At 31.7% G+C, this 121,896-nt stretch overlaps 4 protein-coding genes across 4 annotated transcripts; 1 reads left to right on the forward strand and 3 right to left on the reverse strand.

Moving 5' to 3' along the window:
* Positions 1-3,693: 3,693 nt before the first annotated feature.
* LOC129975348 (zinc finger protein 226-like) lies at positions 3,694-4,815 on the reverse strand. The gene has a single exon (XM_056088411.1). The coding sequence runs from the start codon at positions 4,813-4,815 to the stop codon at positions 3,694-3,696; it is 1,122 nt and encodes a 373-aa protein (XP_055944386.1).
* A 40,732-nt stretch (positions 4,816-45,547) lies between these two features.
* On the reverse strand, positions 45,548-83,151 carry LOC129976483 (uncharacterized). The gene is made up of 3 exons (XM_056090091.1): positions 83,005-83,151; positions 46,207-46,377; positions 45,548-45,888 (listed from the first exon to the last, which is right to left on the reverse strand). Exons 2-3 carry the CDS (start codon positions 46,364-46,366, stop codon positions 45,578-45,580), a joined length of 471 nt encoding a protein of 156 aa, XP_055946066.1. The 5' UTR covers positions 46,367-46,377; positions 83,005-83,151; the 3' UTR covers positions 45,548-45,577.
* A 448-nt stretch (positions 83,152-83,599) lies between these two features.
* Positions 83,600-121,547, reverse strand: LOC129975601 (uncharacterized). The gene is made up of 2 exons (XM_056088670.1): positions 121,464-121,547; positions 83,600-86,543 (listed from the first exon to the last, which is right to left on the reverse strand). The coding sequence occupies exon 2, from the start codon at positions 86,210-86,212 to the stop codon at positions 83,972-83,974; it is 2,241 nt and encodes a 746-aa protein (XP_055944645.1). The 5' UTR covers positions 86,213-86,543; positions 121,464-121,547; the 3' UTR covers positions 83,600-83,971.
* LOC129975602 (regucalcin-like) lies at positions 102,105-111,545 on the forward strand. Its single transcript, XM_056088671.1, has 5 exons — positions 102,105-102,313; positions 106,198-106,386; positions 108,988-109,185; positions 110,000-110,146; positions 111,227-111,545. Exons 1-5 carry the CDS (start codon positions 102,160-102,162, stop codon positions 111,418-111,420), a joined length of 882 nt encoding a protein of 293 aa, XP_055944646.1. The 5' UTR covers positions 102,105-102,159; the 3' UTR covers positions 111,421-111,545.
* Positions 121,548-121,896: the final 349 nt, after the last annotated feature.

Genomic DNA, 121,896 nt, shown 5'->3' on the forward strand with positions numbered 1-121,896 from the left:
ATCAAAATAATCGTCTTTGTTTTACCTTAATAACCATTTCGAAATGCACTTAACAGCATTTATACAATGTTTTATCCTCTCCCGCAATCTTGATTATCATTAAATTCAAGTATAATATGTTAAATCAATATGAGTAATCGTTTATTATTAATCCTAACCGGTCATTATTAATAATGACGGCTTCTTTTGGTCAAAGTGGGAAATATCGAAAATTGTTCACTTTAACCGGTTATTGTTAATAATTCCCAATGAAATTTAGTCAGTGTAATTAAATGGTTTACATAGGATTCGGACATAGGTATGTTTCTTTGTATATGTTTTTTAAACTTGCTATGAAGTTTTTCTATGATCTTTCTCTTTCATCATTCAGTTTCTGCCTCCATGACCGATTGCAATAAGAATGTCATGGATTATTTGAAAATTTTCCTCCCAACAAGTATAATAAACAATCGGATTTTTTTCATTTTTCACTGAAACAATGAGTTTTTTAACACTACCAATTCTAACAATATCATATCTCGTTACTCGTTGATAATCTTCTGATATTTTGGCAGAAGTTTCTGTTTGCTTTTCTTAACTTTTGAGAAAAACGAATTATATTCTTCTCTTGTAAATAAATAACTGATTGTTTTTTCAATTTTTTTTATTTGAGCATGTCTAAATGATTGTTGAAACGTGACTTCTAAATCGTCATCCATTGTGTCGTAGTAAATTTTTAAAAAAATAACCATCTTAATTTGCGAAAAACAAGAATATAAACGCCGAAAACTGCCAACGAAAGAATCGGGAACCTAATGTGTAAAATAAACAATCAATTGATATTGTCTAGCTGTTGCCACCACATCAAAAACGCAAAAAAACTGACATTGACTAACATGTATTGGTTATTATTAATAATAATCTGTTAATGTGATAAATTCTCATAAATTGTTCACTTTAACCGGCTTATTTGTATATTATTAATAATGACAGGTTAGTAATAATAATAACCGTTAATTCAAATTGACCGTAACATATATAATTCATGTATTATCATATCATGTATAATATTGTATGGAACTTTGAAGTTGAATACCTAACCTTCTATTATATCTCTCTTTGTTATTGTTACATCAGAAATAAAAAACAACAGAAAAATTACTATTTTCTTTCATCATCAAAATGTCTTCTAATAGGGAACGTTTTTACTCAAAGGAAATCTCCTCTTACAATTACTTGGAAGAAATTTGTCATGGTTCTAATGTAACGGTGAAATTTTAATAATGTTAAATTAAGAGTTAAAGTAATATTTTTATCCATGTAGAATTTCAATAAAACTGTTATCTCTTTTCATTGAAGCTGCACTTTGATTTTGCAGAAACACGTCATTCTTTAAATCTCGCTTCATCCTAGAAAACGCGGATATTCCAAGAAGCAAAGAGGAGTATTTTTATGGCCATATAAGCATACGAACACGTGTTGAAACTGAAAGACATGCTTGAATTTAAAAGTCTTCACTGAAACCAAATGAGAGTTGTATTTGCTTTCTCATAGATTTAAATTGGATGCTTACTTTAACCGTAACTGGATAATAAATTCATAATAAATAATAAATTTAATATAAATAATAAAATATTTAATGCTTACCTTTCACACCACTTGTTTAAACGAAATGATAATTTATATGCTTTTCTCTATTTAAATATGAAATCTTTTAAGAAGGCGGCGGTAAAAAAAAAATGCTTTATTCATCCAGTTTTTAAATTCCTTAAATCAGTAACAGAAGTATGTGTAAACTATACAAAGCTTTAATGGAAGGGGAAAAAAGTATTATAGAATTCTATTTTGAATTTTAAGAAAATGAGAATGGGCCTAAAACTCTCAGAATTAAATATGTCGCAATTAGGTATTGAGAAAATCTGAAATAAGGACAATAGAAATAACATTTTCCACCAGTTTCAAAAAAAGAATAATTTCACAAACATTATTCACAAGCTTTTGCTTGTCTATCAATACATATTCTACTAAGGTTCTGAAAAATTAATCTCACAATGATTAAGTTATAATATTAATTTTTTTCTTTGTTTTTGGTATTGGTAATGACGTTTGCATGTCATAGATTTTCGAATATTCATAGATTCATTATAAACCAGAATAAAAATGACAAATAAGATTAGAATAAAATTAGATAATATTTTCATAAAATAGAATATCACATTTTCATACATGTAAAGAAAAAAAAATTCTGGTTTTTTAACAAAATAATACTTTTTATTATTTCTTTGACCACGTGAGTATGATTGAAACTTTGCTATTGATTTGATATTAAATTCCTTATTTAACAATAAATATTCCAATATGCATAAAGTATTGCGCATGATACATAGGATTTCATTGCAATCTTCAGAAAACTTATTGCTAAATTTACAAGTTACAAAAAATTTATCTACTTGTTATTAAAATTTATCTAATAATTATTCTTGTATTTTAATAACTTTTTTAATTTATCTGATAATTATTTTTATATTTCGACTAAAACGGATTATTAACTATGAGTACATATTTTTCTATCTTTTTATAATGAAAAATCAACAAAATAAGAGACATCTTAGAAAAGAACTGTTTATATCTGAGATAAGCAATACAGTAATTACATGTTAAAATGAGTAAAATCTGCTATCGAGACAATGATTTCAAATAATTCTTTAAAATATTGAATGGTCTAGGAAAATTAAATTTTGTTTAAATTAAATTGTCCTAAATATGAAACACTTATTCCATATTTTGTAACTCCAAAGTATATATCTCCAAGATAAGAAACCAAACTCAAAAATTGCCTGAATCCTTTTGAAATAAAATAAAACATTATTGAGACAATTTCTTACAATATATTAGAAAATTTATTATAGGCAGACTATACATATTTATATATTTATATATATATATATATATATATATATATATATATATAATATAGACTTTATATATTATAATTCTTCAGTTTCCATATCCGAATGTCCTAAACTTTATTTCTATTTACATTTTCCATAAAGTCAAAGAATATAACTAGGTCTAATATTTCATTTGTAGAATATAGCATTTGGCCGTATTTGTAGATTTTTTACAAAGTATTAGAAAATGTATTATAGGCAGATTATTCAAGATAAAATATTCTGAATTTTGTGTAAAAAACATTTTTTTTTGGTAAAAATTGCTTGTTGTAGTTCTCCAGTTTCCCTATCTGAATGCCCTAAGCCTTAATTCTATTTACAGTTTCCATAAAGTCAAGTAATATAAATAGGCCTAAGATTTCACATGTAGAACATAGCAACACATGTAGAACATAGCAGTTGGACGTATTTGTTGATTTTGTAGATACAACTGTTAGTCAAAATTGTCATAGGTTTTGTTTTAGAAAGAAAGAAATTGTTTTCCATAAAGTCAAGTAATATAAATAGGCCTAAAATTTCACATGTAGAACGTAGCAACACATGTAGAACATAGCAGGACGTATTTGTTGATTTTGTAGATACAACTGTTAGTCAAAATCGTCATTGGCTTTGTTTTAGAAAGAAAGAAATTGTAAATTATGAAATTACGATATTTTTTCTGCTACATTTCTGAAAAACAGATGTAGCATTTCTGTAAAATTCTCTCTCTCTCTCTCATTGTTATCTGGAAATTAATTTCATTAGAACTCTCACATCCATTATGTCATTTATTGTCTTCCTCGTGCTTCTTCATGTGCCACTTTAAATGACAAATGTGATTGAATGTGACATAACAAACGCTGCATTCGAAATTACCGTCCTCGGTCATTACGAATTCGGGATGCTCGGTCATTTGTGTTTTTAAATCAGACTTAGAATGATATATGTTACAATGTTTGCATTTTTCATGTATTTTCTTATGAAGTCGTAGAGTTGATTTTGTTTTGAAAGCTGAGGAGCATATGTCGCATTTAAGAGGCCGATAGTTGGTATGCGCTGCCATGTGGCGGGCGAGATCACTTTTAGTTTGACAATTTTTATGACATTCTACACATTTAAAAGGATTATGCTCGTCATGTATGCGCATGTGAGCTGTCAGGTGACGTTTATGCTTGTAGGTCGAATTGCAAACCACACATGTGAAAGGGCTTTGGCCCAAATCACGCTTTTCGCGATTAAAATTATTCTGCTCTTCGCGAATCTTCCCGTCCCCTGTGACACCATACTTTTCATTATAAGCTAACAAGCAAATATCATACTTATGAGGTTTTGCTTTTTGCTGTAAACTGTCAGGAGATTCAGTTACTGAATGTTTCCCACATATTTCAGAGTCGCGCTTGTGAGCTTTAAGTTTGTATTTGTACCTGAAAGCCGAATTGCAAACCTCGCATTTGAAAGGTGTTCGATCCAAGTGTCTTGCCATATGGCCTTCAAGCCCACTTTCCCTTAAAAAGATTCTATTACACTTTTCGCATTTAAAAGTGTTCTGTTCTTCATCAATCTGCACATTCCTTGTGAGGCCATACTTTTCTTTAAAAGCTGACAGGCAAATGTCAAATTTATTAGGTTTTTCTTTGGAATTTTTCTCTTTAGAGGGCAAAACATTGAGAGAATTGGGATCTATACCTTCCATGTGCATTTCAAATTCATTTGGAGTGACTCTCGATTCTTCGTTTGAATATTTTTCCAAAGCTTTTTCTGAGCCATTAGATGTGTCGTATTCTTCACTTGCATCAGAAGGCTGTACCATCTCGAACCCCAGGCTGAAAGGGGTGGTACAGTAAACACACGCGAAACTGGACTCCAGTGAGGAAACTTGAGAGTAAATTTTGCCTTGATTCTCCATGGCAAAGTATTCTTTACACATGCAGCAAATATACGAAACTTCTTTTTCCATCTTCAAATTTTAATTGTCTTCCCTAATTTTGAGGTAAAATTGCCATCACTACAAAATAGATAAATCTGCAGCAAAGAGACTGTCCCGTTTTGAAACAGAGGAAATGGATGCAAGTATCTGCAAATAAATAAAAATTATTCTCATTACAATTTAAACGCATAATAAATATTTTTATGATGAAAATTAAAAGAAAAAAAGCATATATAAAATGAGTACGATATTTTATATTGAAATAATTAAATAGAAATGTTAAAAAAGTTGCTGAATGGCAATTTAAATATTATTTCGGCCACTATTGCAAGTTAATTTTTGAAAACATACATTCAAGTTGCTGTTAATTATTTTTGTCAGTTTATGCAGAATTTTATACTTGGGAATAAAATATGATATATATGTAGTTTAAATCTTTTTAACTCATTTGGAATTCAAAAATGACTTTATTTCTTATTTGCTCACTTAGGTACATTCAGTATAGTTGCCGGGGCTGCCGAGCTTTTTTAATTTTTATTTCTCATCAGAAAAATTAATAAGGCAAAGACTGCCCTTTTAGTAAGTAAATGTAAACGAAAATAATTGGTATGACACCATATTTAAATTTTTTTTGACAACATTTAATTGAAGTAGGACGAAACATAACATACAAGAACACTATAACAAAATTTAGTACGAGAACATCATAGAGCTCCGAACATCCATCTCTTTACTCTCGGCACCTTCTTTCCCGCGGTTCTACTCCTCCACACTCTTCCCGTCAGTTCGTTTTCTGATTCTAATCATCAGCAGCGCCCTCACACGCCGCCCCTAAGAGAAAAACTGGTCTTCAAGCGACAAAAGTTTTTCTCTGACTCCTTTGGACAAAGTTCTGAACATATAAGGAAAAATATAAGAACATCTCATCCACATATTGAAATAACAATGAAAGCTCCGAATATATATATATATATATATATATATATATATATATATATATATATATATATATATGAAAAACAATTAAACGAAATATGAACATAGCATACATATATTAAATAAAAATGAATACATATATTGAAAATAATTAAACACAATAAGATTATAGCGTACATATGTTGAAATAAAAACTGAACAAAACATACATTAACACAATGATATTGAGAACCAATTTTAACAAGAAAAAGAACTAATGTTTAGTTTGTAGACGAGATAAAGCATCAGCGTCTGTTTAAGATTCCAGGACGATGAGTAATTTTGTAACTCCATCGTTGCAAAGCCAATGCCCATCTAGTTAATTTAGGATTTTTTGGATTTTTTTCAATTAAGTATTTTAATGGATTATGATCAGTTACGATTTCTACCGTAGTTCCATGGAACCATTTATCAAATTTTTTAAATCCAAACAAAATGGCATAAGCTTCCTTTTCAATGGTTGACCAATTTTTTCGAGTTTTGTTAAATTTTTGGCTTACAAATGCGATGGGTTTATAATTTCCATTTTCATCTTTTTGGGTTAGACAACAACCAACTGCATAGTCAGAAGAGTCTGAGTGAATTTCGAAAGGTTTACCAAAATCAGGGGCATTTAACGCTGTCGCCTCACATAAAGCTTTCTTCAATCTAAAAAACGATTCTTCTTCGCGTTTTCCCCAATTTACATCTCCTGATTTTTTCCCTTTGGTTAGTTCAGTTAGAGGGGTTGAGATTTCCGCATAATTAGGAATATATGATCGATAAAATCCCATTAGTCCTAACACAGATCTTACTTCCTTTTTCGTTTTTGGCCTTTCTAGTCGTTTTATTGTCGCAATTTTTTCCTCGTCTGATGCATGCTTACCTCCTCCTATCTTATGGCCTAAAAATTGTAGTTCTCGGGCCGCGAAAGTGCATTTTTTAAATTTTACAGAAAACCCTGTCTTTTCTAATTCCTGCAATACCTTTCTCAGATGAATTAAATGTTCGCTCCATGTTTTGGAGTACACTATTGTATCGTCAATGTAAGCTTGAGAATAACTAGAATGGTTTCGAAGAACACTATTCATTATTTTTTGGAATGTACCCGATGCTCCCGATACACCCAAAGGCATAACCTACCACTGATATACTCCGTTATGAGTAGAAAAAGCTGTTAAAATTTTGTTCTCATCATTCATTTTAATTTGGTAATATCCCTTTAGCAAATCTAGACAAGATAACCATTGAGCCATCCCCGCAGTAAAAACTAATTCTTGTGTATCTTTCAAGGGGTAATTAGGAACTTTTGTTACAGCATTAAGGGCTCTATAGTCAATACACATTCGAATGGATGCGTCATTCTTTGCCACACATACTATAGGATATGTAATGTCTGCATTCGAAGGTTCAATCAAGTGTAAGTCCAACAGTTCTTTCACTTGTCTATCCACCTCTGCTCTATAAGACATTGGAACACTGTAGGAATGCGGTTTACGTCTAGTAATATTGGGCAAAAGTTCAATCGCGTGCTCCCCGATTGCAACTGGTTGCACTGGTCTTTTGAATAAGGGTTCAAATTCTTTTAATAATGTCTCCAATTCTGCTTGCTGCGTAGTTGATAAATCAGGTGAGGCTACGGATTTTACTTCCTGCCAAAAGGAGTCTTCTTTCACTGGAGTATTTTAAATGTCACCAAATTCTTCTTCCCCTTCAAATATGACGTTCACACTTCCGGAGCTAATAATAAATTCTCTCATTTTATTTTGATGCACATGCCTCAGACTACCATCAGGCATCTTCACTAAAAATGAATGCTCATTCTTTCGTGATTCGATGGTACATGGACCTTGCCATCTAGCTAAAAGCTTGTTTCTAGAATCAGGTAATAGAACAATTACATTGTCTCCTGGATTAAAGACTTTCTTCGTATATCTTAAATTGTAATAACGATCCATTCTTTCTTGCTGTACTGTTGAAATCAATTTTGCTTTCTCAGATGCGTCTTCTAACTGCTTTTTAAGCTTTTCCATGTTAAGAGGTACTGGAGTAGCATCCAACTGCAAACCTTCTTCATCTGCCACCCAAGTGTTCCTCAGAATAGATAAGGGTCCTTCTGGTTTTCGTCCATATAACAACTGAAAAGATGCTACGCCGGTCGTGCTGTTGGGGACTTCTCGATAGGCCCGCAAAATGAATGGTATTTTTGTATGCCATGTACGTGGCTCTTCCAAAATGACATGATGTAGCATGTGCTTTAACGTCTGATTAAATCTTTCTAACAGCATATTCGACTCTGGATGCAATGGTGTCGAAAATCTTGGGCTGGATCCCATTCTTTTTTCAAACTCTTGTGTCAAACTAGCATTGAAATTAGTCCCATTGTCTGATGCTATTATATTAGGCACACCTGTCCGCATGAAGATGGTTAACAGTGCTTCACATGTAGCTTTGGCAGTTAAACTGGTCAGTGGTACTGCCTCAGCCCATCTCGTGTGTTGATCAACTAGACATAATATATATCTGTGACCTTTTGCACTCGGCGGATCTATAGGTCCAATGATGTCGATGTTTACCACTTGGAACGGCAATTCTGGTCTTGCCACAGGAGTAATTGGTACTCTGTCCTTTTGATTTATTCGCCTTGTCAACTGACACTCTTTTCACTGTTGACAAAAAGCTCTGACATCTTTGGATATTCCATGCCAGTAAAAAGAATACCTTATTCTTTCAGCAGTTTTTTATGCGCCCATGTGACCTCCAAATACTGAACAGTGAGCTAAATTTAGAACTTCAAGTCTACGCTTCTTAGGCAAAACTAGCTAAGCAACGGACTCCCCTAAAACTTTTTCTTTGTGAAACAAAAATTTATTATGGAAATAATATCCTTCCGACTTTTCATTTGCACATTTTCTAGCATATTCCAAATATGGACAATCCACTTGATCTTTAAGAAATTCGACCGACCTTGATAGTTCTTTAGCATTCTTTTCTGAATTTTCCACAGATAATGAATGCCCTTATTTCTTCACTTCCCAAGACTGGGTTGTCATCACTTGTTTCATCGACGATTTCTCTATTTTTAATTAACTTCGGTTCTGTGTTCTTTTCGGAAATATCAACGAAATGATTTTCTTGAACACCCTGCAACTTGTCCCTTATTTCTGGGGGCAACAGTACATCGTCCACCAGAGTAGGAGCAACTGCACACAGCACTTCTTGGTGAATCATGTTCCCGTCTTTGCCAACGATGACACCCATTGGAATATTGACAAGAGAACATTTCTCTGCTGGACCAAAAATGCCTTTTATATAAATTGAAGGCTTATCTTCAACAGGAAAATCAGTCAATATATCTCTTCTGACTACAGTTATTTCAGTGCCAGAATCAATTAAAGCTGTTGCAGGCTTTCCATTCACACTAATACGTATCCTTTCTAGATTACAAAGACCTTTATCAAGAGAAGGTCGTCTGTGAGACATCATTTTAGCCACTACTGCCGTTTCCTTAGTTACCGGTTCCGGGTCCACGACAGTTCTCTGAACATTTGCCATTCTTCTACTATCTTGATCTGAGTTCGTCTTTAAAAATCTGGGATAGAACTTCTTTACGTGACCATCCGCTCCACAGAAATAGCAGGTAAACTTTGGACGGTTTTTCGGTTCGTATCTATTCCGTGTTAAACCTTTATCTTGCTTCATCTGTTTAGGACTATTATTATAGTCTCTGTTATCACGGCTAAAGGCGTTATTTCTAACATTTACTTGTTGATGTGCCTTGGGATTTGGATTTAATGGTCTCCGATAAGTTTTTCGAATACACTCGTACTCGTCTAGCTTGTCTGCTAAATCTTGGGGTTTAATTAATGTCCCCCATACGTCAACAAAATGGTCACGAACCTCTTGTGGAACTCTCTTCTTTAGCTGATCCGTAATGATCAAATCTTTCAGTCCCTCCAAATCTGTGACATTCAAAACACTTATCCAGCCTTGAAAGTAATTTGTAACTTCATAAATGAAATCTTTCCAACTCTTCTCTGGATTTCTTTGGTGCTGAACAAATTTCTGCCGAAAACCTTCAGCATTCAATTTAAACTTCTTCATCAAGATTTCCATCACATGTTCAAAATTAAAAAATTCTTCTTTTGGAATTCTCGCGATCAGTTCCACTATCTCTGCAGGCATGAGAGGTATTAAACATGACACTCAGTTTTCCTCATCAATTTTCAACTTCTTGACTTGTCTCTCAAACAATGACATATATAAGACAATGTCACATTCTTTTTCGCCGAATTTTGGCATGGACTTGGAAATTTCAATCTACGGATTGATATGAAATTGTCCACCACTAGCTGAACTAGCATTAGATGCAGCCATTCCTGCTTCTATTTTTTCCTTTTCCAATTCAAATTCCATCTCTCGCTTTCTTGCTTCTATCTCCATCTCCATCTGTAACTTCGACTTACTCTCTTGTTCCTTTCTTGTAGAGATTATTGTTTCTAGTAAAGTTTTGACAAATTCTTCTTCATATACCTGACTGCCAGTAATTAATGATTTTAGCCCATGTACTGTCATATCAGATTTCGGTTCCTCCCCCATTTCAGTTGCCAACACTATAAGATCACACTTGATACCCTTTGCCAAAAACGCCATTATCAAATAATAATTCTAACCCGAAAATAGAAATTTACCCTGTTTCTTTTAAACTATACAATTTTTTTTAAAACGCGCAACAAGAATTATGTTACTGCGGAGATACTCTTTACAATATTGGAAAAAAAAATTCAAACGAAAATAAAGTAAAATAATAATAATTGCTAACAAAATTATCTTGATAATTTTTAAATTCATAAAAAATTATTTTAACAATCTAAAATTAAAGTACATGTTCCAAACAACTTTTGTTTTATTTGAAAACATTTATAAAATATAAAACATAAAATGTTTTATGTATTTGCGACACTCTTTTTATAATGTAACACAAATTAACTTTTGTTGTCGTACTATTTCACAACAATAAAATATAATATCTAATAGAGCACTCACTTTATACTTATATCAATAAAAAAGAAAATGCAAAAGTAATACATCTGCCATTAATAAAGATCATTCATATTTATTAAACCAGAATTATTTGTTTGAGCTATAGTCAAATGTTACGAAACAATAACTGAAAGAATTTAGTACATAAACAATCATAAAATGAAGAGAGTATTAGAATGCTTTCCCGAATAACAGCAAATAGTATTAATTCTAAGAAATATCCTTTTAATAAAAAAAACACAAATGGCATAAATTAGATGATAAAAAAACCCCCATAAATCTATTCTTTCCTTTTACTTATTTCTTGTTTTCTTTTTTTTTTAACTGCCGTCAACAGGATTCATAAAACAAGAATGATTTATCCAGAACACGGGAAATACGTATATCAATCAGAAAAGTATTATTTTTAAAATATCTTTCGTTCGGAATCGAAACGAGAGTTTTAATAGTAATTATTTTTCAACTAGATCAAGCACAAAATTCAATTAAACATATCACTTATTTAAGACAACAATCAAAATAAATTCTTTAATGTCCAGACTATCTGAAAAAAGAACATAAATATCAAACAAGTGAAACAAAAACCCGTAGAGCTTATTATTGTATTTTCCAAGAATTAATTCGTTGCAATGTTTATGGAACAATTACTTTATTATATATTTAAAAAAAATATGTCAAAAGAACACCAGTTTTATTCTTATAAAAATATAGAATTTATTATAAAATGATATACAATTATTTATGACAGCATTCACCCTTTCAAAATGAAACGATAGTGTCAACAATTGTTCAGCTCATTTCTTAATGGAAATAAACTTTTAACACAGCATGTTTTAGTTTTATTTCTCTAAAAGGTACAATAATCACCTTTCTTTTTTTCCTCTTTATTTTACTGACGTAAACTATATTTAATCATCGTAACCACTGACGCGGTATTATTACTGACGTAACAAATAAAATGGCAAGTTCCTGGCGGAACAAAGTATAAACTATAATAAATTAATACTTATTTGTGCTGTAAAGATATATTACCAACATGTTAGAAGGTGACACAACATGCAGAAGTTAGAAATCTGGATATCACTGCGTGATACAACAACTTATATTCCTGACGGAACAAAATCACTGGCGTGATACAACAAATTGTATTCCTGACGGAACAAAATCACTGGCGTGATACAACAACTTATATTCCTTGACTGAACAAAATCACTGGCGTGATACAACAAATTATATTCCTGACGGAACAAAACTATATCTTTACATGCGCACAAAATCAGTAAACATTTAGCTTACCCGAGTTCTTTTGGCTACTGCCGTCACTTCCCTCATCACATACCTGGATTCGGTGGGTTACCTTGATTTCCTACTGGATTAACTGGAACGATAATAGACAGCTTCATTAATCCAGATCCCGTTCGCTGCCACCAAGATGTCGGCGCTGCCGAGCTTTTTTAATTTTTATTTCTCATCAGAAAAATTAATAAGGCAAAGACTGCCCTTTTAGTAAGTAAATGTAAACGAAAATAATTGGTATGACACCATATTTAAATTTTTTTTGACAACATTTAATTGACGTAGGACGAAACATAACATACAAGAACACTATAACAAAATTTAGTACGAGAACATCATAGAGCTCCAAACATCCATCTCTCTCCTCTCGGCCCGTCTCTCCCGCCGTTCTACTCCTCCACACTCTTCCCTTACGTTCGTTTTCTGATTCTAATCATCAGCAGCGCCCTCACAATAGTCCGAGATTGAAATCAATGTAGTAAAAATCTGAAGTTTTATTTTATTGCAATAGATTTATTATCCAGGTAAATTTATTTTCTAAATAATTTGCACAACACTTATATGAACTATTTAAATAATTAAGATTTTTTTTATTTCTCTTCAAGATTTGCTATTAGAAAATTTGCTCTATTAGAAAACGCGATTCTGCCATGCCATTAATGAATTATATTGTTGATTCTTTTTTTTTTTATCAACGTAATATTTTTCAATAAATTTTTAAAAGGCAAATTTACTTGAAATTGATAAGAAAAAAATGAGATTTTTCGATAATACTTCCATTGAAATATCTTTTTAAAATTCAATACTTATTTTCATCAAATCTACAATCTAAAGCTTGCACCCAATTTTAGTTTTACGAGGGGAATGGTAGTAATTCTGGATATGAGCTGGAAACTTGTTTCCCTACAAAATTTCACCGCTGTTTACTTCAGATAAGCACCAAAGTTGTATTATTAAAAAAACAAATACTGCTTTTCTTTTATTTCAAAGACGACTTTATTCCAAATTTATGCCAAAAACTTAAACCTTCGTGATTTTCGTTTATGGTACCTCAAAATTACCGATGGTGCTCTGCGTTAGTTTAGTTTAGTTATATTAATGTCCCATTTTAAAGCAACACAAGGGCCATTTTGGGACTGACATTGTAATTTTGAACCGCAGTCAGACGACGAAGATGACATCTGGTCTGGCATCTTTGCATTTGCGCGATATCGGATTCTGACCATATTTTTTTTCTGTCGCCTCTGAAAGTCGCTTTTTCAGCGGGGCGAACTACCACGACGACTTTGTGAAAAAGACCGGCTCAAAGTAATCGGCCCATAGTCACCTCGATGTTTGGAAAGTCGCTTTTCCTAGGCGGCTCTATGGGAATATATTTTTGAAATTTCTCATGAATCACCTGGCGTGTATTGGATTTTGAAATTCAACCAGCAGCGTGTGCAATCATTTTAAGAAACTTGGTAAGTATAAAATATTTATTATCATACATTTGTAAATAATATATTATTTATTCTAAATAGTGAATAAAAAAGATTAATTTATGCATTTTATATAATGCCTAATAGTGAATAAAAAAGATTATTTTAAAAGCATTTTATATAATGCCTAAAACAAGCCAGTAATGTATGAAACAATTTGTATTTCATACATTTTCTAAGCATTCTATAGAATGCCACATGACAACCTGGCGAAGTATGAAATACATCTCTCATTCGATGAAATGGAAATTTTGTGCACCTTTTGTTTCAAAACTGAAAATGAAATTGAAGGTAAAATAAATTTTAAAATTAATCTGGAAATATAAGCGAACAAAAATTTATCACTATTTGTTTGGAAACTAGTGTGCAAGTTCCTATTCCTGACTTCAAAAAGGGACAAAATGGTTTGCTTAATATATTGGCAGTTATAATGAATATGACGGAGTTATGGTTTCTACAGACTTGGAACATCAGAAGGAAATATAAAACTATTATAGGCGTGATCCCAATTCACTTCATATCCTAAGAATCCAAAGAATCCTATCCAAATCACGAAATTTCTCTCCGGTCAGCTGCAATTAGTCAACCCAGTGGAAGCAGCCAAGGATTTATCAAATGTATGTATTAAACTAAGTGCCAAAATATGAAATGTCTTTTCATGAAAAATGTAATGAAATGTATTTCAAAATATTGTTACGAAAATTGTCCGGGGTTCGTTTGGATAGTGGGAGTTATATGGTGTGGAGAACACTCAATCAGCAGGCGGCAGTAGAAAATGAAACAACGACGTTTATTTACACGAAGACACACAAGATAACACAAAGACGACAGCTATATACAGCACACAATTATCTTCAGCCGAGACGTGCAGACAACAGCACACAACAGACTCTAATGCAGACTCTAATGCGTAGCTCACAACTTAATTCAGCACTCACTTGACTCCGTCGCTGCTCCGCTAATCTCTGGAAGGCCAGTTCTTTCTTTCTATTCCGACTACTCTTCGACTCCACTGGTCCAAGACTCCAATTCACGACTGCACGGCAGCTGCGGCTTCTTCCTTTTATAGGTCTCAGGAGGCGGGGCTAAAAGCCTCTCAGCCAATCAGAAACGTTCGACGCTTAACTCCGTTCCTACTGGACGGATCGGGAAAATTCTCGATGTTTCGGGTATAATCTATTTTGGCGCCAAAGTCGCCAAATGGTCGCCAAGCTCTGGGACCTCCTATAGAACCCACTACGCTGGGAAGCCGCATCGCAGATTCGTAACAATAACATTCAAGCCTACCACATTGCAACAAGAGGTTAATTTTAATTTCTGATTTTTTTTTTATATGAAAACTTATTTGCCTCAATAAGAAAGGCATAAATTTTGTTTTGCAACTTTTATTTTTCTTTATATATTTTGAATAAATTTTTTTAATGGCAAAATCATTAATTTTTTAGAGTGACAATTCAAGGGATTTCAATTCTATTAAGCTTAGTTAATTTTCCTTTACATTTACAATTTTCCTATGAAAGGTTTTAAAAAGTATTAAATAACATTCTTATATTTTGGTATTGCAATGACATTTGTGTAATTATTTTTATGTTGACATGAGGTTAAAAAAAGGTTTAGCAGAATGCGTTTATTGTAAACTTCAAAAAAAAAATCTTTAAAACTTGAGATTATGTAGGCACTTTTGAGAACTCTTATATGAATAGTTATATGAATTATTTTTATATGAATTATTTCACATTTCGTAAAACAATAGCATAAATTTTACTCCCATTAGTTTCAGTTATCTTTCTTTTTCTTTATTATCCTAAATATTATTATAAAGTTTGCCTACACAGTCCAATATCAGAATGAAAACATTATCATGCTTGTGAAGTTCTATAAGACTTTCGCTTGTTAATTACTCATCTCCAATTGACAACAAATGTTTTATTTGTACTTTTAAATGAAGTGAAAGCTCAATTATAATTATAATTGTTTTCTAGGTATAATTCTAATATAAAAAAATGTATAAATCTTTATATGTAGTTGAAGATTCAGTTATACATATATATAATATTTATATAAATGTGTGTCGATTTTTAGAAATTTCAAACTTTTTAAGTATTACATAATAAATAAAGATTAAAAGACTTGTAAATAAAGTTTAAAAAAATTTTTTTATAAATGACATTGTGACAATATTTTTTAATCTTGTAAGTTATAAGTCCTAGTTTCAGGATTTTGCCTGGGTGTATAAGTCATTACAAAAAATTCAGTCAAAAATTTCATGTAAGTTATTATTTTACTTTGTATTTTTAAAATATTATTTAATGAAGATATTTGTAAATAAATTGTTTTGCATAGTTGTTTTTCTTTTTCTCCTAAAAATAAAGAGGGGAAAATGGTAATTAAAAAAATATTTGTCTAAAGAAATTTCGTATAATTGAAAGTAGTGTTTACATTTTTAGGTATGGAATTTTTGTGAAATATTCAGAGTTAATCATAGATCAAATTTGGTTCTTGTGCCATGAAACAAAACCAAACTAATCATAGATAAAAAAAAAAGATATTAGAAATTTAAAGAAAATTATTAATTTGTGCTTGTAAAATGTTGTCTAGTGAACATTAGCTAACACTAACATTTATAATGAGGTATAAAATTTCTACAACATGAAGTAACTTTGTAAGTTTATAATAAATAAGATTTCGTATAAGTGAAAGAAGTGTTGCATTTTTGTGAAACATATTTTTCAAATATTCAGAGTTAATCATAGATCAAATTTAGTTTTTGTGCCACAAAACCAATCCTAACTAATCATGGATCAAGAAAATATTAGAAATTTGAAGTAAGTTATTAATTTGTGCTTGTAAATTGTTGTCTATTGAATATTAGCTGACCCTAACATTTATAATGAGGTATAAAATTAATGCTGTATGAAGTAACTCAGTAAATTAATAGTCAATCAAATTTCCTATAGTGGAAGAAGTGTTGCATTTTTGAGTATAGAATTTTCGTGAAAGATTCAGAGTTAATCATTAATTAAATTTGGTTCTTATACTACAAAACTAAACATATATCAAGAAAATATTAGAAATTTGAAGTAAATTATTAATTCGTGGTTGTAAAATGTTGCATGTTGGACATTAGCTAACACTAACATTCATAGTGAGGTATAAAATTTCTACAACTTGCAAATATAAGGAATAATAAGTAAATATAAGTAATTTTGTAGAATTGAAAGAAGTGCTGCATTTTTGTGTATGGAATTTTATGAAATATTCAGTGTTAATCAAAGATCAAATTTGGTACTTGTGCCATAAAACCAAACCAAACTAATCATAGATAAATATATATATATATTAGAAATTTGAAGTAAATTATTAATTTGTGCTTGTAAAATGTTATCTATGGGACATTAGCTAACACTAAAATTTATAATAAGGTATAAAATTTCTACATGAAGTAATTTTGTAAGTTAATAGTAAATAGAATCATAAAATTGAAAGAAGCGTTGCATTTTTGTGCATGGAATTTTTATGAAACGTATTTGTGAAATATTCAGAGTTTAATATAGATCAAATTTGGTTGTTTTACCACAAATCTAAATCTCACTAAACATAAATTTTCAAAATATTAGAAATTTGAAGTAACATTAATTTGTGATTTTAAAATGTGTGTTTTATTCATTATTCTTTAGAAATTCTTTGTTTATTGCTCACTTTAAGCAATATAAAAGTATGTGTAGTAAAGAAAATATTTTTAATAAGAATTTATATTTTTCTGTTTTGAATTTTTATGAAATCACTTTTAAAAACAGATGATATAGGTAATATTAAAAATTTAAAAATAGATTGTGGTAAAATATATGATATAATAATAATTAAAAAAAGTTTAAATGATTATTAAAAAAATCATGGAAAATATCATTCTATCAAAAGCAAATGTTTAATGGAATTTTAAATTTATCAAAATAAGTAAGAAACACAATTATTCATAAATGAAAAAAGAAAAGTAAACCATTAAAAATATTTCGTATTTTCAGTCTTTTGACAAAATTTTGAATGTTCGATAATTTTAAATATTATGACACTCGTTTCTAGTGTTTGAGAAAACTGAATAACCACTAAACTAATATTTCAGTTTGACACCGGCAAGTATTCAAAAATAAATCGCCTACTGATTGGTATTGGGCAGCTCATTGATAAAAGACATGGGGAAATTATTGGTATTGGGTCGCTATTTGCTAAATACATGGGGAAATGATTGGTATTGGGTCGTCCATTGTTAAAAGACATGGGGAAATAATTGTTATTGGGTCGCCCATTGATAAAATACATGGGGAAATGATTGGTATTGGGTCGCCCATTGTTAAAAGACATGGGGAAATAATTGGTATTCGGTCATCCATTGATAAAACACATGGGAAAATGATAGTATTGGGTCGCCCATTGATAAAACACATGGGGAAATGATTGGTATTGGGTCGCCCATTGATAAAACACATGGGGAAATAATTCGTATTGGGTCGTCCATTTCTAAAACACATGGGGAAATAATTGGTATTGGGTCGTCCATTGTTAAAAGACATGGGGAAATAATTGTTATTGGGTCGCCCATTGATAAAACACATGGGGAAATGATTGGTATTGGGTCGCCCATTGTTAAAAGACATGGGGAAATAATTGGTATTCGGTCATCCATTGATAAAACACATGGGAAAATGATTGGTATTGGGTCGCCCATTGATAAAACACATGGGGAAATTATTGGTATTGGGTCGCCCATTGATAAAACAAATGGGGAAATAATTCGTATTGGGTCGTCCATTTCTAAAACACATGGGGAAATAATTGGTATTGGGTCGCCCATTGCTAAAAGACATGAAGAAATAATTTGTATTGGGTCGCCCGTTGCTAAAAGACATGGGGAAATAATTTTTATTGGGTCGTCCATTGTTAAAACACATAGGGAAATAATTGGTATTGAGTCGCCCATTGCTAAAAGACATGGGGAAATTATTGGTATTGGGTCGCCCATTGATAAAACACATGGGGAAATTATTGGTATTGGGTCGCCCATTGCTAAAACACATGGGGAAATGATTGGTATTGGGTCGCCCATTGCTAAAAGACATGGGGAAATTATTGGTATTGGGTCGCCCATTGATAAAACACATGGGGAAATTATTGGTATTGGGTCGCCCATTGCTAAAACACATGGGGAAATGATTGGTATTGGGTCGCACATTGATAAAACAGATCCCGAAATGCTTAGTATAACGTTGCCCGTGATAATAACACGTCGCAAAATGATCGGCAAATTCGTCGAAAGCAAGCCGGGGCGATCACCGCGCGGCGAATTGCCGGGGAACATGACCAATGTCGGGGTAAGATTGGAGGCGATCTCGCTCCAATCTCTGTGACCAATGATTGGTCGGCGATCTTTTGCTGCTTGGGTATATTAGAGAGAAATTTTTTGCGGAGTCCTACTAGTTCTGTTCTGTTATGTGAGGTGCAATAAAGTAGTCAAATACTGTAAAAGGGGAATTAAACAGGATCAGGATTTCGCAAAATATACATGCATCAGTTCTCAACGTATTCCACCATATTTTTGTCCCACCCGAGTACATATTTGTCTGAAGTACAAATACAGATGATTGCATCGAAGAATAAATCAATGCGGAATTTTCAATGAATATAAATAAACATCACTATATAAATCATATTTTCAAACATAGAAAGGAATTACTTTACAAAAAGGATTTAAACAGAAAATAATAAATATTAATAATATAAAGAAGTAAAATAATAAAATAAAGAATTCATAAACCTGGTATATCTAAAATAATCCCAGTACCATAAAAATTCCATATCTCCATATCAAAAATAAAATAATAGATATCATCACAAAAAATTGATAGCTCAAAATCTTGATAACTGACAAACAAGAACTATAAACATTTGTTAATTTAACACAAGGTAGAAAACCCAAGGATAATAAATGGAAGCATTATTGTACAATAATTAAAAGTGAAAAGCTGTGTAAAGAAAAGTCAACCAGCGGGGGTGGTCGTCTCAAAACTTTCTCACATACACTCTAATAAAGATGTTATTCTCCTTCTCTAGCATAAAATGGTAAATCTTCGGTAATGCCGCAAATGCCTCTCATTGCATTAGCGAACAATAGACACGAAATATTAATCTTTAGCTTGAATTTAGAATTTTTACTGAATCTATCATGTGATTCCTGGGAATTTTCTTGGCGAATTATTCCCTGATATTTAACATAGTTACCCAAAAATCAAAACTGGGCCTCAGTTAAGCTATTTCCAAACGATTGAAACCCAAATTTGAACAGTAGTCACAAAACCATATATTACATTTCCTAATCCTCGCGTTTTTAAATTTACATTCTTGTGAAGGCTTAGATTTACATGTTGTGAAAATGTAGACGAACAGAAAGTGAACCTCAGGACGCTTGTGGTTTCAAATTTAACAGTTATTCTATAGCAAATACATTCTAGATGCTAAATCGGTGTGCCAAATTTTATCCATCTAGTTCTCTTCGCTTTGCAGTTGTCGTGTCAGCTTCCGCCGGGTAGATATACTCCCTCTAAATGGAATTTGCTCAAAAACTGATGGAAATCTATAAATTTGATCTAAAATCCATATACCAAATTTCATTGGTGTATCTCAAAACATTTTTGAATTATCTTTGTTACAGACAGGCAGATGGACGTACAAACAAGCATAATGCTAAAAATATATTTTTCGAACTCGGCGAGGTCTGAAATGTGGAAATTTGTCAAAATTTTGAGGTCGAATCTTTTGACGAACACAATGCTTTCTCTTTGTATCAAAAAAGTAAAATAAATAAGGAACACATTAAAAGCAAACGCAAACTAATTAAAGGAAATAAAAGAAAATATATAAGTTCACTTATATACATTATGTACCAAATATATAATCGACATCTGCAAAGAAAAAAATAAAACAATTGAACCATAAAAATCAGTCAAAATCTCAAAGATCTTCGTGTAGGGAAGACAGGAAGCTGTTGAAAAAGCTAACTTCCACAAACAAAACAGCCAAGAAAACAGAATGAAAGCTTAGGTATCCGTAATACTGATCAATCAATCAATATCCCCTGAGCGCCAACCATGCACTTCTTTAATTTCAACGGTGATTTCACTATTTAAAACATTCATGAGTTAATTATATTTATATTAGTCATTAGGTTTCTTTTAATTGATAATCTTTTGCACATTCGCATAGAAAATCAAAATGCTATGTATCGCCAAAGTGATCGCAGAAACAATTTGAATTATTTAGAACATTAAAATGAAAAAAATAAGTAATATAATTAATTAATTCATGATTAATTAATAATAAATACATTGGAAACCAAAAATGTTAAATTAACTTTAGGTATAAATCCTTTAATACGTTTCGCGGTATCCTCTTTCAAGATGTGATTAAAGAAAAAAATAAAAATAAAAACGATACCAGTCTATGTTAAATCTGACCACCCTTGACCTGTAGAAGCAAAAAAAGTATATGGAGAGTTTTCGACATTACAATTTTTCAGGTGTTTTAGAGAAATGAAATCAATAAGTCACCAATCCACATATTCTTATAATTATAATTATTTCCACGCCCACATTATCGTCAGCAATCAAAACACCGTTATTTCAAAAAGCAGCAAATGGGCTGTAATGTTAGTTTTTATATTTAGCTTTATTTTTGTACAACGATCTTTCAAAGATCAAAGAACGATTGTCAATGGGTCAGAAAAAAACTGTCATTCGCAAATTTCTCTACATTATGTATCAAGTCATCGAAATGAGTGTTCCTAATTATAGTTAAATACTAGAAAAAGAGCAAAAATACACAAAATACAATGAAATATTAAAAACAGAATGAAGAACACACTAAAAGATCAATATTCAAAACAAACAATAAACTCAAAAAAATCCATTTACTTACCCTTTTGACGTAATCAAAAGTCCCGAAAGCACAAGTCGAAAACGATGCACAAAAAGTTCGCGCAAAAACTAGTCACTAAATACGAGTAGAAACATTTCAAAAATCAGCACCTGAAACTATGATAAACGTAGGTAAAACTCTATTGAAAACTTTGTCTAGACAGTCCAGTAAATATCGCCGATGGGCCTGTGACAATTATAGAATTCAGACCAAACAAAAGTAGCTGGAAAAACAGGAGACCGTCTAATGGTATTGCAACACACCACAGAAGGAGACACCGCAAATCCTCTCTCAATGAGGCAAGTAACTATGAACGCATCTGGTGGCAGAAAAAAACGTCCCGCGCATCAAGGCGGGTAACCATGGCAGCAAAGAACCGGCCTGAGTGAGAAAAATATTGTGCGCGGCACGAGGAGGAGGCTTTTCCTGGAAGCTATTGGTTACCTAGGTAACAATTACGACAGAGCTCTTCCATGAAAAAGCCCTTAATTAACTGAACATGAAAATAATAATAACTTCTAAAGGTTTTGATTTAAGAAAAGCAACCGTGTGATTTTGAAGATAAATAAAACATTTTAATATAAGATGGGATCAATATCTGCTTAACAAAAACACAATTGCAGTCTGGGAAAGTAAAAAATTTCGAGGAATTCCAGGGGATTCTCCTCTAACAGTTGTTCTAGTAAGACGTGCATCTTTTTTTGCATCTCCATGTTCCCGCTCTGTGCTCGCTCGACAGATCTGATCTGTACCTCATAATCTTTTTGCATCCTGCCTTGTACCAAACCAAGATCGATTAGTGATACATCAGGTAGCTCCTTACGTAGGTGGGCTTTTGCACTACCTGTTATTTGTGCACTTTCTGCACATTTTAACTTGTTTTGGATTCACTTTCCATCAATCGGGAATGACATGAATCGAGTTATATTCATGTTATAGCAGTCTCTGATGATGATCCTAGAATCCGAATCCAGACTGTTAATGATAGAAGGTGACTATCTACTCGCAATTCCAGTGGAGCCCCTTCAACCTGCTCTCAAAGATCCTATCAAAGCATCAATACTCGCCAGTAGCAGAAGAAGGCCGTTACCAGCACCTGAATCAAGACGCCACAGACATAAATTGGAATTTAATTTTGAAACCTTCTGCCCATAACTGAAGGTATACGACAATGTTAAAAATACAATGGAATTAGAGAAGTTTCTCTCTGAACTCCACTCCTAGAATTAAGCTGCTAACCCCTGCTTGCATAAACAATGTCCAATTCTGATGAAGATGCAGTCCCTCGAAGATTCAAGCGGATAGTCTGAAATGGGTCTCTCTGATGATCTTAAACCTGTAGTTAAGGAGAAAACAATCAAAAGACGACCTTCCATCGAATCGCCTCCTGCTGCCTTAGAACTCCAAAAGAAGTTCCAAACCCTGAAAACAATTTCACAGATCATTGCAAGGGTAAGAAATAAATAAAGAAGCAAATTCCTAATAAATAAAGAAAAGAATAAATAGTAAAGAAAATTCCTCCTATCAATCTGAAACTGATATTCAGGATATAATCTTATATTGCAAGAAATCAGTAGTACTTGCCATAGAATTGACAATCAATTCAAAAATAGAATCATCGAGTTGTTCCCTGAAAATAAAGAGTCATGTAAGAAAATAAAAGAATTCTAACTGAAAAGAAACAAGAGTATGTATCTCTGGAGCTGCAGATGAATGTCCCTTAAGTCATCATTAAAGATCCTCCTACAAATGCTGTTAAAGACCTAATTTCTACTGAGCTAAATGAACTGAATTATCACATATTGAGAATCTCTCAATTAAAAAACTACCGAAGTAAAACTCTACATCTCTTTTTCTTGATAGAACTAAAGAAATCCGAAAAGTGTCAAGACATCTGCAACCTGAAATCCCTCACCGTTGTTGTTGTTGTCGTCGTGTCTATGCATATAGTGCTAGTGCAAAAGATTAGAGTCCTCCAAAAGCCTTGGTGACAAGATCTGCAAGTTCTGGAGCCCGATGGCTATGGAGGATTTCGATTGGGGATGCTCCAAGTTGAAAGAGGGAACCGATAATGGCTTGGCAGTCTAAAACATGATCTGGAGTTAGTTGCAAATGGGGACAGTACTTGCAGATGGGATAGGATTTTATATTGGTACGTGAGATCTTCATGCCTTTGAAATGTCCAGTACGTAGCCTAGCTATTGTAGAGGAAAGGTTTCTTCGGCAGTTTAGATCGGGGATTGTTGCCTTGCTAAGATACTGGTTGTAGATCCTTCGCCTGGCCGCAGCATTCGCATCTGCACAGGTGACTACTCGAGGTTGGTCCTCGTCGCGTGCTTCCTTTGCTAGGGCATCTGCACAATCCCTCATCAACATCAGAATATGAAATATATTTAGACGTAGAAATAAAAGTAGGGTTTGCTTTAGCTGTTAGGATTTCTACATACTGCACAAGAAACTATAAATGCAACCGTCGCTGCTTTAAGTGCAATGGTAGTAATTCCATCATGTAATATTAAAGAAAAGATAGCGGAACTGATCTGCATAAACTGCCACGAAAAAGGACATCTCGCCTCGTTGGAGAGGTTACAGAGCTATTAAGCAATAAAACTTAACCCTGATAAGAAATAATACGCTGAAATGATGAAAAAGAAATTTGAAAATCATAGACCAATCAAGACTATCCCGTTGCTTCAACCTCCGAAGAAATGCCCATGGGCAAGGAGGGCAGCTTGAGTTTCTGAAGCCCCAAAACACAAGGGGGGGGGGGGTATTGCCCATGTAATACCTATTAGAACCATTAAGGGAAACCAAATCTCTGTTCTGAGAATTTCCAGAACTTTTGACTGCTATTAAAAAAGAAAAAAGCTACCAAAAAAGAGAAAAAAAAAACCTACTGTGCAACAGTTACTTAAAATAAGCCGTTAACTTGTATTTTGTTGCTTTCTCGCCTCCACCCACATCTGAAGAACTGTCTCATTCCCTCATTCCTTCCAAGACGTCTCATGTGCCCATCTCAAGATGATCGCCTCATCTTCCCTATGCTCTGAATTATCAAGTTTACTTTCACCCATTCAAAGTCATATGTATTAGAAACAGAAATGGCCCTCAATGAATCGTATCCTCGTCCGGGAATCGTTCCGTCCATCGTATGAATGGGGAACTGAATAAAGTTGTTGATGGGGGTTTTTTTTATATGAAGTTAGCTTTGAATAATTTGCATCATTTTGATTTATTATCAAAAGCACTATAATTCCATGCACTAGACTAATTGCAGAAATTGCTATTGCATGCTCAGATCTAACCTGATCCTCTACTGATTGCAATACAATAACAATTGAAAGCCTGTTTTTTAACTCGGATGTGTGGATGTTGTCCATAATATTTAATTCTAAAGGCCGGGATAGCCTGTTTGGTAGAGTGTTGGATTCGCGTCTCTTGGGTTGCGAATTCGTACGCCGCCGGTCGAAGTCTCCGCGCGTGTGTGGTGGCTGCCACACGTATGAATTTATTGTGGTCACAAAGTCCTCCATGTCGGGAATAACACCACTGGGGGTACTGGATCAGGGGTGATCGTTCTCTGAATGAGGTCTAATTTACGATCTGTGGATAAGTGAATGAAATGCATGAATGAAGTTCACCCCGTAAAAAGGGTTGTGACATGTGTGTAGGTAAGTCGTACTCTTGGTCCTAGATGACGCTACAGAAAAAATAAGAGACGTACCCTTGGCTTAAAATCACTGACTTCTAAAATCAGTGGACTTGTCTATGACAAGTGCCATTAGAAGCAACAGCATTTAATTCAATGACGGCGTAAAAAAATAACATTTACAGAAAGCATTAAGAAGAATTAATTAGAAAGTAGAAGGTGTGTAGGTAAGTCGTACTCTTAGCCCTGGATGAAGCAACTGAAAAAAACAAGAGACGTATCCTTGGCTTAAAATCACTGGCTTCTAAAGTCAGCGGGCTTGTCTATGACAACTATTAATTCAATGACGACGTAAAAAAATAACCTTCTTATTTAAAGGAAGCATTAAGAAGAAGGTAATTAGAAAGTAGAAGGTGTGTAGGTAAGTCGTACTGTTAGACCTAGATGACGCAACTGAAAAAACAAGAGACGTATCCTTGGCTTAAAATCACTGGCTTCTAAAGTCAGCGGGCTTGTCTATGACAAGTGCCATAAGAAACAACAACAATTAATTCAATGACAGCGTAAAAAAAATAACCTTCTTATTTAAAGGAAACATTAAGAAGAAGAAGAAGTTTTTTATACTAGTTAAAGTAATAAATATAAATCTCGGAAAAAAGAAAATACAGTTGGCTCATGCGTCGCATGATTAATCCACTTACACAAGCACGCAACTTAACCTGGACGTCATCTTGATGAAAGAAGGATCACCAAAGATGCATCAGCAATTAAAATCATCTTTAAAATTAAGAATTTCATATTTTTTATCTGACATTCTTTTGGTTTGGAAAGAAAGAAATCGAGATAAGAAGAGATATTTTGGTAATTCTGGATCAAGTTTTGGATTGAGAAATCTCGGTTGGCATAAATAATTGTAGGATATTATCGGTAGGCTATGTCGTCAAAATCGTACAACTCCGTGTGAAATTTTTTAGTACAAATAATATGTTCTACTATATTTTGTGAATGCAGATATTTTAGAACTTGCATTAGTTTTTTTGTATTATAATATATAGGATATTCTTAAAAAAAGAAATTTAGAATTCAAATTTGAACTTGAATGGTCTGTTTTTCACAATCAGACCATTTCCATTTTTTGAGCCATTTTTTTTCAGAGGAAATATTTCATCATGAAACAATGATTGATTCTTCAGAGCTAGTTTAATTCTGATTGTTCAATTGCTTTTTGAAATCTGATAATAAATATTACTAATATAAGATGATGTACTCTCCTAACACTTAAATGCAATTTTCGAATTGTTGTATGTTATTCCACACTGGATTGCTCCTAACCTATGTTAATTGTCCTCCGGTTAATCCACGGCCAGATTAAACTTTCTAGGGGGAAATGCAAGTCTCGGGTATAGCTTCCCCTCTCCAATTTTCGAAATCAGATATGTTTTATTGGCTTTCATTCAACTTCCTTGTAAGCAGTTTTAAGCCGCAACTTTTGACAAATTGAAATAATAATAAAAAAATTAATCAGAAATCACTTTAATTTCGCTTTAGAATATTGCATTTAAAAAGTCACAATTAAATTCTAAAAATAATGTTACGCAATTTTACGTGTTAAAAAATTATCTCATTTTTTAACACAATCTAAATGGCAATTATAGGATTCAACGTTTTTAAAATATGAAAAAGGATTTTTATCTTTAGGTATAAAGTTTCCCTATTTCCATGTTTTATGTGTAAAAATAAATTTTTAAAAAAGCATGCAAATTGTGATTATCTGAGAATGCTGCTAGAATAATGTTTCGAAATCTGATCAATACTTGATTTCTATATATTCCAGGATATAACTTTTATAATTCAATGAACGGCAAAATTAAATTTCCTGGGAAAAAGACATAACATAACGCCATCCTGTGCCCCACTTGCCTATAATTCTAGGTTATCTAACCAGTTGGATGAGCACAAGATGGAAGGGGGGAACAAAAGAAAAAAGAAAGAAAGAAATCGTTGGTAGAAAGAAAGAGACGACAGACCATCCAGGGTTCTCCAGAGAGAATCCCATCGGAGTCAAATCCTACGCGACTGTATTTAACTTTTTGGTGAAGTAATAACTGGATGGAGGGAGCAAGAATACTTAAACAAATGGTCACTATGGGTTGAACGTACAGGGAAACGAGATTACTAACTGAAAAAAATTGATTGATATTTGATTGATATTGAATTGATTGATACATTGAGAACATCTGTATGACATGTATAAACATATAAATAATCACTGAGGAGTCAGAAATCTGTAACTTGTGGTTTTGATTTCCTTCGTGAAAACTACACTTTTGAGGGACTTTTGAAGTTATAATTTCGGCTGATGTTGACAAATGGCATTTTGGTTTCAGCTATTGTGTAGTCTTGAAGAGGTCTTGGTATTTATGAATATGGTTTACTATGGAGTGGATTTTTCCGCGTGAAAGGGTATTCGATGCAACTCTCCTGTACCATTCTTCCTCGAGACTTGTTTCTGGCTTTCTCATGTGCCATGAAACAGTCATAGGCATTAGGTGGCATGGTGAATTGGGGATCCTATCTCCCCACAGCTACAGTAAGGAGAATTGGCCAGATGGAATCTGTGTAGGTATGTCGGGAATGGGTCGTGTCCATGGAAAAAAGACTGTGCTGGGAAAAAGACAGCAAATCATTTTTTTTTTTAAATCTTGAAGGCTTGGGTCTTCCAAAGTTACAGAACCATTAGGCAATTGCTTAATTTGTCTATTTGATACTGTGACCCTGTTAATAAGTTATACATAATATGTATTGATGTATCATGTTTATGTATATTTAAAGAGGCTATTTCTTCAGAATTTCAAAAATGGAGATATTTCATTCTTTAAATGTAATTTATTGGACTTAACATGTTCCTTTTTGAATCTAAATATCATCTGTAATAAGAGAAAAATTCATTTTCTATTTAAAGAGAATGATAGAAATTAATTTTAAAAAATACAAGAAAGAAAAGGCAAAATGTGCAACTATTAAATGCTTAGTATTGAATGGGAGTTTTCTCGTTAATTGTTTCACTTAAAGCAGAAAAAGCTTCGAGGTTAATAATATTTCTTTCTCTATTGAATAGCATAGATAATCAGTACGATCTTTTTTTCTTAAACCAAAATTATAAAGCATTCACAAATTGACTAAAGACTATCTTATCAAATGCTGCATAAGCTAAAACGCGACTTTGCAAAAAAAACAATGATTATATTGATTAAATTGTCTAATGAAATCACATTTTATCTCCGAAGTCACTGATTATTTGAATTAAATTATTTAATGGAATCAAATTTTATCTCCGAAGTCATTGATTATTTGAATTAAATTATTTAATGGAATCAAATTTTATCTCCGAAGACATTGACCATGTTGATTAAATTGTTTAATGAAATCAAATTTATTGTTCGTATACATTGAAAGAAGACATTGATTATGCTGATTAAATTATTTAATGAACTGAAATTTGATCTCCAAAAACATTGATTATGATGATTAAATTACTTGATGAAATCAAATTTTATCTCTGAATACAATGAAAAAAGACATTTAATATACTGATTAAATTATTTGACGAAATCAAATATTATCTCTGAAGAAATTGAAAGAAGACATTGATTATATTGATTAAATTATTTCATGAAATCAAATTTGATCTTAGAAGACACATTATGTTAATTAAATTATTTAATAAAATCAAAATTTATCTCCAAATACATTGAAAAAAAACATTGATTGTATTGATTACATTATTTAATGAAATCAAATTTTATCTCCAAATACATTGAAAAAAAGACATAGATTGTATTGATTAAATTATTTAATGAAATCAAATTTGATCTCCAAAGACACTGTTTATGTTGATTAAATTACTTGATGAAATCAAATTTGATTATGCTGATTAAATTATTTAATGAAATCAAATTTGATCTCCAAAGACACTGTTTATGTTGATTAAATTACTTGATGAAATCAAATTTTATCTCTGAATACATTGAAAGAAGAACATTTAATATATTGATTAAATTATTTGATGAATTCAAATATTATCTCTGAAGAAATTGAAAGAAGGCATTGATTATATTGATTAAATTATTTCATGAAATCAAATTTGATCTTCGAAGACACTGATTATGTTGATTAAATTATTTGATGAATTCAAATATTATCTCTGAAGAAATTGAAAGAAGGCATTGATTATATTGATTAAATTATTTCATGAAATCAAATTTGATCTTCGAAGACACTGATTATGTTGATTAAATTATTTGATGAATTCAAATATTATCTCTGAAGAAATTGAAAGAAGGCATTGATTATATTGATTAACTTATTTCATGAAATCAAATTTGATCTTCGAAGACACTGATTATGTTGATTAAATTATTTAATAAAATCAAATTTTATCTCCAAATACATTGAAAGAAGATATTTATTGAATAAATTATTAATGAAATGAAATTTTATCTCCAAATGCATTGATTATATTGATTAAATTAGTGAATAAAATCTCCAAGTTTTGTCCTTCAGTATCATTTAACTGTAAATATACTAATCGAATTGAAAATCTATTTTAAGACATCCTAGTAAGCAGTGCTTAATATCTTTGAAAATATCATAAGAAAAAAAATCCGCCACACAGCATTACAGAGGTTGGTTGGTTTAGAAAACCAGACAAGATTTATTGAATCTTAAATCAACATTTACAATCATTGCACCAATATTGGCAGTAATTAAAACAATACAATTCTGAATATTTAATTATTCTCACCACATAACAAGTGAGATTTCATAAGAGATTTGAGAGCATATATTTTATATGGTCCTCTTTCGGAGTATCCATGCACTGTTTGAAACCAACTCCAAAAGGAAGGAATCATTCACAGAAGCTCCTTGTAGGGGCAAGACCCATAAAACGTAAAGATACGATAAGTAAGTAAATATAAGTAAGCATACGTAAGTAAGTAAATAAAGAATTACTGAAACTAACTGAAGGGACCTGGAGGATTGATGGAGCGAGCACCAATAAGGCAATTAACAATAGCATCGCATAACTAATGCATTTGTCATCAAAATACCACCCCAGCCCCCAAGCGTGAAGAATTCGGAAAAAGATAATAACTGCCAGTGGTATTAAAATGGGAAATATATAAACGATATGCAGCAATGCTAATTATAAAATCTTCTTTTTTTATTCATTTATTAAGTCACTAAATTTCCATTCCATCTCATCTTCTCATTCTTCATATCGTTATGATATTTTTTAAAACTGAATTTTATTTTTCAGCATGAATATAGTATACAGAAGATAACTCAAGCCAAGTTAACTGCTTAGTCTAGTTTAATTTAATACTTAACCATAACATTAACCGCTATGGCCATATGACTTTCCAAAGGATAAATTTCTTTTTTTCCAGACGATACTTAGTAAAATGATGGTTAAGTTCGATAAGTGAGCAGAGATTCTGCACATATGGGGAAACATGTAGAGAAACATTTGTACCAATATTAACCCCCTGAAGTCAGATGAAGTTTATATATAGGTGTCGTTCCAGTTGGAATGATTTTCGTTGAACAAATAGTAAAATATGATATGAGATATACGGAAAATATATTTGGTTTAAGACAAATTTTTTTTAAACATTAATCGAATTTTATGAATTTCTAAATTTAAAATTCTAATTTTCAATTTAGGAATTTTATGAATTTCTAAATTTAAAATTCGAATTTTCAATTTAGGAATTTTATGAATTTCTAAATTTAAAATTCGAATTTTCAATTTAGAATAATATAAGATCAGTATGTTTTCTTTCCTTCGAAGGCTGAAAGCACAGTAGACATATAATTGGATCTGCAAAAACAAATTCAGTGGTTGACAGTAGATACAACTTTATTAATACGAAATTAATTCAGTTAATATCCAATATTAATGAATTCAAGCAAAAATTTCCTCCAAGCTCCAGAGGATAATACGTACACATGTATAAAAAACATAAAAACTGGCATATTACAATAAAAGTGCATAAAAAATCAATCACAAGGAAATGGCATACAAAATGGAAAATAAATAAATAAATTATATTTATATACATTTACTTATATAATTACAATATATACATGGTTTGAAATTTTTGTAATTCAAGTTTTTAAAAAATACATCTTACAGGGAAAAATACAAAAGAAAATCCAGCAAAGAATCCAATCATAAAAACACCAGTATAAATATACAGGCTGATTCAAAATTCAAGGCACAAACTTAGAGGGGATGTAAAAATCAAGATTACTTATGATATTCACATAGTAAACCCAGGTCCACTTTTTGGACATGAATAAAGGGAGCCTCAATTCAATTGGAGCAAGATGATTAATTTCTAACTTCTACATTTTATTCAATTCTTTATACACACTTACACACTTCTTTATACACTTCTATATGAAAATATTTTAATGAAATTTTCAACAGTGGCGTGGTGCACCTGTTACTTGGTCATCATGACCTTCCGATTTATCAAGCATCAGCTTCTCATTCTGAAGTCATCTGGACAATCCTGTTTATATTATTCCAGCTGAGTCAGCTGAGGACCTCGTGGTTCGAATATTGGTAACTGCTGCATGTATGCATGAAATATCTGGCATATTTAACGGTATAGCAACTGATTCACTCCACCAACGCTGTCAAGCATGTATTGCTGTTGATAAGATCAAAGTTTGAAACATTCTTAAATTAAACGTTAAAATATTCTTATTTTTCATCTCTTATTTGCGTCACTTGCGTCCATACATTCCTGTACAATAAGTGATTGTTTTAAATAAATGTATTTCTCTTGAAAATTTCATTGAAATATCTTCACTATTGTGGAAATTAGAAACCAAAAATATTATTTCATTTTTAATTGAGGCGCCATTTATTTATATGCGAAGAAATGGATTGCGACCGGGGTTTCCTATGTGAATATTGTTATCAGAATCATTATTATCATGCTGTTTTGATTTGGGGTTTAGGAAGCCTCAAAAAGCATAGGCAGAAAATTGGCGATTTTTCGCTTTCAGGGTTATTAGAAAACGACAAAGAAGGTTGTCATATTTGGCGACTTATCGCCAACAAAAAGTTACAACTTGGCGTGAATGTTAGGCAAGTACCCAGATCCCCTGTCTGGCCAATGAAGAGCAGCGTCGTAAAAAGTTATCGCCCAAAGAATCACAGAGAAGAAATTGGGAATGAAGGCAAAACAGGAATGTGTCTGTGTGTGTGTGTGTGTGTGTGTGTGTGTGTGTGTGTGTGTGTGTGTGTGTGTGTGTGTGTGTGTGTGTGTGTGTGTGTGTGTGTGTGTGTAACTTTTTAAACTTCCATTTACAATTCTTCTAGCTAGCAAAATAAGTTTTGAAGCTCGAACCTTTTGAAATGGGGGGGGGACCATCCCTTTTCTAAAAGTTGACGTTTGCGCAATGCAATAATCACCTAATCATTACAAACAAGTTTATAGCGAAATTTTGAAAAAAAAATTCTGGCCTCTAGAAAAGTTCCGGAGCTTTCATGGTTTTGAGATGGGGGGGGGGGCATCGTTTCCTAAATATCGGCACGTGCATAATCTGATAGTCACGTGATTGTATAAAGCCGACTAAAATCGATTTTTCACGAAAAAAAATCGGGCATCGAGAAAGAAATTTTAGAACTTGATTGATTTTGAAAGGATCAAAACTTATCCCTTTTCTAAATGCTGGCGATTGCGAAATATGAGTCATGTGACAGCAACGTGTTATTTTTCGGTCGGATTGAGGCCACGTGACTTTAAGAAAATAATGTTCTCATATGACAGCTTGAAATTGAGATAGCAGATTTCAGTTTTGTTTTCGTATCCCTGTTCTCTACCTTTTCTCCAAGTTTGTACCATGAATTTAGAATCATCTTACATTAATAGAAAGATGATAAATGGAAAGAGACTCAAAACAGCCAAATAAAACAATTTATAAACCGTTTAATTTAAATGCAACTAAAAAATCAATTACTAAAAAATTTTATATTTGCCTATAAACATAAAAAATTTATTAAAAACATTTGAAAATCGTGAAGTTATAAATTCGTAGTATCATATTTAAAATCAATTTAAAAAAAAAACTTTTAGAAAATTGCAAGACACTGTTAAAAATATGCATAGAACGTTTAAAACACTTGTATATTAAAAATTCAAATATTATAATTATTTGATTTGAAATAATTTATATAAATTGTACCTAATTTTTTTCTACTATTCTGAAAATGCTGTTGACTTTTCAAATTTCCTTGATATCTGCAGGAAAACATTTATCGATTTAAGTATTTTTTAAAAAATTCTTTGGTATCTAGAAATGTTTAACTCCAGGATATTTTGTTTAACAAAATCAAAAAAGCCACCAAACTAAATTATGATATCGTCAAATAATTCCCTATGCAAAATATTAGAAAATGAAATAAAGATCGCATATTGCAATTTTATTCTACTAATTCATACCAAATAATATATTGCTATATTATTCTACTAATACCAAATAATGTATTTTTATATTAATCTAAGAGTACACATGATAGTATAGAATATATTTCCATCTTATGTATATCTAAAAATACATATAGACAGACCAAAATGTATTTCTATATTATTCTACTAATACATTTAATAATTTATTTCTATACTATTCTACAAATACACATTATAGAATATATTTCCATCTTTGTTATATGTATCTAAAATACATATACCATATTATATTATTATTTCTATTTCAATATAGCGAATTAACTCATGGAAGAGGTAAAGGTAAACATTAATTCCTCGAGTTTATAAAAGACCCAGTAATTCTTCGAAACATTCTTTCAAGCTATTTTGATAGAAAGATAGAAGTCTTCTAAATGTTGCTAAATCATTTCTAATATTCAGCTTATTATTTAAACAAGTGATATGAATAATATTATGTTTAATAATATAGTCATCACAGTACACTCCCGAGTATCCGGCCTAGTGTGGCGGAAGGGCAGGCCGGGTAACAAAAAAAAAAGCTGGATAGGCCGGAGTTCTGTGAACTCATTTCTTTATTCACCAATTCCAGAAGACAAATTTTCAATATTAAAACTCACTGTTAAAATACGTATTTTCTCACTTATTGAATACTAAACCCTCCATTTATTTCTGTGAACGCGTGTTTATCCCAGTGAGTCAGAGAAGCAGTTGCCTATAGCGTGTCGAGTTAAAATAGAAAGCTCTGTTGTGGTGGTTCATGTATGTTTATATACTGCCCATCAGAATGATTTTTCTTATTTTTGGTCCACTTTCAGTGGCATGTGCAACACATCACTTTTCAATTTTTGCTCGATTTTTTTTCTATTTCTCCACTGCACTTTTCCCAACTCCTAACTCCGAAGCTATATTTTATTGCTGTTACACCAAAGTTTAGTCACCGTACAGCGAGTGATTTCACTTTCATGGTCATAATCATAGTTTTTTTTTGTTTGTTTGTTTATCTTCACTGTTATTATGTTTTGTTTTTGTTTTTATCTTCACTGTGATACAGTTAAAAAACATTAACCACACCCCCAAGAAAAATTTACGAAAACTGTACATACTGTACAGTTATAATCAGGAAAAGCAGCAATAATTGGGGTCACAACGAGCAGAACGCTGCTCTTTTTCTGTCAAAACTGGTAACTGCACACGACACGTAAGAGGATCGCAGCAGACGCCCACCTACGTATCGCGTGCAAAGGAAGTGTTGCGGAGGCACTGGAAGTGCCTTGGGAATGTTGCCGGCGCAACACCTTGTCTTCTTCATTTAATTTAGATAAAAGAAAACTAGGCCGGATAGCACGAAAGCCGGATAATCGTGAACCGGATACTCGGGAGTGTACTCTATTGGAAAATTAAAAACGGAATGAAAGTTAAATTTGAGTTAAGATTTAAGTATCAAATAAATGTCTTCTTCATTTCAAATTTTTCTGAAGAATCACTGCGTTAAATGTTGAATGAAGATTTTCTTTTATGATATGCACTGAAATAAATTACTTGGCCTTTTTTTTTATAATACAATAAACAAAACGTCGCTCTCATATAAGAGTATAAATTTATTGCACAAATTATTTTTTTAAATTATGTAAAAACGTAATTGGGAAATGAATGTTATGAACTAATTTTCATTTTAAAATAGTTAGAAATAAATCCTTTATAGAATGAAATATAAATCCGATTACACATTAAAAAATATAACGAATTGTTTAAAAATTTTCGTTCTCAATATAATATTATTTTGTTACATATTACAAAATAAAAAAAAAATATTATTTTAAATTTTTAACCGATAAAAATTTTGAAATTAAAAAGGGAATTAGACTACCATCATATGCAGAAATCACATTGCTATAAATTACAAAACGCCTTTTGATATTTATCGTATAAGCATTTCTTTCTACTTATTTGATAATTCCAGAAAATAACTTCGATAATGATATTTTTTAAAAATAAAATAAAATCATGTCAATATATTTCCATTTCGATGACAAAAAAACTAATGAATGGCACATTGCAAAGATATATGCATTTGTCTTTACTTCGTGAATGACTTTTCACCACGGTAAAATAATTTTAAAATAGGGTGATTAGTTACTTTTTCACTATGATGAATAAATACTGCATTTCTTTTATTTTTTCATATCCTTAGAAGAACTGTAAATATAAATTTGTAATTATTCTCATTTTTCATCATGCATTCTTTTATGTCAGACATTTTTGAAAACAATAGGTACAGTATTTAATGCTTTTCACATTTCACCTGGATGTATAACTTGTAAGTCTCATTCTAAACTTGAAGTGCATTATGACATTGACAAGAGTTTGATTCGGAATGTTGAATCGAGTCAATTTTCAGGCTGTATTTAGATTCACAAGTTTTCATACAATATTCACATTTAAATAGATTCTTGTCATCACTTTCACAGGGAAAATGTCACATTTCTCAGGTGTTTTGGGAATGCTAGCTCATCCGAATGTAGGAGTACATTTCATCCTTCATTTCTTTTACCTTTTTCATATTTTAAATAGTATTTTCGATAGAAATATGTAATCTCAATTTCATTCTCCGTCGTGCTTTCTTTTATGCCAGCCATTTCTGAAAACAGCATATCTAGTACTATTTATTTTTTCATTTCTACTGTTAGTACTATTTATTTTTTCATTTCTACTGTTAGTACTATTTATTTTTTCATTTCTATTGTTAGTACTATTTATTTTTTCATTTCTACTGTTAGTACTATTTATTTTTTCATTTCTACTGTTAGTACTATTTATTTTTTCATTTCCATTGTTAGTACTATTTATTTTTTCATTTCTACTGTTAGTACTATTTATTTTTTCATTACTACTTATATTTCTCGCAGTTATTGAAAAAGCTATTTTTAAATTCGAAGACCGATGGGCAATTATGAGATTGAAGTGACGTTGATTCGGAAAGTTGAATCAAGTGAATTTTTGGGTTAGAATGACAGCTTCAATCACACTATTTGCATTTGAAAGGATGTTGTTGTTGTTGTTCTATTTCATGGCACTTGCTGTAGACAAACCCGCCGAGCGTATGCTATAGCTTCTGAGGGTAAAGGCCCCTGAGCAACTGAGGGCAGAAGTCTGATTTCTAGCTCATATGCAGATGGCATTCACTTGCACAACCCACTTTTTGCAGGAGGGCTCTTTTACACACCTCACAGATACAACACAGGGTAAAGAACAACCAGGACTGGAACCCGGAACACCCAGATCAAGAGAAAGACGCGCTACCCCTAGACCAGGATGCCGGAGAAAAGATGCTATTCATCATGAATGTTCATGTGAGAATTTAAGCTCTTTTTTTTTTTTCTGAATGCTCCAGAGCATATCACATTTCTGAGGTATTCCGATGGAATGTTTACCCATTTAATTTTCGAATTCAGATATAAGTAAGTATGTAGCTATTATTACACAATTCACATTTAAAGAGATTCTGATGTTTATTGCGAATGTCGAGTTGCTAGACAGACGAGATTTATATTTAAGTGTCAAAGAACAGAAACAGCTTTTGTGAATTTTTGTTGGAATGCGTGGCCATGTGATTTACGAATTCATAGTTGAATTTACAGCTCCAATTACAAATTTCACATGTTAAAGAATTCTGTTTTTCGTGCGATTTTAGATGTTTTCTCAGCTTCTTTTTAGACTTAAATTTCGAAGAGCAAACGTGACATCTGTAAATTATTTCTCTGGAGTGCATGAGCAAGTGTCTTCCGAGTCCTGTTTTATCACCACAGTACCTACCACACAGCTTGCATCTAAAAGGATCCTTCTGATTATGTATAACCATATGATAGTTAAGGCCACCTTTGTATTTGAAAGTTGAAGGACAAATCTTACATTTGTATGATTCTTCTTTTGAATCATCTGATTTAAGATCTTCAAGCTTATATTCAATTCTCGAGCCGTCACCACAATCTAGACTTTCACATAATCCAGTACTTGTATGTTCGCTTGAATTTCTATATGAGTCGGGTGACGGTGCTTTGTCTGTCACTTCATATCCCATGCTGAAAGGTCTGGAGCATAGGGCACATCTAAATGAAGATTCTAGCGAAGAAACCCGACAGTAAGTTTTTGATGGGCTTTCAATATTGCACAAACCGTCTTTACAAATATCGCAAATGTATTTCAAGCCTTTGTACATTTTGGGCTTGTTTTTCAATTTCTATATTGTTAAATCAAATAGTTTCTCTTCTGTGTGACTCATTTCGAAAATATTGGGGAAAAAAACTTTAATTTCAAAACAGGTAGCATTGACAAAATAGGGTTGTTTCTGTAAAGAAAAAAAATATTGATTTAAAATTTTTTTTAAATTTACAAAAGTCATGTTAGTACACAGAGAATTAATCTATTATCTACTTACTAATACCTTTAGGGAAATAATAAGTCCTAACTATTCATTTATGGAATAACGAATAGTTAATGATTTTTTTCAAATTGTCAGAATTGTTAATAAAGGGTTAGTCAAAACCAACAAGTGAAAAGAACAAAGTCAGCCGAACTGTTTAAACAATCTAAGAAAAGCCATGCATCAGAAATAATTATAAAGAAGATTACTATGCCTCAAGAACAACTGCTTCCAAGCAACTGCAAACAAATGAAAGCCTTTGTTCTATGCACTGCAATGCATTTTGACATTGGCATTATTCAGTTATAAAATTTACAGTATGAAAATAAATTCCAAAGACTTTTAAACATATTCAGGGAATGGAAAACGATTAGATTTAAAAAGAAGATTTCTATGCCTCAAAAACAACTGCTTCCGAGCAACTGCAAACAAATGAAAGCCTTTGGTCTATGCACTGCAATGCATTTTGACATTGGCATTATTCAGTTATAAAATTTACAGTATGAAAATAAATTCCAAAGACTTTTAAACATATTCAGGGAATGGAAAACGATTAGATTTAAAAAGAAGATTTCTATGCCTCAAAAACAACTGCTTCCGAGCAACTGCAAACAAATGAAAGCCTTTGGTCTATGCACTGCAATGCATTTTGACATTGGCATTATTCAGTTATAAAATTTACAGTATGAAAATAAATTCCAAAGACTTTTAAACATATTCAGGGAATGGAAAACGATTAGATTTAAAAAGAAGATTTCTATGCCTCAAAAACAACTGCTTCCGAGCAACTGCAAACAAATGAAAGCCTTTGGTCTATGCACTGCAATGCATTTTGACATTGGCATTATTCAGTTATAAAATTTACAGTATGAAAATAAATTCCAAAGACTTTTAAACATATTCAGGGAATGGAAAACGATTAGATTTAAAAAGAAGATTTCTATGCCTCAAAAACAACTGCTTCCGAGCAACTGCAAACAAATGAAAGCCTTTGGTCTATGCACTGCAATGCATTTTGACATTGGCATTATTCAGTTATAAAATTTACAGTATGAAAATAAATTCCAAAGACTTTTAAACATATTCAGGGAATGGAAAACGATTAGATTTAAAAAGAAGATTTCTATGCCTCAAAAACAACTGCTTCCGAGCAACTGCAAACAAATGAAAGCCTTTGGTCTATGCACTGCAATGCATTTTGACATTGGCATTATTCAGTTATAAAATTTACAGTATGAAAATAAATTCCAAAGACTTTTAAACATATTCAGGGACTGGAAAACGATTAGATTTAAAAAGAAGATTTCTATGCCTCAAAAACAACTGCTTCCGAGCAACTGCAAACAAATGAAAGCCTTTGGTCTATGCACTGCAATGCATTTTGACATTGGCATTATTCAGTTATAAAATTTACAGTATGAAAATAAATTCCAAAGACTTTTAAACATATTCAGGGAATGGAAAACGATTAGATTTAAAAAGAAGATTTCTATGCCTCAAAAACAACTGCTTCCGAGCAACTGCAAACAAATGAAAGCCTTTGGTCTATGCACTGCAATGCATTTTGACATTGGCATTAATCAGTTATAAAATTTACAGTATGAAAATAAATTCCAAAGACTTTTAAACATATTCAGGGAATGGAAAACGATTAAATTTAAAAAGAAGATTTCTATGCCTCAAAAACAACTGCTTCCGAGCAACTGCAAACAAATGAAAGCCTTTGGTCTATGCACTGCAATGCATTTTGACATTGGCATTATTCAGTTATAAAATTTACAGTATGAAAATAAATTCCAAAGACTTTTAAACATATTCAGGGAATGGAAAACGATTAGATTTAAAAAGAAGATTTCTATGCCTCAAAAACAACTGCTTCCGAGCAACTGCAAACAAATGAAAGCCTTTGGTCTATGCACTGCAATGCATTTTGACATTGGCATTATTCAGTTATAAAATTTACAGTATGAAAATAAATTCCAAAGACTTTTAAACATATTCAGGGAATGGAAAACGATTAAATTTAAAAAGAAGATTTCTATGCCTCAAAAACAACTGCTTCCGAGCAACTGCAAACAAATGAAAGCCTTTGGTCTATGCACTGCAATGCATTTTGACATTGGCATTATTCAGTTATAAAATTTACAGTATGAAAATAAATTCCAAAGACTTTTAAACATATTCAGGGAATGGAAAACGATTAGATTTAAAAAGAAGATTTCTATGCCTCAAAAACAACTGCTTCCGAGCAACTGCAAACAAATGAAAGCCTTTGGTCTATGCACTGCAATGCATTTTGACATTGGCATTATTCAGTTATAAAATTTACAGTATGAAAATAAATTCCAAAGACTTTTAAACATATTCAGGGAATGGAAAACGATTAGATTTAAAAAGAAGATTTCTATGCCTCAGAAACAACTGCTTCCGAGCAACTGCAAACAAATGAAAGCCTTTGGTCTATGCACTGCAATGCATTTTGACATTGGCATTATTCAGTTATAAAATTTACAGTATGAAAATAAATTCCAAAGACTTTTAAACATATTCAGGGAATGGAAAACGATTAGATTTAAAAAGAAGATTTCTATGCCTCAAAAACAACTGCTTCCGAGCAACTGCAAACAAATGAAAGCCTTTGGTCTATGCACTGCAATGCATTTTGACATTGGCATTATTCAGTTATAAAATTTACAGTATGAAAATAAATTCCAAAGACTTTTAAACATATTCAGGGAATGGAAAACGATTAGATTTAAAAAGAAGATTTCTATGCCTCAAAAACAACTGCTTCCGAGCAACTGCAAACAAATGAAAGCCTTTGGTCTATGCACTGCAATGCATTTTGACATTGGCATTAATCAGTTATAAAATTTACAGTATGAAAATAAATTCCAAAGACTTTTAAACATATTCAGGGAATGGAAAACGATTAAATTTAAAAAGAAGATTTCTATGCCTCAAAAACAACTGCTTCCGAGCAACTGCAAACAAATGAAAGCCTTTGGTCTATGCACTGCAATGCATTTTGACATTGGCATTATTCAGTTATAAAATTTACAGTATGAAAATAAATTCCAAAGACTTTTAAACATATTCAGGGAATGGAAAACGATTAGATTTAAAAAGAAGATTTCTATGCCTCAAAAACAACTGCTTCCGAGCAACTGCAAACAAATGAAAGCCTTTGGTCTATGCACTGCAATGCATTTTGACATTGGCATTATTCAGTTATAAAATTTACAGTATGAAAATAAATTCCAAAGACTTTTAAACATATTTAGGGAATGGAAAACGATTAAATTTAAAAAGAAGATTTCTATGCCTCAAAAACAACTGCTTCCGAGCAACTGCAAACAAATGAAAGCCTTTGGTCTATGCACTGCAATGCATTTTGACATTGGCATTATTCAGTTATAAAATTTACAGTATGAAAATAAATTCCAAAGACTTTTAAACATATTCAGGGAATGGAAAACGATTAGATTTAAAAAGAAGATTTCTATGCCTCAAAAACAACTGCTTCCGAGCAACTGCAAACAAATGAAAGCCTTTGGTCTATGCACTGCAATGCATTTTGACATTGGCATTATTCAGTTATAAAATTTACAGTATGAAAATAAATTCCAAAGACTTTTAAACATATTCAGGGAATGGAAAACGATTAGATTTAAAAAGAAGATTTCTATGCCTCAAAAACAACTGCTTCCGAGCAACTGCAAACAAATGAAAGCCTTTGGTCTATGCACTGCAATGCATTTTGACATTGGCATTATTCAGTTATAAAATTTACAGTATGAAAATAAATTCCAAAGACTTTTAAACATATTCAGGGAATGGAAAACGATTAAATTTAAAAAGAAGATTTCTATGCCTCAAAAACAACTGCTTCCGAGCAACTGCAAACAAATGAAAGCCTTTGGTCTATGCACTGCAATGCATTTTGACATTGGCATTATTCAGTTATAAAATTTACAGTATGAAAATAAATTCCAAAGACTTTTAAACATATTCAGGGAATGGAAAACGATTAAATTTAAAAAGAAGATTTCTATGCCTCAAAAACAACTGCTTCCGAGCAACTGCAAACAAATGAAAGCCTTTGGTCTATGCACTGCAATGCATTTTGACATTGGCATTATTCAGTTATAAAATTTACAGTATGAAAATAAATTCCAAAGACTTTTAAACATATTCAGGGAATGGAAAACGATTAGATTTAAAAAGAAGATTTCTATGCCTCAAAAACAACTGCTTCCGAGCAACTGCAAACAAATGAAAGCCTTTGGTCTATGCACTGCAATGCATTTTGACATTGGCATTATTCAGTTATAAAATTTACAGTATGAAAATAAATTCCAAAGACTTTTAAACATATTCAGGGACTGGAAAACGATTAGATTTAAAAAGAAGATTTCTATGCCTCAAAAACAACTGCTTCCGAGCAACTGCAAACAAATGAAAGCCTTTGGTCTATGCACTGCAATGCATTTTGACATTGGCATTATTCAGTTATAAAATTTACAGTATGAAAATAAATTCCAAAGACTTTTAAACATATTCAGGCAATGGAAAATGATTAGATTTTCCAGCATTTTGAATTACCGGATTAATATATACACAGACTTAAGTGTAAAAAAATCGTTTTGACTTTGTTCTGGACTTTTTTTCTTGTTTTGACACATAAGTTAATTCATTTTCCCCTATATAATAAAATTTAAGGTAAATTTCATGAAAATTATATATTTATCCTACTGTGGCAGATTGTTATGAGCGAGAATAGAACCTGGGACCTTGTGGTTCGCAGTCCAGTAACATGACCACGATACAAAAGCAATTGCTCGACTTTCGTAGCTGTTAACTGGCTTATAAGCTTTCACCACAATACTAATTTAATCCAGGGTAAGTTCTCCCAAAAAATTCCTCGCACACATTTTAATAAAGGTATTATACACGAGAGATTGGTTTAGTTACGATAGTTACGAAATATTAACCTTTGGCGTGAATACAGCATTTTTACGGAATCTATCGTATCATCCTTGGCGAGTTATTTGGCAATTAATCCCTAGCATGCGGTTAATAGTATCAGAAAATCGAATTTTTGTTTTAAATTCGTTTTTCCCAAGCGACTGAAACCAAAATTTGGCATAGAACAACATTTGTACTCTCAAAATTACATACCAAAATTGACATATTTAAGTCATTGCGTCGCTTGAGTTATTGCTTTTACATGTTTCTAAAAGTAAGAACCAACAGACGGTCAACCCTTCTTTGGACGTAAATCAAAAATTGGATAGGTATCTGCACAGGGTCCGAATTAACCTAATTGGGGTCCAGGGCAAAAACTTCTTTGCCCCCCCCCCCTCTGCTTCAATACTTCAGTAATGAAGAACCGATTCATTACTGATTTGGTTTGGTTATATTAACGTCCCGTTTGAAGCAACACTAGGGCTATTTTGGGACGGACGTCGTAATTTTGAACCACGATCAGATGACGAGGACGACATCTGAGCTGGCACCCGCTCTCCACACCACACCACATGAACGGGAGGACGTTTGGTCATAGACCCCCTTACACGACGGTTCTTCGGTGGAATCGGGTCACGAACCTGAAACCCACCGGTTACGAAGCCGAGACCTTACCACCAGGCCACCACTGCCGGATTCATTACTAAAGAAAAATAAAACGTAAAATAAACTTTCTATTCGATTAAGTGGTCCCTCTGATGTGGGGGTCCGGGGAAACTGTCTCGTATACCCCTGCCTTAATCAGGCTCTGTATCTGCACCATGGATGTTATTTCTGTGTATAATAACGAATAATAGTTAATAATAATAACGAAGCAATAGTTAAAATTTCTGAATATACCACGAATCAAGACTAAAAAAAAGACCATTATATAAAATATTCTCATTTAAACATAATCTGACGCCCTCATTAAAATAAAATTTATTCTCCTTAATTCACACTTAATTAAATATTAACACTGATTATTAAGTTAGATTAAACTAAACCTGAACTAAAATCGTAAGTTAAAATGAGCCTAAAATTTCAAAGTCCAATGCTAGCATATCTCTGCACCCAACACCCATTAACAACCAACGATATGAGTCCTGACTTTTACCGCTTTTTCCTCCACCTGCTCTATGGACAAGACTGTAGACTGTAGATCTATATCTGGTAGGAACTAGTTCACCCTAGCTCTTGTTGGAGATGGTCATGGCAAGATACTGAAGGCAAAGCTCTCAGCAATCCATCATTACCGGGGATAAGCTCCTGCCAGGGCCAGACGCCCCGTCAAGCCAACTCATTCAGACGAACTTCTCTGAGCAGATTTTACTCAAAATCTGACAGAAATCTGAAAATTTGGGGTAAAGACTTTATACCAAGTTTTAACCGTCTATTTCAAAACGTTTTTAAGTTCTCTTTGTGACAAACAGACAGACAGGCTGATGGACATTTTCCAAAAATATCCTTTTCGAAGTCAAGGAGCTCTGAAACGTGGGGATTAGTCAAAATCTCGAGTTGGAATTTTCTTCGAAAATTTCCGTCTCTGTCTGTGACAAAGACAACTCAAAACTCATAAACTGGTTTGAGCTGGATGGTTGAAATTCGGTAAACGATCTTTACACCAAATTTACAGATATCTATCAAATTTTGAATAATACGTTCAGTGGAATGTATGTTTCAAAACGTTTTTAAAATACGTTCAGTGGAATTCCGGCTGTTCGAATATAAGTTAACATGATAAATACAAAACGAAGAGAGCTAGAAAGATAAAATTCGGTGCACAGAATTAAAATGTATAATTCAGACACTTATAAAATTTTGAGCCAAATCCATCTACAGGTTGGTTGTCTGTCGGTCTGTCCTTTCAGGAATAAATAAACTCGATAATTCAAAAATGCAAAGATTTAAATATGTCATATTTGATATGGGAATTTGTGACTATAAGTGCAACGTTGTGTCAAATTTTTGTTTGAATCGGTTGAGAAGAAAACCTGGCTAAAACCACATATTCGATTTTTGGATGCTATTAATGCATGCGAGGGATTTATCGCCAAGGATGCCATGATAGGTTCAATAAAAACGCTAAATTCCGCAATGCAAATGCTATGCAAGGCACTCTCTGGCACAACAAGTTTATTAGAATATATGTGAGAAAGTTTTTGGGAGTTTTTTTTTTAACATTTTTTACATTTTTTGGGAAAGTTTTTTTTTTTACATTTTGCTTTTCTCTTCATGCAAAACACATTATGCGATGTGCTCTTTAATTGAGATTTGTCTCAACAAAAATTGAATTAAATGCGTCCATTTTAAAAAGTAATGAATTTCTTGAAATGGTTTACAAAAAAAATTGAGTTTCTTACTTTGAAATTTTCCACAAGATGTGATCGGAGTCCATAGTTTAAGAATGCTCATTTTCCCCACAGATTCTCCAGCCAAATTCATCTTGACAGAAAAGAATAATTGCTGTCGCCGCTCCACTATTCAAAGACCTAGAAGTCAAGGAACCGTTATATGTCAATTGAACTAATTCTCTCTCATCTTCTTCTTTCAGATCAGCAGCACCCAATGAATTCTTTAGTCTACAGTTCGACAGAAAAATGCTGACTATCAATTTTTCCTGCAGACATTCCGGCCATGCTTCGATAACCAGCCATAAAGGCTTCGTCTTTTCTCCGAGTCCTGCAGATATAAGAAAGCCTACGGTAGCACCTAAAATAATATTGCAATAAAAAAAAATATTTGAAATTTTCATACACAAATACACTAAAACACTGAAAGGTATCAGATATCATAGTAGGCCATTATCTTCACGTATCAATATATAATCCATTATATATCACTGCAATTCAAAATATTCCTTACGATATCATTGATGAATCAGTTACGATATCATGAAATCATTGCAATTTCCTTAATTGCATTTGTTAATTGCAATTAAGGAAAAGTAAATAATTCTGGCGTATCAAGTGTATAGTCAAAGTAGGCAAAGAGATTAAGTAGAGAGTAGAATCGGCCATTATGACCTACCTGTTATTCCTCCACTGTGTCCACCACAGAAGAATCCAAGTAATGCTCCAACACCAACCAAAATGCCATCTTTGACGAAATTTCTGTCAACTCTCTGCAAATTTTCTTCCTCGCACACTTTTCGAATATAAGGCAGGCCGATTTCAAGCAAAAGTTCCATTTTTTTTCATACTTGAAAGGAATGAATAAAAAATAGTAAAAATAAAATAAAATAAACAAGGAAAAAAGAAAGGATGCAACAGGGAAGCAAACAACATTCTTGGGCAGGCAATAAATTTAATAAATGATTCTACTTTAAATTATAGATTCATCGTTAAAAATGGCCAAAAAAAAACACCTTTTTTTATTTTTATCTTATATATGACTTTACATCTACAGGGTGGTTATAATTAAACCTCCCCTATAAACAGCATCATAGAACGCAAACGGGTGAACGGATTGCAACGAAATTTGGTATATAGATTATACAGGAGATGAGCTCACGGAATTTCGAAAAATATTTTTTAGTTCCAAAATGTCCACCAGATGGCGCCAGATTACATTTAACACAATAAACGACCAAAGCGAAATACAGAAACAATATTAACGATCCTGAACAAGAATTATGTGTAATAAAATGAGAAACCGGGAAACACTGGAAACTCCATAACGCTTCATGTGCGAAGCATCACAACTAATCTGTTACGATCTGCTGTTGAACACACTGCTCATCGACTTGAAATTTTGCAGGGGAATGTCACATGGAGCGCCTTTCCCTACATCATCCTGGACATGATTAACAACTGCTCCTCTTGTGCCATTTCGTCCTAATCTGTTCTCGATTCTGCAAACTGAATTGTTTTTCTCAAACAGCGTACTGTTATTTTTTTTTTCTTACCTTTACTTAATGTGGTTCGATGACAAGGTGATCAGAAACTAGTCAATAAATGTTAATATTGTTTCTGTATTCCTTTTTGGTCATTTATTGTGTTAAATGTAATCTGGCGCCATCTGGTGGACATTTTGGTACTAAAAAATATTTTTCGAAATTCTGTGAGTGGATCTTGTGTATAGTGTACATACCAAATTTCATTGCAATCCGTTCACCCGTTTGCGTTCTATGATGCTGTTTATAGAGGAAGTTTAATTATAACCACCCTGTATATATGCTTTAATTAATGTTGTAATTATTTTATATTTAATTGATTATTTTTTACTGTTTGCCAAAAATATCTGAAAAAAAAAGACTGTTTCGAAATGTGATATTCTATTATCTGCTATTACATTTTCACAATAACTACAAATGAAGCAAACTAGATGGATAAATTTTGGTACACAGATTTAACATCTTAAGTGTCGGTACCTAACAAAATTGAAACCAAATTCGAGAAGAGGTTGTCTTTTGTCAGAGTTTTTAGAAGTATATAAAACGGGATAACTGAGTGACTTAAATATGTAAAATTTGTTATGTACATTTTTTTTACTTCAATTATAGTTCTGTGTCAAATTTTGTTTTAATAGGTTGAAAAACAATATTCAAAATTCACGTTCAGTTTTCTGTTGTTTTAGTTTTAACTGACATTTCAGCAATTAATCACAAATTATCGAACGTTTATAATCGCTTTCGTTACTATTATTCACCAATTACATGCAGTTAATAAAAGGCAAGTACATTCATTTATTAGCGAATATGCGAGAAAGTTTCGGGGAGACCATTTCCGTTAACCTATTGTGTATTGCTATGTAGATATTTTAAGAATAATTTTAGAGATATTTTTTTTTCCGAAGTCTTATTTTGTTATGTTTTTTCTCGTTGTAAAATATCTTTGCTCTCACCATATTTCTGAACTGTATTTTTTTCCATTTTTCTTCTATGAGGCACTTGCCCATTTTAATCGCAACTATTATTATTTTAATAATATTTCCAATTTTCAAAAAATTCTAGATTCGAATAAATAATTATAACTTTAATGAGGGTTAAGATGCAAAATATTGCGCAAAAAAAATCTATGTAAAAAAATCTAGAAAATTATTTTTAGTTATGTATTTTATGCGTATCAAGTAATCTACATCAGGGATTTCCAAGCATTTAGAAATGCTACTCGTATTTTGCTTGCTCATATACGAAATATAGAGAAAATATTGCATTCGTCAAAAAAAATCGAATTCGAAGAATTTGATTAATTCGTTAACTCGGTTTGTTATTGAAAGAATTCACCACCGATCATACAATGCTGTTATTGCATTTAGATATTCCCTCCCTTGTGAACGATGCCTCATCAGTGAGACTGTAGACCTGGTTGGTGTGTTATTGAAAGGATTCACCACCGATCACACAATGCAGTTATAGCGTTTAGATATTCCCTTCCTTGTGAACGACGCCTCATCAGTGAGTCTGTAGACCTGATTGGTGTTTTATTGAAAGGATTCGCCATCGATCATACAATGCTGTTATAGCGTTTAAATATCCCCTCCCTTGTAAATGATGCCTCATCAGTGAGGCTGTAGACCTGGTTGGTTGTTGGTGTGTTATTGAAAGGATTCACGACCGATCATATTATGCTGTTATAGCGTTTAGATATTCTCTCCCTTGTGAATGATGCCTCATCAGTGAGGCTGTAGACTTACTTGGTTGGTTGTTGGTGTGTTATTGAAAGGATTCACCACCGATCATACAATGCTGTTATAGCGTTTAGATATCCCCTCCCTTGTAAATGATGACTCATTAGTGAGTCTGCAGACCTGGTTGGTGTGTTATTGAATGGATTCATCACCGATCATATAATCCTGTTATAGCGTTTAGATATCTCTTCCCTTGTGAATGATGCATCATCAGTGAGTCTGTAGACCTGGTTGGTGTGTAATTGACAGGATTCACCACCGATCATACAATGCTGTTATAGCTTTTAGATATTCCCTCCCTTGTGAACGATGCCTCATCAGTGAGGCTGTAGACTGGATGGCATGCACAAAGGCTAGAAAAAGGGAATTTGTAGCTGGCTTTTGAAGATACCAGTGTGCAAAAGCATCAGAGCTGCATAATTACTTTATTCAAGTGCCTGAGAGCAATGTAGTTAATATAATTATGCATGTCTCTTTCAATCAGATACCTTGCAGTGGAAAATTCAGCCAAGCTGGAGTATAATTCAAGTATTTGATTCTTTTGTGCCAAATATAGCTCAATCAACTCAATATGCAGTGTCCGTACCATTCACTCACAATTCTTTACTATTTTTTCGAAGTAACCCTAATCAGATAATCGCCAGTATGTGTCCAAAGAGCATACGTGGGAGTACATCCCATCAGATATCGTTTATACGTACTAAAATGCTCGCTTGTTACATTTCAAACCCCGTACACTGAATGCATATCCACTAGCTCCGCGTTTGTATAATCATTCATTCTACTATTATTGAGTAAGAGTGTGAAATGAAAAATATTTACAAGAATGCTTGAAAATCCAGCTACGTGCTGAGTCATATAACCTGTTTCACGTGCATTCCTTACATTGCTCACCCCACCTAGAAATTTTGACCTGGTACCGAGACACCTATATTCATCATCCGTATGTTTAGAAAACACCTCTTTTGTTTCTTTATTTTTATTGCCTTTCGACACGAATCGCTTGTTTGCACATTGTGCTATTTTTTGTCGTGTTGTTACATTTAGCTTGATGAAGATTTTGAACACATATCACAGTATTGCAAATTGTGCAAGAATACGTCCAGAAAATATTGACAAGCATTGAGCCAAAACCCACAATGGACGGCAATACGAAATTCTGAAATACTTGATCTAAATATTATATAGTTTCATAAATACATTCAATTCTCAAAAAAAGAAATTTTAACTTTTGATGGAATTTCTTTTACATCGTTAAAAACTCTGTATAAAGCTATTCAAAAAGAAAAAGAGATTTAAAATATTTATATCTATGAATAAAGTTATATATAGACACTTACGGTACATAATCAGATAGACGATATTTAAAAATTTTATTTCATGCATTCAATATGAAATTCCCTTTTTTTAGGCGACAAATGTAGAAGTCAATTTCTTGCCACAATTCGATCTCACAGATATTGAATAATTGTGAGTGCACACAAGCTGTGTTTTTCTGTAATCCCATAATTAAAGCTACGTTCGGAAGCAATTTGATATACGATCACCAGTGCTTTTTCCTTTATGCGCAACTATCTTCTACGAATTTCTTATTCCTACTGCAAATCTATTTATGCCAAAGTTAATTTTTGTAGAATTTGAGAGTGATTGTAGGCTGCATTACAAAAATGGATTCATTCTTTGTCTACTGTGTCACACAAAACTTTTTCCGGAGCGCAGCCGTTTCTTAAACAAACACAAGCGTTCTTTTCAGGGAATTATCCGAATACATAAAATAAAACTTTAAACTTGTTCTTTATCCATTTGCGTATCATTTGTGTCTTATTTACTACACAATCAGAAATAAATATTTCGAATCAGTTCCCTCCTTTCAAATAATTTACCCATTGCGCATCGCTCCTATATTATTTAATATCGTTCATCAGAAATAAATATTTTAAATTACTTCCCTCCTTTCAAATAATTTTATCCATTGCGTATCGTTTTTGTCTTATATACGATGGTTCATCAGAAATAAATATTTTGAATAAGTTTTCCTCCTTTCAAATAATTTTATCCATTGCGTATCGTTTTTGTCTTATTTACTATCGTTCATCAGAAATAAATATTTTGAATAAGTTCCCTCCTTTCAAATAATTTTATCCATTGCGTATCGTTTTTGTCTTATATACGATGGTTCATCAGAAATAAATATTTTGAATAAGTTTCCCTCCTTTCAAATAATTTTATCCATTGCGTATCGTTTTTGTCTTATTTACTATCGTTCATCAGAAATAAATATTTCGAATCAGTTCCCTCCTTTCAAATAATTTACCCATTGCGCATCGCTCCTATATTATTTACTATCGTTCATCAGAAATAAATATTTTGAATAAGTTCCCTCCTTTCAAATAATTTTATCCATTGCGTATCGTTTTTGTCTTATATACGATGGTTCATCAGAAATAAATATTTTGAATAAGTTTCCCTCCTTTCAAATAATTTTATCCATTGCGTATCGTTTTTGTCTTATTTACTATCGTTCATCAGAAATAAATATTTCGAATCAGTTCCCTCCTTTCAAATAATTTACCCATTGCGCATCGCTCCTATATTATTTACTATCGTTCATCAGAAATAAATATTTTGAATAAGTTCCCTCCTTTCAAATAATTTTATCCATTGCGTATCGTTTTTGTCTTATATACGATGGTTCATCAGAAATAAATATTTTGAATAAGTTTCCCTCCTTTCAAATAATTTTATCCATTGCGTATCGTTTTTGTCTTATTTACTATCGTTCATCAGAAATAAATATTTTGAATAAGTTCCCTCCTTTCAAATAACCCTATATGTAAAATTGTTTTCGTTTATTTGAACCATAAATAATTCCACATTTCTTGGCAGATCAGAACGAAATTGGAACTCCTATAGCTTGCTGAAGTCTTAACATTTTGAAAGAATATCTTAGACAATAAAACTCTGGATGATGTGGTGTAGTGTGGAAGTTTGGTGAGGAGGTGCCAGCTGAGATGTCGCCCTCATCATCTGACCGAGTCGTAAAATTACGATGTACGCCCCAAGGCAGCCCTTGTTTTGCTTTAAAACAGGACGTTAATATAACAACTGAACTTAAGCAATGATAAAAGTGTTTCACTAAAAAGAGGTGAATTAGCTATAAAGCGTCTTGATATTTTTCATCATAAGTTTCCGTCATACAAAAATTATGTTTACAAAATCTGTAAAAAAATGGCATTTTGGTTATACCAAATTCATTTTCGTAAAATGTTTACTTCATCTATCAATCAATTCTATTAAAATTAATTTGTATCAGTTTCTATGTTTCACGCAATAATCTCAACAGCACAAAATTTGGATACAAAATTGGATAAAATACCAAGTACTATTTTTCGAACTTACTGGAAACAAATAACTCATTGTTATATACAAACACGTGAAGCAAGTAGAATTCATATGGTCTGAGCAAATACATTATCTGTGAGACTGGCAATTAACGAGTGTGAGAATGGCAATTTGACCTATGTCTACCAAACAGGCCGTAGATGCAACATGTAAATGTGCACCTGGGAGGATATTTTTTTTTGAAATTTTAATTAGAATTCTGATCAATTAAAAATTAAACCAGTGATAGTTTCCGAAAATATTGTAGCATAAAAACAAAACTAAACCATTTCAAAATTTAAAAAACTAATGATATCAATTTTAACTGGCATGCAAATTTATATATATATATATATATATATATATATATATCAATATATTAACTTGCTCCTCTGAAATTCAAACAGGTTTTTTTTGTTTGTTTGTTTTATCAATTGTTTATACGTGTGATCTTTTCTTTCATTTTTGAATTCTAAAGAAATAAAGATTTTATTTAACACTTGCGTAGTTTACGAGACAAGTAAGAGAGTCAAGTTTATAGAATACTGCGGAAGTTATAGAATACCAACCACAAATTTATATTTTTAATAACACTGTGACGTCATGGGACTGGTCTCCATTAAAAAGATTCATGTACACAATGAATGGATTTGAAATAATTAAAATAAAACGGTTTTAATGTCTGACAATTTGATATAATCATGGACATAATGTTACATTTAAAGAGTCCTCTGAATTTGAATATATCCAATATCTCCAGCCTGGTCGCCAAGGGTGATTAATAATAAGGGTGACAGAGTTCGGTAGCCACAACCATTCATAGATTTCAAAAAACAAAGCGTGATAAGCCCTTAATGATCGTCTACCCTTTCCTTTCCATTTCGAGAAATATTGCAAAATGAAACTTTGACACAGCCTTCACCCTCATTAAGTCCAACGATTTCGCTAATTATCCCAAACTCGACTAACCAATCAAAATGCTTTTTCATTAATGAACAAATTCTACTTATATTGTTGTAACCATACTTTTATTATACTTTTGTTGTGATAAGATGTTGTTCATGAAAATTGATTGGCATCACTAAATCCATCTTATACTAGCCGCCTTCGGCAATTACATTAATGACATTAAAATGTCGGAGAATTTTACTGAAATAAATCTTACATAACCGAAGAAAGTATTATTTTAAATTATGATGTCATAATAATGGTAGAGCTTTCTGATGGATTAACTATACTTGAGAAGTAAGTATCAATGATGATATAAAACAGAACATATGCTCTTACCAACTACTGGAATACATCAGAAGCAATATTAAAATTGGAATGTCTTTCTAAAATATTATAAGTAAAAATGATGAACTGATAAACAAAGTCAAGAGATTTCTATCTTAGGTGTGCGAGGGTCAATCCGATTTATTCCTCCAAATTTAGAATTAAGTTCTTTTTGCCACATTATGAACATTTCTTATTTTTATTCATTTATTTGTTTTCTATTTTGGTTTATATATTGTTACGAATCTGTGATGCTGCTACCCTGCATAGTTGATTCCATCATCAGAAAGACTGTTTTACAGTCATCTGTATTGGACGGAGTCCGGGTGTCGCGTCGGAGGTCCCAGAGCTTAGCGACAAATTTGGCGACTTGGCGACGAATTTGGTGACTTTGGCGCCAAAATAGATTATACCCGAAACATCGAGAATTTTCCCGATCCGTCCATTGGGAACCGAGATACGCCTCGAAAGTTCCTGATTGGTTGCGAGGCTTCTAACCCCGCCTCCTGATACCTATAAAAGGAGTCAGTCTGCAGCTGCAGTGTAGTAGTCGGAATCGACGTTAAACAACGGATCTTCCAGAGATTAGCAGAGCAGCGACGGAGTCAAGCTAGCTAGTGCTGAATTAAGCTGTGCGCGACTATCTGCAGTAGAGTCTTGTTGTGTGAGGCTGTGTGCACGTCTTGGCTGAAGATAATTGTCTCCTCTATGCTGTATATAGTTGTCGTCTTTGTGCTGTCCTGTGTGTCGTAGTGTAAATAAACGTCGTTGTTTTATTTTCTACTGCCGCCTGGTGATTGAGCGTTCTCCACACCATATCACTTCCACTATCCAAACAAACCGAGAAATTTTGTAACAATATCTTTATTTTATTTCTCATAATTCCACCTTCATTTTATTTTATTAAATTTTTTGTATGTGTGCGGCACCTGATGCAGGCTATTATGCTTGAGTACGCTTATAGTATTTTTTTTTTATTACTTTCTCGTCTGCGTAGTATAGAGAAAGTATAGTAATCGAACTCGAGATTCTGTCGAATTTCAACCTTTCAGACCACCCAGAGTTTGAAAAGCCAGTTTTTAAAAAATGTCCACCTGTCTGTTTGTCTATAACAAGGACAGACAGAAGCTGGACGGATACGATCTAAAACGATCGTATACTAACGAATACGATCTTTCTATCAAATTTCGAGCAAACCTGCTCAAAGAAAGTCTGTCTGTTCAGCTATAGAGCTAGATAGATAAGATTCGGTACCCAGAATTAACATCTATAATATATACACTTCCCAAATTTTGAGCTAAATCCAAAAGGAGACTGACCATCTGCTAGTCTCTACTTTCAGAAACATGTAAACATGATGACTGAAAGTCGCAATGGTTTAAATACATCAACTTTGATATTGGATTTTGTCACTACAAGTGCAGTTTTGTGCCAAATTTTTGTTTCAATCGATAGACAAAAACATGTCTAAAGCACGAATTGGATTTTCGGATACTAGGGTACTCGGTACTTCGGATACTCGGATGCCAGGGATTAATCGCCTAATAACTCGCCAAGGATGACACGATAGATTCAATTGTAATGCTAAATTCACGCCAAAAATTAATATTTCATAGCTATTGTACGCCAATGGGATGCAAGGCGTTCTGTTGGATCAATACCTTTATTAGAGAGTATGCGAGAAAGTTTTTGGGAGACACTCCCGCTGTTTTATTATTATCATTATTTCTCTTAGTTCATATCTGTTCATATCAGAGCATCGCTATGTTTTTTTTAGGAAAGACATTTTCTTTACTTCTAAATTTCTGATCATTATTAATGGAGAGTTTTCTGGCATAAAGCCGCTGTTGGCACGTACCATATAACCAATAAAATACTAAACTATTTGAAAAGAGAAGAAATTAATTGAGCACGAAAATTGGCGAAATAAGTATAGTTGTTGAAGTTGGGGACTCTATCTTTTATTTTGCAATGTCTCTCGAATTTGTAGGCAGAAATTGCAGGTGACTTATTTAGAGGTCGTGAGCTTTCATACGAAGTAAAGTTTCAAGAAATCTGTACATTAGATATTTCATTAATTGATTGTGACTGGTGAACTCTAATAAGGATTTTATTCACAGATTGCTTTTGAAATATCAAAACTTCTCTCATAATGATTAAGAGCACATTGATTTGATATGTAATTCACATAATCATTGTTGACATTAATTTCATTTGAATTTAAAAAGGCAAAATCAGTACAGTTTTTGTGGATGAGGAAATGGTTCCTTGTCTTTATCTCCGATTAAATATTTAGAAGATTCAGTCGATACACTCCGATATGGCCTCCGTCGTTCCAAAGGGATATTTATATGTTGTTGCTTATCTCCCTTAGACTGAATTCCAGCTCAAACCAAGTCCAAGAGATCGGAAAAGAGGGGTGCAGTAGCTTCTGAGGGTACGAACCCGTGAACACCCTAGGGCAGAAGTCTGGCTTTAGATCATATGAAGATGACACTCACACACTCGCTTGCACAAACCCTTTTTACAGCGAGGCTCTTTCACACACCTCACAGATAGAACACAGGGTAGAGAACAACCATGCCCGTACCAGGACTCAAACTCGGGACGCCCTTAAGGTGTATATATACACTTGAAACTTCGAAAATCGTTCAAAATATCGAATATTTTTTTATTGCTTAATAATGTTCTCTGATCCTTTGGCTTTCAAACGATACCAAGATGTTGGCAATATTCGAAATATTTCTCGAGTTATAATTATTTTTCTTGAGGTGCTTTCATTAAAAACTCTAGTTACGGTGTTTTTAAAACTCATTTTATGAAGAATGATATTTTCCCACTATGTTGCTTCATTCGAACAATCATAACTCGACAAGAAATGAACCAAATACAGTTATTTATATATCAAAATAATCTGTATGAAATAGCGGATGTTTTGTGCCTCAATCAAAGTTATATTTATAGAAATAAATTTTTTATAGCTGTTTAAAAGTTAAAATGACAGAAAAATTCTCGCTTTTTCTATTCATCGTTGATGAAAAAATTATTTTAAAAAAACTATACTTTTTTATAACTTGTTTGAGGCAGACAACATGAAGACTAATGTTAGGCATAATTTCCATCTAGAATTGTGTGTCTGTACAAATTAGAATTTAAGATATAATGTTTCAAAAAATAGGCTAATTAGCTCATTAAATATTATTTAATTAATTAATAATTAGTGTAATATGGTTTCTTCTCACTGAAATGAGTTTAAACATATATTAATAACCTACTGTGAAAAAACTGGATTTTTAAAGTTAAAATTTAAAAAAAAATCTTCAAGTGTGTACGTACACCTTAAGCCAGGACGCCGACTACGGGAAAGACTCACGACCCTTAAGCCAGGACGCCGGCTAATATTTATATAATGATAGAATAGCTGGTCACCGGAGGTAGCTATAGTTTATACAGTGTGTTCCAATAAAGTAAAATAAGCATTTATTTTTCAATTATTATTGCAAATAGATATTATTGCAAAATTAATAAATTCTTCCATAATCTCATCAAATAAGGTAACCAAATAAAAAGACTTTGGTTTCTATAAAGGGCAAAAATTTAAAAAATTTACAAAATTAAATTTTCAAACAGACCCAGTAACGAAAAATAAAATGTCAGTAAGTAAAATGTTTTTATTACACAAAATTATAAGGATACAAAGTTTTTGTAAAATTTTCTGAGTTGTTACAAAGCAAATTCATTTATTTAGATCATTTTCCTATACGATGTTTGTATTCCATTGTAACTTTTAGGGAGAATATACATATTACAAAAGATTATTATATGGGCAGAATCAGAAAATACTAACGCATTTTTTTTTTTTTTTTGACATCTATACAAAAATGCATTCTTTCCCCAATACTTTCGTATATGCTGTTCTGTTCATCACTTGAGACAATATAAAGACGGGCTTTTTGAATTTGTCGGCCAAGATCTATAGAGCGCGCACTGTTAAAGGCAATTCATTCCTTAGTTCAGATATGTCAAAAATCATACAAATCAATCAGTTTCTAAAATTCCATTTACAACAAAATTGCCATTGAAAATGAATCTCTTGAATCGAGGATGAATTTCATCATTCAAAAAACTATCGTTTTGTAGATAAAAAGCTTCTTTCTCATTTAAAGACATTCGTTTTTCCAAATTATATTTCTGGGGAAAAAAGAATTTGATTTTAAATAAAGTAAAGCCCAATAGTAAAATTCTGGACCTAAATTGTATAGTTATCCATTAACTGTTGTAACAATCCATAAATTCAAGAATTTTGTATAGATGTCAGTTATTAAGTTGAAATATTTTTTTATATAATTGAATTTGCAATGTTCGTAGTACTGCATGAACATTGAACCATTTTCCAAAATTTTCAATGAATAATTTGAAAAATAAATCAAAATGTTGATTCCTGTAACATTTGTATAACACTTACCTCGGAAACAATAAAGTAATGCAGTTATCCATTAATGCATTATAATTATATATAGAATAAACCGTTTGCATTTCCATCCCATGTTGCTAAAATAAGTCGTTCTTTTAGAAAAGCGCACAGATGCGAGCAAATGATTTCATTTTCTTTTTTGGCATTCTAATACTTCTCTGTATTATCTTAAATGTCCCATATCTCAAGTTCGTCTTGATTTTCTAATAAAGTCGAAGAGCTGTTAATTCCATGATGCAAATAAGACAAATATTTGCATATTACAATTTTTCTTATTGAATAATTTTGCATTTCTAAAATAAATGTTTCCATCTAAATTTAAAAAAAAAAAAATTATATCTTTGCAAAATTTGCAGATATGAAACGTGGTAATTTGTATGGACATGAATGAATGTAAGAAAAACTTTTTACTTATTGATACTTATACCTTGCAGGAGACTTTTTTAACTTTTTATCGAAACGAAAATGTGTTCATTCAATTTTCCACTTTATTTTATGAATTCTGCGATTGGGAGTATATGGCTGTGTGCAATATTTATAGATATAAAAACTTATTCGACTTTTCTTTACATTGTGTGTGTGTGTGTGTGTGTGTGTGTGTGTGTGTGTGTGTGTGTGTGTGTGTGTGTGTGTGTGTGTGTGTGTGTGTGTGTGTGTGTGTGTATCATATATTTGTCATGTACAGATTTTTTTTTTCTTAATTTCCGGAAAAATCACAAATTCTACGATGCGATTTTTCTAAGGTTCGAAATTTAATTTTGTCTTTAAATTATTGATAATTTTTAAAGAATGATACAGTGTGAGTTGTAATCAACAAGCATACAAATAAAGTGTTTTAAAAAATATAAAATATTTTCATTCCATAAGAATGACAGCAGTAAAGATAAAATTACCTTTTTACATGATTAGCATGTTTTATATTAATAAAAGTTAACTGTTCCATTAATTGCCACGAATTTTTCACTAAAAGTTTCCTAATACTTCATAATGAACATAAATTACAGCATTTGTAAACAAATTTTAAGAAAATTCTATTCAACAATTTATGATTTTCCAGCTTATAATCTATTTCTGAATTTCACATTTATTTATACAAGTGAAATTTATAAATAATTTATAATTTTTATTTTTACTTTATTTTTGCTTTTATTTATTTTTGATGCTTAAATGTGGGAAAAGAACAAAACATTGAGCACTTACTTCACTTTCAAGCCATATCCGGGAGCCTGGTCACTTCAGCTCGAATACTGCAAATTTGCAGATTCTAATTCCCATCCTAATTCATTTCTCCCCGAATTAATATAGTAAAAATCGCATTTACTTGTAGACTTTCCTAGTGGTCATATTATTTCAAAATCATCACTCTATAATTACATCCTTAAAGGCAAAAGAAAGATTAACAAAACACCGGTTTCTTTCATAAAAATAAAGTGATTAATGATCACAGCGCTACATCATATTTCGCAACTCTATGCGGGAGGAGAAATACTAGGACGTTGACTTACAAGGCTCTTCTTTCATGCGCTCACGTGTGGGTACTAGAGCACTGAGACGCAGGTCTCTGCATCCTATCCACCCACGTGTAGTTAGTTATTCTTAGAACTAACGTCTAAGCCCGGGCCTCTTATCTAACCAAAACACCGGGAATTTCCAGGCGCCATCTCTTAGAAAAAATAAGAAACTCAAACGAGAGTTCTCTCCTCTTTAAATGGAGGCAAAACCATTTATTCAAACAAACATTTAGCGGGTATTTAAGCGTCGATTTCGTTTTAAATCTTCATGATTCGTTTTTTGATTCATTAACACAATATGCTCTATTATGTTTTTCACTTCCAACTGTACTGATTACAATTAGAATTATGTTTTCTTTTTACACTTTCCGGAAATGAAACTGGTCAATGTAATTTTGGATAGAATTTTTTCTTTAATTATTTTTATTTTTTTTTAATAATGTTAGTCATTTATTGAAAAATTTTGAGATAAAAAATTATTTTCAGGGAATTACGGACTCAATTAACTTCTGCCGTTTGTTTCTAATATATATTAGTGCTGTTTGAAGTCCTGACTTTTTTATTATTATTATTATTATTATTATTATAATCTGTCCTTCCTGTGAAATCTGGAAATTAAAAATAAATACAAATTATAATATAAATACAAATACATATTAAATTTCAAACTTCTTTTTGAAAGATAATAATTATAATTTTTCATTAAAAATTATTTTTTTTTCAAAGCTTTTTTTTTATTACTTATAGATTAATTTCACTTCCAAAATTGATAGCATAAATTAAATGATTATTATCTAAACAAAATTTTGTTTATTTTATTTTAAAATATTTCATTACTTGATAATTAATTTCTGTTTTATTAATTAGACAGTCATTAATAAAAATATTCTCTATTTATTAATTTCTAATTTCTTAAAGAAATACTTTCAAACAATCCACATACTAAAAGAAGGGATAAATAGAGGAAAGAATCCCTGCTGCCACTTCGTGTATCACAATGATGAGAGTCATGATTTCCTCCCCCCCCCCCTTTCCAGTTATAAATTGATAAAATTAGCTAAAAAATGTATGATATTTATTAAAAAAAGTTTTAAATGCCTCCGATTTTGGTATGAGTTCAGTCTTACAATGTTACAAATTTGTAATGTTACTTCTCTAAGCAATTATGGCGAGTGTTTTTAGGATTAATCGCCAAGATACGGTTAATATACAAGTTTCAGAGAACTGAATGTGCGTTTTAGATGCCTTTTTCTGACCAATTAAAACTAAATTTTGACACAGAATTACAACTGAAGTCCCAAGAAAAGAAAAACGAAGAAAATAAATGAATGAAAAGAGATAAAAGGGGAAATAAACACTAACGAAAACACGAAGAGAAAATATCTAACAAACAAATAATAATGCTATATTTGGCGAGTGTTTTTGAGATTAATCGCCAAGATATGGTTAATATACAAGTTTTAGAAAACTGAATGTGAGTTTTAGATGCGTTTTACCGACCAGTTAAAACTAAATTTTGACACAGAATTACAAGTGAAGTCCCAAAATCCCATCCGAAATATTGTACATTTTACTACGCTGTCAAATAATCGCGTTTATGTGCCTTCGAAAGTACGGACGATCGACAGCCCCTTGTCGGAATTGGTTCGAAGTTTGATAGGAATCTACATTTTAGAGTTAAATCTGCGTACCTCATTTTATTCATCTATCTCTTCGTTTTGTAATTATTTTGTTAACTTATATACGGACATCCGGGCAGACAGACTTCCTCAGAGTTGGTTTTTCACACAAAATTTGATAGAAATCTACAAATTTGTTGCAGAGATCAATCGCCAAATTTCACCCGTTTGGTTCACAACAATTTTGAATTAATGTGTCAGAAAGTCACAAAAGTATTTTTCAGACTCATGGAAGGTCTGAAATTTGGAGTTTCTTTAAAATCTGCAATTAGAAAGGCTGTTTTTTTCTTTAACTATTACAATACTTTCTCTATACATCTCGTATAAGAGAAAAGTCATATCACTGACTCTCCCACCCGCCCGAAGGCATACGGATAAAGAAAACTGAATGATTGGACCGCCGCAACAGCAACATTGGCAGAAACTGTGGTTGAGTCCTAAGGGGCATCACCGGCCACGGTACAATCCTTCCCGAAGGAAGTACGTCTCATCATCGATGGGAGGAGTCAGACCCCCCCCCCCTTTTCGTGTACTCTTCAGGGTGGCAACCACCATACCGGAAGCATCTCATCTTCATTTCGAGGTGCCCTCCGGGAGTTTCGTATAAAAGAAAAGAAAAACGAAGAAAATAAATGAATTAAAAGAGACAAAACTCAAGGGGAAATAAACACTAAAGCATAAAAGTGATAAAAAACAATATTCTCAAGTCGATAATATTTTTTTAACTAGAAGCATAAAAAGAATTGGTATCAATCTCATATTTATCTAATGAAAGAAAGAAATTTTGACTAAAAGGATTTACATCAATTGCCATTTTAAGGTGCTTATTGTGCGATTTTGCTTTTCCGCTAAAATCAGTGTTACTTTTTTTACTGAGAGGAAGAAATAGACGAAGCGATTATTTATTTATCTTTTTCCCCCTTGAAAGGTATTATCGTCGTTCAAAATAGTTTCTTTTTAAATATATAAAATAGTTTTAATAATACAAGATCACTTAAATTATTAAAAATTCTTGCAACATTTTTCTAAATGCATTCAGTTACACATGATAATTTAATATTCAAGCGAAAATTCCTTAATCGTTTTTACTTTCTCACATACGTTGTTGCTGTGTGTGTGACTTAAGGCATTTTGCAATCCCTGTGACTGTGTGTGTGACTTAAGGCATTTTGCAATCCCTGTGACTGTGTGTGTGACTTAAGGCATTTTGCAATCCCTGTGACTGTGTGTGTGACTTAAGGCATTTTGCAATCCCTGTGACTGTGTGTGTGACTTAAGGCATTTTGCAATCCCTGTGACTGTGTGTGTGACTTAAGGCATTTTGCAATCCCTGTGACTGTGTGTGTGACTTAAGGCATTTTGCAATCCCTGTGACTGTGTGTGTGACTTAAGGCACTTTGCAATCCCTGTGACTGTGTGTGTGACTTAAGGCACTTTGCAATCCCTGTGACTGTGTGTGTGACTTAAGGCATTTTGCAATCCCTGTGACTGTGTGTGTGACTTAAGGCATTTTGCAATCCCTGTGACTGTGTGTGTGACTTAAGGCATTTTGCAATCCCTGTGACTGTGTGTGTGACTTAAGGCACTTTGCAATCCCTGTGACTGTGTGTGTGACTTAAGGCATTTTGCAATCCCTGTGACTGTGTGTGTGACTTAAGGCATTTTGCAATCCCTGTGACTGTGTGTGTGACTTAAGGCATTTTGCAATCCCTGTGACTGTGTGTGTGACTTAAGGCATTTTGCAATCCCTGTGACTGTGTGTGTGACTTAAGGCATTTTGCAATCCCTGTGACTGTGTGTGTGACTTAAGGCATTTTGCAATCCCTGTGACTGTGTGTGTGACTTAAGGCATTTTGCAATCCCTGTGACTGTGTGTGTGACTTAAGGCACTTTGCAATCCCTGTGACTGTGTGTGTGACTTAAGGCACTTTGCAATCCCTGTGACTGTGTGTGTGACTTAAGGCACTTTGCAATCCCTGTGACTGTGTGTGTGACTTAAGGCATTTTGCAATCCCTGTGACTGTGTGTGTGACTTAAGGCATTTTGCAATCCCTGTGACTGTGTGTGTGACTTAAGGCACTTTGCAATCCCTGTGACTGTGTGTGTGACTTAAGGCACTTTGCAATCCCTGTGACTGTGTGTGTGACTTAAGGCATTTTGCAATCCCTGTGACTGTGTGTGTGACTTAAGGCATTTTGCAATCCCTGTGACTGTGTGTGTGACTTAAGGCATTTTGCAATCCCTGTGACTGTGTGTGTGACTTAAGGCATTTTGCAATCCCTGTGACTGTGTGTGTGACTTAAGGCATTTTGCAATCCCTGTGACTGTGTGTGTGACTTAAGGCATTTTGCAATCCCTGTGACTGTGTGTGTGACTTAAGGCACTTTGCAATCCCTGTGACTGTGTGTGTGACTTAAGGCACTTTGCAATCCCTGTGACTGTGTGTGTGACTTAAGGCATTTTGCAATCCCTGTGACTGTGTGTGTGACTTAAGGCATTTTGCAATCCCTGTGACTGTGTGTGTGACTTAAGGCATTTTGCAATCCCTGTGACTGTGTGTGTGACTTAAGGCATTTTGCAATCCCTGTGACTGTGTGTGTGACTTAAGGCATTTTGCAATCCCTGTGACTGTGTGTGTGACTTAAGGCACTTTGCAATCCCTGTGACTGTGTGTGTGACTTAAGGCATTTTGCAATCCCTGTGACTGTGTGTGTGACTTAAGGCATTTTGCAATCCCTGTGACTGTGTGTGTGACTTAAGGCATTTTGCAATCCCTGTGACTGTGTGTGTGACTTAAGGCATTTTGCAATCCCTGTGACTGTGTGTGTGACTTAAGGCACTTTGCAATCCCTGTGACTGTGTGTGTGACTTAAGGCATTTTGCAATCCCTGTGACTGTGTGTGTGACTTAAGGCATTTTGCAATCCCTGTGACTGTGTGTGTGACTTAAGGCATTTTGCAATCCCTGTGACTGTGTGTGTGACTTAAGGCATTTTGCAATCCCTGTGACTGTGTGTGTGACTTAAGGCATTTTGCAATCCCTGTGACTGTGTGTGTGACTTAAGGCATTTTGCAATCCCTGTGACTGTGTGTGTGACTTAAGGCACTTTGCAATCCCTGTGACTGTGTGTGTGACTTAAGGCACTTTGCAATCCCTGTGACTGTGTGTGTGACTTAAGGCACTTTGCAATCCCTGTGACTGTGTGTGTGACTTAAGGCATTTTGCAATCCCTGTGACTGTGTGTGTGACTTAAGGCATTTTGCAATCCCTGTGACTGTGTGTGTGACTTAAGGCATTTTGCAATCCCTGTGACTGTGTGTGTGACTTAAGGCATTTTGCAATCCCTGTGACTGTGTGTGTGACTTAAGGCATTTTGCAATCCCTGTGACTGTGTGTGTGACTTAAGGCATTTTGCAATCCCTGTGACTGTGTGTGTGACTTAAGGCATTTTGCAATCCCTGTGACTGTGTGTGTGACTTAAGGCATTTTGCAATCCCTGTGACTGTGTGTGTGACTTAAGGCATTTTGCAATCCCTGTGACTGTGTGTGTGACTTAAGGCACTTTGCAATCCCTGTGACTGTGTGTGTGACTTAAGGCACTTTGCAATCCCTGTGACTGTGTGTGTGACTTAAGGCATTTTGCAATCCCTGTGACTGTGTGTGTGACTTAAGGCATTTTGCAATCCCTGTGACTGTGTGTGTGACTTAAGGCACTTTGCAATCCCTGTGACTGTGTGTGTGACTTAAGGCACTTTGCAATCCCTGTGACTGTGTGTGTGACTTAAGGCATTTTGCAATCCCTGTGACTGTGTGTGTGACTTAAGGCATTTTGCAATCCCTGTGACTGTGTGTGTGACTTAAGGCATTTTGCAATCCCTGTGACTGTGTGTGTGACTTAAGGCATTTTGCAATCCCTGTGACTGTGTGTGTGACTTAAGGCACTTTTCAATCTCGCTGACAGTTATCAGTCAGCGATTTAAGCGGAGGGAGGGTCTCTTGTTTTTCCAGTAACGCCAACTAGAGCCAAAAGTACAACTTAGCTACTTCATGCTAGGGATGACGAATATTTTCAGAGCGGTTATTACGTAACCAATATCAAAAAGTCACAAATACAAGTGATCAATACTTTTCAAAGAGGGGTGTGATTCAAATCTTTATACGATCTTACTGATGATATTTCGATTACAAGTTTTGGATCACGATAGAAACTAACAATCGATACGAGATCACTGAAATTTGCCGGAGCGGTGATTTCACTGGAAAGTAGCAATTTTAAATTATAGTTTTCTTTTAAATTTTTCATTGTCTATTCAGGCCACAATAAATTAGTGATAAAGTCTCAATTCGAGGCCGGAAAGATCCGCTTTCGAAACCAACTTCCACTGAAGATTCACTGCACATATGGCCTGATGAACATTAAATATGCCATCATGGGTCCCATGTCTCCCCATTGGTGTGGTGTAAAAGTTTGGAGACGTGGTCTCTAAGAACTGATCGAAATTCATTACAGGATCCCAAAATAGCCCTAGTATTGCTTCCAAACAGGTGTTATATAACTAACTGGACATCTCTTCAAAATATATAATATATAAGAGTAATTTCTCATCTAATTTTCAGATGGAATCACCACTTTTGTGATCCCTTACCGATCGGATCCATCAAAATTACTTATTACCCTGACTCGTCAGATTCGCAAGCTAGACTTCGCGACTGGAGAATCGCAGGTTCTCTCCGAATTACCTGCGGAACCGAGTGAAGCTCGTTTCAACGATGGAAAATGTGATGCAAATGGACGAGCATGGACTGGTAGGTGGACCAGCTGTTTTACAGATTTTTGCACTCTTTTATTTAACTTGATTTGTTTCATGCTTGTGAAGACGGAAATTTGTTAGTATTTATGTGTATGCAATGCTTTTTTTATAAGAACAGATACCCAACATTAGTGGAGATGTAACTATTACATGCTTTAAATATATAATAAGAAATACTTCAAAAAATAATTTTAAAAAAATTTATCAAATTTCAGAAAAATTGAGACTGTTGCACAAACGAAACGTACTTAGAGATGACGAAGCGGTTTCAGAGCGGTTATTACGTAACCAATATCAAAAAGTCACAAATACAAGTGATCAATACTTTTCAAAGAGGGGTGTGATTCAAATCCTTTCTTTATACGATCTTACTGATGATATTTCGATTACAAGTTTTGGATCACGATAGAAACTAACAATCGATACGATATCACTGAAATTTGCCGGAGCGGTGACGATACGATTTGTCCAATGGAAGCTCTCGAAAGAAATCTGTGATTGGATTGAAAAGTGAACGGACCGGTTATTGGAATTATCGTATCGTATCATTGAATTGCATATCACTGAAATTTATCGGAGCGGTGATTCACCGGAATGTGCGAGGCTTCACTGGAAAGTGCGAAGTCACCACTCCACTTTACGGAAGTGACCGATATTGGTATTTGATGATGCGCTATTCCATACGGATCATTTTTAATTGCTCGTGACATGATTGACTTTGATTACATGTACTCTGTTTACTGCTGGCGCCATCTATTGGTAGAATATAGGACTAAAGTAGACATTTTAAAGAAATGACATATATTTTTAACTCATCTTTTCCAGAAAATGGTTCACTCTAATAAATAAATTAAATAAATAGTTTTGAGAAAAAAAAATTTAAGAAGTAAGCTGAAACAGATAAATTAATTCAATCACACGTTAATTAAATTAGTAAATTAAGTATTAATTACAATTAATAAATTTTATATTTAATATTAAGTAATAATTTTTAATTAATAATATGATTGAAATAACAGATATTTGGAACGCATATTTAAAAATAACAATAGCAATATTATTTGTTGATCAAAAAATCGTGGATTATGCATCTCTATTTCATGCGTCGCATTCGCTTGCACAACCCCTTTTTATAGAGGGGCACATTCATACACCTGACAGACAGAACACAGAAAAAGAACAACCATGTCTGAACCGGGATGCCAAGATGACGGGGAAAACGCGCTACCCCTTTACCAGGACGCCGGCGTCACATATGTAGTTTAGAGAAATTACAGAAATCGTCAACACATTCGAACTCGAAATTTTGTCCACATTTCAGGCCTCCATGAGTTCGAAGAATACATTTTCGAAAATGCCCGTCTGACTTTGACAATGTAACTCAAAAATGCTTTGAGCTAGACGGTTGAAATTTGTACACGGTTTTTACACCAAACATGCAGATGTCTGTGAGATTTTGAGTAAAATTTGTTCAGAGAAAATCTGTCTGTCTGGCTGTTCGAATATAAGTTAAATCCGATAATTACAAAACGATGAACGCTAGATAGATCAAATTCAGAACGTATATTGAACATCTATAGAGTAGAGACACCTGTGAAATTTTGAGATAAATCAAACAAGGAATCGATAACCTGTGGCCTGTACTTTCAGAAATATGCAAATGCAAAAACTCAAAAATAAAAAGACAAATATATAAAATTTGGTCTGTGATTTGGTGAGTACAAGTGCTGTTTTGTGTCAAATTTTTGTATCAATCTGGAACGGAAAACGCGCCTAAAACACAAATTCGATTTTTGGATTCTATTAACAACGCCTGGGATTAATGGCCAAATAACTCGCCAAAGATGACACGATAAATTCAGGAAAAATGCTAAATTCACACCAAAAGTTAATATTTCATAACTGTTGTACGTTAAAGCCATGTAATGCGTTCTCTGGCACGACAATATTAGAAAATATGCGAGAAAGTTTCGGTGAAACCACAACCACCCTGGTGTACATTCCTTCATACTGTAACATTCCCCGTTTCCCAGTACTGATAGGACATTGTGTTGTACTGATTCATTGTGTCGTCGCTGTTACTTACTAACCCCTCGAGATAGCCAGATGGTGGATCTTTTTACCTGGGTGGTCTCGCATCTGTTCATTAGCGACTAGAATGAAAGACCACATATGGAATTCCTCATCCCAGAGGTATTGATAGTACCTTCAAAGAGAAAGGGGTGTCCACATCTCTGGATGCTAGATGTTTCTCATTGTGAAAGAACCTTCCCACGAACCATTGGCGTCGCTAAGAGAGCATACTGCTGAACCCCGATTGGCCGAAGGAGAGCTCAAATGACCAATGTAAATTAGGAGGCGGAGATTGTCGTCGAAATAAAGCGCGGAGATATTTTTTTTTTTAGAGGAAAGAAGAAACAAATTGCATGCACTGTTGGACTAAGCCCACGAGTTCGGAGTCTGAGAAACTACCCCTGGAATGGTCGTGTTGACGAGATAAAGAACTGAGTTTCAAGAAAAACACCGATTTTGACTGTTGTATCTCCTACAACAGGTGTAAATATCTATTTATTTTACCAAGATTAGAACAAGTTGTTCTTTGTATATATAGGGCTGTAAAATAAAGAATTGACTGGAAATTCTGCTTCGTTATTTGATCAGTCTAGATCAAGACATTACAATACGCAATTCTGGTGAAAATCCGGAACGATTTATAAAGTAAGCGGAGAGAGACAATTGCCTGTACTAAAAGTACAGTTTGTACATTTATATGAGTCAAAACCGTTAAAATAAATTGTAGCTCATATTTATTGAAAGTGACATAAATATGACTTAAATTATTTTTTAAAAATCATAGATTAATTTTCTGAGTTAAAAGAAAAATGATATTTCAGTATTTTTTTTTTTTTTGTGTCTTTAATATTTGTTTCTTTGTTTATATAATTTTTCTCCTATCTTATTTTGTTTTCATTTCTTTTATTACCATTTCGAAAGTATCATTTTAATGTTCCTTAATGCACATTTTTGTGCCTTTTCTAAAACATAATATTATTTTTGCTATTATTTAACAATAAAATTTATATAATTATTCTTCGATAACTTCTTTTTTAATATTACGTTCTTTATTAGAAAATATATTAACGTGTTGAATTTAGAATACCAATATATTTTAAAGTTTATTTTTATTTAAGTATATTATATTGAACTGGCCATTTTGCTTTACAATTTAAATTACGTAGTATAACTGCATTGTACTGCGCGTTCTTTAAGAAGGAAGTCATCTTAGGACAGATTGAAAAAGACAACAGATTTGTTCGTTTAATGGCTTATAAAAGGAAAGAAGTACACGGTAAGCTCTCGAGTAACCGGTTCGCGAGTATCCGGCTTCCGTACTATCCAGCCAAGTATTTCTTTTATCGTAATTAAATGAGAAAGGAAAGGCGCATATTGTCATCTTTTAAAAACTTTTTCAAAACCTAAAAATTAGAAGTTTTGATTCTTATCTTAGAGTTACCTTTTCACATCTGTGCAATCATTTATCAAGGAACAAGGAAAAATTCTTCAGAATTAGGCCTACGATTTTCGGTAATGTTTTGTTTAGGTTTCCAGCATTTAAGCTGGGCATTATAGAATTTATGTTAAAATGTGAACATTTTTTAAAGCTTTTAACTTATTTTTTCTTTAATAAATTCTTGAAACGTAGAGAGCAATATATAAACATAAATAAAACTACCAGTTCAGAGCCTTCTATTTAATCTCGACATGCTATAGGCAATTGCTTCTATGATTTATTGGGCTGAGGTTGCGTTCACATTGCGATAAATGGAGAGCTTAAAATTGAGAAAAAGCGTTTTATTACAATGAGTTTTGGTGTAAAAACTTTGTCTTCTGGTATTGGTGGACAAAGAAACGAGTTCATAGAACTCCGGCCTATCCGGCTTTTTTATTATCCTGCCAGTCCTTCCACCACATTCGGCTGGATACTCGAGTGTGTACTGTACACCAACCTTGTTCATCTTAAAAGATATTTGGGATTTCGATTAGTTTTAATTTTAAGTCCTAGCCATAATTCTTTTTGCCATAAAAGATTTAGCGAATACCTACAGGTTTGGTTTGGTTATATTTACGTCCCGTTTGAAGTAACATTAAGGGCTATTTTGGGACTGACCTCGTAATTTTGAACCACGGTCAGACGACGAGGACGACACCTGAGCTGGCACCCCCCTCTCCACACCATACCACACCAGCAAGAGGACGTTTGGTCATGATGGATTTAACGTGCAACAGACCCCCTTACACGATGGTTCTTCGGTGGAATCGGGTCACGAACCTGAAACCCTCCGGTTCCGGAGCCGAGACCTTACCACCAGGCCACCGCGGTCTCCCGAATAACTACAGAGATTCAAAACAGTACAGAATTTCTGACATAGCAACTACATAGGAGCTGGCATGGAGCGAGAGGAGTTTCAAGTAGGTCGACTAAAAAGATGTTATTAACTTAGTAACCCAAATACATAAAAATACAAATTCCATAATTTACAAAATATTAGTGCTTTGTAGAGTATAATTACTCACTTTCCTACGGCAATATTTTTAGATACAGATCTCTGCTTGAATAAATTTGTATACAGATATTAATGTCATATACATAGATGTGAAATATTTGAAAAACCGAACTTCTCTCTTTTTTTTTTCTTTTTTTTTTTTTTGTTTGTTTGTTTTTGTAAAATTGTGTCTTGCGTCTTCTGGGAGAAAATATGTAGATACGAATCATATACTGATTGCATATGCATATTTTTCAATCTTACCTACAAATGAACGGGTCATTTAATTCAAAAATCAGGAATGCACTTGGTTTAACATGTTATTCGAAACAATCTGCTATATTACAGCATTCACTCTATAGATTATCCATCATTATTTATATTTTTGAACTTACACTCAGTTTTTACCATGCTCAAATCGGATCCGAGATGGCACTATATGACATTGCCAGTATGAAAGCATGTAGCATATAAAGCCAGTTAACAACTACGCTACCCGAACAATTGCTTTTGTATCATGGTAATGTTATTGGACTGCAAACCACAAGGTCCCAGGTTCTATCCTGGCTCCTACCAATCTGCCACAAGCAGATAGAAAAAGGCTCTAATTGTTATTTATAAAAATTTTGTTGTTTTATGTGTGCGTGTATGTAAAATCGCGTTTTTCAAAAAAGATACCTATATAGATAAACTTAAAAAGCAAATAACACTACTCGAACTGAGCATCCGAACTGAGCCGAAAGCAAATAACACTACTCGAACTGAGCACCCGAACTGAGCCGAAAGCAAATAACACTACTCGAACTGAGCCATTTACGTTGTACTGCCCATACTTTGAACATGGATTTGAATATACTTATTCTAATAGTTAGTTATAAAAACTCTGTGTTTGTGTGTGATTTCGTAGTAAAACCGTCTTTCACTCCATATCTGTTTTCATTTTTTATTCCTTAATGCCCCGTTATTGAGAACTATGTAACTATGATCTTTCATCCGTATGTTCTCACATAAAACTGCCGTAGGCTTATCACTATAGTAGTTCTCAGTCGTTTCAGTGTGAGTATGTGTGTGTTTGAAATCGTGTTTTTCAGGAAAAACACCTATACAGATAAATAAAAGCAAGCCCTCATATATATATATATATATATATATATATATGTGTGTGTGTGTTAAAAGAAAAATGCATGTATGTCCAAAGAGTTACTGAAATAAAAAATTAATCTAAAATAACATGTTGATTAAAATAACATTAATATACTGCATTTTAATCTACACCTGATTGAAGAAAATAAATAATGCATCAGTCAGTGTTTCGCAATTGTAAATACAAAACTCATTTTGGATTAGCACAAATTATTATTAGCATAAAATGCTCAAAAACATTATTATGATATCTTCAAGATATTGAGAAGCTTTCAGCATAACGAACATAATGGGGATGACGTGAAATACATTGAGCTAATAAGGTTTGTAAAATTAAGCTCTTTAAAAAATAAAAATGAAATAATTTTTAAAGCAAGCAATTACAAAAAAATTAATCAAAAGCGAAACTGGCAATCTAATCCTAAATAAGGCGCATACTTAGCTAAAAGCAAATAATTTTGGTAAGTGTTTTAATTATCCTTGTCCAAATCAGCCAAAATACTATCGCTTAAAGTTAAATTAAAAGAAAACTGTTTACTTTGTGTCAGTTATTTTGTTCATATAAATATTTTTCTTCAAGTCCAATTTATCATTACAAAAAAAATATTATTATTGCCTTTTAATATTTCATGTTTTTAAAGCTTCAGTTGTTCTCATATACAGGAATAAATTCGAAGGAATAATGTTAATTCGAAGTTTTATATATTACTTACAAAATTTATTACAAATTTAATACAATAATTACAAAATTTATTAAAATATAATGGAGAAAAAGTTCCGAAATGATCCGCAATTAATCATTATTTTGATATGAAATTTCTGATTTTTAAATTGTATGCTTACTAACTTTCGATTTTCACACTAGATGGCAGCAGGAAACAATATCCTTTCACATTTAAAATTGGGAAAATATTCTTTCTTAGCGCATGTGTTGTTAATTTTCACTCTCTAATTATTACTTCTTCATATTTACTCGCTTTTTTTTGTCGTTATCTGAGTTTGATTTCTTATTTTTTCTGTTAACTTTAATTATCGTCTGCTTTAAGTATTAAAAATAAGCATTTGATTTTTAACATAGGCAGAGGCAGAGATTTATTACTGAAGGGAGGGGGGGGGGCTAGACAAATCCGACATGGAGCAAACACGGTTTTTACCTTCGAAATAATTAATTTTACATTTATTAAAACTAATTAAGTATTAATAATTTCAGTAAAATTCATTGGCCTCTTAATGTCCTTTTTTAATTCAGATACTGACCCTAATTTTTTCTCTTTGTTAATAATTTGACTATACATAAACTTAAAAAAAACTTATCTCAGTTTCTTTTAAGGTTCATCAAAAGATTATCAAGAATCGAGTGATTTTTTATGGAGTCCTTGAGATTTAATTGTACTGAGATCTAATTCCAGAAATTATATGGTAATATTTTATTCCAGATTTTATTATATAGATAAAAAAACAAGTTGTAGTTATAAATAACATAACATGGAAATATTTAATTGAACTTTTATTAGAAATATGGTATTAACTACTCTGAATTTTCTCCGAATTTAACAAAATTCTTCATATTATGGATCGTTTTTAATACTTGTAAGATACTTAAATTACAACTTAAATGAATTAATCGAACAGCCTCAGAGTAATTTATAAATGTGTAATATTGAATAATAGTAATATTATTCAATATTACACATTTATGTCAATATTCGGAATATTTCCCGAGTTATAATTATTTTTCTTGAGGTACTTCCACTAAAAACTCTAGTTTCTTTTTTTTAACTCATTTTATGAAGAATGATATTGTTACGAAATTTCCGGGGTTCGTTTGGATAGTGGGAGTTATATGGTGTGGAGAACACTCAATCAGCAGGCGGCAGTAGAAAATGAAACAACGACGTTTATTTACACGAAGACACACAGGACAGCACAAAGACGACAACTATATACAGCACAGAAGACGATTATCTTCAGCCGAGATGTGCAGCAACAACAGCATACACAGCAGCATATAAGAAGACTCTACTGCAGACAGCAGAGCACAGCTTAGTTCAGCACTAGCTTCACTCCGTCGCTGCTCCGCTTTTCTCTGGAAGGCCAGTTCTTTGCCTTCAATTCCGACTACTCTCTGGTTCACGACGAATCGGCAGCTGCACGCTGCTCATTTTATAGGTCTGAGGAGGCGGGGCTAGAAGCCTCTTAACCAATCAGGAACGTTCGAGCCGTATTTCGGTTCCTAATGGACGGATCGGGAAAATTCTCGATGTTTCGAGTATAATCTATTTTGGCGCCAAAGTCGACAAATTCGTCGCCAAGCTCTGGGACCTCCTATGGAACCAACTATGCTGGGATGCCGCATCACAGATTCGTAACATTATTTCCACTACTTTGCTTCATTCAAACAATCATAACTCAATAAGAAATGAACCAAACACAATTATTTATATATCAAAATAAGCTGTATGAAACATTGGATGTTTTGTGCCTCAATTAAAGTTATATCTATAGAAACAAATTTTTAATAGCTATTTAAAAGTTAAAATTACAGAAAAAAATCCCGCTTTTTCTATTCAGCGTTGATGAAAAAATTGTTAAAAAAAAACTATATATCTTTATAACTTGATTGAGGTAGACAACATGAAGACTAATATTAAATATCATTTCCAACTAGAATTGTGTGTCTGTACAAATTAGAATTTAAGATATCATGTTTCAAAAAATATGCTAATTAACTCATCATATATTAATGACCTACTATGAACAAACTGGATTTTTAAAGTTAAAATTTAAAAAAAAAATCTTCTAGTGTGTACATACACCTTAATAATATACGGATGAGTTGTCCATATAATTGTAATAGTAACTATTGGCATTACGATTCAACGACCATCTTAAAGAATTCATTGTCAGTTCCATTTTCTCATAAATTATTTGTTTACTATACGCAATTTACTTTTTGATATCGTATTAATGCATTTCTTTTAACAACTTGATGAGTGTCATTATGTATTTATGTATTTTTTGCTTTATTATATTGTATGAAATCATATATGAAAAAAAATTAATTACTTTTGGCAAGCACAAGAGCTGTATCGTTTGAAACACATGTTTCCGCATTTTGACTCATGTTGCAATTGTTTCCTTTCAAAAGATAGTATTTAGATATTTTAAATCATTTTAATTGCGTGTCAAAAAAATTGCTACCCGCAAAGTTCAAGTTTTCTTATCATCCTTTAAAAATTAGTAATAATTTACAGAAAAATTAATGTTTTTTTTTTGTTTTTTTTTAAATAATTTGAAGAAGTTGATATTTTTACTTTAATTAAAAATCAAGATGCCGATGACAAGAGGATTTATGATGTTTTATATTCAAGTATTTTTAAATAAAATAAATATGTATTACCATATTGAGGAAAAAAAGCTGAAAAGTTTCACTAAATTTTAATCAATGAAAATTAAAAACAAACTTTTGAAAATCCTTTATTAATCTAACTGCTTTAATTAATCAACTAACTGCCAGATTTGGTAGCTATATGTCCAATGTTCTGTCATGCGAACACTGCTTTTTGCATATTACGCGTCATATTGAAGAGTGGACGATTTTTGCACCCAATTTGCAGAAAACATGATTCTACAAAGCACCATCATCTTAAAATCTATAATGAAACAGAAAAGGAATGTTATAATAGTCTTTAAAATACAATAATATTCGAAAATAAATCGCTAAAAGCTAGTAATCAAATAAATCGATTTTGGAAAGTGAGTTTATAAGATCAATTTCAACAACACAGTCTATTTTCATCATAATTGTGTAGAATGTTCAGAACAAATAAAAAAATCTATGACTTTTTAATCGATTTCGTCGTTTTCCAAACGCTTTTGAAATCAATTGATTCGACTTTAATGCATTTTAAGAATAAAAAATAAAATTCAGAGGGCTAAATTTACATGAGCAAAATATGAAGAATTAGTAATGCGAAATTACTTCTTTTCTTCAAGAACTTGAGATGTTACGAAATTCAGAAAAATGGCAATAAACATTAATTTTACTGAACTATTGGGTAAAAATTTTCTCAAAAATTAATAAATAAAATTCCTAATTATTTCAATTAGAATCTGATCATATAAAACTATTTTCCAGGAGTTTTCTATATATTTCAAAAATATTGTGAAGATTTGACTTTGAAGTCAGCAGCAAAGAAGCAGAGAAGTTTTCAGCTATGCAAAATGTTTGCTGTTTGAACGGCCATCTTATTAAATTTTAAATAAATTCCTAACTCAGCGTTTCTCAACCTTTCAGTATTCGTGACCCAGTTTTCAATCATAATTTTCATCGCCCCCCCGCTTACAATAAAATGTATACAACAATAATGTATATTGAGTATTTTGGATTCTGTTTTTAAACTATTTTTAACTAACTGTCAAAACAAGAGTAAAAGCGAGCCAACGTTGGCGAGAAACCACATCTTGCATGTTGGATAAGAGTGAGGTGAACAGATGAAGTGAATGAAAATGGAGAAAATTTAAATATTATATTTGAAATGAAAGCCAAACAGGGAGATAACGTTAAAAGAATATGAAAGTAGAAAAATTCATCAATGAAAGTTAACCTAGACGGGGTGAACTAAATTTAGAAACTGGGAATATATTTTTTCGAATAATAAAAGAAATAAAACAGAAGCGTGAAAAAAATAGCAATGTTTGTGGAAGGGAATACACACGACCAATGCCGTCTCGAGCATGCGAGGAGCAAATGTTTTCTCATAGGAAGAAGGAAAATATTCGATAACGCAAGTTTCAATTCCAGCCAGTCTCATTCGAGTATATCCTTTTATCACTATCGAATCTATCGTGAATTTATATGTTATATATGTTTTCGTGTTAACTGCAACTCACCATATTAAATATTCACAGCAGCAGATTTATACAGGCCCATGAATAAATGTTTAAGTGGAAGCAAGCAAGCATTAGACGATAGTCAATCATCAACAAGTACACAGACGAGCGTGGTTCCGAAAATAAAATCAAGGAAATATTCTCAAGAATACTTAAATTTTGGGTTTACCAGTACTGAAGTAAATGAAGAAAGGCCCCTGTGTATCATTTGCTCAAAAATGTTGTCCGCAGACAGCATGAAACCTAATAAACGTAAACGACATTTGGAAATAATTCATAGTGAATACGTCAACAAACCCACAGGATTCTTCGAATTAAAATTAAAATCATATAAAAAGCAAAAATCATTTTTTAAAGAAACTTTGTCTGTAAATAAAAAAAGCTTTAATTGCATCTTACAAAGTTCATATAATTGTAGAAATCCTCACACCATTGGTGAAGAGCTTATTTTGCCAGCAGCAATTGAGATTATAGAAACTATGTTTGGAGATAATTTTTCAAAAAAATTGCAGTCCATACCTTTTTCAAATGATACTGTTGCCCGTCGAATTGGCGATATAACTGAAGATGTACAGCGTCAACTTTTCTCTTCGTGACAAATTGCTTTCAATACAGCTTGACGAAGCAACAGATAGTAATAAAGATGCTCAATTAATTGCCTATGTTCGAATTTGGGATAATATGTCAGTAGTAGAACTACTTTTCTGCAAACCAATAGAACTCAAAACATCAGCGCTCGCATTATTTGTTATTTTAAATGATTTTATGAACGAGGCAAACATAGAATGGAAAAATTGCATCGGAATATGAGCCGATGGTGCTCGTTCAATGTCCGGAAGATTCCAAGGTATACAAGCAATTGTAAAACAAAAATCGGACTCATTTCTTTCGAACTCATTTCTCAACCAGGTCCTGGTCCTCATTTCTCCTCCTGTTCCTGGTCCTCATTTCTCTGTGAATCCTTGTATGATTCACAGAGAAACTTTGGCTTCGAAAGAAATGAGTCCTGGTTTAAATATTGTGTTAACTACGGTTGTAACCGTAGTAAATTATATAAAAATGAAATCCCTGAAATCGAGAATCTTTTCCGCACTTTGTAAAGACATGGGTTCAGTACATTCAGGGTTACTATTTTATTGCGAGGCAAGATGGTCATCACGTGGGAAATTTTTGCAACGTGTTTATGAATTAAGAGAAGAAATCGCCATTTTCCTAGAATAAGAAAGCAGACAGGAGGCCGAGAATTTTCGCAATAGTTTATTTGTGATGAAATTGAGGTACTTGGTCGAGATATTCGAGAAATTAAATAACTTGAATCTTCAACTCCAAGGAGCAAATACACATATGTTGGATACGAGTGATAAAGTTAATGCTTTTTGTAGAAAATTGAAATTGTGGAGCAGAAATTTAAAGCAAAAAACCTAACAATGTTTGTAAATGTGGATGATTGTACTAAAACTTACAAGGCTGAAGAAGCCCACAGGTTGAGAATCGCTGTCCTAACTAATTAGTTCTGATAACATAGGATTGTTTCTAAGGAGTTTTCTCTCTTTTTCTAGAATATTATAAAGATGTTATTATGAAGAATTTTTCGGCATTAAAAAAAATTTGACATTGAAATAACTATCTCAATAAATCCATAAACAAATTCTTAATTCATTTAATTAATATCCGATCAGATAAAACTGTTCTAAAGAAGTCTTCTATACATTTCAAAAATATTGTGGAGATCTGACTAGGAAGTAGTGTTCAGTTCCACAAAATGTTTGCTATTTGAACTACCATCTTACTAAATCCTAAATAAACTCCTAACTAATTAGTTCTGATAACATAAGATTGTTTCCAAAGAGTTTCCTCTGTTTTTCTAGAATATTATGAAGAATTATTCGGTCTCACAAAAATTTTGCCATTGAAATAATTATCTCAATAAATCCATAAAAGAATTCTTAACTAATTCGATCGATATCTGATCATACCAAATTTTTTCAACGTCTTCTTTTTTTTTTCCACGTTTAAAGAATATTGTGATTATTCGACTAACTATCTGACTAATTCTATAAACCAATGCCTAATTAATTCAATTTGTATCTGATCATATTGTTACATAACTTTCTAGTATCCTTAAATTTAACGGATTTTCCTATAATAGATGTAACAAATGATGATGTTTATTAACACAAAGCCACGAATACAAGCGAAACGTCAAGACGACCAAACACAGCCAGGACATACACAAACAATAAATAACAACACTGCTAGCAAACTGCAGAACGCAAGCAGCACAACAACGATAAGAAGTTCAAAGCGCCCAGGAAGAGAACCTTGTTCAACTTTACTAATGAGAGCTGAACTCAAATGATTGCCTGCGGCTCTATCTCAAGGCCTTTTATAGTTCCCGAGACAAGGCAGAGAAGGATCTTGAACAATCAAGCATATCTCAGCTCCTATTGGTACTATCGCCAAAATTCTTGAAAATTCTAGAATCATCTATTTTGTCGCCATATTGCTCGCCAAATCACCAAGCCCGGAGGTCACTGATCCGACATCCAATCAGCATTCAATAGAGCTGATCGTAAAACGCTCTTTACTTCGATGGTAACAATTGTGCTGGGAAGAAATATTACAGATTCATAAGAATATAAATATGTTTTCATGAAGTTTCGTTTGGATTGGAAGAATATTGTGAAAATTTGACAATGAATTTATTTGGGTTCTTTTATTTTTGGGACAATGATTTTAGTACTATAATCTAAATTACAATTCCATACATTTAGCACTGTTTAAAAAGCCATGCGTTATTAAGACTTAACTTGATATGTATTTAGCAAACTCAAAAATGAACTTATTATTCCGTATTGTCTTTTTGCTGTTTTATTGTGAGGATATTTGAAATTTATATATCTCGCCAAATATTCCATGCAGAAAATGATTGAAATTGCATTATTTGTTGTTATAAACGGTTTTGTCATTTCTTCGCAAATTTTACGTATCAGAAATTTAATAGTTAATGAAGCTAACACCTTCACTTTAACCTTATCGTTAATGACCAATCCCCGGGTGGGGCACCTCGAAATGAGGATGAGATGCTCCCGACATGGTGGTTGGATCTCGCCACCCTGGAGGGTACACTAATAGGTGGGGGAGCTGACTCCTCCCATCGATGACGGAACGTACTTCCTTCGGGGAGGGTTGTACCGTGGCCGGTGACGGCCCTTAGGATTCAACCACAGTTCCAGCCAATGTTGATCCGGTCATTCAGTTTTATGGTTTAAATCCGTGTGCCTTCGTGGCGGGTCGGAGAGTTAGATGGCTGACTTACCGTTAATGACCATAACATGTGCCCTTAACCGCTCGATTCTCACCTTAAAACTGAAGAAGCTAAAATATATCGTCAAAGTTGTGAGCGAATTTTTTGTAAATAAAAGAAAGAGTGACAAAGTTTTCATTTTGATAGCTAGTGCACGTGTCTTTCCACAAATCTGCAGTAATGACTTTCCAACAGATTTTAAAGGAAACTTCAAAGGGGGAATTGAATTCTTGTTTCCGTTAAATTTCAGTCATTCGCTTTTATCCGAAATAGTAGAAATAGCTCACGAAATCTCAATTTTTGCATTTAGTATTCTATCTATGCTGGCTTTTAACTTTTTTTTACATTGCAGTCTGTCAATATATATGAAGCATTATAAAGAAATTTAAGGTAAATTTAGCACGAGAAACAGAATTCAACTACAAAAATGCTTTCGAATCGTATTCCAGTGAAGTCATTTGTCAATGGTTTTGATAAGAAACTATGTTTCCTAGTTTTCAATATAATGGTCAGTAGTTTTTGTTTTATGCATTATTTTATATCATCTTTACTGCGTCTAAACGCATTTCCTGACCATTTGGGCCCATATCTCATTTTTTGTCGTTTTGCTAATATCACTGCCCTATTTATAGCCATGTTTATCTCAGCGTCTTCGGTTGCAGAAGCGTCAATGGAAATGAATCTACAGCTTGGAATATGAAACTCAAAGGAATAAAATCGCATTGTCTGCATCAAAAGTTCATCATTTTTGCTAAAGAAGAAATTTATTTAATTAATTGGGACATTGCTCCTATCACTAGAAACTTCACCTTTGGCATTTTGGAAGCTATTATAACGCATGCTGTTATGATTGATAGTTTAGTGGCAAAATAAATTTGATCCGTAAGCCGCTGTTTGAGCAAGAAGTGCAAGACATCATTTTCACTCAAAAAACATTTCTCTGATATTATGCTTTATTTGATAGCATACTATTAAGCGCATATTTTGCGCCAGGTACCTTTCCATTAATGTTTTATGCTATGTTTGATGATATTGAACAAGAACTTTATAATACAGTTGATGTGCTTGAACAAGAACTTTACAATACAGTTGATGTACTTGAACAAGAACTTTACAATACAGTTGATGTACTTGAACAAGAACTTTACAATACAGTTGACTACACCTTAAATGATGCAAGATAGTTTTTTTTTCCGGAATTTTAATACGATTGTCAGAGATGTCTGCTTTAATAGTTTTGTCTGCTTTGAGTAGTGTGACAATTAAAAACTTATAATAAGAATGAGATTTGATTGGTTTAAAACAGAAATGGTCTCTCCAGTCTCTGTTATCAACGTTTATGTGTGAAAGGCATACGTTAGTTTCTGCTTTCTGTGATATACTTGTTGCTTTCGTGCATTTAAAACATATATTATTCCAAAAAGAAGGGTGTTTTCTTGGAAGGTCATAGAAAATGATACTGGAAATTTAGCTCCTAATTATCGGTAGGAGGAATTCGTTCAAACGCCTAAAATTATTATAACATAGGAGTGTTTCCTTCTTAAAGATTTTTGATTGAACGCTTCAATGTGACTTTGCTCCAGGTCGCAGTGATCAAGATTTTTCATGTTGGGAAACAAAACTGATTTGCTTGATTGGCAAGGAAAGGCACTATATTTCAATTTAATGGAAAATATGTTATATTTTGAGGAAGTATTAAGATAAAATGGACTATACAACTAAAGATAACGAATATTATAAAAACTCAGTTTCACAATAATGAAGTTAAAACTCCAAACGCTAAAAAAGTGGAGTCCATTTCGGAAAGAATAAAAGATATAATTCTTTTTATGAAGAAGGACATATTTCATATTAATAATGATATTTATGAGTATAAATAAAGGCATAGTTTCTGAAAAAAAGTTATTTCTTGCGAGTCCCAATTAATTTGCACACTATAGTATGATTACAAAGAAAATTCTTTAATTTTTATTCTACAAGAAAAAACGTATTGTTTTTTTTAAAAAAAAAAAAAACGCTTTCTTACCTAAACTTTTTTTGATTATGTAAAAATACATCATATTGATAAATTATGCTGGAATACAAAAATATCTGTTCTTTGAAATTCAATATTATCAAAAATATACATTAAAATCAATTTCTTACGCCAAGAAAAATACAATATATAATATCTAATTATAATATATTTTATAATATCTAATTATATATTGAAATATCTGAAATATGTTTTAAAATTCCATTTCTTTTTCCAAGAAAAATACAAAAACAACAACATATCTGCCATATCTTCCTTTTATTTATATATATTTAAGGGAAAAGGTACTTTGAATTTTTAACTTTGTTTTGTTTTCATCCCCGGAGGCATGATTTATGAGTAAGCAGAAGCGACGAGTACGAACACAACACAGAACGAAATGAGGAAAAGCTAATGAAAATTTTATCCCTGTGAATATATACTGTGAGATTTTAATAGGGATTTCCTACACATGTCAACCACAGGCAAGGGAATCATAGGGATCTTTTAAAAGAATGTGCTAGGCTTGCCATTTTTTATCCCTTCAATCGGAGCGTGGATACCGCTGACAAAAGCATTTTCACAAAGCTTTTGCTGCATTGATTAAATAGAAAAAGTGGAATGGGATCAGGAATTAAGAGAATATTTTAGAATGAGGTTCATATGTGTTGAATTGAGCTAAAAATTAGGAAATTAATTTTTAAATTAGATTTTAAAATATCATTACATATATATCTTTGCCTGTTATGTTATAGTGTACTTTGATAGAACTGCATTTTAGAATTTCGAACAAAACTGCTCTATCTTTGAATGAAAATTTAAACCTCTTATATTCATTTTAATGCCAATATATATTCAGAAGCGCCGAGATTTGCGAATAATTACTTTTCATTTAATATGCGCCAAAATATACAATACTAAATTGAAAAGACACTCAATATAATTAATAGGAATTTAAATTAATTATTATGAAAGCCATAAATAAAAATGACAATTTAATGTAAAAATGTAATTAAGATGAAAATATTTGAAAATTTAAATATGCATACATGAAAAAAATAACACAGCTCGTTACAGAGTTTGTAGAAGTGCTACATTTAAAAAATGAAAATATTTTCTAAAAAAGGCAAATAAATAATAATTCATGCTAAAAACTGATACTTACTTGTAAAATAAAATCTTCCTCTGTTGTCTCTGTTTCTGCACATTGTACAAAAATCACCATATTTAATTATCGATATAACAGCAACTTTCGTTTAATCTCCCGAGATTTGAAAAAAACCTTTATGGGAACCAGTGGTCGAGATTTCAAGTGTTTTTGAGGAAGAGAACTCTACCGGTTATCACCAAAGTGGTATAACATTTATGAATCTCGGGTTTCATTTTCAGTTGTTTGACTAATGAGTAAAGAATTCAGCTACAATCAGAATCGTGATATTCGAGTAAAAAGGTTTCGGTAAAAATAACTCTCACGAAATTAAAATCTATAAAATAATACATATTATCTAATATAATTTAAATGTTATGATTCTAATATATTTTCGTCCATTATTAAAATTACGAACCCTGTAAACTTCCTGTTGGTGTACATCAGATCATTTTATCTTCAATATCAGTGTTATCAATTATCTTCAATATTCAGTTCAATGTGCAATGGATTTTATCGAATGATTAAACTAATTATACTTATTTCCAAAATGATACAAAAAAATTATATTTAAGTCTTACATCACATACATCAAAACAAAAAATTGGGAATTTAGAAAACTTTTATTTTCTGAAACGGAAAAAAAAAATCAACGACAAATAAACTATACAGATTTATTTACAAAAAATAAATTTTTTTACTTATTTTTTGAAGTTGTTATCATCAAACAGCAATTTTGAAATACAAACAGCACTGACCAATTATTAACTAATTACTTGAAAGAAGAAAATCAACAGCTAGTTTGAGAAGCAAAGTTTAGGCGTTATCCTATTTAATTCGCATTCTCTGTATTGGAATTATATAACCTATATCACAAAAAATTGATGTTATTTTTGTATTTCACTCGCATGTTCCATTATTTATAAAATCAATGAACTCCACATTGCATATTTTTTAAGTGATCCATAGCTAATTTTTGAATGCATCATTGATAGAAGTTAAAATCTTGAGCAAAAAAGTCAGATTCCGTCTCTTTTGACTCTAATGAAATTTCATTTAATAGACCATCAATAAAAGAATCAACAAATTCGTTTCTCTTTTTCAATGATATTTGTTCCAATCTAAGAACTAATGTCTGCACGCGTTCTGCCAATTCCAGAAGATAATCATCACAATGTAGCTGTGCAAGCTTCACCATACTCCAAACATTCTCCCTAATCGGGAAATATGCCATAAAATCAGAGCATTCTTTCATCAGATTCTTCACCGCATATTTATCAGCTGCTTCATAAAGATCATAAGCGTCCGGAAGTGGAATATCTGAGAATTTACCACCGTCTACGTAAGACAAGAGATTATTTACAGTTCTAGAAGTAGCATCGCTCATCTCAACTCTTCTTTCAGACCTCTCTTTCATCGGATGTCTTAGCATGTTTTCAAAGACTGTCGAAGCAGTCAGAAGTTTGGAACCGATCGTTTCTTTGTTTTCTTCAAAAGGAACAAGAATAGTCTCATTATCAGCAGTTTGAATCAAAAAGTCAAATTTATGTTCTTTGTCATTTTCATCTTCAGTTGATGATTCATCTTTTCTATCCTCCTTTTCTCCAGCATTTTCTTCTGAGGCAAGTGTTGTATTACTTCCATCTGCTAAATTCTTTGATTGAACATGTTCTTTTTCAGAATCAAATCCAAACTTCCCAACAGACATGCACATATTTTCGTCACTAACATGTTGCAGATTCTCCGATTCTTTGTTGTCTGCAATTTCATTATTATTCCGAATCGTTTTAGTACTGCAAGTGGCATCGGAAGGACTGCTGGGATCTTCAGTATCGCTTTGAAGGTCACTCTTCTCATTCTTCGAGACATGGAAGGTAGCATTTTCGTCTCTGTCCATCAAATTTATAAAGAAAGGCACAACTCCATGCATCCTGTAAATGGATTTAGAAGGTTCATCTTCAAGAGATGCAATTGAATAAAACATTTTATACAGTTCTTCATCTGTTGTTAAACTGAAATCAACCATATTTTTACGTGATTGATTGGACTTCTGAAACATTCGGTGGCCATTAACTACGATGATAATATTTTTCGATGTATCGTCACCAGTTTTCTTCAACAGTCTAAATTTCTCATCGATGCTTTTCGACAGTTCAGTCTGTATAGTTTCATTACATTGCTCCCCAACTGCAGAGTTCATAGTAGATGCCACCTGTTCACTGAAGTTTTCACTATGTATTTTAATTGATTCCTCTCCCTTCTCAGTTTCTTCATATTTGCACATTTGTTTTTCTTCAATTTCTTTTTGCATTACATCCCCAGATGTTGGGATTTCTTCAGTTTCTTTGAGTATTCCAATACCAGACATAACTTTATCTGTGTTTTCTTTTGGTAATCGTAAACCAGAAGTGTAAGCTGAGACATATTCTTGAAGAATTGCATTATCTGATTTTTCATTTTCATTTTCTGCATGCATTTCAGTACCAGTCGCTTGGGTACCTTCATTTTCTTTGTAAAATTCAAGATCGAAGGGACTACTATATGCTTGAACCGATTCGAATTCATTGGGAAATGTGTAACTATCCAATGACTTAGCGCATGCAAATCCACTGCATTCATCGTCATTTTTCTCTTCGATATCTTTAAATATCTCAGTGAAATCACAAACAGCATTGTTGTCGATTCCACTTCCTTTGAAATTAAGAGTTTCTACAAGTAAAGATGGTAAGAACTCGGCTATCTTTGACAACGAGGCCAATTCTTGATTACTTTTGAGAGAAAATTCGAATCGCATTGTAAGAACATCATCAGGTAAAAATTCTTCCTTTTGTGAAAGAAGAGTGGAACGTTTAATGAATCTCTCTAATCCTGGAATGTAACAATCTGTAAAAATTATGGTATCAATTCCAAAAGACTGGCTATATCTTCTTTCGCCACTGATATCTATGATGCTTGCAGTACAACACATAGAGTTAGAAGAACCCATAGCAGTCAAATCTTGATCAGAAGTCATAGATGATTTGACTACTAGAGAAACATAGCCAGCATAAATTGGGCAACTTCCATTGGGAAAAACACTCACACTGAATGCATATAAACCATTAAAAAATTTGGGAATAAAAGTTTCTTCCTGCGGTTTAATGTCTCCAGAGCTGAAATTTTCAGTTTTTAAAACTAAAACATGATCCTCGCTTTGAATTAGTTCTTTCAAATCAAACGTATTCATTGTTCAGTACTACTCTGATGAAAATAGTTTGGAAAACGCACCTACTTAGAATAACAGCATCTGCTTTTGAAACAGTTGGATATCTTTCACTGACGATTTGTTTTTGCTATCAGAAATTTATTTTGGTCATAATGAAACTGCGTCTATTCTCAAATGGATATGCAATAAAAGACCTTTTATTTGCGATAAGAGCCTGGCGCTTTTTCATATGATCTAAAAAAAAGTTTGATAATACTTATCACATTGTTAAGCCACAAGATAAAGATATGACTTTCGATTCTCATCTGACAGTTCAATCGCACTGGCTCTGCCGTCGATAAATTTTCGATATCTGAAAGAACAATGATTAAATTTTAAATGCACAGTTTTACTATAATTGATGAATATCCTTAAAAAATTATGTTATTTTCTTAAAAATCACATAAACAATTTAATTTAAATGTGAATTCAAAATAGAAGTTTAGAAAAAAAATTCTTTATTTGTGAAAAATTCGCTCAACGCATGAAACTGATAAATTATTTAAACAAGATATATTAACATGATTACAATAATAATTGAAAATTAATCTGTTGCATGGTTTTCATCAGTTTTATTGTATTGATAGGTAATGCATGCATATTATATAACTGTTATTAATTTTACATTTTTATTCGTGGACCGCACATACATGCAAACATATATATGTTAACGGATAAATCAATGAATCATTTTTGGTTATTTTTAATAATAAGCGATTAATCATATTTAACGTAACACATATTATATATACTAATATGCAGAGCGTCCCCAAAAAATATGGGACAAGCATTTATTTCCTTAACTATTGGATTTAGACTTGTATTTCCAACAACAAAGTTTCATCAAATAAGATACTTATATGTAAGGAAATACTTTAGCATCTGTAAAAGAGAAATTTTTTAAAAACAAGTTTAAAATATTAAATTTTAATATGTTCAACATAGAGAAAAATTGTCAATAGGTAAGTTTTCTTTTACATTTTATCGTAAACCCATTGAAAAAACACAATATTTCTGATTGGATTATTTTTTAACTGTTTGTAAAATTTGCTGAGATTTTAAAAATGAAATTTATGGACTATTCAATACCATTTACTGGAATTTGAGCAAGACTTTCTTTGAAATTTTCAAGGATAATATATACATTACGAAAGATTATTTGAAATTTTCAAGGATAATATATACATTACGAAAGATTATTTGAAATTTTCAAGGATAATATATACATTACGAAAGATTATTTGAAATTTTCAAGGATAATATATACATTACGAAAGATTATTTGAAATTTTCAAGGATAATATATACATTACGAAAGATTATTTGAAATTTTCAAGGATAATATATACATTACGAAAGATTATTTGAAATTTTCAAGGATAATATATACATTACGAAAGATTATTTGAAATTTTCAAGGATAATATATACATTATGAAAAATTATTTGAAATTTTCAAGGATAATATATACATTAAGAAAGATTACTTGAAATTTTCAAGGATAATATATATATTACGAAAGATTATTAAAAGAGCAGAGACAAAAAAATAATAACGCGTTTATTAACTTCCATTAATTTTCACAAAATAATCAGATAGTGCATTAATTGTATTGCTTGATAACTTATTGAAAATGAATAATTTTAACACTTATACGAAGTTGCATGCATTTCAATGATATTTGAACATATATGATTCATCGTTCATAGTTTGTGACATGACGATAAGTTTTTTGAATTCATAGGCAAATATCTATAGAGCTTGCACTGCAAAAGTCAATTTATTTCTTAGTTCAGAAATTATGTCATTCAAAATTAATTGAATACATTGGCGACCATTCAGCTTTCTATTGTACAAATTGGATCAATCTAAAAGTTGATGAAAATATCACACTACATATCTATAGAACCACTGATGAGGATCTTATTCAAAGACTGGAATTTTTACCACTCTAAAAGTGATAGCTTTAAATATTAATGTTTCTATTAAAGAAACATTTGTTTGCCCAAATTGCATTTCTCTGAGAAGAAGGATTTGATTTTACCATAAATGAAATTCAATTGTGAAATTTCTAGGCGTCGATCTCGTAATTATCCATGTAATTATTGTATCAGTCCATGGACTTCAGAAATACTGTACATATGAATTTATTACATTCAATTATTTGATGAGTTCTGAATTTGAAAAATAAGACAATGCATTGATTTCTGAGTCACATTTATAATGCCACATCTTTCCCGTTCTTCTCCGGTAAAATAAGAGTCTGTAGTTTGTGATCGCCAAACAACTTTCTAAACACACTTCTTAGAAAGTCGATGGAAAATCGGGACACTACGCTTGCATTCATCTATAAGACAGGCGTTATGATCGCATACAATATAAATCATCAGTATTTCGAAACATTCCTTGTTACTGAAATACATCGTTTTATTATAAAGCATACAAGTGCGAGCAAATAATTTTATTTTCTTTTTCGGCACTCCTTTAATTTTCTGATATTTCTTAATTGTTCAGTTTCTCGTGTTCCTTTTCTGTTCTTTATAAAGTCAATATTTTAATTGTCGAACAATCAAAATGATTAGCACATTTCTTTAAAGTCTTGAAGTACTACTAGACAAATACTTACAGATGATGGCTTTTCTGCATTGAATAAACTTTCATTTCTAAAATAAGTATTTTCGTTTGAATTAGACATTAGTCCCTCTAAATTTAAAAATAAGCCTATCTCTGCGAATTCTGTAGTAGAAATGTGAAACTTTGTGTATGCATGGATGAATGTAAAAAAACATTTTATTAATTGGCATTTTTACTATATAGAGAATGTATAGAAACTCAGTTGTTTAAACTTTTTTTCTATCAACTTCCACAGAATCCAAAGTGCGTCCATACAATTTTTCACCTTATTTAATAAAACTTTGTAAATAGCAGTATATGCCTACCGATAATAATTTTAAAAAATAAAAGCTTGTTCCACTTTTTTGGGCGTGTGTGTATGTATATATGTACACTTTTGACGTTTACTTTATTAAAAAAAAAACACTTCTTTAATAGCTCTGAAAATAGCTAGCTTTTTTTTTTTTCTTTGACTTCATCATCCATATGACTGTGTAATTTTATCTTGTTTGATAATATGACTGACCTTCACCTCTGTTTTTCTTATCTATCAGTTTAAAAATATACTCCTTTCCCAAGAAGTTGTTCTTAGCCTGAGATTACTAACTATAACATCCCAGAAAGTTGACATAATTTTAACTTCTCTACATCCGTTCAAAACATTATCTGACTCCTTTAAATACAGAAATGTAGGCATAATATTTTGATTTAGCTTGAAATATGGATTCCATGTAAAAAAAAGTATGTTTGCAATTACCGTGTCAATATTTAATTATTAGTCTCTGAACTAATAATTAAAACAGACTCTGACTCAGAAATCTGACAGCTAAACCACTTGATAGATACATAATAAAATGTCTAATTTGAAGATGAAAGTACAAAATAAAAACTCTGTTCATCCAAAATTTGAAGAAGAAAAAAACAGTAGGTGGGTCTTCCCGAAACTTTCTCGCATACTCTCTAATAAATTTCTCATGCCAAAGAACGCCCTACATAGCAATGGCGTGAAATAGTTACGAAATATTAACCTTCGGCGGGAATTTGGCCTTTTTTTTTTAATCTATCGTGTTATTCTTGGCGGGTTTTTTGGCGTTAATCCCAGGCCTTCAGTTAATAATATTCGGAAATCGAATTTATGTCTTAGACATACTTTCCACAGCTGATTAGAGCAAAAATTTAAAACAAAACTACACTTGCAGTCACAAAATTCCACACTTAATTAAATGTATTTCAGTTGGATTTTCGAACTACCGCTTTTACATATTTCTGAAAGTATAAACCGACAGATAGTGAACCTTTTCTTCGAGTTGGCTCAAAATTTGACAGGTGTCTATAATACAGATGTTAAATCAGTGTAGTGAATTGTGAATTCTATCTACCTATCTCTCTATGTTTTGTCACTATCGTATTAACTTATATTCGAAGAGCCGGACAGACGGACTTCCTCAGAGTAGATTCTACTTAAAAAATTGATAGAAATCTGTAAATTTGGTGTAAAGACCGTATACCAAATTTTAACTTTCTAGTCCAAAGCGTTTTTTGAGTCGTCTTTGTCACAGACAAAAAGAGATTTTCTGAAAATGTGTTGTTCGAATTCATAGATATCTGAAACGTGGAACATTCGTCAAAATCTCGAATTCTAATGTTTTGACGATTATTATACTTTCTCTATAGTATTATATGAAAAAGTAAAAAGCGGCTTACAATATGTAAAGAAGGAGAACAAACAATTTTCAACCTAAAATTGCAGTATAGTTTTTTTATATATATTTTAAAGTTTTAATAAATAATATATAATTAATTAATAGAAAGCATGTCTAAAATCAAAATTATTACAGTAAAATTTTTAATGATTTTTTAAAAGAAAAGATAGCATCAATAAATAATAATTGGATACAATTTCGGTAAATAATCAATCAACTTTAGTAAAACAAAGAGTTTTCGGTATTTTGAATACAGCAATAGCTAAACAATAGAATTCTAAATAAACATTAGAATTCTAAAATAAACATTAGAATTCAAAACTAAAGCGTTTAAATTAATATTCCATCTTTTTCTTTTTGAACTGAATACATTGTCTAACCATAAGTGTATCTTATCAATGGTATATATGGAGTTTGGATCAGGAGCAGAAGTGATCCAAGAGCAAGAAAGGAATTTCTCAAGGGATTTTTAATCATGAAATAATTAATTATAATTCGAAATATGCTAAAACAGAAAGCATGATTTTAACACGTCTTGAATTTGTCATTTTAATTATTTTTTAATTTGGTTATTTGAATTAATTACTTATTTTGAAGCTTACTTTATCAGCTTAAATTATCGGGAAAGTTTAAAATATTGCTTCTGAGATGAGATTTGGTTTTTAAGCGTTTTTACTTTCCCATATACAAAGTATTGTAATCTTCAAAAAATTCAAATTCGAAATTTTGACGAATCGCTACGTTTTGACCTCACAGAGTTCGAAAAACAGATTTTTGGAAAACGTTCGTCAATCTGTGACAGTGATAACTCAAAAACGCTTTGAGCTGGACGGATGAAATTTGGTATACATCGTCAGATAAAATTTGTAGATTTCCGTTCAGAGGACATCTCTCTGTCTGGCTATCCGAATAAAGATTGACACATAGCTACAAAGCGAAGAGAGTTAGATAGATAAAGTTTCATACATAAAATTACGATCTATAGTGTAGACAAATATCAAATTTTGAGCCAAGACGAACAAGAAGTTGACCGTCTGTCAATCTTTACTTGTTAAACGCGATAACTCAAAAAGGTAATGACTGAAATATATGAAATTTGGTATGTGATTTTGAGTCTACAAGTATAGCTCTGTGTAAAATTTTTATTTCAATCGGTTGGGAAAAACGACTAGTTCGATTTTCGGATACTGTTAACCGCATGCCAGGGATTTATCGCCAGAAAACTCGCCAAGGATCATACGATAGATTAAGCAAAAATGCTACATTCACGCCAAAAGTTATCATTCTGTAACTGTTGTACGTCAATGCCATGTAAGTCGCTCTCTGAGACAATACCTTTATTAGAGAGCATGCGAGAAAGTTTTAGGGAGACTACACCAGTCGGTTTTAATTAAATATTACTTTACATATAATTCGTAAGAACGTAGAGAATGTAGTTTCTTGAACGATAATTTCATAGTCTTGCTTTTATATCTGTTGTGCAATCTACAGTTATTTATAAATAAATCTTTGAAGAATAATTCACAGGTTCCTTTCTTTAGGAAAGGAAACTGTATATTGAAACTGTTCTTTCGTATTGGTTGCCAGTTTCCTAGCATCCTTAGTAATCAAATAGTGCACTCGCTGGAGAATATAAACAAAAAATTTTCACTTCCGTATTTTGAATTGCATCACTACTGGCATCAATCACTTCACTTGAGAAACAGGCTTGTATCTGTTTACTAGGAAACGTAATTTTTGTATCTATCCGGTAACCGTAGATGTTGTGCAAATATGTTTGTTTTGCCAGATTTAAACCAGAGGGAGAGGTTTCCACAGAACATTTCCGCATATTCTGTAATAAATGTCCTTCCTAGCCCTCCCCCTTGCAGGAAATTGCCGGTATTGAGTAGAGCCGCGAATGTCTTGCGAAATATCGATCTTTGATGTGAATTTGGCATTTTTACTGAAGCTGTCGTCTGCCCCTTTGCATTTCAGCTGTTAATCGCTAGCGTTTGATAATACGTACTCGAAAGTCGAGTCGCATCAAGGAAAATCAATATGTTTTAGGTGCTTTGTTTCCAACCGACAGAAACCTAGATTTGCTATAGAACTAGAACTGTAGGCACAAAAGCACATTGCAGATTTCATATATTTAAGCCAATGCGTTTTTGTGTTATCTTTTTAATGCTTGTGGTAGAACAGACCAACAGGAAATCACCCCTTCAGGGATTTAATTCAAAATTTGATAGATATTGACCTTTAATATGCTAAATTTCTGGTCTATATTTTATTCGTCTGGCTTTCTTCATATTGTAGATAAAATGTATTACATTCAAAACTTGGTAGATTTCTACAAATTTGGTGTAAAACCATTATCAAAGTTCATCTGTCTAGCTCAAAACGTTTTTGAATTATCTTTGCCACAGGCAGACAAATACAATACCAAAAATTGTGTTTCTCGACTGTGTTTTTTTAGTACCAAAAGTATTTTTAGGGAGCTCGAAACGAGTTTGGTCAAAATCTCGAGTTTGAGTTTTTTGACAATTATAATACTTTCTCTTTATTTGACATATAAGGAAACAAAAACCGGTACCTGCGACATGCAAGTAAAATAGGCTTCGCTAATTTCAAGTCAAGTGTTGCAGAAATTTGACAATTATGCCTAAATCAAATCTAACTTTTACTAGACAATAACATCAAAATAAATAATCGCAGCAAATTCTGTTAAGATTACCAGTTGCAAGCTTGGTAAGGAATTAAGGTATCTGCCTACGTCTAAAAGGCCACTTTTGGTCAAAATTCACAATTTTTTTTTTATTTTTTTATTTTAAAGTGCATTTATTTAGCTTTCTAAATCTGTATTTATTTTTCTCCTACGATTGATAGAAATGGAGATATGAAGATTTATGTAATTCAAAAAAGTCGAAAACGAAACCGGAAGTGCTTACCGGAAGTTGAATGTTTTTCGTCGTTTCATCAAACATACGCTCCTAAAATCAGAAATTAATTATTTTTTTAAATTTATACAAAACTATATGCAAGCCACCTAAATTTGAATTAATTTTCAGCTCTTTATATACAGAAAAGATTGGCAACAGCTGCTTCTCTAACATTGTTTACGTTTGAAAACATCTGCTCGTCTCGTGTTATATGTTTATTTACTTTGCTTTTTCGAGTGAATACAGCTTAGTTTGATTTGAATATTTATTGCTTTTTGTTTAAAAAGTGTTTTAAATGGGTGGAAAAAGCATTAACAGAAGTAAGAAACGAAAGTTTCATGGAAATAGGCATTCTTCTTCCATGCAAGCTGCAGACTCTGTTGGTGTATTAGATTCAAAACAAAAGACTTGCAGCGAAAAGAAACTGCTGAATTCGCAGTTATGTGAAGATAATGTTCCTGATTTGAAAAAAAATAACCTTTCTGGATTTCGAATTATGGATATCGAGATATTAATAAGTGTTTTTACTCTTTTATGTTGTCCTTTATGCTTCAAAAGCAACTTGTATTTGATAGAGGATTCTACCTTTGGATTGTGTTCGAATTTCTGCCTCAAATGCAAGAATTGCTCCTTTTACAAAGGTTTTTCTTCATCTAAAAAGAAAAACACATCCAATGAAATAAACACTCGACGTGTGTGCACTTAGAATCATTGGAAAGGGTTATACGGCTGGAAAGAAATTTTTTGCTACCCTCAATTTTCCATCTTTTCTTTCCAAACAAGCATTCAGAATGCAGGAACTGAAGCTTCTTCGTGCTGCTCGTTCTGTTGCAGAAAATTCAATGAATATTGCTGCTACTGAGTTAAAAGACAATAAAAACCCTGCTGCTATTACTGAATGTGGTGTATCTGTTGATGGAACATGGCAACGGAGAGGGTTTTCATCACTGAATGGAGTAGTGAGTGCAATCTCTGTGACATGTGGTAAGGTGCTGGATATTGAAGTGATGTCTCAGTTTTGCCAATGGTGTCACACGAAAAAGCTGAATTTATCATGTGCATCAAAACATCAGTGTGCAAATCATAAGGGTTCATCTGGAAGTATGGAAGTGCTTGGTGCTTACAGAATATTTGAGCGTTCCAAGAGTTGTCGTAAACTCATTTATTCACAATACTATGGAGATGGTGACTCTAAGGGCTATGATACAGTTAAAGACATTTATGGGAAAGATTCCGTTTCAAAACTGGAATGCATTGGCCGTATTCAGAAGCGAGTAGGCACTCGTTTGAGAAAATTAAAGTCATCGAATAAATCTCTTGGTGGCAAAGGGAAATTAACAGACTCCTTCATAAATAAGTTGCAAAATTACTATGGGATAGCAATTAGAGCTAATGCAGGGAATTTATTGCAAATGCAGAGTGCAACCATTGCTGCATTTGCTCACACATGTTCTAATAATAAACATCCTATGCATGGACAGTGCCCAACAGGAACGGACAGTTGGTGTAAATATCAACGTGCAATTTCCTGTGGAAAAAAATTCAAAGAAACAAATGCAGGTCTTCCAAAGAACATTATTAAAATCATTAAGCCAACATATATGCAGCTATGCGATCAAAACTTATTGAAAAAATGCTTACACGGTAAGACTCAAAATGCCAATGAAAGCTTCAATAATCTTTTGTGGACAATAATTCCCAAAAACACATTTGTGGAGCTACAGACTTTACGTTTGGGAGCATCAATAACTGCAATAATTTTTAATGATAGATTTTATGGTCTCTTGGCAATTTTTTTTGAACTGGGAATAACTCCTGGGGATTATACCCTGAGACACTTCCTTTCTCTCGATAAAGAAAGAATCATCACGTCAAAAAGGCAGTCATTGGGTACAACAAAAGTTGCCAGGAAAAAATTAAGAGCTGTTAGAAAGAAGAAAACAGATAAAATTGTTAACAAAGAAGGTGTATCATATAAATGTGGTGAATATTAATAAAAATGAAGAGAGATATTTTTCATAAAACACAATTAAAAACTTTAAATGCATTTTTTGAGGAACTTTAATTTTGTAAAAATTTTGATACGCAAAACATGATATCTCAAAATATTATGAATATTTTTTAATGAAATTTTGTATGTATGTTATTTATACTATCCTAAAGGCAATGAACTAGGATTATAGTTTTGAGATGAATAGTTTTTTATTTAGAGCTCATTAATGTTGTTTATGCATAAGAATTTTGATAAATTTTCAGTTAGGAAATACTCGAACTGCTATAACTTTCTTATAAATGCAAATATTTCTTAGATCCTAGTTCATTGCCTTCACTAAAGCTCTAACTATATTTTGTAGAAAAAGAATTTAAAAATTTTGATTAGAATTCTTGTTAGGATGTTTTGCGTTTTACACCAATTTGCACAGTTTTTTACCCAAATTTCCCCATTTGACTGAGTTGCAAATTACATAAAACTTTTTAAATGGTATTATTCATTGTTTTGAATTACAATAACCTAAAAAATAAACTAAAAATGAAAATTAAACAGTTTTTTCAAAAATTTGTCTTCGCACGTAGACAGATACCTTAACTATGCTCTGGATGATTTTCTTTTTTTTTTTAAACATGTTATGATATATTATTATTTTGAATTTTTTGCATAAAATAAATTGAAAGAATGCCATAAAAAGCAAAATATATCCGTTAAAACCCAAAAGTGTTTGGAAAATTGAAACAATTTATTTTCCCTAAAAAGAAGTATAAAGCAAAAACCTTCTACTGTTCGTTTCAGTATTCTGAGCAGACCACTTTTCGGCGATTCTATCTCATTAAGGGGAGAGACGCGGAAGAATGAGCGCATTTCTGGAATTCTTCTTTATTCTTTGACCTTGATTTTCACCCTATTAGATACTTTTTTGTTCACTTTTTTTCCCCACGTGTATTTGAATATCGTATCGTTTCTGACCGTATTATTTTAATTCAGTCTGAGAGTAATCCGAGTTTATTTTATTGTTAAATGTAAACATACCTTTCATCTTTCCTTTCACTTCTATTTTGTGAAATTAAACCCATCCTAACGCATGCACAAAAGCGCTGAGGGTTTTACAATCTGTTGTCAAACAATAGTTCACAGCTTATCACTCAAAATATTTCAGATAACTAAAAAAAATATATCCCTAATTCTTGAATTCAGAAATAAATTTGTGGGAATAGCTGTATCACTACCCACTATGTAATATGGCCGGCAAGAATTTAATATTTCTTTCATTTCGAAAGAGCTACTTCTACTTTTTCTGTTAATCTTTTTTTTTTTTTTTTTTTTTTTTTTTTTGCTTTGTCCTTTTTTGTATAAAATAAATATATTCTTGTTCTTGTTAAAAATTCCGTAACGTTTTTCGAAGCTCTGAACATTTAAGTGGAGGAATCGTTCCATTCTTCCACAAATTATGGTTTCATCAATTTCTTAAATACCGGATTTGATTGATAAAAAAATAACATTTTAGATTTTCTTTTTCAGATGAAACGTTAAAATAATTGTAAAATCTTTTTAAGAGAACACATTCTGTGCTTCAGAAATTGCAACATATTGCGAAATTATTACATCAAACATGAATTTAAAAAATATTATGTCTTAGATTTTAATTTACAAAGATCTTTTTATAAAGATTGTACTAAATTTTAGATTTTGAAAAAAATAGCATAAATGTAAATATTATAAAACACTAACCATGTGAACATAAAAATTGAGGAAATTTTTCAAAGAATGAGTGTCGAAGAAGTAATTTATAAAATCCGAAGGATTTCATAAATCACTTCTCTCCACAATAATCTTGTTAATGTTGGGCGGATGATTAAACAAGCGTGTCGTCCTCATCGTCTGATCGAGTTTTATAATTAAAAGACTAGCCCAAAAATAGCCTAATATTCCATTTAAATAGGAAGATAATATAATTAATCGACACAAAAGATTGTATAAAGAAAATTGTTGAAAGGTTAAGAATACTGAATAAAAAATATTCAAGATTTTCACCAAAAATCGATTTTTCACGTAGTCTCAGAGCTTAATATTTTCGCTATGAATTATAAATATTTGCAAATCTATTGATATCTTGTTAATATCCGTGATATTTTAAATACTTATTTATCATTATGCCTATTGAAGCCATAATTTGCACGCAAGTATTTCTTCAATATTCTACTTGTCCTTTATCTTAACTAGACTAATAAAAAAATAACCATTTTTTTTCCCTTCAAAAACGCATGCTTTATTTAGTTATTCACATATTCGCAGTATGAAGCGAGATTAGTGCAGTTATATTACATCCTACTTCAAAACACTACAAAGGCTATTTTGAGAGATGGGCCTTTTACTTTTGAACAATGATCGGATGACGAGGACGATGCCTGAGCTGGCATCTCCTTCTCTGCGTCACACTAGTGGGAGAAATTTTGATCCACGATGTCTGTCACGGCAAGGACCAGATCAGCATTCAAGACAGATCTTTAGTGAAATCCGAGTTTCGAAACTGGATTCATCCGGCTCGAAGCCGAGGAATTCCTACTCGGCCTCAGTTCTAAGAAGCATTTTATAATATCAAATATACTTTTTTTTTAGGATTTGGAACTGATTTAAAAAAAGGCAAACAGATAAATTTTAAATAAACTTAAGTTTAAAATCTACGCAGTAGATTAAGTTTAAAATCTACGCAGAAATTTTTCATAAAAATTAATGTTAAGAAATATGAAATTTCTTAATCGAATTTTCCCTTACTTCCTCACATGATAGATGGCCATTAAACTGACAGATAATTATTGTTAAAATTATAAAGCATGAATTAAAACTTCTGAATAGCGCATGTTAAAGCAAGTTATTAAATAACAAAGCAAATATTTAACGGAAACACGCAGAAGAAATATATGTCACAAATAGAAAAATTACAGACACAGTACAAAATCCGTAAAAAACGTTTCTAAGTTGTTAAAAAAATATGATAAAACCAACTTTAAATTAAAATTTTGGATAAAAAAACCAATACCTCTATGTAAAAGGAATTAATTCAGGTAACATTTTTTACTCAATAATTCCTTCAAATCGAAAAGAGTTGTATTAAAAAGGTGCAAACAAAGGAATTAAATTTAGGGCATTTTCTTAAATCGTGATCAACTTTATCGAGCACTATGCAGAAAAAACATATAAGTGCTGTATTTCTAAATAGTAAATGTTCATGTGTATTGCGAATATAGCCGATTCTATGGCAAACTATCGTATCCATGCATTAAAGGATCGAAGTTTAATGCACTAGTGCATTCTCGCTGACAGTACTCGTACTTTTTCGTACTGTAGCTAACATTTACTAAATTAGATTTTGAATACGTCCCAGTGGCACCACCTGGTAGTAAATTTAAGAAACAATAGATCAAAATTAAATTGCAAAAAAAATTAATAATAAAGCTGGGTTTTGAAGCTTGTTTTAATTAAAACTTTCAATAATGTTATCATTGTAAATAGTTAAAATAGTTAATTCAAGTTAATATATATTAATAATTATATATTAAAGTATATGTTGATACATCAGAAAAGATCGTCAAATATGTCTTTTATCAAGATTTTTTCCTCTACAAAAGAAAAAAAAATTAAGTAAGGCGTACGGGAAAAAGAAAATGGGTATATCATTCTAGTAATGGCATCGATTCAAAACAGGATATATGTTTATACTATTATCAGAAAAGGAGCGTGTATTAAAATCAGGCGGGAGTTGAAATACGCATCACATTTTGCAGCGATTAAATTCTGAGTAGCTGAAGTATTTTTGAATTCATTCTGCATTGATTTAATCATTAATAAAAATTTTAGTAATTATATTTTTTATTTGATGTGAATAAGTTCGTAATAAGGTAATTTTAAATTTTAAAAATTCCATTTTTAAATACTTTTTAATAAACTTCTCTCGATTATATCAATAGCATTTCTTATTTTTATTTATGTAAATTTGTTAAATTGTGGCTAAACTAGAAATGTGAAATATTAAGAAAAATAAATATACATGTAAGGAAACTATTTTATATTTTATTTATAAAAAAATTTATAATGAAATATTTGTTAATTTTTTTATGCGTTGTTAACAATTTCTCATTTATTTATTCATTTTCAAATTTTAAACTGCGTTCTATTATGTTACAAGTATTATTTGACTTATGTAAATTTGTAAAATTATGGCCAGATTCTAAAAAAATGCGAAATATAAATATAAAATAAATAGACATAAAAAGAAACTGTTTTGCATTTTATTTGCAGAAAAACTTTTACAGTAATGCACTTTTAATTTTTTTTTATTCTTTGTTAATCATCGCTTATTGACTTATTTATTTTCAAAATTTAAACTGTTCTCTGTTATATTACTAGCATTTCTTATTTAGATATACTTAACTTTGTAAAATTGTGATCAAACTAAAAAAATGCAAAATATAAGGATAAAATAAATATACATGGCAAGAAACTGTTTGGTATTTTATTTCAAAGAAAAATTTTACAGTAAAGTTTTTTATTTTATTTTATTTATCTATTTTTTTACTCGTTCTTAACCATCTCTCATTTACTTATCAATTTAAAAATTTAAACTTCTCTACTTATTTTACATACTCAAATTGACATATTCAGTTGAAAGATATAAATTCTCACTAAAATTTGCATATTCGACATATGAATAAAATTTACTAACATACTTGAAATACCATTGAAAATTACGTACCTATTTAACATATAACCAAAATTTATATACTCAAAACACTTGATATGCTACAAAAATTGATTCAAATATACAATTTTGGTCGCATCAAATTTCATTTATTTGAGTAGTTTCATTTTCAACTTATCGTAATCGCACATATGTTGTTACATAAATGGATAGAAGTCAAGCTCCTAATAGAATTTGGTTCAAAATTTGTGAATACCTACAATTTAATTTTTAAATATATAAGCCAAATTTCACTTTTTAGAGAGAATGATTAATACTTTCTTATAGAAATATTCTTAGTTAACAAAATAAGTAAAAATGAATGAATAATTAATATATTTGAATTAAATGTGTATCATTTGTTGATAAATATCTGAGACAGAGAAAATAATTGTGTTGTCGAATCATAATACTTTTAAAAATAAGAATGTCTCTTTCAAATTGAGAGATTTTAATATACAGCTATTTAGTTATTTTCATGCATTTTCATAAATCATTCTAAATGTCTATATTTAACTAAGTAATTCTATATAGTACTTATGGTCTAATTTCTTGTTTATTTAAGTAACAAAACTATTAAATAAAAATTTATGTTACTGAATTAATACTTTTTAGAAGTCGAAATCAAATTAAATGCTTAGGCGATTAGACGATTTTGGAATTCAGATAGCATGAATGATCAAAAATATAAATATTCCAACTCCATATTATATTTCAAAATAATACGAAATAATATCATATTTCGTAATAATCATTTCCTCCCCCCTTCTTATTTGTAATCTTTTTTAATATATACTGTAATTAAGATTTTCCTTGGTTTAATTATGTATTTTTCATAAGAGATTTCTTTTTATAATTAGTAAAATAAGATTTTGTTTCAATTTTATATTAATTTTTTATTCGTGTTAGGTTTTTCGATGAAAATAAGAACACAGCATTTTTACTCTGTTTTTATAAACTGATCTCGCTTATTTCTGATAGTAATTCATAGCAGATTTTGAAGAATTCGAATGATTGTTCTTTTATATAAAACTTTTCAAAATATATGTGACATTAAATAAATAAATAACAAAAAAATGCTTTTTAAATTATGTATAATATTTTTAAAAATATGCATATATAGTCGTTTAAAATAATATAAAATGTATTCTTAATATTTTATACAAAAAAGTTGTTCATTCAAAATAATCGTCTGCAACTTTATTTCCAATTAAAATGAAAAGAATATTTGAGCTAAAAAATGTTTTAATCTCATAAGTTTTAGAGACCAAACAATTTTTAAAAGCTTCCAAAAGCATTTTTTTTTTTTTTTTTTTTTAGCAGAGTTTGAATAATTTTTAATGAATGGCAAAGGCGTAAAAATTATGGCGCTAGAACAATTTTTAGCCATGCTACGCAAACATATAATTGGGACGAAGCTTTTAATTAATAAAAAAATTAATCATTTAATTATTGCAAAACTTCTATATGCTTTATAATAGAAAAATTGCAAGTAAAATTTGAAGTCAATCTACTCAGTAATTTGGATTTCTATAACTTAAAAGTCTATTTTTGGATTTTTATTTTCATAAATATTAAAAGAAAAAAAACTATTTGTTCTTGAAACTAATCAAGTTCCTGTTATTCAATGTTTTCCAAATTTCCCCCGTCATAAATTTAAAGGAAATGATTGCATGTTTTCTAACAATAATATTTAATGCCGGAAATTGCTTCAATAGTTAAATTTATCCTTACCACCTGATAATCATATCCAAACAGTCTGTTTAAAACTTCGAAATTCCTTTTCCGGAAGTTTATATTCCCTACTTTGGAACGGAATTATCAGCAATTACGAGTTGAATAACACTGGCGAATCGCTTACCGAATCTTATCTCGGCAAGCAAGCACGTGACTTCTCGTCTATTTTATTTTTAAACGGAGACACCTAGAAAGCGCGGGACAACGCAAAAAAACTGCAGCCATGAGTGTAACAGCCGTTTCGCAGAGATTGAGTGATTTGGGTGAGGGACCCCACTGGGATGTCAGCACTCAAAAGCTGTACTATGTTGATGCTTTTGTAGGCGATGTATGCAGATTAGATCCTGCAACAGGTGTCAGTGAAGTGGTCCATTTAGGTATGGTTTTTTATGCATAAGTTCTGTTTATATATCTTCTTTTAGTGTTGCCGATATTTCGTTCTGTAATTAATTTACAAAGTTTGATCTAAAAAAATATTCCATTATAAATGAAATTCGAGGCAAGGTCTTTGACTCCTGTATTGACCTTGACTAACATTTGAAGCCGGTTCGTTCCATTTTCTCTTTGAGGAGGTTTGATTGCTTCGTTTCGTATAAACGTTTTTTGCGTGATTATATGAATTGTGATATGATTGCAATGCTTTTATTTTAAAAATTAAATAAAAGCATTACAATATAATAATTAAATTTATATAAATAACTATATTTTTAGTTATACATATAATAATTAAAAATTCATGAGACATATTAAACCTTATCAGATCGTTATAAAGCATTCCAAACAACTTTTATTTTCTCAGCTACAAAAACAAAACTCAATAAAGTACCTTTTATACGACTTTCAAAGGACTGTCGTAAATCAGCGTACAAATGAAAAAACGTAAAATCGAAATTTTAATATATATTTGGTTAATACAGATTTGATGATACCATTGCAATTTTTTAAGTAATTGTTTTAAAGTATTTTAAGATAATACTAGTATAATGGTAAATAGTATGGAAAACAATAATTAAAATATAGAATTAAAAATTTATCATAAAAATGAGAAAAATCATATTATGCAAATCTTGGGTAAAAAAATGTAAATTTTTGTTATATATTATTGATATATAGGCAGGCTGGGATTTAATTTAAAAAAAATGTTTAATCGTTATTTGAAGAGCTGATTGCTTAGAATATTGAATATAACACTATTTATCGAATTAAGATTATTGAATGATTTTTTCATTACTGGTTTGGCAAACAAAAAGAGTTCGAAGTTTTTCATTTCATCTTTAAAGAAAGAATAATGATTTCTTCATAATTACTAAAATTATCACCAAATAATTTGTATGATTTGATGCATTTCTTTTATTTGATAATTCATTTGTTCATCATTCCAAAAGCATGATATTGATATAAAGATTCACGTACTGTTCAAAAGCGATCTCTGCTATCGGATAACAGAGAAAACGACGTATAATCGAAATTTTATGTCCGTATAATCGAAGAATTTTGTCTGTGTAATAAATACGAAAGAATCTAGACTATGATAAAAGAACATATAAACAAGAAATGCGTAACATCCGGATTTGCTACATTTTAACCGTCAAACTATTCAATTAAAATATTTAAATTAAACGCCATCATTTTTTTCAATTTATTTTTAATGCTAGAGGAAGAAAGAAAATTTTATTAATTAAAAAAAAAACCAAAATATCAATTTAAGACCTTTGCTTGCTGAAATAAAATAGAAATATCTGTAAAATCAGCAAATAAAACAGTGATGCATTAATTAAAGTCTGGTTGTTCATCTGATAATAATAAATAATAATAATCAGAAAATCATCCCCAAATGATTTTCAGTCTATCACATATCTAGATTATCTTTCGTTCGAATAAAGGTCAGATAAGCTGCATTATCAATGTAGGGAAATTTATCTACATCATATCAAGTCAATTTTCTAAAAATATGGATGAATTTATGCATCTTTAATGACTGTGATATGAAACGTTAAATGTTTTTTTATGTGCTCTAAAAATTAATTCTAAAATGTATGCAAATTTTGGATTATATTTAATAATTTCAGATTAATCTTAGACCATTTATGCTATTTAAAATAATATTTACATTAAGTTTCGAAATACAAAATGATGACACTTTAATCTTCCAATATAAACCGAACAGGTGAATAATATTTCTTAAAATAAAATGTTTTTGCCCGTTGCCATTCCAGAAACTTTTACATCAGAAATTTAAATTCAGAATACAATCATCGATATGACGTCATTTTTTCTTGGTTCGTCAGGTTATTTCCCAGTGACGTTTTATTTTATAGATTGTTCTTTAAAAATGTTCAATTTTTTTTAGATAGTCTGACAATTTTCTCAAAATGTGTCCGTGTTAAAGGGTAATGCCAGTTCAAGGCATGTAAAACGACAAAGTTTTAGCTACTAAATTTTACTTAGTAAAGTAACTTAATCAATCAGAAATGAGTTATTGATGCTTTAAATCGGAATTTTATGGGTTGCAGAATATTCTTTAACTGATTCGTTAGATTATTTTATAATAGAATTTATAAAGCAAATATACATCCATGTACTATTTAAATAAATAAAAAGAAGAGATTTTAAAACACTTTTTTCACATAATTCAGAGTTATTAAGTTTTCAAAGTGAATTGCATAAAATTTTTTAAAACTATTTCAACATTTACCAGTACAAAATATTTGTACTTCTAATATTTTAAAAATACTAAAGAAGATTAGAAATTTTTCTCTGAATACATGCAGTCAGTCGTCTGACGATTTTAGCTTAATACATCCATTGCGAAGTGAAGAGTATATCAATTCTTTTTTCAATGATTTAAACGATTTTTCATCAATAAAAGATTTTGTTATAAAATAACAATGTAACTACAATTGTGTCTAAAATAACTATGTATAAATGTATGTATAGCTAGTAATAAATTCACTACTACTATTTTCATTAAATTAAATATTTTAAATCTTCTCCTTCTTTCTTTGAATTAACCCTGAATATTTTTTGTTTAAATATTATATAAATTAATTAAATATTACATAAAATATTTACAAACTAATATTAATATTATTGTATATTATATTTTATATAAATATTATATAAAATAATTTTATTTTAATGCATTTTTTAAAAATTTTAATTAAATTAGTGGAAGATTCTATGAATAAATAATTGTATATTGTTTTAACTCAGTCGACAAAATTATTGTTTGTAAAATAAGTTGTACACATATAAAAATGAATAGAATTTTCAGATTGAAAGCGATTTGAGAAATGAGCTTTTAAATGTGTTTTGTAATATATTTGTAAAATTTAATGTACTTGCAAAATGCGCGTGTGTGTAATATTTTAAAATCAAATATTATAATGATCAAATATAATATAAATCAAATAAATAATATAATTTTAAAATCTAATTTAAATCCTAATCAATTTCCTTTTTGATTTAATTTAGCCCATATTAACTTCATTCTAAAATATTTCTTGATCCAATTCCAACTTTTTTTATTTAATTACTTTTAATACACGCTCTATCAAACTCCTCATTTCAGTAGGTTCTCACGCTCTGGGCGAAGGGATAAAAGTCTTTAATGTTTACCACATTCTTTTAAAGATGCCTGAATTTCCCTCTCCTACACGTATCAAAGAAATCCCTATCAAAATCGTATTATAAAACTGCCGGAGGGAAAAAATTTTTTGGTTTCTTTCTCTTGTATCACGATGTCGACTGACGTCAGTTTTATCACTGCTTCTTGTACGTAAATAATGCCTCCCGTGGTAAAATAAATCTGAATTTTTTCATTTTCAAAAGTTTCTTCTTCTTTGCTCGAATATATATCGATTATCAGTACAAATTTATACCTAATACAGCAACAAAACCGGGTATTAATCCAATTTTAAATTATAGTTTTCTTTTAAATTTTTCATTGTCTATTCAGGCCACAATAAATTAGTGATAAAGTCTCAATTCGAGGCCGGAAAGGTCCGCTTTCGAAACCAACTTCCACTGAAGATTCACTGCACATATGGCCTGATGAACATTAAATATGCCATCATGGGTCCCATGTCTCCCCATTGGTGTGGTGTAAAAGTTTGGAGACGTGGTCTCTCAGAACTGATCGAAATTCATTACAGGATCCCAAAATAGCCCTAGTATTGCTTCCAAACAGGTGTTATATAACTAACTGGACATCTCTTCAAAATATATAATATATAAGAGTAATTTCTCATCTAATTTTCAGATGGAATCACCACTTTTGTGATCCCTTACCGATCGGATCCATCAAAATTACTTATTACCCTGACTCGTCAGATTCGCAAGCTAGACTTCGCGACTGGAGAATCGCAGGTTCTCTCCGAATTACCTGCGGAACCGAGTGAAGCTCGTTTCAACGATGGAAAATGTGATGCAAATGGACGAGCATGGACTGGTAGGTGGACCAGCTGTTTTACAGATTTTTGCACTCTTTTATTTAACTTGATTTGTTTCATGCTTGTGAAGACGGAAATTTGTTAGTATTTATGTGTATGCAATGCTTTTTTTATAAGAACAGATACCCAACATTAGTGGAGATGTAACTATTACATGCTTTAAATATATAATAAGAAATACTTCAAAAAATAATTTTAAAAAAATTTATCAAATTTCAGAAAAATTGAGACTGTTGCACAAACGAAACGTACTTAGAGATGACGAAGCGGTTTCAGAGCGGTTATTACGTAACCAATATCAAAAAGTCACAAATACAAGTGATCAATACTTTTCAAAGAGGGATGTGATTCAAATCCTTGACGCGATCTTACTGATGATATTTCGATTACAGGTTTTGGATCACGATAGAAAGTAACAATCGATACGATATCACTGAAATTTGCCGGAGCGGTGATTTCACTGGAAAGTAGCAATCGATACGATCTGTCCAATGGAAGCTCTCGAAAGAAATCTGTGATTGGATTGAAAAGTGAACGAACCGGTTATTGTAATTATCGTATCGTATCATTGAATTGCATATCACTGAAATTTATCGGAGCGGTGATTTCACTGGAAAGTGCGAAGTCACCGCTCCACTTTACGGGAGTGGCCGATATTCGTATTTGATGATGCACTATTCCATACAGATCATTTTTAATTGCTCGTGACATGATTGACTTTGATTACATGTACTCTGTTTACTGCTGGCGCCATCTATTGATAGAATATAGGACTAAAGTAAACATTTTAAAGAAATGACATATGTTTTTAACTCATCTTTTCCAGAAAATGGTTCACTCTAATAAATAAATTAAATAAATAGTTTTGAGAAAAAAATAAAATTTAAGAAGTAAGCTGAAACAGATAAATTAATTCAATCACACGTTAATTAAATTAGTAAATTAAGTATTAATTACAATTAATAAATTTTATATTTAATATTAAGTAATAATTTTTAATTAATAATATGACTGAAATAACAGATATTTGAAACGCATATTTAAAAATAACAATAGCAATATTATTTGTTATTCGAAAAATCGTGGATAATGCATCTCTAAACGTACTGTGAAAGAGCTCTGGTACGACTGAAACCGGTGGCATAGACGATTAATAGATAAACCTGCATGTTTGCACAATCAGAGGCGGATTAGACAATATGAGAAAAACTTTTGGGACACCCTATTATATATATAAAAAAATAACTAGATAGAATCGTTCGGATTTGTAATTTATTCTGTAATCATTTTCATTTCCTTTATTACTTTAATTGATGCATTTACGTAGTTAGATTTGGCGCATTTTAATGTGATTAAATAAGATCTGTTTGATATGTATGTATAATTGCATTTACTTTCCACTCTGTTATCTCTTTGTAAATAATAGTTCATTTTTTTCTTTCTTCCGATCAGCAACTGTACACGAACTATTTCAAAAAGAATAAAGTAATTGGTTTGGGATCAATTAAAGCAGGAAATCTAATTACATAAATCAAAACAAGAAGAAAACGCGCTTTACAACTTGTCCCAAGATTTCGCTACAACCTGCCACATCGTACGGTTTAGGACATTTATGCTGATTTATAAATTAATATTTCACTTACTAAAAAAAATTTATAACTGTATTTTATAACCTGATGCATAAACAAAATAGATAATTAAAAACTGTTTTACAATATCAATTAATTTACCTCCAATCAAAATTTATGAAATATTTTTTTTCCCATTATTTGGATTACGCTCACACAATTTCTCACAGCTCGTTTAGGTAGGGTACTAATTATGCTGTTTAATAGTTCAATCATAAAACTTATTCTTAATAAAATTTCTAATCAAAAATTTTGAAAATTCTCTGCGTAAAATGCATGTTACAACTATCTCCTAGCTGCCTTACATATTTCATTCTTAAAAACTAATATTTTTAAATGTTAACATTCAAATTATTAAAAAACTGAAAATTAGATCGTTTCTCTAATTTCCCCTTTAAAAAAACCTTTACATGGAAATTTTTTTAAAAAAATTATTCAACTGAAGGATTTTGAGCTCATATTATGATTACGGAACGGTCTTAAATGTTGTTGTTGTTTCTTATGACACCTGTCATAGACAAACCCGCTGACAAAGTCTGCGATTTTAAGCTGATATTTTTTGCGGCTCTTATTTCAGTAGCGCTATCTAGGACCAAGAGTACATCTTAGCTACTGATGTGTCACAACCCTTTTTATGGAGCGGACTTCATTCATACATTTTATTCATTCATCCACAGATCGTAATTTAGACCTGAGTCAGAGAACATCTCTGAACCAGTACCCCCAGTGGTATTGTCTCAACTTGGAGGACTTTGTGACCACGACAGATTTATACGTGCACCAGTCACCTTATACACGGAGAGTCTTCGGATGACGGGGTTCGAATTCACTATCCAAGAGATGCGAGTCCAATACTCTACCAATTATACTATCCCGGCCTTAACATTAAAAATATATTTATTTGCAAAATTTTCTTAGTTTACATCCAACGCTTTTTTCTCTGAAAAAGTGTAATGTATTTTTCTTTCATAGGAACCTTAGTTCCAGGGCAAGATGAAAAAGGTCACTTATATAGAATCGACCCAGAATATGCATTGACACGAGTTTCTGACAAAATTACTCTTTCTAATGGGTTGGCTTGGTCGCTGGACAACAGAACGCTATACTTCATTGATTCCGAAGCAAGAAAAATATATTATTTTGATTATAATTTACAGGATGGAACGGCAAGTATGTGTCTTTACTTATTTATTTGAAGACTGCCTGTTGTCTGTTAAGGCGGGTTTACACTTGTCCAGTTATTAGACGGCCAGCAGGCAGCGCATGCGCAGAAAGGGATTTATATTTGCCATTATTTCATAAGATAGATTCAGGCATTCCATGCTTGGCTATAAATTGCCATTTCGGAGTCCCTGGATTTTTCTTTTTCATTGCATAAAGTATATAGTATTAAATGATTGTTTGGTTTAGTTATATTAACGTCCCGTTTGAAGCAACGCTAGGGCTATTTTGGGACGGACCTCGTAATTTTGAACCGCGGTCAGATGACGAGGGCGACACCTGAGCTGGCACCCCCCTCTTCACACCAGCGGGAGGACGTTTGGTCATGACGGATTTAACGTGCAACAGACGACGGTTCTTTGGTGGAATCGGGTCACGAACCTGAAACCCTCCGGTTCCGAAGCCGAGATCTTACCACCAGGCCACCGCGGCCCTATTAAAATTATGGATTTTTGCACAAGGAAACATGGTAAAATAAAAAAAAAATGGTCAACATATCTAGGTTTAGAAAATTATTTTTAAAAAACTCCGTATCTGAAAGAACAAAGGGTAAAAAATGTCAGAATTAATCTACAATAAGTAATCAGTTTTTTTATGCCAAAAAAAAAAAAAGTGCCAAATTCTATAAACTGACAAGTACTTGCCTTGGTCCGAACAACATTTTTCAGTCTTTCTACGCATGCGCTGCCTATTGGCCGAGTTAAATCCACCTTTACTAAAACTAAATACACTGCTATTTTTCAATTGAATAAATTCTTTTTAGCTAACAAACGAATTCTGATTAATTACAACGAAAGGAAGGAGTTTGATAACCTTGGAGTGCCAGATGGAATGACGATAGATATAGAAGGAAAACTGTGGGTAGCTCACTTTGGTGGCGCTTGTGTGCTTCGTATTGATCCAGAAACAAGTATGTATGAATGCTCATATTCTCAGCAGCACCTCGCGTTTTAATGACTTTTTTTTGGATCTCTATATTTTTAAAATATTTTCTACATTTTAGTATTCTTATAAAAGTGTGTTTTTGATTTTTTTTTTATTTATAATATAAAGCAGAAAGTACATATGTTTGTCTGTGTATCTGTCTGTTACATTAAATATTCCTAAACAGTTAAAAATAACGCCAGTAATTATTTGATTAAATAAAGAGAAATAATCCAGAGCATTTGCTTAGGGTTTTTTTTTTTTTTTTGTCAACTTTTAAAATAGATATTTGCTTAAAAATGATTCATATACCATCTTCAAGAGTAAACAGTTATCTTTTCCATAAGCTTAGATTCAATTATTATGAAATTCTGCATTTAATTTCATTTCAAACATTTTGAAGCGATCTTAATCATGTAATATGTAAGTTCATTTAAGGTTACATTTTTCCAAAGAATCTTTTTTCTCTTTGGACAAAAAACTTATAAAGAAAAATCAGAAATATTTTTTTTTTCATTCTTCCTACGGTTTTCCACAGTAATACCAAAAAGAAGAGAGAGGTATTTTGGATTATGATTTTAAACACAATGATATGAGAGAGCTTTTGATGTCACACTAAAGATGGTGGGCTTTGGTAAATTGGATCTTAAAAGCTATTAAGTTCGTGGTAGATGATACACCAAAAAGAAGAGAGAGGTATTTTGTATTATGATTTTAAAAACCATGATATGAGAGAGCTTCTGATATCACCCTAAAGATGGTAGGCTTTGGTAAATTGGATCCTAAAAGCTATTAAGTTCGTGGTAAATGATTCAAAATATGGAAATAAAAGAGAGGAATTTAACTATTGGATGAAGGGTCGGTCCACACAGCAGAAGGCGACTGAAAATCAGTGAAAGATGCAATAGAGAAAAGCTGTTTTGTTTAGCAATTATACATGAAAATATTTTTTGATAAACAACGTCAATTTTATTAGCTAATTATTTATACATTCTAGAAAGATATTTTTTTAAATTCTTTTTGTCAATAAAAATATTAATTTCTTTTTTTTATTTTTTATTTATAGCAAGTATTCTAAGAAAAATCGACATCCCAGCCACAAATGTTACGTCCTGCTGCTTTGGTGGGCCTCATTTCGACATTCTGTACGTGACTACGGCACAGAAAGCTGGCGTGACTGATCAACCTCAAGCGGGTGCAGTTTTTGCCGTGACTGGTCTCGGAACCAGGGGAAATCCACCCAATAATTTTGCGGAATGAAAAGGGAATTTCGTATCAGATTAAAATTTTGTCCACTTAATTCAATCGTTGAGAAAATAATATTGAACGAGAAATAAGGAAATTGTAAAAATAACTGCCAATAAAAATAATTTATTTCTACGGAATAGTGTATCTTGCTTACATTTTTTGTTCAATAAATAAATATAGTTTTTCTTCTACAAATAATTGAGTAAAAAGTGAAATGAAGAAATGTACAGGGTGATTATAATTAAACTTTCACTATAAACAGCATTCTACAACCCAAACGGGTGAAAGGATTGCAACGTAATTTGTTATACGGACTATACACAAAATGCGCTCACAGAAATTTAGCGCGAAAAAATTTAGTTCCAAAATGTCCACTAGAGAGCGCCTTTTCCGGAAAAACATTCAATTTAGCACAATAAACGACCAAAACAGAATACAGAAACAATTTTAACACTTATTGATTAGTTTCTTATCATCGAACCACATTAAGTAAAGGTAAGGAAAAAATTACAATACGCTGTTTGAGAGAAAAAAAATCTGTTCAGTTTGCAGAAACAAGAACAGGTTAGGACGAAATTGCACAAGAGGAGCAGTTGTTAATCATGTCCAGGACGATGTAGGAAAAGGTGCTCCATGTGACCACCCTCATTCACCTGCAAAATTTCAAGTCGATGGACAATGTATTCAACAGCAGATCGCAACTGATGATTTGTAATGGTTTGCACATGAAGCGGTATGGAGTTTCCAGCTTTTCCCGGTTTTTCATTTTATTACTCACAATTCTTGTTCTGGTTTGTTAATATTGTTTCTGTATTCCGTTTTGGTCGTTTATTGTGTTAAATGTAATGTTTCTTCGGAAAAAGCACCCTCTGGTGGACATTCTGGAACTTTTTTTTTCGAAATTTTGTGAGCGCATCTCGTGTATAGACTATATACTAAATTTCGTTGCAGTCCGTTCACCCGTTTGCGTTGTATAATCCTGTTTAAAGGGGAAGTTTAATTATAACTATCCTGTATATGTTTATTAATTAATTGGTAAATTTAAAAAGGTATCTTGTATCGTTTTTTTTTTTTTTTTTTTTTTTTTTTTTTTTTTTTTTTGCGTTTATATATTTCAATAGATTTCTGTAACAGGAGAACAAACCATGAATTTCAGAAACTACTAGGGGATTGGTTGATTATTTGAAGATAAAATGGCGCAAGAGCTAAATATGACTATGTTGCACCAAACAGATTAAATATGACTATGTTGCTCCAAATAGATGGTACTAATAAAAATACGTCAAATACAATTTAAAAAAATTCTTTAAAAAATTTAAATTACATCCAAGAAAGGAAATGTTTCCAAAAAAATTTTAAAGATTAAAATATCAATGAATTTTAAAAGGCAAAAAACATAAAACCAGATTTCAAAACCAAGTAAAAAGAAAAAGAAGATCATTGTAACTTTTTAATATTATTTTTTTTTTCAAATATGTTTTATGAATAGTGGTGTTTAAAGGTTCATTGTAAACTTCTTTAAGGTCAATCCATTGAATTGGACATTTTTGGAGCCTTTGCTTAGCTTTGTCAACCGAGGTGGAATTGGTAAAATGTTCCAGAACAAGTGGTGCTTTGTCAGTTGTTTCATGGGGGTTGTATTCAATTGCATTATCTTATTCTATTTCGTTGTCAATGTTTTGATTGGGCTTATAATTTATGGTCACGGTTCAAATTGGCTTCATTCATTTTAACAGTTGATTTAGGAGAATTAAAGATCTGTGTAGTGGTAAAATTAGAGACTGGAATAGAATGGGAGACTTCTTGAGGTGAAATCTTCCAGAATTTAGAATTCAATATTTCTTCAAAATGTTTCTTGTGATCTTTTTTTTTTTTTTAAATATTTTTTTTCTTATAAGTAACATTTTTTAAATTCATGTAAGTCCTATAGTATTTCATTAGGTTCATATGTTTCATATCCATGATCCAATGACGGATTAATGGTTTTAGCAGGGACAGAAGATTCTGACTGATGGAAAAAATTTCTTGTTTCCATCAGTCCACTATAAGGGAAAGGGTGCAAGTATATCGATTTAAAAAGTGTTTTTACATCGGTAAATAAGTGAATTTATAAAAAATAAATATACAAATATAATTGAATATTAAATGTTATGATAATAACCCTTTGTATTCGGCACTATTCAAGATGGTGCATCATTTAGGTGTTTTTTTTCTTTTTTTTCTTTCTTTCTTTTTATTGTTAAAAATACGTACAGAATGGTAAGAAGAGGTAGATTAATTTTTCTGAGAAATTCGAATTAAAACAATTATAAATACATTTATTTTTCGGAGCAGCAAACAAGTCCTTGTATTAGGTAAAACCCGCGCGATACCCCGACCTAACCAGAGGCCGTGCGGGACCAAACACGCCGAAGACCAAACCCACCTAACACGAAGGGACAAACGACACTTCGTGACACTGAACCCTTTCGAATAATAAAGAACCCTCTAGAGAAACCACATATTGGAATAGAAAAAAAAAATACATTTTACATTACATATTAGGTTGTGAAACATTAAAAATGCATAAAATACATGAAATGAGCGTTAACTTTTGACATTAGGAAAGAACTAAAGTCAAGAGCTTTGATAAAATGCCCTTTATAGATGATTTAATGGCTGGAATTTTTATGACTTCTTCGACTTCAAGAGACATCCAATTTCTTGGTCATCTGAGTCTCTGTTCTTACCATAGTGCACAGACATTGTGAGAGCATCGACTTACAATAGTTAAGAAATATTAACTTTTGGTGTGAATTGATCATTTTTTTACTAAATCTCTTGTGTAATACTTGACGAGTTTTTCGGCAATTCATCTCTGGTAAACAGTTAATAATTTCTGAAAAGCGAATTTGTGCTTTAGGCACGTTTTTCTCAACAGACTGAAACAAAGAGTTGACACGAAACTGCACTTGTAGTCACAAAATTATGATTTAATTTACTACGTTTTTGAATTATCGCGTTTGCATGTTTCTAAAAGTGCAGACCGACAGACAATCAACCCGTAGTTGGATTTCGCCCAAAATTTGATAGGTGCTTACGTCGTAGATGTTAAATCTCTGCACCAAATCTTATCTATCTAGCTGTCTTCGTTTTGTAATCATTGTGTTTGCTTATATTTGAATAGCCGAACAGGTGAGCTTCCTCTGAACAGATTTTACTCAAAATTTGATAGAAATCTGCAAATTTGGTGTAAAGACCGTATGCCAAATTTCAATTGTCTAGCTTAAAGTGGTTTCAAGATATCTTTGTCACAGATAGATGGATATTTCCCAAAAATGTGTATTTCGAACTCAGGGAAGTCTAAACCTAGAAATTCACCAAAATATCGAATTCCTTTTTTTTTTTTTTTTTTTGACGATTACGATATTTTCTCTATACTTCGTACACGAGAAAGTAAAAATCCGAGTATCTTTATTATAAATGAGTTTACATCGAAATAATGTAAAAGCGAAATTACAACCAAATAACAGCGAATGAAAAAAAGAGAAGAAGAAAGAAGAGGCAAATACGAGCATTGAATGAGAAGGAAAATAAAAAAAGAGCTATATGCAGTTGGCAATGTGCCAAACTGTGTCTGAGATCAAAACAGCTCGGCCAGTGCGTATCTCAATGGTAAGAATCTTCGATCTTTGCTTCCCATATAACATAATGAGCGAATTTTAATGTTTTTAGGGGGGGGGAGTTCTAAGTTACTACAATCTCTCTATCGAGGTTCAAAACGTGGAGATTAGTCAAAATCTGGAGTTTTAATTTTTGACATTTACCATACTTTGTCTATTCTACATATAAGAGAAAATTAAAAAGAATTTTTTATTTACAATTAGAATCTATAGACAACTATGACTTAATAAACAGCAGAATTTTTCATTTAAAAATTTGTTAATTTACTGCTCTGCAAAAAAAAAAAAAAAAAAAAAAAAAAAAAAATTGAGATGCATGAAATTTTTTTATGAGTTTTGGATTAGTAAACGAATATTATCTGCCTGTGAATAATCAATAGTATAAAGCACCTCCCCCCCCTTCTCATCTAAAAATGTGATGCTTGCTGAATTATGTCGATAAATTATATCCCCCAATATATGTCGATAAATTATATTTTAACAAATAGCGGGAGAGCGATTATCCGCACAAGAAATCAAGATGAGCAAAAAATGTTTATTACAATGAGAAATATATATCAAGTTTGAAATAAGGCGTTCTCTCCATCTAAAATACGAGTTTAAAAAGTAAGAGGTAAAATTGCATGAGATGTTTACCCTTAAACGTATGAATTTTTATTTTTAGTAAATAAAATTTGAAATCAACCGGTAGATGGCTGTAATTAATAGAAAAAATACCAAAAAAAACACAGATTTTTTTAAATTTTTAAAAAACATATTGATGTATTTGTACATCATCACGCCCAATCACTCTTTGAGTTCTACAAATCTATATCGTTTAATAATTCAATATTTCACACATAACTGATATCTCTCATTACATTACAAAACTTGAAAATTCAAGAAAAATTACTTTTTGCATTTAAACAAAAAAAAATTGCTTTTTCTATATGACCTTTGTGTTGTACCCTTACATAGTGGAATTTTATACTTCACTCTGTTTTAAAATATAGTCCAGTGTACCTATATTCAGTTCATTATACCTCTAGGTATAATGAACTTATGTAAGTCAACCATCTAACTCTCCAGCCCGCCACGAAGGCACACGGATTTAAACCATAAAAACCGAATGACCGGACCGCCGCAACAGCAACATTGGCGGGAACTGTGGTTGAGTCCTAAGGGCCGTCACCGGCCAAGGTACAACCCTCCCCGAAGGAAGTACGTCCCGCCATCGATGATAGTAGCCAGATCCCCCACCTATTAGTGTACCCTCCAGGGTGGCGAGATCCAACCACCATGCCGGAAGCATCTCATCCTCATTTCGAGGTGCCCCCGGGGAGGGAATGAACTTATGTAAAACCGATTTCGCATATTCATATATTTTTTCATCACAAAAAAAAGCCACATTTTTCTTGCATAAATTTATTAGTATATGCAAAAATACAAATATCATTCGTTACTCCTACCTCGTTTCTATCCTAAAATAATTTTTCTTGTCTGTTTTGATTACTTTTTCATATAAAGAATCGCAATTCGTAACACCTACTGAAATGAAATTGTATTCAGATAGCTGGACAACACTAATAATTGTCACAGATAAAAAAAAATGTAAAAGATTCTAGTTGTGTTCGGAAAATATAAAATAGCACTGGTAAAATTAAAATTTAGCAAAAGTTGCCACATAAATAGATATGAAGTTTTACATATACAATGCAGGTCTAAATCGCTATGCATTTAAGTGTTTACCCGAAAGAGATACTTTTAACACTACTGTTATCAGTAAAGAATATTCGAAATATATAATTCAGAAAATTCTATTACGAGATTATTCTGCGGTATATTTAATTCCTCCACCTCGCCTTCTTTTTTTTCTTTCACACTTGCGGAAGCGAAGGTTATTCGTGCACGAAATCGTTAGAACAAATGACAAGATATCGGGCTGCCATCTATCGTCAAAGCTACATATTAAAAAATGTATTCTATCAAAAAAAATCATTCTACGGCCACCATTTCTTTAAACAAAAAGTTCCTTAAATTTCGAATTTTCAGTCTCCAACAATAAAATATGATAATGTTTTGAACTTGCTTCGTCTAGTCAGTCTTCGCCTAGTTTTATTGTCTCACCATCTATTGCATTTAATGATTCTTATTTCATAAAACAAGTTAAAGTCTTAAAATATCATATTAATCGAAGCAAAACAACAACAGTTTGCTTTGAAATTTACGTCCAAAGAAAGCAATTTTTTTATCGTTGTATTAAATTGACAAATGCACTTCAGCGAAAGATGTGAATCAAATAAATAAATAAAATGGTTTGAAATGTATTACAAACGCTTTACATTACATTTAACGTTAAAATACATTAAACATTTTTTTTTAAAAAAATTCAGTGGCAGTCAGCTGGAATATTGGAAATATTGATCTTATTTAGTTTCCAGTTAAATCGATTGCAGAAGATGTGGCCAGGGCTGTTCTGCATGCTTTAGGCCCAATCTAATTTCCCCCCCAATCTAATTTTTTTATTGCACTTGTCATACGACAACAACAATAACAGTTAAATCGATTAGACGTAATTTCATGTCCATGACACTGTAAAATTGTCAAACATCAAAAATCATATTGTTTTAATAGTCTGACATATACTCTATTCATTAGTCTCATGATATCAAAGCATTATAGAATTTCCAGGTTCATCTCCTAACTTTTGTGGTATAGCAATTTCATTTTGAGTTCATATTTTCCTTCGATTAAATATTTGATAAAACAATGAAGACAAAAAACATTTTTTTTTAAAAAAACTGCCAAAAATCAAGAAAAATTAGTATATTTCTAAAATATTGTTTTGAATTTTAAAATGGTGTATAAACCATTTTTGTGCAATAATATTTTCGGACGTTACCGCGGTAAAATTTCAAATTTCAGCTAAATTTATAATTAATTAAATTTCTTTAAATTGCTCTATTATGCACATTTTTACCTTTCAAGCTGTAAATGTGCCAAATTTGATAGTTGTATTTCCAAGATTTGGCATGTAGAATTCCAAAACACTCATAGAAACACAAACACACACTCATTCAATTGTATTAGAAGCAGAAACTGCCGTACAAATGGTTGTGCAGGGATATACTTTGAAATACTATTAAAAGGTATCAAATAACTCCATCACTTTTCCTCCTTTACAATCTCCTCGATCCGTTGCCAACAGAGCATACATCAAAAGCACGATATTTTAGAAAGATACTTCAGTTTTGATATTTTCAAACTCTCCTCAAATGAAAAGCATTTTATAAAATTCCTTTCCCTAAAAAATGAAAATATCCTGAAGTGTTCTAAAAAGGAAGAAAATAAAAGAGAAATAACTTAAAAGGTAAAAAAAAATGATTCGTTCGGTTATTTTAATATTTTCTATAACTTCTTATTCTGAATATCTCTATAGAAAATTTCCATACCTATAAAATGTTTACTATCATAAAATAATGAATCTGAATAGCGAGATACTTTAGAAAGATATTTTATTGTAGACAGTTTATAACTTTTCTTTAAAAAAGCATTTTATAAAACTGCAACTAAACTGATAATATTCTAAAGTGTTCTAAAACGACAGAAAATAAAAGAGAAAATTATTTAAAAACTAAAAAATAATGTTTTCGGTTATTTTAGTCATTTTCTATAACTTATAAATCTATTTTTACAAGTCTTTAGTAGATATTTTAATTCTACACAATATTTTGCATGCTTAACTGTATTGAAAATATAATTTTTATTTCAAAACTTGAATTATTTGACATTTTTTGAAAATTTTTAAAATATTATTGTAGCAATATTGCTCGAGGCCTTCAGGAAAAATTCTAAGATTCATGAATGCAAATTCTTTTTTTCATGCAAAATTATATCATTTTATATTTATACGGCATAAGATAAAAGTTTCAGGGTTATAATTAAAAATATGATGCGCATGAAGTATGAAAACTCCAGCACTTAGAAGAAAACGAAACTGTTTCGTACTGCAGTTGTCTAAATGTAAACAGTTGGGAGTGGCATTACAGTATCAATAAAAAAAAAATAATAAATAAAAACAAACCCTCTAATACTGAGCAAACGAATAAAGATATCAAAATAATTCTTTTTGCAAACGATTTCTTGTAATCTAATTATTTATAAAAGATCAAAAGAAATAAATCGCAGTTTTAGTTGATTTTTCACATTTTTATCGTCCATTGTACCCTTAAATAAGAAAACATCTGCTTATTTAAAATAATAAGGGGGGGGAATCAAAGAAGCAGTTCCTAGGCCCTAACAATTTGCCTATTTTGTCAATTTTTATTTCATAGAAAAGCTCATGACTCCTACTTTATCCGCAATAATTTTTGAGAATATTGTTGCACAAAAAACATGTTTACGCCATTTTTCTATTCAAAAACTTTTTTTGTTTGTTTTTGATGATATTAATTTTATTTCGATGCAAAATTTTCACAATTTTATAAATTTTTAAAAAATGCTTTTAGTTACATTTTACAATAATACTTTTCATTGTATTTATTGATGGGTTTATATTGTCATAAGTAACAACGATATTAGACACATTTTTTTTATGAGCCGATTATTCCTATTACAGAATTAACAGCCAATTTTAAAAACAAAATCAAGATATGCGAAACAAGCCAGAAACAATAATGACTTTACCATGTTTCGAATCAGAAACTCGAATCTCTTGGAAAATTTTTCATTATAATATCGTCTCAAACATATAAAACAGAATAATATAAATACAGTATATATACGGTAGATCATCTATCTATACTTATAATAAAGCTCAATGTGTGTGTGTGTGTGTGTGTTGGCGCTCTACAGGCCAGACCGTTTAACATACAGCTACCAAATTTGGTACATGTATACCTTGGAGGTTGGGAATGTGCACCTGGGGTTCCTTTTTTCGAATTTTTAATTAGAATTTTAATTATTAATTAAAAACTAACTTTCCCGCCAAAAAATCTTCCATTTTCCCCACCGCCAACTTTTCCGCCAAAAAAACTTCCATTTTCCCTACCGCCAAACGAGAAAGGCTTCAGGTTTTTTTTCTCCCAACAGTAATGAGGCTAGGGTTAAAATATTTCGGCGGATTATTTCAATCGGTTCTGTTTATTTTCTTAATGTTTGATGCATTTAAAATTAAACATTGTTAATGAATCGATCTTTCAGATTCATTCTGAAGTACTTTTGAATTAAAATAAAACAGAATAAAGGAAATTAAAAATTTCTAATCCGCATAGCGTTACCCCAACTGGCGTAGAAAAAATCACGTATTTGCGTTACGTAACCGGCGAAGAAAATTCACGCATGCGCATTCTGTTCTGATTGTTGCCATGACAACGTTATCAATGGATGATTTAAATTATTTTTGGGTTAGTTGCATGCTTTTGTAAGTAAATTGTATTTATGTTAGTTATATATTTTTTGTATATGCTTATAGTTTTAAGTACATCGTTTTTTAAGTAGTTTTTTTAAAACCTGTTTTCAACCGTTTATTTTAAACGATTCGTTTTATTTTCTTAGTGTTTGATGCATTTAAATTTAAACATTGTTAATGAATCGATCTGCTCATAATGAATCTAAGAAAATTTTGTTGACCAACTCTTGAGATATTACATAAATTAAAAAAGATATTCTTTAGTGCCCATAAAGTTTAAACCCTGTGTGTCTCTATTTTCAGTAATCAGATTATAAAAAAATGCTTTGTTTCAGTAAAATATTATTATATTAATTGAAGATTAATTCTTTCCACTTTAATTTAAAGCATAAATTCTACGGGTGCTAACAGAAAATGAGAGAGATACATATTACGTTATGACTGAAGGCCTTTCTAATATTATGAATGAATTATATGATAATCAAAATTTGAAGTTTTAAAATATTTTGATGAAGAAGCTATTAAACTTGGAATTGCATAAAATATTTAATTATTAAAATTTTAACGAACATTAAGATTGGTGAACCGGCTGGTCGCCAAAGGCGGCTAGTAATAAATATATTTATCGAACAATAATTAATCAGTTCAAATGTAAATTAAATTAACAATTAATTAGTTCATATTTTATAGTGTCATTTCATTTAGCAATATATAAGAAAATATGTAGCAGATAAAATGCTAAAATGGAAATTTATTATTTTTTTTTTCTGGTTTCTAAATCCACAATCCCTTTAAAACTTTAATTACATTCGTATTATTATATTAATTATATTAATCAAAAATAAATTCTGAAATCGAGATAGAATGTAGAAACAGTTTATAATTAATTAATAATAACAGGTTGTAGTAGGATTACATTTCAGTAATGAAATCATTCATAATTAAATTAAAATATAAAGTTGGGGTTCAAAAAGTACTATACACAAACAATAATAGTGCTGTACCTCAAGCGCCATTTTCTCTGTCTACGCCATAGAACAAATTAAACTTTTGATTTTCTTAACCACAGAATTGACTAAGAAAATTACTCATTGTCAGCTTTAAAAATAAAATCTTCGATAGTTCACCTACTCGCCCGTAGATGGCAGCCCAAGTCACCGTTGCTGTCAGTAAGTCGGTTAGGGTAACATCAGACCAAAAGAAGAAAGAGCAATAACGCGGAAATCAGCAAAGCTTGCAAAAATTAAAAATTAGGAGCATATGTAGTTTTTTCTCTAGTAGTCCTTAGGCAACGCTACTTGAGAGGTCCCTTTTTCCATCCAGGTTCTTAAAATCAAATTTTTGTATGGATTTTAATTTAATCTTAATGTAAATAGTTTTAAATAGCAAGTTTTGGAAGGCCGAAACGACAAAATATACAGTTACAAATATTTTTCT

Source organism: Argiope bruennichi, chromosome 7, assembly GCF_947563725.1.
Source record: "Argiope bruennichi chromosome 7, qqArgBrue1.1, whole genome shotgun sequence".
NCBI lineage: Eukaryota > Metazoa > Arthropoda > Arachnida > Araneae > Araneidae > Argiope > Argiope bruennichi.

Excerpts from the sequence above, each read along its gene's own strand:
- LOC129975348 (XM_056088411.1), bottom strand. The coding sequence starts at position 4,815 with ATGGAGAATCAAGGCAAAATTTACTCTCAAGTTTCCTCACTGGAGTCC.
- LOC129976483 (XM_056090091.1), bottom strand. The coding sequence starts at position 46,366 with ATGGAACTTTTGCTTGAAATCGGCCTGCCTTATATTCGAAAAGTGTGC. Across the intron at positions 45,889-46,206 it reads ACACAGTGGAGGAATAACAG|GTGCTACCGTAGGCTTTCTT; the intron begins GTAGGTCATAAT and ends ATATTATTTTAG.
- LOC129975601 (XM_056088670.1), bottom strand. The coding sequence starts at position 86,212 with ATGAATACGTTTGATTTGAAAGAACTAATTCAAAGCGAGGATCATGTT.
- LOC129975602 (XM_056088671.1), top strand. The coding sequence starts at position 102,160 with ATGAGTGTAACAGCCGTTTCGCAGAGATTGAGTGATTTGGGTGAGGGA. Across the intron at positions 102,314-106,197 it reads CAGTGAAGTGGTCCATTTAG|ATGGAATCACCACTTTTGTG; the intron begins GTATGGTTTTTT and ends TCTAATTTTCAG. Across the intron at positions 106,387-108,987 it reads AAATGGACGAGCATGGACTG|GAACCTTAGTTCCAGGGCAA; the intron begins GTAGGTGGACCA and ends TTTCTTTCATAG.